This window comes from Schistocerca nitens, chromosome 4, assembly GCF_023898315.1.
Source record: "Schistocerca nitens isolate TAMUIC-IGC-003100 chromosome 4, iqSchNite1.1, whole genome shotgun sequence".
NCBI lineage: Eukaryota > Metazoa > Arthropoda > Insecta > Orthoptera > Acrididae > Schistocerca > Schistocerca nitens.
In genome coordinates this window covers 509,566,294-509,710,472 of record NC_064617.1, presented here as the reverse complement: position 1 = coordinate 509,710,472, position 144,179 = coordinate 509,566,294, and the positions used below count along the sequence as shown (strand labels likewise).

Below are 144,179 nucleotides of genomic sequence, written 5' to 3'. Positions count from 1 at the left end.
AACTGTCACACAAGCAGCAGCACATAACGGGCCACCGAAAAGTTCCTGTTTGTGGTCGTTGCTGCAGCGTATATGCAACATAGCATAATTCCGAGGCGCGTTTATAAGCACGGATATGTAGGCAAGAGATTAATGTGGCGTTTTTTCTTTCCAACGTATGTAGGGTAAATATGGAAATATGATGCACTATGGCGATGTTATTACCAAATGCTTCCAAACAGGACCAACAGTCTGTTATTCTTTCCTTAGGTGCCAAAGGGCAAACACCGGTAGACATCCATTAAAGATAAAGAATGCCTTTGGGGCAGCACCTCTGTCGAAAATCACCGATTTGGAATGGTACGCCAAGTTCCGAAAGTGGGCTGATGCTTTATGATAATGCACCTCCCCATACGGCAAATATCGTAACGTAGAAATCACGACAACTCAGGCGAGAGACACTCGAACACCTTCCCTATAGTTATGATCTGTCCCCGTGCGGATTATTACGTCTTCGGTCCCTTGGAAGAAAGACTTTGGAGGGTCCACGATTCCTGTCGGAAGAGGATGTGCGGCAGGCAGTTACGGACATACATAGATTCTGGACTGTATGGCTTTAGAACGGAAATTTTTTGATATCTACTTTTAAAAAAACTACGCACCACGAAGGAATTATCTGACTGAGACAGAAATCGGTAGAGGGCTGTACATGTACAGCGAAACAAATGATTGCAATTTCAGAAAAATTGCTGCAGCGTACATGCAAATTAGCATAATTCCAATGAGCGTTATAAGCGCCGATTTGTGGGCAATTGAATCATTTATTCAAGAGAAAGAGCTTCACAAATTCAGCAATTCAGTAACGCGCTGGTCCACCTCCGGTCCTTATGCAAGCAGTTATCCGGCTTGGCACTGACTGATGGGGGTCCTCGTGAGAGATATCGTGCCAAACTCTGTCCAACTGGTCGTCAAAATCCCTAGCTGGTTGGAGGACTCTGCCTATAATGCTCCAAACGTTCTCATGTGGAGAGAGATACGACGACCTTGTTGGCCAAGATCGGGTTTGGCAGGCACGAAGGCAAGCAGTAGAAACTCTCGTCGCGTGCGGGCAGGCATTATCTTGCTGAAGTGTAAGCCCAAACTGGCTTTCCATAAGGAGCGACAAAATCGGAACGCAGAATATCTTCGGCTTCGGATCTTCCTGACTGGAGTAGAATTGTGTTCAGTGAAGAGTTCCGCTTAGAAATGAGCCCGGATGACCAGCGAAGATGTGTCTGAAGACGCCCCGGACAGTAGCGGGTATCAACCTGACTGTTGCCCGCCATACGACCCGACAACCGGAACTGACGGTCTAGGGTGCTATTTATTTTCGTAGTAGGATCCAGTCGGTTGTTATCCGCGGCACGCTTACAGTGCAGCGGTACGTCGATGATATACTGTGCCCCGGCTTGATGCCCTTCATGATAAGCCATCTTGAACTTACATTTCAGCAAGATAATGCCCGTCCGCACACGGCAAGATTATCTGCTGCTTGTCTTCGTGGTTGCCAAACCAAACCTCGATCAGCAATGTCGCCGGACCTCTACCCAACGGAAACCTTTTGAGCATTATCGACAGGACCCTCCAACCAGGTCCGGATTTTGACGATATAACAATCCAATTGGACAGACTTTGGCACGATTTCCCTCAAGAGGACATCCAAGAACTCTACTAATCAATTCCGAGCCGAATAACTGCTTGCTTAAGGGCCAAATGAGACCCAACGCGTTATTGATTCGCTCGATTTGTGTAGCACTTTCTCGTGAACAAATCATCAAATTTTTCTGAGATCGTAATCATTTGTTTCCCATACGGATAATACCTTCATAGTGAGGTCGCGCTTGTTTTTGTCTTAAAGTGAATATTCGTCCATAACTCTGCAATCAATTTTGTGTTGATATCTTCACGAGTGTAAAGCTACAGGAACGAAGAATTTTTTTGAAAGATATTTTGAAAAATACCTGTGTGTACTCCCTTAAATAAACCACAGTTTTCCAGTATCATACAAAAAAAAAAAACAGTGCTTCGCCGGGTACAGTAACTAGCGATGTTTATCTTTTGATAAGCAGAAAAAGCGGTTTCAAAGGGAAGGAGATTCTTTGTTATTCGTGAGTCAGCGATTAATGAGATTAATTGAAACCACCGTACTAGTCCGTCAAGCAGGGAAGGAAAACTTCCCTTCCATTCCCGTGCGTTTCCATCGCGTGGTGTTTACACAAACTTTGATGAAATTGTTTATTCATGCCGTAACTAATACATATGCATTTAGCAGTACCTGTTTATTGGTTTCCATTATCTTCAAAGCCCGACGGCGTTTTGCATGTCCAGGCAGTTGTTGACAGGCAGACTGGCAAACAGAATTACTGCATGATGCATTTCGTGAATCGGATAATCAAACGGGCTCGCGTGCGTCCACATTTCTGGAATGACAAACGGGAAGCCTCCGCATCGTCCACTCCCACATTTATCAATCTCACTAGAGTAAAGATTTCCGGTACCCATAGTACGTTTTCCAAACCAAGGAACTCTCGCATCCAACTAAATTTTGAATCCGTATGTAATATATTGCTTATATAGCTGTTGCTAAACAGCTGTTATTCAAAATGAGTGTTTAATGAAACATTTATTGACAATACTCAACAGATCACGCTCTCAGATTTTGCTGAGCTGCATACTTAGAGATCGAAACAAATTATGCTGTGGAAGAGGTTTCCTGGTGATGGGATCTGCACGATGAGCTTACATTTTACTCTGCTGATTCGCGCTTCATTGTTTTGACTATTATGTGCATAGGCATCCACAAGGATGTGGCAAGATGGGGTACTGGGCCTCTGCTAGAATCTGAAATGCAGATTTTCTATTCATTAAGTAGCCTGTATACGATCAAACTTGTTTGTCAAATACGCTGTTTCCTCTCGACATGTTCCTCAAACAATCTCGTACATATAACAACAAAATTTGTCAATTTAACCTCATTTTTTAAGTAGATGCTGCTCGTGTAGTGTATTATTTTGACACTAATGGGAATGGCTACCAGTGCAGACAAAGCTTTTCTTCCACTGAATTTAGTACTGTATAAAGAATACAAAGGAAACAAGATGCTGATCCAGGGAATGGTTAAAATCGAGAGGAATATACACACAAAAATCTGCCAAAGGAAGCATTACATTCAGAACTTGATGATTATGTCAGCCGAATGGACGGTCACTCTTTTAATAACTGAGCTGGTTCGCCCTCACATTGAAAAAGAAGACGTAAGTATGCGAAAAGTTATTCTATTCCACTTGTTCCGCTAATGACGGTTCATTAAAACACTATAATGTGTAAACATAAACGCCGTCCGTGGAACCATAGAGTTTTTTTATTGATTTAATTGCTCTCCCGCTTGTATGTTGTGCGTAGAATATTGATTTTCTTTTTAACCTGTTCGTGATAAATGTATGGCTGGGAAAGAAGCAACGTCTCTACCATTTTGATAACTGCGAGTGTTATTTTGTTTCTATAGTAGTTTGCAGTTTCCATTGTTAAGAAAATCAATACGGTAAAATAAATTGTAATACAGCTCTCTATCGCCAAACATGGACGACGAAACATCGACGCGAAACAATGTCCGCCAACTTATCAAGTACGCCGACAGTCAAAATTTCTCTCATGAAGATGCAGTATACGCATTTACATACAAGCGCATCCATACGCTATTTTGTGCGGCGGGGGGAGGGGTGGGGGGGTGGCGCCTGCACGTGAGGGTATGGAGTATTTTTAATATTTTGGAAGATGAATGGCGACTATAAAGTGTCCATAAAAATGTTCCGATAGTGAAGAAATTGCCTAATAACGACTTTTAAAAGATCTTCTTGGAAAAACATCTAATTACACAATAGTTTTGCTTTCCCTGTGAGCGGGGGCCGGGGGAGGGGGAATGGGGTAGGGGGGTATGTGCCCCCCCCCCCCCCACCTTGCCTGCTTGTAGGGGCGCCCTTGCCTATACAATTTGTATTTCAGCTGCCCCTAGTTATTGATTTTATGCAACCTGCAACGCTTTCAAACATCACATTCAAGCCTTCATATTCCCTCTTTTGTTACATGTCAACTATTAGCCCTTCACAAAAAATGAACAGGATCTTTTTGTAGCAAATTTAACTTAGTTAAATTTTACGAGGGGCGTTCAGAAAGTAAGCTCCGATCGGTCGCGAAATGGAAACGACTATGAAAATCCGATAAAGCTTTGCACAGATGTGTTGGGTAGTGTCTCTAGTATAACCCCAGTTAGCATCACGTCGCTCTTCTCATTTCTGAGCTCGCAGCGAGTGCGTAAAGATGTCTAGAAAATAGTGTCTGCCGCCAAGTACGAGGGCCTGGTGAGAAATTTCGCCTGAAGCTATGCAGCTAACATTACATAACTGTCGTGCTGTTTCTTCTTCAAGACAATTCTCAGCCGCATTCTGCAGGGGCAATGACGATGTTCCTGCATCGTTTTCAAATGGAAATGTGAGATTACCCACAATACAGTCCGCAATTGTCTCCCCCTGAGTTTCATCTCTGGTCACATGAACCGCTGTCTTTGAAGACAACATTTTGACACAGACAACGAGGTGTAGGCCAGCGTGGAGAATTGGCGGAAAGCACTGGCGGCTGCCTTCTATGATGAGGCTATTGAAAAGTTGGTACAACGCTATGACAAAAGTCTAAATCAGAACGGTGACTACGTAGAGAAGTCGCTGAAAGGTGTAGCTAATTGTTACAAGTAAAACATTTCTGATGTTCACTGTGGTTTCAATTTGGCAATCAATCGGAGCTTACTTTCTGAACAGGCCTCGTATACTAGGATGCTGTTCACTAGAGGCCGTAGTTCTCGAATTATTCAAGAAAAACCTACGAAAGAGACTTTTAAATGAGTTTTCCTTGAATAACTCGAAAACATGGCCCCCAGCGAACCATATCCCAATACAAAATTTAACTACATTAAATTTTCAACAAAATCGTCCTGTCCATTTCTCCTGTAGCGCTAATAGTTTGCGTGTAGGGAGTGAGAGAATACGAAAATCTCGCGCGTGGTTTTTGAAGATGTTACCAGTTGCATAAAACCCAATATGTGTATAGCGGCCGGCCGAAGTGGCCGTGCGGTTAAAGGCGCTGCAGTCTGGAACCGCAAGACCGCTACGGTCGCAGGTTCGAATGCTGCCTCGGGCATGGATGTTTTTGATGTCCTTAGGTTAGTTAGGTTTAACTAGTTCTAAGTTCTAGGGGACTAATGACTTCAGCAGTTGAGTCCCATAGTGCTCAGAGCCATTTGAACCATTTTGTGCATAGCGTCATGTCCAACAGAGCAGAGACCGCACATATATCCAGAGTGCAAAAAGTTGTTGTTGTTGTTGTTGTGGTCTTCAGTCCAAAGACTGGTTTGATGTAGCTCTCCATGCTACGCTATCCTGTGCAAGCTTCTTCATCTCCCAGTACCTACTGCAATCTACATCCTTCTGAATCTGTTTAGTGTATTCATCTCTTGGTCTCCCTCTACGACTTTTACTCACCACTTTGCCCTCCAAATTTGGTGATCCCTTAATGCCTCAGAATATGTTGTAACGTCCCCTTTGAACAATTATACAAGACTGTGCTTATACTGACACACAGTATTTTTAGCGCAACGCAATCTGACTTTCAAAATTCCCTACAAAAGAATGGCGCTGACTAACATTAAACTATACCTTTCACAAATCACTTACCTCACAAAAATCTTCGCTACTCAAGCTACTGCAATACAGCAAGCGCCACTACTGCCAGCTAAATGAAAGATTCAAACTATGGAAGGTACTAACTACTGATAGGGATAGTTAGCAAATGAAAGATATTAATAGAGAACAAACAATGTATTTACCTTGATATCATCATATATAAATATAGCAGTTCATGACAAATTTCAAAACTCCGCCATCTCTCTCCCCACATCCACCACTGCTGGCGGCTCACCTCCAACTGCGCAACGCTACGCGCTGTTCACAGCCAGCTGCCTAACACTACAATGGCGAGTATTACAACAATGCAAAGCAGCAGCCACAGACTGCACACAGCACAGCCAGTGATTTTCATACAGAGGTGGCGTTACCAATAAAAGACCTAAACAGCCTACTTACAATGTCCTACTAAGCGATCCCTTCTCCTAGTGATGTTGTGCCACAAATTTCTCTTCTCCCCAATTCTACTCAATACATCCTCATTAGTTATGTGATTTACCCATCTAATCTTCAGCATTCTTCTGTAGCACCACATTTCGAAAGCTTCTATTCTTTTCTTGTCTAAACTATTGATCGTCCACGTTTCACTTCCATACATGGCTACACTCCATACAAATACTTCCAGAAACGACTTCCTGACACTTAAATCTATACTCGACGTTAACAAATTTCTCTTCTTCAGAAACGCTTTCCTTGACATTGCCAGTCTACATTTTATATCCTCTCTACTTCGACCATCATCAGTTATTTTGCTCCCCAAATAGCAAAACTCTTTTACTACTTTAAGTGTCTCATTTCCTAATCTAACTCCCTCAGCATCACCCGATTTAGTTCGACTACATTCCATTATCCTTGTTTTGCTTTTGTTGATGTTCGTCTTATATCCTCCTTCCAAGACACTGTCCATTCCGTTCAACTGCTCTTCCAAGTCCTTTGCTGTCTCTGACAGAATTACAATGCCATCGGCGAACCTCAAAGTTATTATTTCTTCTCCATGGATTTTAATTCCTACACCGAATTTTTCTTTTGTTTCTTTTACTGCTTGTTCAATATACAGATTGAATAACATCGGGGATAGGCTACAATCCTGTCGCACTCCATTCCCTGTCTCACTCCACTCATGCCTCTCGACTCTTAAAGTATAAGTGCAGATATTTCTATTGGTGTCTGAACAACATCACATCAGTATTTAATTCCCTCCAAGTAAACGTGACAAGAGTAAGCCAGCTGCTTATTTCCCCCTGAGCAGCAGGTCGGGTGTTGGAAGGGTGGGCACATGGACGCAAAACGGTTAGTCCATACCAACGGATGTAGTCCATGAAATGGTGCAGTTACGGCCATGCAGAAAGCCTTAGGTCAGAAAGTTTGTGACGTGTTTGTGGGGAAAGACTGAAGCCGAGAAAAAACAACCAACACACTGTTATGAGTACATATTAAGGGATCACATACAAAAATATCTGCACTTATACCCGGTACACCCGGTGTATTTGTATATATTTTCATATTTTCATGTCTATGAGCGCGACAGCTCTTCCATTTATTTCGGTACGGATGCACATTACGTCCGAACGGGGGAATCAGGGTGAGCTGCCAGCAGGAGAGGTGGGACAGGGGCGCTACTTGCGTATGGCACTATGGCGATTTGTGTCGGATGGGAAGCGTGCCAGGATAGCCGAGGCGATCAAGGCGACAGCTCGCGTTACCAGGAAATCTGGGTTCCACACTCGGTCTGGCACAAATTTTCACCTGCAGTCTTTGGATTTATTTCAAAGCCCGAAAACGGCTGATGTTGGTTTCGCGTAATTTATATAAGGCAGTCAGGTAGATGCAGTATTTCTTGATTTTCGAAAATCGTTGGCCTCAGTACCACATCAGCACGATCATAAATGGTATCAGGCGAAACTTGAGCCTGGAGTGAGGATTTTTTAGTAGGGGGAAGGCAGCATGTTGTCTTGGGTGGAGAGTCATCGTCAGATGTAGAAGTAACTTCGGCTGTGCCCCCAGGAAGTGTGTTGGGACATCTAGGCCTACTGTTCATGGCGTATATTAATGGACTTGCGGACAATGTTATTAGTAACCTCAGACTTTTTGCAGATGATGGAATTATCTGTAATAAACTAATATCTGAAAGAAGCTGCATAAATATTTATTCAGATCTTCGTAAGATTTCAAGGTGGTGCAAAGACTGGTAACTTAGTTTAAATGTTCGTATATGTAAAATTGTGGATTTCACAAAACGAAAAATGTAGTATCGTATGACTGTAATATCAATGAGCCACTTCTGAAGTCGGCCAACTCATACAAATACCTGGGTGTAACACTTTGTAGGGATATGAAAAGGAATGATCACTTAGGCTCAGTCGGAGTAAAGCAGGTGGTGGATTTCGGTTTACTGATAAAATATGGGGAAATGCAATGAGTCTACAAAGGACACGGCATACACGTCACTCGTTCGACCTTTACTGAGGTGTGTGGGACCCCTCCCAAACAGGACTAACAGGGCATGTTGAGCGTATGTAGATAAGGGCAGCACGAATGGTCACAGGTTTGTTTGACCCGTGGGAGAGTGTCATTGAGATGCTGAAGAAACTGAACTGGCAGACTCTTGAAAATATATGTAAACATCCCGACAAAATCTACCTACAAATTTTCAGAAACAGGCTTTAAATCATGACTCTAGGAATATACAACCCCCTACGTATCGCTCACAAAGGGATCGTGAGGACAAGACCAGATTAATTATAGCAGGCCGAGAGGAAGTTAAACAATATTCTTCCTGCACTCCATATGTGTAAGGAACAAGACGAAAAGCTAATGACAGGTACAATGGGATATATCCTCCGCCGTGCAATGCACAGTGGTTTGCAGAGTATAAATGTAGATGTAGATTCTGAAAATTTGTTCTTTCATTTCCTATACATGGATCAGAATAACATTCACACTCAGACTGTACAAGCTTACCAACAACCTTCTTATGAGCATTATCACGATCTACCTGGTTCAGTCAACACATCTCGGCAGATGTGTGCGAATATATATTTATAACACGCGCGAATTGGTTTAATGGAGTACTGAACGCGCGTCAGAAGCGCGCACGTACCATCAAATATCTGCTTATTTCCACTAACTAAATCTTTTAACTTCTTATTCTGTTGCGAATTTGGAAGGTTCAGTTACTGGTTATTACGCAAATAACCCAACAAATTATCTTTCTGTGGTATCACATATCGGTACCACCACACAGGTGTCATTACATTGGTAATGGAATTGGAAGTTTCCGTTCGACTCCAATACCAGTCGCACAGGACTTGGCAGACCCAATGGCGCGCGCATGCAGTGCCACATCTCCAATGGTTCTGTACCACGAGCGTCCTCTACCGTCGCAATACAGGAGCTCCGGCGGCAGCGAGATGTCCCACTTGTATCTTGGACTCTGCGGTAGTGCGCAGTCAGCGATCCGCTTTATAAAGCCTGTCAGAGAGATACATCACTTATAACATAACAGTTTCATTTTAGTTTACATTAATATTATTGTCATATTCGGATGCCACATCCAAATGTACCCCACTATACTCCTTTTAACCTTTCTTGCTTTTACGCAAATACAAATCAAAATGATTATTGACCCATTGGGAAATCAAACAGATTTTCTGAAAAGTATGAATAAATACGGAGCTGTACATGAAAGAACATCCAAGTGGAGCTAAAATTTTCAACTTACTCCCAAACTCCGATTTTCAGTCATACTTGATCGCAATGCTCAATGCATAATATTGTAGGGACGTGATCCCTTACTAAACAGAAAAGACACACAAAACAATTAGCTGTTCTAAGCTTTCGCAAAACTATTGTTAATAATTAATCATTCCTACTCGTAATTCAGTAAAAAGCCACATTCCTCAGTGATTTATAGCAATACGTCAGCTCCTCTAGGTTCATAAACAGCTTGCAGAGTTTCAACAACTTTAATCACTCGGAATCTCATGTTCTTTATTGCACCATTGTATCCCTTTCCATGAACTGTTACCGATTGAGTCGTTCAAATTCTTATCTTCATGCATTCGATGGCCAGAAAATCTCTTGTCATACCTGTTTCCCTTTCCTTTCTCCACTTTCCTTCGATTGTCAGTTACTCTGAACTACACAGATATTAATCTCTCCTGGCGTAGCACGCCAGTAGAAAATACACTTGCACAAAACTTACACACATACAAATTTACGTATTTCAGTGAAGATACATAATACACTACTGGCCATTAAAATTGCTACACCACGAAGATGACGTGCTGCAGACCCGAAATTTCACATACAGGAAGAAGATGCTGTGATATGCAAATGATAAGCTTTTCAGAGCATTCACACAAGGTTGGCGCCGGTGGCGACACCTACAACGTGCTGACATGAGGAACGTTTCCAACCGATTTTTCATACACAAACAGCAGTTGACCGGCGTTGCCTGGTGAAACTTTGTTATGATGCCTCATGTAAGGAGGAGAAATGCGTACCATCACGTTGCCCACTCTGATAAAGGTCGGATTGTACCTATCGCGATTGCGGTTTATCGTATCGCGACACTGCTGCTCGCGTTGGTCGAGACCCAATGACTGTTAGCAGAATATGGAATCGGTGGGTTCAGGAGGGTAATACGGAACGCGGTGCTGGATCCCAACGGCCTCGTGTCACTAGCAGTCGAGATGGCAGGCATCTTATACGCATGGCTCTAACGGATCGTGCAGTCACGTCTCGATCCCTGAGTCAACAGATGGGGACGTTTGCAAGACAACAACCATCTGCACGAACAGTTCGTCGACGTTTGCAGCAGCATGGACTATCAGCTCGGAGACCATCACGGTGAACGCACATTGGAAGTCTGTATTCGTCATCGCCATACTGGCGTATCATCTGGCATGATGGTATGGGGTGCCATTGGTTACACGTCTCGGTCACCTCTTGTTCGCATTGACGGCACTTTGAACAGTGGACGTTACATTTCAGATGTATTACGACCCGTGGCTCTACCCTTCATTCGATACCTGCGAAACCTACGTTTCAGCGGGATAATGCACGACCCCATGTTGCATGTCCTGTAGGGGCCTTTCTGGATACAGAAAATGTTCGACTGATGCCCTGGCCAGCACATTGTCCAGGTCTCTCACCAATTGAAAACGTCTGATCAATGGTGGCCGAGCAACTGGCTCGTCACAATACGCCAGTCACTACTCTTGATGAACTGTGGTATCTTGTTGAAGCTGCATGGGCAGCTGTACCTGTACACGCCATCCAAGCTCTGTTTGACTCAGTGCCCAAGCGTATCAATGCCGTTATTACGGCCAGAGGTGGTTGTTCTGGGTACTGATTTCTCAGGATCTATGCACCCAAATTGCGTGAAAATGTAATCACATGTCAATTCTAGTATAGTATATTTGTCCAATGAATACCCGTTTATCATCTGCATTTCTTCTTGGTGTAGGAATTTTAATGGACAGTAGTGTATTAATTAAAGATAAAGAAACAAGAATATATAGAATAAACATTTCAGGAAGTATTGCAGCGCGATCTAGTATGTGACAGATTTCCTGGAGAGACGAGGTCGTTTAGTATACTCTGCATACTGTCATATTTTAACAGTAGGTGACAGAAGTTTCAGTATCAAAAATATACATGGCGTACAGGGTGCGTCACACCTACTGAAGAGGCACTTTTTTCGGAAACGTTGCGTTCTATGTTTTTCGGGTGACATGAAGTTTCAGGCACACACATAAGCTTTGTAAGGGTGCGGATACCAAAACCTCTACTACGTATCTAATTTTATCGTTTCGAATCTCTCTGGATCGAAAATCACAGATGGCGGAGGATTCCGCGTCAGCTAAGGAGTGAGGTGAGTGACTGACGTTTGCAAAATGGCGGGCAAGGAGGCAGTGAACGGAATTAGATCATGGTGTAAATACCGAGGGACGTTCCCTAAGTATGTATCGTCATTGTGTTTGAAAGAGAAGATGGTACACCAGGTGACACAAACAAGCGCCATATGAAGCCACCCACGTCGCTTGTTCAGTGACGGAAGGGGCGTCAGGAGAGGAGCGAGGGTTAATGAATGAGCAGAACGCGAAGAAGAGAGAGCAGCAGCAGATCGGTGTGTTCGACGTGGTCGTCAGCGGAAGTGCGAGCTGTTATCCGGTATGAAAGGACACGTGGAACTAGTGTGTTTCCATCATCCGTGAACACTTATAGACCGTGTGTGGTCATATCTTGTTAAATGGTTGGCCGCTGGTGTTGCATGGGCAGAGAAGAGTGGTAGAGTGTGGAGCATGAAGTTCGATGTGGGTGGCCCCCTACATCCAAGAATAAAAACAACGTTGCTAGAGTACAGAATATGGTGTTAGCGGACAGGCGCATAACTGTGTCAGATGTGGCGTCCAGTACTCAAGCCCATCACATACTTCATGATGTGCTGGATTACAGAAAAGTGTCCGCAAGATGGGTGCCGAGAAATCCGACCCCGGATCACAAGAGTGCAAGGGTGGAAATCAGCCTCGATCACTCGATGCAGTACGCGCGAGACGGAAATGAGTTCCTGTTCAGAATCATCACAGGCGATGAGACATGGGTGCACCACTTTACACCAGTCCACTTCACCAGTGCGGAAAAAATTCAAAGTGTCACCTCTCTCCTTTCGGTGTGATTCTCCTTGGTTTCCTCCCGAAAGGGACCGTCAGCGCGGCACGCTATTGCGATGCCCTCACCAAGATCAGGATTCTAGAATGAAGATGTTGTGCTCCTGGATGACAACGTGAAATCGGACACTGCAAGGCTCACACAGAGTCATATTCGTCGTATCGAATGGGAGAGATTGGATCACTCAGCCTACAGCCCCGATCTTGCCCCTGCTGACTTTCACTTGTACCCCACACCGAAAGCCGCACTCTCAGGATGTCACTTTCAAACCAATATTGAGGTAGAGCAGGCTGTGCGACGATTCTTTGCGTCGCAGAGCACCGACTTTTACCAGAGTGGTTTCTTGAAACTGATCGTACGCTATGGATATCTAATTGCCGGTGGTGACTGTGGTGTCACTGCTAGACACCACACTTGCTAGGTGGTAGCTTTAAATCGGCCGCGGTCCATTAGTACATGTCGGACCCGCGTGTCGCCACTGTCAGGATCGCAGACCGAGCGCCCCCACAAGGCAGGTCTCGAGATACGTACTAGGACTCGCCCCAGTTGTACGGACGACATTGCTAGCGACTACACGTACGAAGCCTTTCTCTCATTTGCCGAGAGACAGTTAGAATAGCCTTCAGCTAAGTTAATGGCTACGACCTAGCAAGGCGCCATTTCTACCATTGCATGTATCTCAAGATAGTCTCACTTGTATCATCAAGAATGCTGTATACCAAAGGACGATATAAAAGTTAAGTGTTCTAGTAGCTACGTTCTTTTCTTTATCACATTCATTACGAATCCTGTTCCAGACTTCGCGCCAGTCGGCGTGTGTGTACGTGTGCCCTTTCGGCTACCCGTCTCTGTGGACTGGCTGCCTTGTCAGTCCACTACAGTGACTATGTCGAAAAATAGTGCAAGGTGTATAGTTCATGATACCACGCTGCTTTTGCATTTGGCAACAAATTTTCCGTGTGAAAAACAATGACGGAACTTCCTTCGGAACGTCCCTCGCATGTACAAACCGGGGCGATTATTTATTCGAAATAGTGTTGTGCTATCGAATCATCAATGGATAACTAACATGACAGAGTGAATGGGTTGTGTTCATGTAGCTGAGCGAGTTGTTAAGTCGATATACGTGCAACATGTGCAGTGCACGTAACTGGAAAAACGATTATAATGTTAGTGTGTAAAGCTGCGCTGAAGCAGGCCTATGCGGAGCATACAATTTTCGTATCGAAATAAATATTTCCCTAGAGTAGTGACACATTTTATCGATGATCCTTCCACTTAATAGGCCTAAAATTTACGGTGGTTGTCGAATTTTCGCTGTTAGGACTTATGAACTTCGCCGTTGGCGATATTTCTTAGCGGAATCAGTAAAACTAATAAATTGAATCTCCTATCTGTGAGAGCAATAAATTTCATTCAGAACTCTTTCCTCGTTTTCTTCAATAATTTTTTTCCGGTTGCTCCACATAGGATCCGGTATTTATTCAGCCTGTCGAGATCAAGTTTGACGTTATGCCGCAGCCAGTGTGTTGGTCGCGAGACACTTGCACAATAATTCTATAATCTGGAGTTACTTTCGTTCAGACTGGATATTCCACTCTAAAAGCCCTATTCCTGGTCTCCTCTGCAAAGATTTTCATGTTACACCTCGCACAGATTTGTTGAAGGGAGAACACAGATCTCTGGAGACCGTCCTTCGTTCAGTAATAGCATCATATCAGCGAACATAATTCTATTTAAGTATGTTCTTTCATTTATTTTTACTCCTGAGCCTGTTCTGCAATTTTCTGCTCATTGCTAGACCCACAAGCATGGTTTAGAAACGGTTGATTGTGCATAGGCAACTTATGTTCTACTAAAAAAATCGACTGAAAAGAGAATTTTATCTTGTGGTACATCTCGATTTCCTTGAGTTTGAGAAAGCCTTTCAATAAGTCGAGAGACTCCTCATACGGGATATTACGATTGGTCGAGGGTATTCTCCCCATCTTGTGGATAGCATAAGAAGCTTATATGATGATATGAAAATTATGTTGACAGCAAGAAGCTTATCATCTGAAGAAATATGCATCAACCAAGACGTATGTCAGAGCTGTAGCTTATGCCCAGCCCTTTTTAATATTGAGATAGAGAATGAACATATGAACGAATAAACAGTTGGAAACGAATTTCGTTTCTGAAGAGATTAAAATAAAAGAAAGTTTATACTTCGCTGGATAAAACGTTAAAATTAGAGAAATATATTTTTATTAGCAAAGAAAAATTTAATTGTAATGACTTTTAACGTATCAATCAACTTTCGTACGAAATTTATACTATAGATTTATGTTTCTCATTGTTAACTAGTTTCTCATTGTTATATGACACTACCCACGAGAGATCACATAGTGCTACAAGTAACTCTGGACTGTCCAGGCTTACTACAGTCAAGTGCGAGACCATCACACCCCGTGTTCGGAAACGTGTATTCACCGAACAGTGCGACGTCCGAAGAGGACCGATTTCAGATTCGAATTTTCTGGGCGACAAGAAGACCAATCCTGTTGGCACATAGAGATTCGAGAGAACATTTCCTATGTCTCTGATTCAAATGAAACATTCTCAGCAAAGAAAAAAAAATTCAGTGATATCTGACGCTTTCATTGCTGCCTCTGGAGTATTTACTTACCGCGGAGCAGCAGAGGTCCAACTTCGTCAAGCCCTTAATCGAAAAAATTTAATAAAGACGACATTTTGTTTGCCGGCCGTATCTACCTGGTTACTGAGGGAGAGTGGAAACGCAGTTCAGACAAGGCTGGAATGTAATAATCTCTGGCAGCTTTGTTCTTGTCAGCAGCGTGTGTCTCGTTGAAGAACAATACAAAGGCTAATATAGATCCTCACATTCTGATCTGCGTGCTTTTATCCGCTCGTAAGAAGAACCAGACACGAAAACACACAAAGAGTAAGTCTAATGAAATTCGTCCCTTTTGCCACGGCACGCATGATTACAATTTGGAATCCACATTTTAACGAATACCACACTACAGAGACTCCAGTTGCTGACAGAAGTTACGTAGATAAAATATTGCAGCATATCAAACCAGAAGTAAATGAAAAGAATCTTTATTCCACCGTATTTAATGATGTCATCGCCAACGGGACATTAAAACCTAAACGTTCTTCCTTCCATTCTTTATCCCGGTCATCACTCATTGTTTTCTACGATCTATGGCTGCAACAAACAACCTTTTCGAATGTAGTGATATCACCATCCGTAACATGGAAATGCAATGAGTATCACTTACAAGGAAAGAGAAATACAGAATCTGGCGCGGAAAAAGTCTCTACCACCATTTAACAGAAGCGTCAGAAGCGAAGTAAAGTAAACCGAAAAGACGTCTACAAGCAGACAAGCAAAAACAATATGGTTTTGAAATATCCTGTACCAGATGAACAAAAATTGCGCAGGCAAGGTAAAGAAATAATTACATGGAGTTACGTGCAGCTATTGGAGGGAGAGTTTAGTAACACACATGTGAATGCGTTGGGGACCCGGTTCCTTTTGGAAGAGAAACGTTCAGGACAATCTGATCTATCCATGTTTTTTTCTTCTTCAGTTGTTACGACAGTGGAGGAAACTAGATCGGGTCAGAAGCACTGGATGACGAAGACTGTCAACATATCAGATCTCCGAAAACGGTAAACGAGTGCTCAGATGGAGACATCGCCGGGGAGGAAAAAGTGGAAGACTATAACGCGTTTAGTGCACTTGTGCAAATGTTTACTTCGGATGACTGCGTAATAACGATCACTAAAATGTGTCGCTGGCAGGGGCAAATGTTAAATTCGAAATGTCGGAAACAGCATTCAGAGAATGTCGTGATGAAATAAATTCTCCGATTATGCGAGGCCAGAATTAGCACCGACTACATGAGACGTAACCTATAGATGGCAGTTAAAATAAAGAACGTAGTTTCTTACAGATGAAATACAATTAGTCTATTTTTTTCTAAATAAATCTGCAGAAAATCCTATATGTTGCAAGTTCAGATGGCATTAGAAAATTGGAGATAAACTTTATGGTGAATAAGTACCTAAGTATCTCTGAGAATATGTCTGAGAGCATATCGAAAATTTCAGTTTGCCCTCAGGCAATCCATATTCTTTGGTGCTGTAGCTCCAGATCTTAAATAACAGTTGTAATCCCAGTAATGTAAAATATCCTGAAATTAAAATAGTACTAGTGATGATTATTTAAAATTACTTCTTTAGAGTTCAGATAAACATTACACAAGTCGAAGTGCAGCGCCACTGTGAATGCTATTCTCAGGCATGAGACGAACTAGTTTCTGTTCGTAAGCAGCTGCAGATCTCTCTGACAACTATAAAGCAATTAGAAACAGCTTTGAACAGGTGTGCTGGGTAAACTTCATAAACACCAATGTTACTATCCTCTCCCATAGATAGTTTCTCCCCAGAGTAAGTACAGGATCTGTCTGTCACCACACGTCCACTTGACTGTGAGTGGCACGTCATTGGTGGTCCAAGCACCCTATTCAGGGGAATCAGATACCAAGGAGAACTCAGGGTGCTAGACACATCAGCCTAACTACAAGTTTGAGATCCTGCCTTCCACTGACAAGAAAACAAAACAAATGGGACACATTTTACCTGGTGGGAAAACTAACGTGTGACATTCCAGTTAGAAGCAAACGCAAAAGCTTGAAACTGTGCTTGCAGAAAAACAAGCCACTGGCTGGGTGATAAACTTCTTCCTAACAGGGGAGTTCCTTAACGAACATTTTTTTGGCCACAGTTTTTAACGGTACCTTGGCGTTGTCGAAAGAGAGTTTTACGAGTATGTCAACTCTGGGGAGAGAAGGGAATTCTGGGAGACAGCGGATGGATTCAACTCTGCATACAGGCAGGACAAAATAGGTCGCGGCCTACCTGGTCCGACGTGGCCTATTGACCCTCCTCGGCACCCTCTTACAGTGGACTGATCCCCCCCTGCTTCCTGTGCCGAGAAGCAGTGGATGGATACCTCTGCGAGAACACGCGGTTTTCAGCGACCAGTCTGTCGAAAGTCGTCCACACTACTCAGTCCAGCAGCTTAAATCATTGTGAGATTCTACAGCACAGGCAGTTGGGAATGAGAGTTATCAATCGTTGGTTAGGCGCGTGATTTTTACGACTTACATTCCGGAATCTTGATGCCTTTGATTAGACTTCGAAGTCCCATCGACGATTCATTTATTTATGATAATTGTGACATCCTATGTCTTGCGGCGAGACCGGAGCAATCACTGTGCTGGTACCACGGTCGTTTCTTTTTATCAGTGATGTGTAAGATGGGAATTATTCCCTTTCTCCTTATTCTTTACAATCGTTGTCAAGTGAATAAATTATTAGTTCATATTGCTCATTATCGATAAAGATTAGTTGTATAAGGGGAGCAGTCAAATGATACGAAACACATGCCACAAGGGGGTTCCATTCAAAAGTAATCACCGCACGCATTTCACTTTATTTCACTAGGAGATGAGGTCATCAATTCCTGTTTCGTAGAACGCAGTTGACCGCTGACGGACCCACAAACGCACCCACTCTTTCACTTCCTCGTCCTACTGACATTGACGTCCACGCATGTCTTTCTGCAGGTTGCCAAAGGTGTTAAAATCACACCATGGAAGATCTCGGCTATAAAGAGGATGCTGCAGTGTTTCCCAACCAAATCGATGAAGCGTAGCCTTCGTCCCATTGGTATCTGGGGGGGGGGGGGGGGGGGGAATGGAGGGAGGCTCTGAGCACTATGGGACTTAACATCTATGGTCATCAGTCCTCTAGAACTTAGAACTACTTAAACCTAACTAACCTAAGGACATCACACAACACCCAGTCATCACGAGGCAGAGAAAATCCCTGACCCCGCCGGGAATCGAACCCGGGAACGCTACCGCACGACCACGAGCTGCGGACGATGGAGGGAGGGGGGGGGGGCGTTGCTATTGTGCAACTGGATGGTTCCGTCCGACAATACGAGGGCAAAAGGCAAAGTCAGCCATGGAAACATCGTACAGCTGCCCCGCCAAATAAATCCTGAGCTGTTGACACAAGTTCCGGTAAGGTCGTTCTGACCTTCTTCTTCGACTACAGAGACCCTCTTCTTGTCGAATTTCTCGAGTGTGTAATCATAATCAATGCGCAGCCTATAAAACACTTTGCAAAAACTACGACACAGTACAAAGTCAAAACGCCCAAGAATGCTGTCGGACGGTGTCATCCTGTTGCACGATAACGCCCGCCGCCACACTACCAATCTGGCAAACGCCATGCTTCAGCGGTACGGTTGGGAAACACTGCAACTTCCTCCGTACAGCCTGGATCGCTCACTGTGTGAATTTCACATCTTTCACGACCTGAAGAAAGATTCGCGTGGACGTCAGTTTCAGTCGGACGAGAAAGTGGATCCGTCAGCGGCCGACCGCGTTCTACGAAACAGGGGTTGATCGTCTCGCCAAGCACTGGAATAAATGTCTTAAGGCGTACGGTGATTACTTCTGAATGAAACCATTTCATACTAACACTGTGGTGCGTGTTTGGCTTTCATTGACTGCCTCTTATACGAGTATATGCTACGTATTTTATTCCTCTGGGTACCATTTTTTTAGTACGTTGGATCAAATTGTACTGATACCAGTGGCAAATCGTACTGATGCCAGTACACACATGAACCCCCTTTTACTAAGATTATTAATGCTTTTTGTAAGAACCATCATCCCAGACTCATTTGTCAGGGCCGCCCTTTTCATTTATTCCGTTGCACAACAGTTTTGATTCCCACAGCCGAGTTGGAGTGGAGCGATCTGTGCCTCGGGAGGTGCATCCGATGCCGAGTGTTGTGTATGCCAGAAGACAGGTCCTGTTGGGTTGGCGTCATTCAGTGGTACCCCTAGCTTCTTCCAGCGCTGCCCCCCGCCTCTCCCCTCCCCATAGTGATAGTACGGTGGAGTACGCTACAACACCGGCTGTGTGACTGCTCGCACCTTAGCTGTTTGTCCGTAGCAGCCCGCGGGTGAGCGCTCGATCCGGAACGAGCCCTCTGGGGAGATGTTAGCAACGGATGGGAAGGATTGCCTTGTACACTCGCGCACTCCGTATGTGCTCCTGTGGCGCAGGGATTTCAGTTTGGACCAGAACTGTAGACAAGTACCCTCAAACAAACAAAAAATTGAATATCGTAACTTCATTTCTTTTCTTTTTTTCAGGTGATTTTTATGACTACCCCTCGTACATAAACGTACATGACATAAAGTCAAAAGAAAAAGACGAAAGTGGTGAAGAGCACTAGAAAGGATAACATGACCAGCTTAACATGAAAATTAGGAACTATACAGTATCGGATGAAACGAAAGAAGCTATTGATTTTGGAAGTAAGACTGCTTAGGAAGCAAAGAAGATATCAAAGTACATTGTCGCAAGTAAACAATGCTTTCTTCAGTAGAAGAGTTTTTCTATTGTGAGAAATGGAGGACGACGTTCCTGGAAGTATACATTTGGAATGCAATATTGTATGGAAGCGAAATATGGTCCATCTGAAATCCGGAAATAACAAACTGCGAACTATTTAAATGCAATGTTGTTGAGGAATCGTAAGAATTAACTGAACAGCTACAGTATGCAAAAATACTAAAAAAAGAACGACGGATGGAGGACTCTTTATCCAAAGATGAAAGTGGCTGGTAAAAAGTCTGCTAGACATCCGGCAAGAGTTAATGGACGACGTTGGATGCAGTAATTACGTAGGGACAAAAAATAAACATACGATTGGAGTAGACGGAGGGCAGCACCAACCAGGTCGAAATACTGATGACTTACATAAAGGATCACTCAACGACCAGAGAGTGCTGTAAAATCTCACTAGAGCTGCGCTCTACCAAAACTACGGTTCGGTACTTTTGGTACAGAATATAAATGGCGTAGTAAATGGTAGGAATACCGGTAGTATTCGTAGCACTGGTAGGGAAAGAAACAAAAATACATGTGTAAGAGAGGAACTGGGCGGCGACACCTCTTTGTTTTTTTTTTTTTGTTTTTTTCTTTATTTGTTTTGCACATAAATAGAACCACACATCGTTCAGTGATAGTACAATGTATATTTTATATCGTTACAGAATATAAATTGCATTTTATTTATACTAATAATAAAACTGTAAAACCGTCGTGTCTCCCTGTTTGTCTTTCACACATTAATCTCCAGAACTGTTCGAGGGATATCTATAGTGTTTTCACTGCAACTTTAGCGTAGCTTGGGGCAAAAACCGGATCACGGAAAAAAAGATATCGTAATTTAAAGTTTTACTAATATTTTCTCGTCTGTCAGACTCTCTGAACGTGCTGATCTTCAAATCTACTAGAATTTTCACGGGGTTTCCGCAGGTACCTTCAGTATAGCTTCGAGTACCATACATGCTTCATTTAATCAAAATCGAATCACGGAATGTTTCACATGTCATGCGAAACCACTGGACCGATTTCAACCAAACTTGGAACAAATATCACTAACTGTCTGTAAAAAATAGCAGTGCGGGTAGGAACCACCTACGTATCAAACTGGTGGGGATGTGACTGAAAAAGAAGTGTAGGCTACGACCCACAAATACCCAGATTTTGTTTATCGACATACCTGCCAAATTTTGAAAAGGGCTATCCGTAAAACTCACGTACGATAATGAAATCTAACGATTTTCCACCTAATCAGCCTGACGAAAATAATAATACTTCTGGGCTACAAAATAGAATAATTCATGCATTAAACAGGATACTTCAACGAAATCACGTCTACTTACATCATAGGCCAATGATTTGTAGATGAACATAAATGGTTTGGAGCATACATAACAGGACTCCATATACAAATTAGGCAGATATGCGATAATAGAAAAAGGCTTTCCACGACAAAACTTGCTTAACGTAACACAGGCAAGAAATAATATAATACATACTCCAAATCACAAGCTAGTTCGACTTTAAAGTCATAGTTGCGGCCTTTTTAGTTTCCTGCAAGAAGTCTTGAGAAAATGTTTTGTCATAAGAGGGACCAGAACCCCTGGTCTTCAAAATAGAAATAGACTCCAGAGATTCGATGAACATTTTGATCTGAACTCTGTTCCATTTGTCTGCAGAAGGCTGAAATCACTTTTACATACTGCAGTTTTATGGGGTGTGATGAAAATAGAGAGCATTACTCTAGAAATTCAGTTATACTTAAGATGTCCATCGGCCCCACGAATTCTTGATATTTGTGCCCAACTAGAATCACTTGCAGCATCTCGATTTGCAGCCAAAGTGTCAGCTACCTAAAGAGCTGTGAACTGCCTCTGAACTCATTCAACACTTCATCTGTAATTTCATTCTCTTCGATGCATAACGTGACAAGAAACTTTTCCAAGAAAAAACAAATGGAAGAAAACAGTGCATCTTCAATTTTAACTAACCTAGCAACTTGAGCATGCTTTAACACATCTCTTTGACTGAAAACTTGTAGATGATGTAGTCACAGGCAGTGCAAAAGTGGTTCCTCGCTGATGGAAAAAAAAAGGAATGTATCTGTATCCTGAAGATCATTCAGTATGTTCCAAATCTGAATGCCAATAACTAACTCATCATGATTTATTTTATTTTGAATAAAATTGAACTCAACTTCAATTAATACGGCTTGGACTTAACAAACTTGGTGAATAATTGCCTTAGAAAATCCATTAGAAGCTGTAATAGAAAGTGAATTTATGGAGAAGAAGACTGAAGGGCAAATTGTCTAATACAGGAATAGTCACACGAAGGAAAGTGCAAAAGGGCTTATTCTAGTTTGAGGGCAGGAATATAAACACTTTTTCCTCGTGTGTTGTAGTAGGAATTTTACTTTTTAGGATGAGTTTGTCACATTTTGAAGAATACTCTATTCTTTTAGAGGCATGTGTAGTAGCAGAATCAAGAATTCCCTTCTGATAGTCTTTGGATCCACTTCGTTCACCTCTAAGTACTATGAAAAATGTCAAGCTTGTGGAAATGTTTTGGGTGCATAATATTACTTCCTCTTTGAAGAAAGAAAGAAGCAGATCCCACTGGTCCAGTAGGCTATCAAAACATATGCCTACAGATAACCATCTAGTACATACAAGCCTAAAAATTTTCTTTGCCTCTTTATTGTGTATGTTCTGAAATTTCTGAAGGCGTTCTTTTCTTTTGACACTCTTCTCTAAGAAACAAAATGTTTCAACAAGCATCTCATCCACTTTAAAAAGTAATCTTCCATACCTTTTTCAGCTGCTAGATAAATCAGGTGGCAAATACTACCTATGTTGGCAATACCTCTTTGAACTTCCTTCAGAACTGCTGAAACCCCATTTTTGTGTCCTATCATAACAGGAGCATTATCGTAGGAGAAGCCCACACAGTTTTTAATCAGTATGTTATAAGAAGTCAGCTGTGATAGTAGCAGGTTACCTGTGTTTCGCCCTGTTGAGTGCCCATCTATACCCGTCTAACGCTGGTATGGATAGCACAGAGCTCACTACTTTTTCCCGTGCAATATCAAAGAATGTAACAACAACAGCACACAACTTGGTATTCGTACCACTCCTTCCATCCTTTTCCAAAGAAAATGGCTCCTTCTGAAGGCACTTCACAACTTGAGATGAAGCATTTTTTGCCATTTTGTTTACAATACATGTCATTTGCGTGCGGCCACAGCTATATTTCATTGTAACTTCTGATGTGGAAAGCATATTCTTAAATAAAGCACCAGCATGATCAGCCGCACATTATGTTCCAACAAAAAAGGAAAACTAACAGAAACTCAGCCCTAATTACGTCACTGTCAACGTTTCCAGACATGGCAAAAAAGGTGCTGATTTTCTTGTTATCTTCCTTCGATTTAACGTAACTTACGTGTTTACCGTAATCGTTTCTTCCACATTGTGCAATATTGATACCACATCCGCATACCGTGCAAAAGGCAAATTTTTCTCCCTTTCTTGATTTTAGTTTTTGTTGTGCTCTTCAGTCCTGAGACTGGTTTGATGCAGCTCTCCATGCTACTCTATCCTGTGCAAGCTTCTTCATCTCCCAGTACCTACTACAACCTACATCCTTCTGAATCTGTTTAGTGTATTCATCTCTTGGTCTCCCTCTACTACTTTTACCCTCCACGCTGCCCTCCGATACCAAATTGGTGATCCCTTGATGCCTCAGAACATGTCCTACCAACCGATCCCTTCTTCTAGTCAAGTTGTGCCACAAATTTCTCTTTTTTCCAATTTTATTCAATACCTCCTCATTAATTATGTGATCTGCCCATCTAATATTCAGCATTCTTCTGTAGCACCACATTTCGAAAGCTTCTATTCTCTTCTTGTCCAAACTACACACCTGGAAATGGAAAAAAGAACACATTGACACCGGTGTGTCAGACCCACCATACTTGCTCCGGACACTGCGAGAGGGCTGTACAAGCAATGATCACACGCACGGCACAGCGGACACACCAGGAACCGCGGTGTTGGCCGTCGAATGGCGCTAGCTGCGCAGCATTTGTGCACCGCCGCCGTCAGTGTCAGCCAGTTTGCCGTGGCATACGGAGCTCCATCGCAGTCTTTAACACTGGTAGCATGCCGCGACAGCGTGGACGTGAACCGTATGTGCAGTTGACGGACTTTGAGCGAGGGCGTATAGTGGGCATGCGGGAGGCCGGGTGGACGTACCGCCGAATTGCTCAACACGTGGGGCGTGAGGTCTCCACAGTACATCGATGTTGTCGCCAGTGGTCGGCGGAAGGTGCACGTGCCCGTCGACCTGGGACCGGACCGCAGCGACGCACGGATGCACGCCAAGACCGTAGGATCCTACGCAGTGCCGTAGGGGACCGCACCGCCACTTCCCAGCAAATTAGGGACACTGTTGCTCCTGGGGTATCGACGAGGACCATTCGCAACCGTCTCCATGAAGCTGGGCTACGGTCCCGCACACCGTTAGGCCGTCTTCCGCTCACGCCCCAACATCGTGCAGCCCGCCTCCAGTGGTGTCGCGACAGGCGTGAATGGAGGGACGAATGGAGACGTGTCGTCTTCAGCGATGAGAGTCGCTTCTGCCTTGGTGCCAATGATGGTCGTATGCGTGTTTGGCGCCGTGCAGGTGAGCGCCACAATCAGGACTGCATACGACCGAGGCACACAGGGCCAACACCCGGCATCATGGTGTGGGGAGCGATCTCCTACACTGGCCGTACACCACTGGTGATCGTCGAGGGGACACTGAATAGTGCACGGTACATCCAAACCGTCATCGAACCCATCGTTCTACCATTCCTAGACCGGCAAGGGAACTTGCTGTTCCAACAGGACAATGCACGTCCGCATGTATCCCGTGCCACCCAACGTGCTCTAGAAGGTGTAAGTCAACTACCCTGGCCAGCAAGATCTCCAGATCTGTCCCCCATTGAGCATGTTTGGGACTGGATGAAGCGTTGTCTCACGCGGTCTGCACGTCCAGCACGAACGCTGGTCCAACTGAGGCGCCAGGTGGAAATGGCATGGCAAGCCGTTCCACAGGACTACATCCAGCATCTCTACGATCGTCTCCATGGGAGAATAGCAGCCTGCATTGCTGCGAAAGGTGGATATACACTGTACTAGTGCCGACATTGTGCATGCTCTGTTGCCTGTGTCTATGTGCCTGTGGTTCTGTCAGTGTGATCATGTGATGTATCTGACCCCAGGAATGTGTCAATAAAGTTTCCCCTTACTGGGACAATGAATTCACGGTGTTCTTATTTCAATTTCCAGGAGTGTATTTATCGTTTACGTTTCACCTCCATACATGGCTGCACTCCATACAAATACTTTCAGAAACGACTTCCTGGCACTTAAATCTATACTCGATGCTAACAAATTTCCCTTTTTCAAACACGCTTTCCTTGCCATTGCCAGTCTACATTTTATATCCTCTCTACTTCGAACATCATCAGTTATTTTGCTCCCCAATTAGCAAAACCCCTTTACTACTTTAAGTGTCTCATTTCCTAATCTAATTCCTTCAGCATCACCCGACTTAATTCGACTACATTCCATTATCCTCGTTTTGCTTTTGTTGATGTTCATCTTATATCCTCCTTTCAAGACAGTATCCATTCCGTTCAACTCCTCTTCCAAGGCCTTTGCTGTCTCTGTCAGAATTGCAATGTCATCAGTGAACCTCAAAGTTTTTATTTATTCTCCATGGATTTTAATAAGTAATCCCAATTTTTCTTACAAATTGTAAATAGCCTTTCGCTCCCTGTAATTTACCCTGGCCACCCTCAGAATTTGAAAGAGAGTATTCCAGTACAATGTCAAAAGCTTTCTCTAAGTTTACAAATACTAGAAACGTAGTTTTGCCTTTCCTTCATCTATCTTCTAAGATAAGTCGTAGGATCAATATTGCCTCACGTAGTCCATTATTTCTACGGGATCCAAACTGATCTTCCATCAGGTCGGCTTCTACCAGTTTTTCCATTCGTCTGTAAAGAATTCGCGTAAGTATTTTGCAGCCGTGACTAATTAAACGGATAATTCAGTGGTTTTCACATCTGTCAACACGGGCTTTCTTTCCGATTTGAATTATTATATTCTCCTTGAAGTCTAAGGGTATTTCGCTGTTTCATACGTATTGCTCACCAGATGGTAGAGTTTTGTCAGGGCTGGCTCTCCCAAGACTATCAGTAGTTCTAATGGAATGTTGTTTACTCCCAGGGCCTTGTTTCGACTTGGGTCTTTCAGTGCTCTGTCAAACTCTTCACGCAGTATTCTATCTCCCATTTCATCTTCATCTACATCCTCTTCCATTTCCATAATATTGTCCTCAAGTACATCGCTCTTGTATAGACCCTCTGTATACTCCTTCCACCTTTCTGCTTTCCCTTCTTTGCTTAGAACTGGGTTTCCATCTGAGCTCTTGATATTCATACAAGTGGTTCTCTTTTCTCCAAGCACTCCGTCTTCAGGCAGCAAGTGGCCTATCGGGACCATCCGACCGCCGTGTCATCCTCAGCTCAATATGCGGATAGGAGGGGCGTGTGCCCAGCACACCGCTCTCCCGGTCGTTATGATGGTTTTCTGTGACCGGAGAAGCTACTATTCGGTTGAGTAGCTCCTCAATTGGCATCACGAGGCTGAGTGCACCCCGAAAAGTGGCAACAGCGCATGGCGGCCCGGATGGTCACTCATCTAAGTGCCAGCCACGCCCGCCAGTCTTTTCTCCAAAGGTCTAATTTTCCTGTAGGCAGTGTCTATCTTACCCCTAGTGAGATATGCCTCTACATCCTTACATTTGTCCTCTAGCCATCCCTGCTTAACCATTTTGCACTTCCTGTCCATCTTATTTTTGAGACATTTGTATTCCTTTTTCCCTGCTTCATTTACTGCATTTTTATATTTTCTCCTTTCATCAATTAAATTCAGTATTTCTTCTGTCACCCATGGATTTCTATTAGCCCTCGTCTTTTTACCTACTTGATCCTCTGCTGCCTTCACTACTTCATCCCTCAGAGCTACCCATTCTTCTTCTACTGTATTTCTTTCCCCCATTCCTGTCAATTGTTCCCTTATGCTCTCCCTGAAACTCTCTACAACCTCTGGTTCTTTCAGTTTATCCAGGTCCCATCTCCTTAAATTCCCACCTTTTTGCAGTTTCTTCAGTTTCAATCTACAGTTCATAACCAATAGATTGTGGTCAGAAGCCACGTCTGCCGCTGGAAATGTCTTACAATTTAAAACCTGGTTCCTAAATCTCTGTCTTGCCATTATATAACCTATCTGAAACCTTCCAGTATCTCCAGGCCTCTTCCATGTATACAACCTTTTTTTATGATTCTTGGACCAAGTGTTAGCTATGATTAAGGTATGTTCTGTGCAAATTTCTACCAGACGGGTTCCTCATTCATTTCTTACAACCATTCCATATTCACCTACGACTTTTCCTTCTCTTCCTTTTCTTACTATCGAATTCCAGTCACCCATGACTATTAAATTTTCGTAATATCAGTATACTCGGAAAATCAACGTAATACGATACTTTGCAAATCTGGAAGTGCAGGTGTTTTTTTTTTTTTTCTGTATTTATTCATTAATCCTACAATAGATTTATAGCGTATGAAAATGTCGGGAACAAATGTCTTGACAGATAATGAAACATCGAGAGGAGCCTGGAACTATGAATGTCACATAAAATTGCAACATGAACACTAAGGTAGTCAAACACTTCATTGAAACAGGTCAAAGCACACGAAGTCTTAAAATATTAAATGAACACGACGCCAACGTCGTGAACAAAGAATATGCACATGGCAAAAGCACACACACTTGGAACGAATGTAGTTGGTCCACACGTGGTCAAATAATATGGGTTAAACCACAAAAATCGAACGGAGCGGAACAAAGAATCAGTCGGCACGTAAGATTCACGTGGAAGAACTGTTATCCCGGCTTTAAATTCAACTCCAATGACGACAAAAACATCACACCGTTAAAAGTACCAATCATATCAAAGAAAGAATTATCGACTATCGTAGACTTGCCTTCTAGCCACGCAAACAATCGATTGTACGGAAATGCGGTGATTATCGAATGTTAACGTTTCAAATTTTTGTCCTTGAAGTCGTAAAATGACACAGTCGATCCGTAAAACTACAAAATGCTGCAAATTCCGTAAATTTTACGGATAAAGCGTAAAAGTTGGTAGGTTTGCATCCAGTGTTTGAGAAAGAGAGCGCTTAGTGACTGCCAACAAACCTTACACATAATTTCAAACCTTTACGTAGCTTTTTCTTCCTGACAACCCCCACAAAACGACGAAATAAAAAAGTTTATCGTTTATTACATTTTTTCTGTTCATTTTCGCGTCAGGAATGACGTTTTAATTTATTATTTCTTCACTGCTAACTACATTCGCGACACATTTAGAAACAGTGTTCTCATATGCCACTTGATGCAGATGCAAAATTATATCACTCTAAGACACGTTGTTCTGCATACGCGACATCATAAACACTGAGATGCGTGCAAAACTGCCACATAGTGCATGACGTTTAAATTTATTATTACTAATCCACTTTACCGATTTATATGTAATTTAGTAATGAGATAGCTTGAATTCTGAGAAAGAACATATACTGTTTTAGAAAGTGTGTAGTATAAGATTGCTATTAACTGGAAGAGTATTACTCGTATTGGGGAAAAGTATTTACTCTTTAATGAAGTTAATTTACTCTTTGACGACGTTATCATACTAGCAAAAATGCTTTTATTGTTTGATATGTGCTGCGCGATACGATTCAAAATAATGAATACAGTGCTTACACAATCTTCAAAGTGTTTAATCCTTATTTCCACATTATTTGTTGCATAATGTACTCATTGCATAATGTAAAGCTAGTATGCACGCTCTCCAGTATTTGAAAACGTTGAAAACGAGAGCACTTAGTGAGTTGCAACAAATTTTACACGTAATTGCAGAACATCACGAAACTTTTTCTCGCTTACATTTCCCACAAAATTATCAAAAGAAAAAACTTTCACTTACTATATTTTCGCTGTTCATACATTAAACCTGGCGCATCAGGCATGATGTTATGATGCTTAAATTTATTACTTCTTTGCTACTATATTCGCAACACATTTAGCAGACACTACCCACACATGCCGCTGAATGTACCTACAAGATTATATCATTGTAAGACACAGGGATAGGAGGAGCAGGAGTTTGTGAGAGGAAGAGGAGGATATGAACATGGAGAGGGATGAAGAGGAAATGCACATAGAAAGGAAAGAGGAGATGGACAGAGAGAAAGGAGGTGGAGATGGACAAAGATAGAAAGGTGTAGCAAATGTTCAGAGAGAAGGAAGCGACCGGATAGACAGAGAATGTGGAGGAGATAGGCAGAGAGGAGGGGGGGGTAAGGATATTGCCTCAGAGGGGGAGGAAATGGACTACTAGAAATGAATAAAATAAATTCGTATCCGAGCAACGCCGGATACTCAGATAGAAAGTAATAAAACTAAGCTGGTCGAGTAACTTCTGCTGTTTCATGTAACCAAAGCAATTACTTTTGATGCAAGCACAGTTTACGTGCACAAATGTATGTAATTATTGTTGGTATTTTATTCTCGGTAGAACGTTCTTCAACATGATCAAAGGCAAGGGTCTCCTGTTATTAGTGATACATACGAAAGTTGTTTCCGAATAACAGAAACATGTTTTGTATGAGCTTGGCGACGTATTCCTAATTGGATCTCTCGACCATCTCACCTGGTAATTAGCTGAAAGGTTCATGATTCTACTGTGGTTCGCTTTCAAAAAATGATTCACACAGGAGAATCGAACCAACATACCGTCATATGACGATCGGACGGACTCCCTTATGGACGACACAGTAATAAGCATCCCTGGCGTAGATAAACAACTGAAACATTTGAAAGCAAATAAATCACTAGATCTTGATGGAATCTCAATCCAGTTATACAAAGAGTTTTTTGCGGCATTGGCCACTTATCTGCCTATTTATCGTGAATTTCTCGCGCAGCACACCTCAAGCGACTGAGAAAAGTGCAGGTGACTCCACTATGTAAGAAGGGTAGAGAGCGGACCCGTAAAATTACAGACCCAATATCCCTCACTTCAGTTTGCTGCATAAACCTTGAACATATTCTCAGTTAGAATATAACAAACTTCCTTAAGACGGAAATACTTATATCCACGAATCAGCATGGTTCTATAAAGAATCGCTCGTGCGAAACTCAGCTTGCACTTTTCTCACATGATGTACAGCGAACTATGGTTGAAGGACAACAAGCAGATTCCACATTTCTGGATTTGACACGGTGCCCTATTGCAGGCTGTTAAGGAATGTACGACCACATGGAATAAGTTCGCAGATACGTGAGTGGCTCGAAGACTTTTTAAGTAATAAAACCCAGTAAATAGTCCTCGACGGCGAGTGTTCAGTAGAGACAAGGATAACATCAGGAGTGTCCGAGGGAATTGTGATAGGACCGCTGTTGTCCTCTATATACACAAATGATTTGCCGGACAGGGTAATCAGCAATTTGTAGTTACTTGCTGATATTAATTAGGTGTTCGGTAAGGTGTTGGAGTTGAGTGACTGTAGGAAAATACAAGACGACTTAGACAAAATTTCTATTTGGTGTGATGAATGGTAGCTAGCTCTAAATACGGATGAGTAGAGACAACAAACCTGTAATGTTCGGATACAGTGTTAGTAGTGTCCTGCCTGGCGCAGTCACGTCGTTTAAATATCTGGGCGTAACGGTGCAAAGCGATATGAAATGGAACGAGGATGTGAGAGATATGGTATGGAAGGCGGATGTTCGACTTCGGTTTACTGGGAAAATTTTAGGAAATAGTAGTTCACCTGCAAAGGAGACCACTTATAGAACGCTGGTGCAGCCTATTCTTGAGTACTGCTAGTGTGTTTGGGATCCGTACCAGGTCGGATTGAAGGAAGACATCGAAGCAATTCAGAGGCGGGCTGCTAGATTTGCTCCCAGTAGGTTCTAACAACACTCAAATGGGAACCCCTGGAAGGAAGACGAAGTTTTTTCGAGAACCACTATTGAGAAAATCGGCCTTTGGAGCTGTCTGCCGAACGATTCTACTGCTGGCAACATGCACTGCAAGATAAGAAACGAGAAATTAGTGCTCATACGGACGCGTACAGACAGTCGGTTTTCCCTCGCTCTGTTTGAGAGTTGAACAGGAAAGAAAATGACAAGTAGTGGTACAGGGACTCTCCGCCACGCAGCGTACGGTGACTTGCGGAGCTTCTGCGTATATGTAGATGTAGACGTAGACCATTCTGACATGATAATAAAGAAAAAAGTATATTTTACAATCTCTTACTTGTAGGTGTTTACACAGCTCAGCGAACTTGTAACTCTACAATGCAGATGTAATATCAATCTTTTTAGGTATTTCTTGTAAATATTATCTAATTTTGTTCTATTAAAAACAATGGTTTTTCTGTAATTTTGAAGTTTCAACTGTAACTAAAAGGAACATATTTCTCGTATTTAACAGGAATTTTGTGAAACAATTTTTAAAACACTACTGTATTTTTATGTAAATTATTATTAAACTGTGCCACTGCCAGTAGGGAATCTTTAGGAAAATTTTGGTCTTCCAGTATTCTTGGCATGGACCAAACTGTAGTGGTAGTAATTCCTCTGAGCGTTGCCTTATTACGTCAGAGTGCGCGGACTGGACACTCCAGTAGGCCTGCTAGCCGCGATGTAGAACGGAAGTTTGTCCATGTGAGGTTGAGCTGTATTTTACGAGGCACGGTGAGGTCAACGCATGTGGGCGGGTGAATAAAGCTCCAAATACATCAAGATCCTACCCATAATCGTTTACAATTAACCAGGCTGTTCTTGTAATAACTGCAGCAAACGGAGCTCTGTCACAGACGCCGATACCGCCGCTCTCAGCAGCATCGACAACCTGTAAGACTGTTCACATCAGATTAGCTTAGAACTGTTGTAACGCACTCCCAGTGAATTTTATTGGTAACAGTAAATAATAACTACATTTAGTAATACTGCGACACTTAGACCTTCCCATTAATCTCAGTCATTGCTGCCTGGGCTAGAATTCTGCACGGTTCCTATTTTAATGTAACCGAGTGTCGTTTATCTGTCAAAGAATTTCTGCAAGTCTTGCTTTTGTTGGGAAATGATGACGCCCAAGTAAGTTAGTCATCTTGCTCTTTACAAAAAGCAAAGGTAGCACAAATAGTAACAGCTTAAATGAAAGTGAATTGTAAAACAAATTTATATTAAATAATGTTAACAAAGTAGGATTGAAACTAAAACAATTATTTTCGGAATTTTGCCTACCGTATTAGGGTCATGAGAAAGGAATCGACCCGGCGGCTGCGAAATAAAAACTGCTGAAGAGATCGTAATGGATTTCTTTCAGAAGAAGCTGTGATCCCTATAACAGCGCTGAGGTCACAAACTCGCTGCTAGAGGGACGCGGGAACACACCCACATGACGTCAGAGCGAGCATGCGCAAGCGTCGACTGTCCAATGTGCTGAAAACGAAAAAATTGAGGCTTCCAAAGACGAGCAAAGGGATGCTGTGTGATTCCTTACAGCTGAAGTAATGCGGGGAACGGAAATTCACTGAAGAATGGCACAGTAGTTTTCATTTTACAGCTTCCCGCTCCTTTCTTAATGACCCTAATAATTATTTTGTAAAGATGTTTCCTGTTTGTTTGGATTGATGTTTCTTCATTTTATAGTGTTGCATCTGCACTGCGTCCTGATTATTTTACTTACTGCGTATACTTCCAAATTATTTAAAGTTGTGAAATTCTATTGCCGCTGTGTGGGAAGTTAATGAATTTTGCTCTTGGAAATAAGCGGTACTGTGTGGTAACGCGGTTTTGACTGAAATAGAGAGAGCTCACTCCTTTCCCATTTCCATAACGATTATCTGTTTCCCATATTATTACATATAATTTTTTAATGATTTAAAACCATAGCTAAAATTTTGTTTTCTGGTTTCCTACTGTTTTGTGTTACTTAAGCGTGTTAACTATTCCGTATTCCGTCAGCACACGTTTTCACAGATCGGTTACGTAATAATTACTATCCTGAAAACCAAATGGCTAATGAACATGGTTTGTCCGTCTGGAATGATGGCCACGTTTAGAAACAACTTCAATAATTTATAGTGAGTTATTAAAAACTTCGTAATACTCTTCGTTTGTTGAATGTGATTTGCACTACTTTCTAACGATCACTCAAAATTTACCTAGGAAGGTTGAGTAAGTTATTTGTAAAAATAGTTTGTTGTATACTTTTCAGCACTAATCAGTTATTGCTTCGGAAACGGTCGCCTTAAATGTGATACAATTGGGCTCAGGTGAACACGGTCATTCTTGCATAGTCGATTAGAAGGGGAGCGCCGTGTACGTCACGTGCCACAGATCGTTAACTGAAAATGTACAGCGGACACTACATGTCTAACTCTACATGAATGCTCTGCGGTCAACAATTAAGTGCCTGGTGGAGGTAGGCAAATGAATGTAAGTGTACAGAACAAATCCGGTCTAGCAATCACGCATCACTAACTCGTGATATTTGTATCGAATAACATGTTTGTAGCCGACACCCATTGTTAAACCGTTTGAATATTGTTAATGCGAACTTTCGAATGAGTCATTGTTTGTTAAGGCAGAGAGCATGGATACGTCGCGACCTCCTTTGAAGATGAGACGACATCGGCTATTCAGGACACGCGTATGAAAACGCAGGCACATGATAACCCCTGTACCACGTTTTGGCCCTATAGCGAAGTGAATAGCACAATTCACTAGCACGTTTAATGTTGAATTTAAATATGGCATTCAGGCATTTTATACTTATATAGCTTATTTTCCTAAGCTTTCTAAGTAAGACATTAAAGATGAAATGTTGCTCTTTAAAAGCAAGTACGATAAGGTAATTCAAATAACTTACGGGTTTTCTGCCGGGTGACGTCGTCGACCACCGCCGATATTTCGACAGAAGCATTTCGAAATATCGGCGGTGGTCGACGACGTCACCCGGCAGAAAACCCGTAAGTTATTTGAACGTTCAATTCGCCGGGAAAAATTGTCTCACACGATAAGGTAATTATTAACAACGTGAAGGTACAAGTGTACAGCGTACATTTGTGAAGCCAACGTGTATCGAAAGAGGCGCAAGTTGCTAAAATAATACATGAAGAACTAGGGTTCATAGACACAGAACTGCCTTTAATGACAAATAAGGCAATTTTTCTATCCAGGTTTTTGATAGTTTTGGCGTGCCTTGGCGTACATACACTGGTAGGAATCATTATGTACACTCCTGGAAATTGAAATAAGAACACCGTGAATTCATTGTCCCAGGAAGAGGAAACTTTATTGACACATTCCTGGGGTCAGATACATCACATGATCACACTGACAGAACCACAGGCACATAGACACAGGCAACAGAGCATGCACAATGTCGGCACTAGTACAGTGTATATCCACCTTTCGCAGCAATGCAGGCTGCTATTCTCCCATGGAGACGATCGTAGAGATGCTGGATGTAGTCCTGTGGAACGGCTTGCCATGCCATTTCCACCTGGCGCCTCAGTTGGACCAGCGTTCGTGCTGGACGTGCAGACCGCGTGAGACGACGCTTCATCCAGTCCCAAACATGCTCAATGGGGGACAGATCCGGAGATCTTGCTGGCCAGGGTAGTTGACTTACACCTTCTAGAGCACGTTGGGTGGCACGGGATACATGCGGACGTGCATTGTCCTGTTGGAACAGCAAGTTCCCTTGCCGGTCTAGGAATGGTAGAACGATGGGTTCGATGACGGTTTGGATGTACCGTGCACTATTCAGTGTCCCCTCGACGATCACCAGTGGTGTACGGCCAGTGTAGGAGATCGCTCCCCACACCATGATGCCGGGTGTTGGCCCTGTGTGCCTCGGTCGTATGCAGTCCTGATTGTGGCGCTCACCTGCACGGCGCCAAACACGCATACGACCATCATTGGCACCAAGGCAGAAGCGACTCTCATCGCTGAAGACGACACGTCTCCATTCGTCCCTCCATTCACGCCTGTCGCGACACCTCTGGAGGCGGGCTGCACGATGTTGGGGCGTGAGCGGAAGACGGCCTAACGGTGTGCGGGACCGTAGCCCAGCTTCATGGAGACGGTTGCGAATGGTCCTCGCCGATACCCCAAGAGCAACAGTGTCCCTAATTTGCTGGGAAGTGGCGGTGCGGTCCCCTACGGCACTGCGTAGGATCCTACGGTCTTGGCGTGCATCCGTGCGTCGCTGCGGTCCGGTCCCAGGTCGACGGGCACGTGCACCTTCCGCCGACCACTGGCGACAACATCGATGTACTGTGGAGACCTCACGCCCCACGTGTTGAGCAATTCGGCGGTACGTCCACCCGGCCTCCCGCATGCCCACTATACGCCCTCGCTCAAAGTCCGTCAACTGCACATACGGTTCGCGTCCATGCTGTCGCGGCATGCTACCAGTGTTAAAGACTGCGATGGAGCTCCGTATGCCACGGCAAACTGGCTGACACTGACGGCGGCGGTGCACAAATGCTGCGCAGCTAGCGCCATTCGATGGCCAACACCGCGGTTCCTGGTGTGTCCGCTGTGCCGTGCGTGTGATCATTGCTTGTACAGCCCTCTCGCAGTGTCCGGAGCAAGTATGGTGGGTCTGACACACCGGTGTCAATGTGTTCCTTTTTCCATTTCCAGGAGTGTATTTACGAGGGTCAGTCAAAAAGAAATGGTTCCTATTTGTTCTCCTTTGATAAACTTTGGTCTCCTTATATAAAGTTTTTAAGTGCAAAATTTGTATTTGGCGCTATTCCGCAAAGCTCCTTCCCTAGTCAACTGCAGTAGTAACTTGCTGCAACAACAGATGCCAGCACAGCAATTGCTTGCAGAATTGTCTACATCGCTGTTCGTATTAGACTGCGTTCTGTGACAAAACTCTTGAATGCAGAGGGTGAAATATCCAGTCGAATTTATGAAAGACTGAAAATTATGTACGGTGATACAAGAGAGGATATCAGTACTGTTAGATGATGCGTTCGTCGCTCTAACGAAGCTGAAGGGGAAACACCGTTGGCTAACGAAACGCAGAGAAGAAGGCCGGTGACTGCAATGACTCTCCACAACAGTTAGAGAGCCGATGTGATTGTGGTTGATTTTTTGGAGCATGGATGCACAATAAATTCTTTCCAATGCTTCAGAACCTTCAAACAGTTCAAAGCACGTCTTTAGCGAGTTCACCTAACAAAACCTATGGCAGATGTTCTTTTTCTTCGTGACAATGCCAGACCACCACAAGCCGTCACACCACCGAAGACATCGTGGAAACTGGATGGGAAGTCTTTCCTCATCCACCATAGAGCACTGACCTGGCACCATCAGACTTCCATCTGTTCGGGCCGCTAAAAGAAGCTCATTGTGGGATTCACGCTGAAGATGAGGAGGCCGTGGAAAAGTCCGTACGTCAGTGGCTACGGAAGCAGGAACGTGCGTTTTACCGTACCGAAATACACTCCTGGAAATGGAAAAAAGAACACATTGACACCGGTGTGTCAGACCCACCATACTTGCTCCGGACACTGCGAGAGGGCTGTACAAGCAATGATCACACGCACGGCACAGCGGACACACCAGGAACCGCGGTGTTGGCCGTCGAATGGCGCTAGCTGCGCAGCATTTGTGCACCGCCGCCGTCAGTGTCAGCCAGTTTGCCGTGGCATACGGAGCTCCATCGCAGTCTTTAACACTGGTAGCATGCCGCGACAGCGTGGACGTGAACCGTATGTGCAGTTGACGGACTTTGAGCGAGGGCGTATAGTGGGCATGCGGGAGGCCGGGTGGACGTACCGCCGAATTGCTCAACACGTGGGGCGTGAGGTCTCCACAGTACATCGATGTTGTCGCCAGTGGTCGGCGGAAGGTGCACGTGCCCGTCGACCTGGGACCGGACCGCAGCGACGCACGGATGCACGCCAAGACCGTAGGATCCTACGCAGTGCCGTAGGGGACCGCACCGCCACTTCCCAGCAAATTAGGGACACTGTTGCTCTTGGGGTATCGGCGAGGACCATTCGCAACCGTCTCCATGAAGCTGGGCTACGGTCCCGCACACCGTTAGGCCGTCTTCCGCTCACGCCCCAACATCGTGCAGCCCGCCTCCAGTGGTGTCGCGACAGGCGTGAATGGAGGGACGAATGGAGACGTGTCGTCTTCAGCGATGAGAGTCGCTTCTGCCTTGGTGCCAATGATGGTCGTATGCGTGTTTGGCGCCGTGCAGGTGAGCGCCACAATCAGGACTGCATACGACCGAGGCACACAGGGCCAACACCCGGCATCATGGTGTGGGGAGCGATCTCCTACACTGGCCGTACACCACTGGTGATCGTCGAGGGGACACTGAATAGTGCACGGTACATCCAAACCGTCATCGAACCCATCGTTCTACCATTCCTAGACCGGCAAGGGAACTTGCTGTTCCAACAGGACAATGCACGTCCGCATGTATCCCGTGCCACCCAACGTGCTCTAGAAGGTGTAAGTCAACTACCCTGGCCAGCAAGATCTCCGGATCTGTCCCCCATTGAGCATGTTTGGGACTGGATGAAGCGTTGTCTCACGCGGTCTGCACGTCCAGCACGAACGCTGGTCCAACTGAGGCGCCAGGTGGAAATGGCATGGCAAGCCGTTCCACAGGACTACATCCAGCATCTCTACGATCGTCTCCATGGGAGAATAGCAGCCTGCATTGCTGCGAAAGGTGGATATACACTGTACTAGTGCCGACATTGTGCATGCTCTGTTGCCTGTGTCTATGTGCCTGTGGTTCTGTCAGTGTGATCATGTGATGTATCTGACCCCAGGAATGTGTCAATAAAGTTTCCCCTTCCTGGGACAATGAATTCACGGTGTTCTTATTTCAATTTCCAGGAGTGTAGATAGATTAGTAATAAGATCCTTCTACGTTTCACATTCTGCAGAATGGCGTGTAATACACTGACCCACTCAAGACTACATAAAAGCAGACTGGGAATTACTGCCCGGTGAGACAGGTTTTCATGTAGTCTACAAGACTGTCAAACGACAGATGGGAATGAAAATTCGATTCGACCAGCCGAAGGTAGTGAATGGGTCCTCGACACTGGGAGGGGTACTGCATCTGCGAAAGAGAGCGGCATCGCCATAAAGTGTCCCGTTTTGCCCTTTGTGCGAAACAGCCAGCACTTTTTCTCTTAGAACGGAAACGGCAGCTGCCTGAAACCAAATTAATGGCCACACTGGAGATCCAGGACCAAACAATGAAGCTGCCGATCACTCGGTCGCACCCGATACTCGGCGCAAAGAAAGCGCGCGGGTGAGAAAGCGGCTAATGGGAAATCGATCCCCGGACCGACGAGCAGACGGCGTTTGCTGAGGTGTCATTAGCGGCACTCTGCTCGCCCCTAAAACACAAGACGGCGCCGTGTAATGAGCCTTTCAGCGCGCCGCGTCACGTTTTATTATTTACAGCGGCTGCACAAGTGCCGGCCGTGATTTATGCTGTCGCTGCCGAGCCGTCCTGAAAGGCCGCCACTGAATACGCAGACCCAGCCGGCACTTTCAGCACTTTTGGGTAAATGACCCGCGCACAGTGCGCAATGGACCCTCCCGTGACGGGTGCCGCTCTGTACCAAAGCCTGGTCTGATGTCGGCCAACGCACTCGTGTGTGGAAGCGCCCGGTTGCCGTGAATGTAGATCGCAGAAATTAGAATGCAGTGAACACCACAGCACTCTATGAACTGTCGCTCTAGCCACACGTCGAAACAGCCACGCTATTTCTGTCTTTTAGGGAAATCCGCGGGGCTTCAGTACAGTGAATTCAGGAGTTGTGAGTAACGTTGCTATGACGAGGGCTATACTTTCCATGATATAGCAACCAGCCATACACCGGCGTCAAGCAGGTAACCTACACAGCGGAGCCGCAGGGACTACTCCAGTAAACGACAGCCGGAAGATTTTGCACACCCGCCTGGCCACCAGGTGGCAGTATGGTCGCCACCAGAGGTCGCTGGCGCTGCGGACCTACTTGCCGCCGAGCGGTCATGTGGCCGTAAACAGATCCGGTTGTATCCTGGCGCCTACCCGGTATTTAGGCTGGCACCCAGCTCACTTAGCCCTTCGAGTTCTCTGGGCCAGGAAACGACAGAAACAATGGTTCATCAAAGTTCCCACTAAGGAATCATCGGCATCTTCGACGCCGTGCTGCAGCCAGCAACCTCCGACATGTGGAGTCAGCAGCATCAACATGTATCGCCAAGCATGACCTCTACACAATAGCTGTTTGTGGACTTTGGTATTGATAATCATATTGCTTCATGTCCTCTTCAATCTTGAGATAAAAAAAAAATTCTCAGGAAAATTTTCTTTTCGTATTTTTCAGTAAATTAGTAAACAGGCATGACGTAAATGCAAATTGATGATTCACTAAGGCACAAACCAAGATCCATATATATGAACCTCATGTTTTACTTATCTTAAAAATGTACTAGTCTCTGTTCGTATTTTCTTTCCTGATCTTTAATATAACATTTTATTCAGCAGGAAACTGTATGTGCTCATGCACATGGAAAAATAGATTCTTAATGTTAATATTAATGAAATGTGTTATCTCCAATACAGGTTTTGATGAATTCTCTAAAACAACTACACAGAAGCAAGAAAATGACAGTCACACAATAATTTCTGACAAGTAATAATTTGCTAATGTGAGTAAGGGCATGCATGGGTGTCAGTAGGAACATTACATTTTTCTTCTTAACAAAACAGGCACCGCAATATCGAATTTATCCGCCGGTACGAAGCTGCGACTTTATTAACATATCTTCCCCTGAACAGGAAATATACAGGGTGTAAATTTTAAGTTGACAAACCAGAATAACTCGAAAAATAAGCTTCACAAGAAAAAATGTGTAGAATCCAAAGTTGATAATTTTCGAGGGGGATATCTGCTGGTGCTAAAATTAGCCCGCCACCCCAGCCCCCTGGGGGTGGGGCGGGAGCTAAGTTTAAAATTTCAAATGGGAACCCCATTTTTATTGCAGAATCAGATTCTACATAAAAAATAGGTACATTTTGTCTTAAACATTTGTTTTGATTCTTGATAGTTGGCGCTGTAATTCAAGAAAATACATGTTCTTATTTTTACGTGGAAAATGGTTACGGATAAATAAAAAATACTTATTTACTTCGTAAATTTTGATACGCTAAAACTAAAACTCTCCCTCTCTCCCCATAGTGTGGGGTTTGAGAGAGAGGAGTTAGAGTTTTACAAGTGTTGACCCAATTATTTACAGGCTTTACAAATGTTGACCCAAATATTAATGGGTCAACATCTGTAAAACTCTAATTCCTCTCTCTCAAACCCCACCCTATGTGGAGAGAGTCCCTGCAGTCGCGCTATCCTGTGTGCCCTCGGTGGCTCAGATGGATAGAGCGTCTGCCATGTAAGCAGGAGATCCCGGGTTCGAGTCCCGGTCGGGGCACACGTTTTCACCTGTCCCCGTTGATACATATCAACGCCCGTTATCAGCTAAAGGTATTAATATAATTCTAATTTCGTTCTAGACGGCTGCAGGTCATCAATGGTGTCTGTTCTTTTGGACATGTCCGAAAGAACAGACACCATATCTATATAAGTATAAAGATTACATAATCGTCAGACAAAGATTTCGAAACCAGATTTCAAACTGCAAAAAGTAGTTTACTGGACATGAATTGCAGATTAAAACTGAAGAAATTAAAGATTATGGATCTGTATAAATTGAAAGATCCGGAAGTTGTTCAGAGTTCTTGAGGAGCACTAGGCAACGAATGAATAAAGCCATAGTAAAGAATACAATATAAGATGAAAGGGTAGCTCTGACAGACAAATAATGAAGGTGCAAGACGACAAATCCCAGTATAAATCAGTGGTTAACACACGATATATTACATTTAATTGACGAAAGGATAAAATAAATTAAGCAGGGGGAAGGGAATACAGACGTCTAAAAATGAGAAGCATCCATGACTCCAGGATAGGCACATCTCGTCTATACGAAAAGTAAAGAGACATTTGGAAAAAAGAGATGCAACTATACATAAAGAGCTCAAACAGTAAGCCATTCCTAAGCAAAGAAGGAAAAGCTGAAAGGTGCGAAGCTATAACATTAGCTTCGTTATACGTCACTCTTTCCTAACTACCAGACATTAATTCCTGTCACGGGAAAAGCCACGTATAACACTAACCTGCCGTGACACAAGCTAATGTTACCCTCTGAGAGGATCTGGGAAATTTTTGATCGCGTTTTGCCTAATGAATGAAGGTATCGGACTGTAATTTTGAATACAGTGCAATCAATTGAAAAACTAAACAAGCTTTAAACTTTGGGGTTTAATTAAAGTAGTAAATTTCGTATACGAATGAAAAAATGAACGGTTGCCAGCCAAATTAGGCACATGAATTTGGGAATATATGTTTAGGAAAATTAAATATTAATTACTGAAGTTACTTTCATTAATATTTCCCTTAGAGTAGTACACAGGATACAAACGGACACAGGGCACTCTGAGCTGTGTGTAGCAGCCGTCACCAATACTGCACGTACTAGTAATCATAGAAAGCAAAATCGTACCAAACTCACGCTAATTAGAGCTACGCTCGATATTGTTACTTAGATCAGTACTGAAATGTTCCTGCAAGAGACCAGAACTAAAATTGGCTAGCAGGGGCTTCCGACTTAACTGACATATAAGTACCACAATTGAAATAAATAATACCACGATCACACTGTTTGTACTCCCATTTATAGAAATATATCAGATTTCCTTAGTAGTAGTAACAGTCCATTTATCTTCCTAATATGAGATGAATAGGGTGGGTACTCATAAACTGATATTGTATCACTAGTCAAACTCTATGATTATTTCAGTACCAAAATTCAGTTCAACTAAATTAAGCCTTAACTTCACTTGGAATAGTTTATATGTTTACTTTTCCAGGCAAATTGTTCAATACTGAGCTCAATTAACTTCAAAATTTCGTTCACAATAGTAATCAAAGCTAAATTAAGTTTTAAATGAGTATAACTTATTTGCGTTTTTTCATCATCCGTTAAGCAGGAGGAGGAGGAGATTAGTGTTTAACGTCCCGTCGACAACGAGGTCATTAGAGACGGAGCGCAAGCTCGGGTGAGGGAAGGATGGAGAAGGAAATCGGCCGTGCCCTTTCAAAGGAACCATCCCGGCATTTGCCTGAAGCGATTTCGTTAAGCAGGTGTTTTAGACAGCAACATTAACACAGTCTGGCACTGAGTATTTGCAACACGATACTTTGCAATGAACTGCACTTTATCAACATTGTAACTAACTTCAAGTCTTGCTAATCCTTGCACATTTGGCAAATATAAATAAATCACTAGTTCATTTGAAACAGGATACTCGGTGTTCTGATACTTAGGAGGGGATCCTGGGGTTCTAAACACAGGTTTATAGCACTTGGATTATTACTAAAATCACTCACACAAGTTAACTAGTGCATGCTCTGATTCATATGTGTATGCATGAAGTCGGTGGCGCGGTGGCGAAGCTGTGGTAGCAGGCGACGTGGCGGCTAACTGTACTCACGGCTCTTGATGTTTGAATGCTGTATACAATTTCTTCTTGGCGACGGATTGTTAATATGTTAGAGCCATTCCTTATTGCCGAGAGTACCATGCAACAGTCAAATCCACATTCGAGGCAAAATTCCTTGCAAAGCGGCTTTCAATTGCCTCCCTTCGCACAGTCGATGTGTACTGTGCAACGGATAGCCACTAACTGCGTATCGTTCCCACCAAGTAGCCGCCCAGTTCGACCGCAAAACCACCTTTTACACCGCGCCAAGCCACTTCCGTTGCGGAGGGACTTTCCTACATCTTTTACATTTTACAATACAAGTGCCCTAAGCATGAACCAGTTTCCAGTAACATCGTATTTCTTTTAAATATACTGTATACATATTATAAAATATCATTATTTTAAATCTCATTATTTTTGTCCATATATATATATATATATATATATATATATATATATATATATATATATATATATATATATTACAAAATAATAAATGAAAAGCACCAGTTTGCTTTTGTTCTACAATATTATTTTTATTGCAATGCTTTATTGCAATTGCTTTTGTTCTACAATATTATTTTTATTGCAATTGCAATTGCAATAAAAATAATATTGTAGAACAAAAGCAAACTGGTGCTTTTCATTTATTATTATAATGTTGTTCTACCAAGAACCGACGGAAGATTCTGTTAATATATTACAAAACTCTAATTTCCTGTCATAAATCAATAACCTTAATTACCAAAGGATACACACTTCGCAATTACAGATACACAGTTACATAATATAAACCTACCACTAATCGATATAAGTGTTACAAGGCATGTACGGAACAGCTCTACAACGGAAATGAACTTGAAGACCATGTTATTGAGCGGAAAGAGGAGGCAGCTAATGGGATGGGAGATTCGATATTGTGAGAAGGTGAGTTATCTAAGTAGAAACTAGTCTTCAGAGTAAATGGCACTCTCTCCAAATTATTGAGATCCTTGTGACAGGCGAAACCATTCCAGCTTGCGCGGAAGATATATGATACTTGCAAAAATAGCCTTAGACTTTAAGAAAAAATTAATAATTCCGGTTCCAGAGAAAACATCAGCTGCCAGGTGTGACTAGTACCGAACTGTTAGTTTAACAAATCATGGTTGCAAAATACTGACTCATCTCTGATGAGCAGGCAGTAAAGAATTAAAATTCAGTGAGAAGAAATAGAGACTCTGAAGTTTGACAATGGCATTGAAATTTTGTTAGAGACAGAGAAGGACTTGGCTGAGCAACTGCACATTTGAAAACAGCTTGCAAGACGAAGATCAAAAACAGGAAAACAGGGTTAATAGAACGTAGACGAATCGAATCACGCAATGTCAACGAATACTATGGAATGAGTCACCAAAAGTAGGAGATGAGCGTTGCTATTTGGACAGTAAAATAACTGATGATGGTAGGAGTAGAGAGGATACAAAATGCAAACTGGAAGAAGCGAGAAAATCATTTCTGAAAAAGGAAAATTTGTTAACATCGAATATAAACATAAATGTTAGGCAGTCTTTTCAGAAGGTATTTGTATGGAGTGTGGCCATGTACGGTAGTGAAACTTTGACGACAAATTGCTCAGATAAGAGGAGAATAGAAGTATTTGAATAAAGTTTAAGATTAGATGGGTAGATAAAATAACCAATGATAGAATACTGAGTAAAACTGAGGAGAAAAACTCTTACGTTACAGCTTGAGTGAAAGAAGGAATCGGATACGTGTTTCCGGTTTCCTCCAGACAAAGTTCTACTGCGATGCGGATAACAAGTGTGTCACAGTGTGCGATAGAAATGGCACCGCAACTGGAATCGTACCCCAAAGTTGAAGTACGCAGGACACTTACGATTCTTGTGGCCGAAACGTCTAAACTGCACGTAGATTCACCGTGAAATACTGGCAGTATAATGGACCAAATGCAATGTCGCGTCCAACCGTAGTGAAATGGTGCCAACAATTTGACCAACTCGTACAGACGTGGATGATACTGGTCGGGAAGACTACACCTTGCACCATGCCATTTCCGTCTTTTCGGGAAGTTGAAAGAACATCTGGAGGAGGGAGAGATCTTCTATCGATGACGACGTTCACACAGAGGTTCCCAAACGGACTGGTACAATGTTCGGCCGTTCTTTTCAAAGACTTGGTGACTCTGTTGAAAAATATTGTCATGTATTTGTCTCACTTTGACGTGTAAAGTAACATTTAAGAAGAATTACTTAATCTGTCGTAATAGAGTGTATTTATATTTAGAAGTCCTCTCTTATATGTGTAAATAAGAACACTTCTGTAATATGTCCTTTAGGAATAAGGATCTTTACGAATCGCAGTATCCCCTATCGGATCCACGCCTGGATACACAGGAACTGCATTTGAAACACCGGCAAAAACAGTTCACAGTTATTACGTGACCATTTCAAAGTAATGTCATTCGCTCTTATCAAGCCTGAGTAGTGTGTCAAGGTTTGTTCTAATCAAGATTTTTATAATAATTTTCATTGGTAATATGAGCAGATTGCTTCGTCCCCTTGTTCGAAATGTGTCTCTCTTTTCGAGGCTGCTGGTTTATCTAAGTCGTCTATTCAATTTCTACTCTAGTTGCCACTACTTTATGTTTTTAATTCTGTCCTTCTTTTCTCGCGTGTTTTTCCTAGTATTTGTCTATATTGTGTTGTTCTTCTCGAAAATCGCATTTCTGCATTCAGCGATCTTTATTTGTCCTCCGTTAGAATTAGTGACGAACAAATCGACAGTAATCATTAAATGTGAGTAATCTATGACTGGAAAAGTTTATTTTATGTGTCTTGCTTTGTGCTGAAGTAGCAGTTCTGGCTATTTCCATCTGTGGTGAATGTTTGTTTAGGAGGTGGTGAGATACAAAAAAAAAAAAAAATAGAACCTATAGAAAAAAGTTCCTTAAGACCGAATAAGTTGCTATTAATCATCATTAAGCTCGGTCAAAAAGAATATTTTTCACTAAAATCGGTCCTTGCTATATGCCTGCGATGTCTAATGAAGCATCCGCCATAGCTCCAAGGTGCCAACGTCCGTACTGAGTGAAAGACAGGTTCACTGACTGACATCTTAACACCACAATGAATATTGGCTGGAACAGCAGAAACTTTGTTCAGTGTGTTACATGCTGCTGTCGCGCCCTGAAACCTAAGACAGCCGTGGGTAGTCGCATACGCTTTGTGTTTGCATGAATATAGACACGAACATAAACGCAACGACACAAAAGAGGGAACAGAGGGAGTATGTCAACAAGCTGTCGCTGCTACCGCTTACTGTGCAAACAAGCACAACATCACGAGACGCTGCAGAGAGGAAAGTTGAGTAAACCGCAGTTCCGTGAAAGGAAAGATGGTGCAACCATCTGCTGTAGACACTGGCAGAAATGAAAAACAAAGGATCGCTCTTTTTCGTTTGCTTTATGTTGTTTACTTGACCCGGCGCTGCGTCTTGCTGAAATTCACTCTTCGTAAAACGTTGCCAGAGAATCGTGTCTCCCATTCAGTGGTTTCACTCTTCCAAGAACACACTTATATCAGCGTGCATATCACACAAACTAGCTTTTCAGCACATAGCGAATACTCGAAACCTTTCACATTGAAATCTTAATGTTTAGGAAAAATCTTCGCTGTTCATATGAGCCAATCTGTTTTTCTTTGTTCAAATGGTTCAAATGGCTCTGAGCACTATGGGACTTAGAACTACTTAAACCTAACTAACCTAAGGACAGCACACAACACCCAGCCATCACGAGGCAGAGAAAATCCCTGACCCCGCCGGGAATCGAACCCGGGAACCCGGGCGTGGGAAGCGAGAACGCTACCGCACGACCACGAGATGCGGGCTTTTCTTTGTTCCTCTGTTCTGAAGATTTAATTAAGCTATTTCATTTTTGAACTCTCTTCCATCACCAGTCTTCTAAGATCTGTTGCGCCAGGTTACCTATAACTACACGGTGCTCTCGGACTGACGAAACCTACCATTCACAGATGTAACTACTGTAGTGTCCTGTAGATACCTAACCATCGCCAGGTTCTTTCGTCCAGGTGCCGGCAGCCACATATGGCAAGGAGAGGCTATATTTTTAGCTGTCTTCCGGAAACAACTGAAAGACATGGGCATATATTACGTATGTGACTATAATACTGGGCCGGCCGGAGTGGCCGAGCGGTTAAAGGCGCTACAGTCTGGAACTGCACGACCGCTACGGTCGCAGGTTCGAATCCTGCCTCGGGCATGGATGTGTGTGATGTCCTTAGGTTAGTTAGGTTTAAGTAGTTCTAAGTTCTAGGGGACTTATGACCACAGCAGTTGAGTCCCATAGTGCTCAGAGCCATTTGAACCATTTTGAACTATAATACTGAAATATAAACAAGAAGTATACCTACTACAACAAATCGTAGAATTTGCCACACCTATCACTTAAATTCATATTTTAACCTACATATGCCATGAACTTGACATGCGATATAGTTGAATGATTTTTACATATATCATTTATTAGAGACAACAACTATAACAGTAATTTGAAACTCTCATTTCTGAATAGAGGTATTTTCTGTGGGTTAACAATGACCCCATAGGCACATACGGTCGTACAAACTAAAGAAAAGGAATAATCTCCCTACCCCGGAACGTCTCATACCAGACGGGTGTAACCCCAATGTTTGCGTCGTAGAGTAATTATGGTGTAAGCGTACATGGAGACAAAGTTTGCGCAGCAATCGCTGACATAGCGTGACTGAGGCGGAATAAGGGTAACCAGCCCTCATTCTCCGAGGCGGATGGATAACCACCTTAAAAACCATCCACATGCTGGCCGGCACACCGGACCTCGCCACTAATCCGCCGGATGGATTCGTGCCGGGGACCGGCACGCCTTCCTGCTCGGAAGCAGCGCGTCAGACCGCACGGCTAGCCAGGCGGGCTAACATGGGCTGTTCCTCAATATTATTCATAAACTCAGTCGGCACAACGATCTCTGCCTAGGACCTGTTTCTGTCACGTGCCTGGCGTAGGAAATTAGGCCGCAAACAGCTGCTCCCGCTATGTATTATCTCCACTTCCGTTGCTATAAGGGCTTGCCGTATCCTCGGTGCTGTACCCCCCTAGCACATGTGTTATGCGGGTCAGCCGGTGTCCAAGCGACCTTGCCAGGTCGCAGAAGGGTCATTTTCGATCCCATGGGGATTTATAGGTTAAGGAAAAATATACAAAATACGTGATAGCAGTTGGCACCAGAGAAGTTGTCTGATTACAAAAGACGGAGGAAGCAGTGAAAGAATTACGTTTGATAAAAGTGTCGTGACGTTAATTATTGCAGGATAAACGGTGGCAGAATCAAATTAAAATAAGTACAGTAAGATACAGAGGGGGGGGGAGTTCAAATAAATTTATGCCGTGCTGTTAGGTCCCAACTTCCACTCGGAAATCGCTACAATTTCGAAAGAAACTGTACACCATACACCGCACAGCAGAGTCTTCCTAAAAGTTATTGTATTTTCTTGTGCGAAATAATATCTCAACAAATACCATTTAACTGACACATTTTTCCCAAGAGGCAGTACATCTGCGACGACTCGTAAATAGTTCGTACATTATCCAGAAGAGGAGCTACTGCAGCCCTTGTTTATCATTGCCAACTTCCTTCCGTCCGGACTAATAATGAAATTTATCCGCCCGCGAGATACTGAAATAGTTTGTGTTCGCCCGAATTCATAAAGGCCTGGCCGCCTATCACAGCTCATCAAGATTCGTCGAAGTTGGATCCAAGGTCCACACATCTAGATCGGTGGTGTCGTAGTTGTGCTCCAGTAAGAGTGAAATCTTATGGTTTGTGGGGCCACTCAAGCAACAGCAGCGTGTTCCTCAAACCATTCTGACAAAATCTGAAGGTGGTATGAGACATCGAAAAAACATCATCCACACAGTTCCAAAGGTAAGGGCAGACTCATCCAGGGACTATTGCACAATAAGTTTAACATCTCATGCTTCCAAGTTTCAGACGAGAATAATATACAGAGGAATGGAAAAGAAAATTGATTATATGTTAGAGAACGATCAGTTTGGCTATAGGAAAGGCAGCTGCAACAGTGATGTGGATCTGATGTTGCACTAGATGGTGAAAGCAAGAACTAAGGTAAATCAAGACATGTCCATCCGATTTGTCAAATGTTCAAATGTGTGTTAAATCTTATGGGACTTAACTGCGAAGGTCATTAATCCCTAAGCTTACACACTACTTAACCTAATTTATTCTAAGGACAAACACACACACCCATGCCCGAGGGAGGACTCGAACCTCCACCGGGACCAGTCCGATTTGTCGAGAGAAGGCATTCCACAACATAAATTTGTGCGATATGTTTGAAATTCTTAGAAAAATAGGTATAAGCTATAGTGAGAGACGATTAGTAACCAATATCTTCAAGAACAATGAGGAAACAACAGGAATGTAATATCAAAAGAGGAATTCCCCAATTAAAAGGCAAAAAATGCCGTCGTTCTCTCCTATGGCCATCCTGTATATCGGAGAAGCCAGTGTCGAGAATAAAAGAAAGTTCGGGATTGGGATTGAAATTTAAGGTAAAAATATAGCAGTGATAACATACGTTCAAAATGGTTCAAATGGCTCTAAGCACTATGGGACTTAACATCTGAGGTCATCAGTCCCCCAGACTTAGAACTACTTAAACCTAACTAAACTAAGGACATCATACACATCCATGCCCGAGGCAGGATTCGAACCTGAGACCGCAGCAGCAGCGCGTTTCCGGACTGAAGCGCCTAGAACAGCTCAGCCACAACGGCCGTCTGATAAGATTCGTTGTCCAAATAACTTACGGGTTTGCTGCCGGGTGACGTCGTCGGACACCGCCGATATTTCGACAGGAGCACACCCTGCCATTCTCAAGGGAAGGAAGAAAAAATGTGCAAGCAAATTTAATACCTCGTTTCATAGAGGAGAAACAAGGAAGATACCACACACAGAACAAGTGTCAATACAACCAAAGATAACCAACATCAGAAATATCGATGGTTACTATTAATCAACAGGTGAGGCAGCACTAATTTTGTCCCTGTGTTTTTTGAGGAGAGACAGAGCCGGATTCCAAGCAGCATTTAAACAAAATCCACCATCTCTGTTAATGAGGTTGCTTGATAGTCTGATTTCAACAGCTTCCTTAATAACACTATCCCAATAGTTTGACGTGCAAGCCAGAATCTCTGTGTTGTTGTATTCCATAGGATGTCCGGTGTCAAGGCAATGTTCTGCAATAGCGGATTTGCTCGGCTGTTGTAAGCGTGTGTGACGCTTATGTTCAATACACCGGTCTTCCACAGTCCTGACTGTCTGACCAATATATGACATGCCACAAACCAAGATCATCTTTTACGGACGCCAACAGGGCCTTAATCTTGAAAGGTGGTCGACAAACACATTTCACATCATATTTCCGTAAAATACGACCAATCCTGTTGGAAATGCTTCCTGCGTAAGGTAAAAAGGCCGTAGGCCGTAGACTTAGGTGCCACTTCGTTGCTATCATCACTTAGCCGTTGCACAGAAGGCTGATGGCGCAACGCACGTTTGATCTGCCTCTCACTATAACCATTTTGACGAAAGGTGACTTCGAGATGTGCTAGCTCAGCTGCCAAACTGTCAGGGTCTGAGATAACGTAGGCCCTGTGAACCAAGGTGCGTAGTACTCCTTCACGCTGGGCTGGATGGTGACAACTATCAGCTCGCAGATACAAGTCAGTGTGGGTGGGCTTCCTATAAACAGAATGTCCCAACGTACCATCAGTCTTCCTTTTGACCAACACATCAAGGAAGAGAAGGCATCCATTCTTTTCCACCTCCATAGTGAACTGAATATTCGGGTGGATTGAATTCAGATGTTCCAAAAACCGGTTTAAATTCTCACTACCATGAGGCTTCACAACAAAAGTATCACCTACATATCTGAAAAAACACGCAGGTTTCAAGGTCGCTGACTCCAATGCACGTTCCTCAAAGTCCTCCATAAACAAATTGGCCACAATAGGTGACAACGGGCTTCCCATTGCAACTCCATCAGTCTGTTCGTAGTACTGACCATTGAATAAAAAGTAAGTGGAAGTCAGCACATGTCGAAACAAATTTGTTAATTCGACACCAGACTTGTTATTACTATTCTCAGTGAAAGTTAGAAAGAATTACAAGACCTAGACAAAGATAAATTTAACAAAAAAATTGAAGAAACGCTGTAGATGAAGTGCAATAATTCTGCTGTCTTGTAAGGAAAATAACGCATTTGCGGGGGGAGCGGGAAATGGAATGATTTGCGGTGGTGCAGAGCACCCTCCGCCATGCACTGTGCAGTGACTTGTGGAGTACGTACGTAGATGTAGATGCAGATGCAGATATACATCTCCCTCCCTTTTTTGCGGCGATTGCAGCCATCCTAAAATGTGACAGAGGCAAGTGACGTAGAATATCATGCAAATGTCTCCGTAACCTCTACAACGATGTCACCGATTTCTGTGCTGTACCGGTACCGCAGAGTTTAGTCCACTCACTCTCACGGTGGTGCAGTGTGTTGTCGTGGACTTCGAAGAATCTTAAACTTTTTAAGATGAGTCTGTATACACAGGTGGTCAGAAACAGCCCAAAAAGCTTGTAAAGGTGTTGCAGGTTAGTTTGTGCCGAGAAATAATTGTTAAGGAAAAAAACAGATACGTATCACCGTTTCCTAGTTAATTAGCACTGAATTAGCTAGTAAGGCCGTTGCGTGGGAAAATCAAAGTGGCCCGCCAGACACGATTAAAGTCAGTTGTTTTCATAGGTTAAACGATTGCGCACGAGATTGCAAAGCCTGTGGCTCGGGTTGGATAGTTACTGCTGCCCCACATCCAGTTTTTGCTGTCGCTTTCTTGTTCGGTGTTTGGCGACACCGTCTCTGGCGAGCCGCTTGAATTTGCGCATGCAACTGCTAACTTCAATGCTAATTAATTCGGAAACGGCGCAATGTATCGCATTTTTTTAACTGTTATTTCTCAGCACAACCTACCCTGCAACATCCTTACAAGGTTTCCAGACTGTTTCTGACCACCTTGTGCACAATGAAACATAATTTAGTTCGAAACTAGATTTTTGGCAAGAAAAGGGGCTATACAATGGGCACAAAATTTTACCTATCTAGATAAAAAAGTAGCTTTCCTTTTTAGATTAATTACGTGCTCCTGAAAAAGGAAGATATAACATTGTGCGTGTATTTTGTATTAAACCGGGGACCTAGAAACGACGGAAAGGTTTTGTACCGCCGTAGCCCTCAGTGGTACACAACCCCACAACAGGCCACAGCAGTCCACCCACCCCACCGCCGCCCCATACCGCACCCAGGGTTAGTGGTACACAACCCCACAACAGGCCACAGCAGTCCACCCACCCCACCGCCGCCCCATACCGCACCCAGGGTTATTGTGCGGTTCGGCCCCCCGTGGACACCTCCCCAGCCACCCCCCCCCCCCCCCCCCACGGGACATCTCATACCAGACGAGTGTAACCTCATTGTTTGCGTGGCAGAATAATTATGGTGTATGCGTACGTGGAGACGGTGTTTGTGCAGCAATCGCCGACATAGTGTTACTGAGGCGGAATAAGGGGAACCAGCCCGCATTCGCCGAGGGAGATGGAAAACCGCCTAAAACCATCCATACGTGTCATACATATACAGCAAAAATTATCGAAACCATAAATGTTTGGAACATTTTAAATATTGTGGCACCCAAGTTAAAGATATATGCAAGAGGGATAACATATTCTATAATGATTCCCTGCAGTGACTTCGACACTAAATTAGGGAACAGAATTTTCATAACGAAAATGCATTGTATTTTTCATAACCAGCAATCTGCTCCATTGTATCAACCTATGCTTCAATATTCGCGGCAAGTGGCTGGATGCTATACTGCTGCACATGTTGCTGAATTCAAGAATGTGATTCAAGTGCAATTGATTTTGCAGGTCAATAATGTTATTCTGACGGCTGTCCAGATATTGATTTTGCAAAATGTGATTATTGTGATTCTGCATATTGTTTCAAGCATTTCGTTAAGGATCCTCACGCACATTTTTAAAGTTCAATAGTGGGCAAACTAACTGTAACACAGTTGTAACTCCCTCCCACGTGAAAGGTAAATTGTTATAATTTTACTGAGATGTAACGATTCATGAGAGAAGTCATTATTTCACCCTGAACCCAGTTATTGTATGGAGATATGTGTTGAAAATTTCCTGTCAGGGACAAAAAGTAACATCGATGAACTGCTTTTACTGTTATTATTATTATTATTATTATTATTTATTTAATTACTGCTTTGATTTTATTATTATTTCTTTACTTTCTCAGACGTTAAGTCTGGTTGAGAATGGAAAGTGACGCGGACCTTGATCAAGCGTCACTTCCTATTAACTGTACGGTATGTGTTATATTGCATTTAGGAACTTTCGGGTAATTGAACATGTATCAATAATTACGGATTTCTGTAGTTGTATATATGTGTTTGGATGTAGCTGTATTGCATTGATGTACTGGTGGATATTGTGTGGTATGACTCCTGTAGTTGATACTATAATTGGTATGATGTCAACTTTATCCTGATGCCACATGTCTTTGACTTCCTCAGCCAGTTGGATGTATTTTTCAATTTTTTCTCCTGTTTTCTTTTGTATATTTGTTGTATTGGGTATGGATATTTCGATTAGTTGTGTTAATTTCTTCTTTTTATTGGTGAGTATGATGTCAGGTTTGTTATGTGGCGTTGTTTTATCTGTTATAATGGGTCTGTTCCAGTATAATTTGTATTCATCATTCTCCAGTACATTTTGTGGTGCATACTTGTATGTAGGAACTTGTTGTTATTATTATTATTTCTTTACTTTCTCAGACGTTAAGTCTGGTTAAGAATGGAAAGTGACGCGGACCTTGATCAAGCGTCACTTCCTATTAACTGTACGGTATGTGTTATATTGCATTTAGGAACTTTCGGGTAATTGAACATGTATCAATAATTACGGATTTCTGTAGTTGTATATATATGGTTGGATGTAGCTGTATTGCATTGATGTACTGGTGGATATTGTGTGGTATGACTCCTGTAGTTGATAGTATAATTGGTATGATGTCAACTTTATCCTGATGCCACATGTCTTTGACTTCCTCAGCCAGTTGGATGTATTTTATTATTATTATTATTATTATTATTATTATTTCTGATTCAAGGAATTAGTTCTTTAGTATTCAGTCTCTCTAAGAAAATAGTTTAGATCTTTGAAATCAATAAATAACCAAACAGATCTCACTAGACGACGTTTATGTTCCGGGGATTGTGCATGGTAGGCCAGCGATCAGCTGCTGCGCGCTGAGTGTAAGCTGTACTCGATGTATCTGCCGATCGTCGAACTGCGCGCTAATCAGTAGGAATCTTAAGTCAAACCTAAGCCTGTCCGTCGCAGTGGACTTGTTTAAAAGTCTTTAAATTAATTACCGTATAGAGTTTGCAGGTTTGAGCTTCCACAGTCCAAAGAAATGTCTCATGGGCATGCACAAATATTTGAAAATAAGAACCCATAAGATGGAGAATAATTTATGCAATACACACCTTGTTTACGAGTATGCTGCCGAGAAATTGGTTTATTGGCTTATTATTCTCGCACAAAATCAGAAAATGGCTTTCAGTTAAAGATGACGGTCTCACAACAATGCCTTCTCTCTTAAGCCGTAATAGATTCGTCCATACTCATTAAGAACAGAAGCTAGACTATATCTTCTCACAATAGTTTGCATTGAACCAAAGCTCTCTTAGTTCAAGAAATATAGAGAGAGCGTCAGCGAAAACGCTGCTTTCTCTCAGTCCGTTGCGCGCGAGTACGCTTCAAATAATAACTTGTCCACACTGCGGATATATTTTATGCCCCACCAACAGTTAGACCGCAACAGACTGATAATGCATTGTAACAAGTAGAAAATGCTACTGCTAGTTACTTGCGTGACATACAGTTACGCATCAAATGCCTTCTTCATCGTGAGCGACTTCCCTTGCGAAAATGTGACTTGTAACTTCATTAAGCAGTGTAGTAAGCCTAATTCGACGAAGAGTATGTAGAATTGCCAGCAACAATGCAGCTAATGGAAAGTGTGGCTGAAACAACGTAAGAAATACGACCATACCTGTCGGATACACCGCAGGCAGCGAACACGGCTTTGCGTGTAATTGCAACAGATGCGTAGGCCGCTGGTGTGGCGGCTGTAATGTGCAACCTGTTGATCCCCGCACTCCCGTTACACCGACAACTTGGCCGGCGAAGGGACAGCTGCAAAGCGAAGTTGCCTCGTATCCACATGTCTCGTCGCCGCCAATGCTTCTTCTAATGCCGCATGTGTCCAATAACACTGATTTAAAGACAGCTCCTATATTATCAATACTGATGCCAACCCCTCCCACCGCATGACTTCTACTCCTTTGCTGAGCGCAAGTTATGCCCAGTTATTTGTCGGATCTATTTCAATCCCCGCCTTCCCTTAAAATTTTCACACTAAACATCCCTTCTAGTACAGTGTTGGACAAGATTTCTGCTCGCGGTCCGTGCCCAGGCCAGATTGCCATAGCGCTCAGCCTAGTGGCACATTTCCCGCACGGCTTCGCCGCGCTGTCTGAGCGCGAAGAGGGTAAAGGGGAACACGCCTCATTTAAATGGCACAAATGTCAGAAACAAATCAAGTTTTCAGCACTAATTAATTATTTTTGGCGCGCTGAAGACAGAATATAATTTATATCCGGTACAAACTGTAGGCATGCGGTTGCCACGTAATTCATTTATTCATTTCCGTGTCCGGTTAGCAATTCCAGAAGGTAGCAACTCCGATTGCTTTGTCGTTTCCCTCTATCAGATCCCGTGTTGTGCAGGGTTGTTCAAGTTGAGGACAAATTACCAGGTGGGTCGGGTCTTGCGTTGTTCCGCACTCGCAGGATGTATCTCCATCAGCTGGAAGAATGCCCCATTTACGCATGTTGGTCTTGCAAAGAGGAACGTCCACCCTAAGACGATTGAGCGATCTCCAGATAGGGTAGGGCAAGTCGTTTCCTGGAGCTAGCTCTTCCTTTACAAGGATATGAGGTGGTAGCTTGCTCTTCCACCTGGTGACGCGGTTAAACCCTGGTGTTCCCTCTAGTGGTTGAGTCCTGGCGATGAAGCTCTTTCCCGACGTCAGTCGACGGACTACAGCCAGATAATCATGCAGTGAATGTCGGGCGTCATAAGTTCGCTTAGCCCTCTCTACATCAGTAGCAACAGCCCTTCTAACGCTCCAACCGTTTGCCTTGCCATGTAACGTCCAGTTCCCGCCGAGCTTCTCTATTCTTAAAGTGAGCACCTGAGTCTTGTTGGGATTTGGCTTTAGATGATTGGCTTTGTAGCAGGAGCCAAGCGTATCTAGCGTAGAAGTCAACTTTTCCTCTGCTTCTTCACACGTAATAATGACTTTTTTAAATCTCATAATCGAAAAATATATATCAAAAATGTTCAAATGTGTGTGAATTCATAAGAGACCAAACTGCTGAGGTCAACGGTCCCTAGATTTACACACTACTTAATCCTTTCAGACCCTGTGGCTACAGTTGTGTACATTAATTTTTACTGTGTCTTGCCTGCAACAGGAGTATTTTTCCCAATGGAAACGTGAGGTACACATTTTTGAATGTTCAACCTTTTCATCATGTGCAAGTAATGCCAACTATTGGGCACTAATATCAGCAAGCCAACATAGCAGTGCACAACAATGCGCAGAACTCGTGAGCACCAAAATACCTGGATGTGGCTGGTTCTCTATATCCCACTGAATAACTGAATATTGTTATTGTTATTCTGCATAATAATTATTGAATGATCATTTCACTATTTATTACAATAGAGAATCTTGCCTAATTAGTTATTTTAGTCCATAAAATGAAGCCAAGTGTACAAAGTATACCTCGGAGAAAGGTGCATATTTTTGTATAAATCTTGCCTCTAAAATCATTTAAAAAAGTCACCTAAGAGCAATTCCGCATAAAGAAGTATTTTCTTTCCCCCAGAAAAAATTCAGGTCTCAAAGGGTTAAACTATGCTAAGGACAACAAACACTCACTCACACACACACACACACACTCACACACACACACACACACACACACACACACACACACACACACACACACATGCCCGAGTGAGGACACAAACCTCTGGCGGGAGGGAAATATATTTCACCCGAAGAAGTCGATCTGGCACTTAAGCAACCTCATTATGGAGACGGAAAAACTGTAGTGACGATACGCACCACAGTCGATAAGCCGCGGTCGAAACAATTTTAGCGCAGTACGATCTATATCGGGGTCCGCCAGAGACCGCAGCTGCCAACCCATGGGCCTCACGACTGTGGATAGCGACTGTTCGACTTTATATATACGAAGATATACCATATACGATACTTTATATATACGAACATATACCATCTTCGACCGAACGTGAGGAGAGGGGCTAGTGTAATAGTTTAATACAAACCATACAAAAAGTATTTTTTAACACAAACCTACGTTTTTTTAAATGGAACCACGTTAGTTTTGTTAGCACATCTGAACATATAAACAAATACGTAATCAGTGCCATTTGTTGCATTGTAAAATGTTAATTACATCCGGAGATATTGTAACCTAAAGTTGACGCTTGAAACCTCCGACGTTCATTTGAGTGTGGCTGTAGTGCACTGTTGTGGTTTGGTCTAGCTGTCGCAGTGTCCGCATGTAGCGCTTGCTGCTATTGTTATTCTGCATTCGTCTCCGCACGCAGACCAACTGTAGTACACCGTGTTACCAGACGTCTGTGATAGTGTAGTGTTGTAGGAACTGTGACCATGGTGTATTCGAACTCTGAAAAGGCGGAGATGATACTTATCTATGGCGAGTGTCGACGACATGCAGCTGAAGCCTACAGGGTGTATGCAGAACGGTACCCGGACAGAGAGCATCCAACGTGCCGCACATTGCAAAACATCTACCGCCAACTGTATGCAACAGGTATGGTCGTAGCACGCAAACGGGTCCGTAACAGGCCCGTCACAGGAGAAGCGGGTGCAGTTGGTGTGTGAGCTGCTGTTGCCATGAACCCACACATGAGTACACGGGACATTGCGAGAGCCGGTGGACTGAGGCAAAGTAGTGTCATGCGCATACTGCATCGTCACCGCTTTCACCCGTTTCATGTGTCGCTACATCAGCAATTACGTAGTGATGACTTTAATCATCACGTGCAATTCTGTCAATGGGCATTAACAGAGAATGCGTTGCAGTTCTACCTGTTTACCGATGAAGCGGGTTTCACAAACCACGGGGCAGTGAATCTACGGAACATGCATTACTGGACCGTGGACAATCCTCGCTGGCTCAGACAGGTAGAGCGACAGCGACCGTGGACTGTAAATGTATGGTGCGGAATCATTGGCGACCACCTCATTGGTCCTCACTTCATTGCAGGGGCCCAAACAGCTGCAACATACATCGCGTTTCTACAGAATGATCTGCCAACGTTGCTCGAAAATGTCCCACTGGAAACGCGTAGACGTATGTGGTATCAGCATGATGGTGCACCTGCACATTCCGCAATTAACACTAGGCTGACCCTTGACAGGATGTTCGACGGGCGTTTCATAGGACGTGGAGGACGCATAAATTGGCCAGCCCGTTCTCCTGATCTTACACCTCTGGACTTCTTTCTGTGGGGTACGTTAAAGGAGATGTGTACCGTGATGTGCCTACAACCCCAGAGGATATGAAACAACGTATTGTGGCAGCCTGCGGCGACATTACACCAGGTGTACTGCGGCGTGTACGACATTCATTACGCCAGAGATTGCAATTGTGTGCAGCAAATGATGGCCACCACATTGAACATCTATTGGCCTGACATGTCGGGACACACTCTATTCCACTCCGTAATTGAAAACGTGTACCTCACCCCTCGTGCTAATGTACATGTGCGTCAGTGAAAAAGACCAATAAAAAGGTGTTAGCATGTGGACGTAATGTGCTGTTCCATTCTCTTCTGTACCTAAGGTCCATCACCGTTCCCTTTGGATCCCTACGTAATTCGGTGCTCTCCGATACACACGATCGAACAGCGAAGGAGTGGTAATCAAGCGTCAACTTTAGGGTACAGTATCTCCGGATATAATTAACATTTTACAATGCAACAAACGGCACTGATTACGTATTTGTTTATACGTTCAGATGTGCTAACAAAACTAACGGGGTTCCATTTAATAAAATGTAGGTTTGTGTTAAGAAACATAATTCCGTGCATTTTTTTATGGTTTGTATTATCCAATTACACTAGCCCCTCTCCTCACGTTCGGTCTGTGGAATCGATTCGTCAGTATTTGATGTGGTTTACGGAATATATCCAGCAGTAATGTTAGTTAAGGCTCGCCGGCCATTTGACCATCTTCTTCTGTACTGCGTGGTCACCTGTGGTATCATTTATCTATTCTCAATTCTGAAAAGGCATGACCCCGAGGAGCTTCCGTATTTGAGTAACAAAATTTACTCACTTTCCACAAAAACATAAATACCGGGTGGTTATGATTAAACTTTCCCTATTTAACACGTTATATCACGGAAACTAGTTACTGTACGAGTACCAAGCTTGGTAACATTAATGTCAAGGACAAGGGGAAGAGAAATAATGCAGAACCGATTCAACTGAAGCACTTTTAATGTGCTTCTATGGTATCATACCATTACACACCGGTACCATTACTGCTACAGAAGGGGCCCATCAGTATCCAGAAGAGTCTGAAAGCAAAGGACTGCATTCTGCACAGCAGAACGAGGCATGTCCTTAGATATGCTGGCTATCTCTCTTGATATACTGCGCTTCAGATCAGTACATGTGTGAACGTTCCCCTGGTAAATCCAGTCCTTCAGATGCCCCACAACAAGAAATCACAGGGAGTGAGATCAGCTGACAGTGACGGCCAAGTATTTGGAAACGATCCGCTGATAATTCGATCGTTTCCAAAAGTGTTTCGAAGAAGCAGGTGAACTTCACGAACGATGCGGCACATCTTGCATGAAAGCTTTTGAGTTCAATGCGTCTCTTCTGTAGAGCGGGTATGACATGCTGGCGAAGCATATCGCAGCAACGCTTGCCACTCACGCTACACGTCTTTGGTCCTTGAACGTCAACGTGTTCAAAAATAAAATGGGCCAATGACGAACGTAGCCGTGAAGCCACACCATACGGTGACACGCTCACTACACAGAGGAACTTCATGCACAGTGACTGGAGGTGAAGATCGCCACACTCGGCAGTTCTGGGTGTTCAACTCACCCGTCAGAGAAAAATGAGCTTCGCCTGTCCAGAAGATGGTCCAGGGCCAGCTCTCGTCAACTTCAGTCCTTGCGAGAAAGTGTAGAGCGAAGCCAACACGTCGTTGTGTATCCTGTGGTGCAAGCTGCTGTACGATATGGAACTTGTGCGGATACTACTTGAGAATGGTTCGAAGCACCTTCCGTGCAGTGGACCCTGGAATGTTCAACTGTCGTGACACAGAGCGCCCACTGCCTGACGGTCGGGAATTGCGCGCAGCGTTGTCTGCCACAGCAACAGTGATTTCATCAACCACCTGTTGTACAACCGGTCGTCGGCCTCTTCCCGGAGCGCACAGCGGATGGAGAAAGACAACCCTTTCGTAATACTTTCGGTCGGCAATATTCTCGAAGTGCAACTGCAGCATTACTGTCGTTTTGGTAACAGAGCTACACCAATAATGCCCTGCTTCTTTTGTCCACGCTAATGTTGGCACGTCGACAAGTGCACTGTGACTGGCCAGGTGGGTGAGACTATGAATCACAATGACTGCTCACGGCATCTGGTGACCATTGTTGGAACTGGAGGGTGGCGTTGTGAAGCATGGGAATCATGCACCCCATACTCTGGACATTAATGCTACTAAATTTGGTACTCGTACGGTAACTAGTTTCCGTGTTATAACGTATTAAATAGGGAAGTTTAATTACAATCGTCCGATAAGATCTTTGTCAGTCAACTGGTGCTGTGAAGTCTGTAAGAGCCCTCAGTAGATGGCAGTACTAATCTTCCATTGTCGGTGGTGCTGTAGCAAGAATGGTTCCCGAGAAAACCACTCTGCGTCGACGTGCCCCGTGCGTAAACTTGACCCGATCTCCCCTACTTCGCAGTGTTTACGTTAGTACTCTTTACCGGACTTACCCTACATTACAGTAGCATGCTGTGTAAGAGTTTCTGAGCAAGAGACAGTACTGAAATTACAATTACGAGATAATATCAGTATTTTTAAGATGTCTGTTTAAAAACTGTCTTCATCGGGACCCATTGCGAACTACACATTTATCTTGACGATGCTACAGACAGAACTGAAGTCTGATTCGTGGGGACGGTGGTTCGAATCCTCGTCTGGCCCTTCAGATTTTGCGTGATTTATCCACGCGAATCTCGTACGGCAAATGCCGTGGTAGTTCCTTTGAAAAGGACGCAGCGGATTCCCTTTCTCTTACTCCCTCAATGCCAGCTTGTGTCTTTTTTCTGATAGCCTTGTCGTCAATCGGAGGTAAAATCCTAATCTTCCTTACCTTCTTTTGACGATATTCATCCAGTGGAAATAGTATCAGTACCGAAATTTTGAGCGAAATTGCAATCTATACACACGAAGACGGTTTACAGTTACTAGAAAAGGCACCATTTCATATTTCATTGAGTGATACCGGCCCGTCACCTAGAGTCAGTCAGGCAACTATACTCGTCAATTTAGCAACACGGAAACGGAATGGAAAACGTAACGATTCGTTATGATAACGAGAAGTAATTTTTTCGGTGAGTGGTCTTACACGAAAAATGTACTGGGTTCACGTAATGTACTTGGCGTCAGACATACGCGGCCCAGTCGCACTAATGTGACCACCACTTATGTTCGACGGCAACGTACAATAACTACTGACAGACGGTAGGTGGTTGCTCTGGCAGTGGAGGAGATTTAAAGCGTGTCGTGGTGCTTGGGGGGTCGAGAGAACGCGGGAAACAGTCCAGTCGCTGTCGTAATGCGGAAAGGGATAGATTTATCTGACATCCAAAAGAGCATGTTCATTGGCGCTTGGGGCAAAGGTGAAAGCATTGACGAAACGGCTAAGTTTGTAAATTGGTCACGTGCAGCCGTGGTTAAAGTGTAGCAAAATAGCGCTATCCAGAACCGATGCCAATGTGGTGTACCACGGACCGTAGATGACAAAGGTGAACGGTAGGGGTGAACAGACGTGCAACTGTTGAGCAACTGACTGCCCAGATGAACCACGGGTCTATCAACAAAGGCCCCATCAGAGTTCGTTCAGCGAACGTTGCTGCTATGGACCTCCGCAGCAGGCACCTGGTTGGTGCACCCGTGCACCCCATTCACCGATGACGAAGGCTGGAATTGCATCCCAGCACCGCAACTGGACGTCCACTGAGAGGCAACACGTAGCCTTTTCAGATGAATCCCTTTTTGGGGACCATCGGACAGATAGCGTTTGGCGTGTACGGCGTGAAACATCTGAAAGCGAACAACAAGGAGGGAGTGTTATGCTCTGGGGAATGTTCTCGTGGCATTCCTTTGGTGATCTCGTCGTTCTGGAAGACACAGTGGATCTTTTCTTGGAGACCATGTCTACCCCTATATGCAGTTTGTTTTTCCTCGGCACGATGGCATCTACCAGCAGGACAGTGCAACGTGTCATACAGCTCGCAGTGTACGCGCGTGGTTCGAGAGCACACGATGAGTTTACCGTGCTCAGCTAGCCACCAGACTCCCCGGATGTAAAACCAATCGAGAATTTGTGGGATCACCTCGACTGGGCTACTCATTCCTTGGATCCTCAACCGAGGAACCCAGCACAGCTGGGCACACATCCCTGTTAGCCAGTTCCAGAACCTCTTTGATTTTTTTCCTGCACATTCCACAATGGTCCGAGCTGCATTGATGGTTATTCAGGCTTTTGACTAGTGGTCACATTCATGTGCCTGGACGTTGTAGTAATGTGGCAGGGCTACCAGCTAAAATAGTTGATGTTTGGAGGTGGCTTGCTTCCCCTCGGCAGCTATACAGCCTCGTCAGAGGACCCAATAGGGTTACACAACAACTATGGGAAAATGATGGCAACAATTCACAATAATTTATCAACAGTAACTGTAGTATGAAGATCTTGCGTGGCAGTGATCTGTCTTTAACTCTGATTTAGTCCTGAATCCTGTGACTGATGACTGTGATCAGCTGTAGAATGCCCAGTCTGGGTCTTCTTTGGAGCAACTGTAGACTGTCTTGATGCTCTACTGAGGCACTGTTGCTACTGGGTTGATACGGTCTGAGTGGAGCCATAAATCCTTCAAATGTTCAAATGTGTGTCAATTTCTAAGGGACCAAACTGCGTATGTCATCGGTTCCTAGACATACACACTCCTTAAACTAACTTATGCTAAGAATAAAACAGACAGCCATGCCCGAGGGAGGACTCGAACCTCCGGCGGGAGGGGCCGCGCAGTCCGTGACATGGCGTCTCAAACCGCGCGGCCACTCCGCGCGGTGCTGAGAGTTAACTGCCGATGCCTGGATCTAGCTTCGATCCTCTGTAGGTCTTCCTGCATTTCGGTACAATTTTCGGCATTACGACTTCTCTGCATACAACAACATGATCAGGGGAAAGTCTCTTGAACCTCATCCCTTGAGTCATATATGTTCTGTGGAGATCTCTCGGAACAATTAGAACAGCAGTCAGGCAGGGCGACGGCCTCTCGCCGTTGCTGTTCAACATAGTACTGGACAAAATAGTGAAGGAATGGAAAAAGACACAGAATAGAGAAGACGGAACGAAAAATACTCAGGAAAATATTGGCAGCGACGCAAAAAGACGGGATATAGATAAAGAGGCCAGCTGAAGAACTACACACAGAGAAAATAACAGACCAAATCAGGAAACGAAGACGACAGTTATACGGACACCTCAGCAGATTGGCCACCACATAGGATAACGAGACAGATCTTGGGACTGGGTTAGCACAAGGAAATACAACAAATGGATGAATGAAGTAAGAAATGACATGGAACAACTCAACATCACACAGGAAACAATACGAAACAAAAGACTCCACAGGAACCTGATCAGAAGAAACAAACTACAAAAGACACCGCTCAGCAAACGAACACAATGGATGAACAGAGACGACAAGAACATGGCCAGAGAATGAAGGAACACTGGGCGAACAGGAAAAAAAGAGGAGCCGAAGCCGAAGAGAACACAGGACCTAAAGTGCACCGAAGAACGGAAGCAGAAACACAGCACACGAATGAGGGAAGTTTGTGCAGAACGTAAAGAGAAAACAACAGAGATTTGGACATGAAGTTTAGTCTAAATGCGCTCTTCAAGGGCATAACACAAATAATAATAATAAATATACAGATATATAGTGTGTGAAAAGTAGCGGTTTCATAACACTTCCTTGGGATACATTAGGAGCTACTTTTACGTCTAAGAGTTATCTCCGTTAAGAAATACATACTGTCTGTTCACTAGAACCCCTTCAGTGCAATCACACAGCCAGTCTGACATTCCGCACGCTCGAATTTTACTCATTAGGCGGCAACACGGAAATATATCGAACGCCTTCTGGAAGTCAAGGAGCGTGGCACCAACCTGGCCGCCGGTGTATAGTGCCTTCTGGGATTCGTGGATGAACAGAACGATCTAGGTTTCACACGGTCGTTGTTTGAGGAATCCTTGTTGATTCCTAAACAGGAAATTTTCTATTCCCAGGAATGTCATAACTCACAAACAGCGCAGCCAAAATAAAAAAAAAAGTAGAAACTTGCAATAGTGTGCCACCTTCGTGAGCAGGGAGAGAATAAATTGCTGCTCCTACGTAAGTGGAAGCGAAACGCGATACAGATAAAAATTAAGGTATATCATTTAGCGAATCTTAGAGCAATCAAGAAAACGGGAAAATTAATATAGTAAAAAGAATAACATAACAGCAATTGCTAGCAATGTAACAGCGACATGGCTAACAACCTAGGCCCACTTCCTCGTCCATTTTCTGGAAGTCATGATCGTTAAATGATATGCACAAATCAGAGAACAGAAAACAACGTTTTGTTCGATAGTTCGATCGTTTAAGGTGCACAGATGTTACCCGCTATGCGAGTGCTATTGGCTGTAGCGTCCACGGCGGTATATTTTTATACCTTTCTTGAACTGAAGGATAGTCGGACAACTGGAAGATGACCGGACATAGACAGTGACAGCTCAATGTCTGCAGACGTCGGCTCCCCCACGACATAAATGGCTGAGTGTGTTCTGCTCCAATGTGTAGAACGCCAGATCCGCTCATATTGAAATGAAGAACATTCTAATTGGCTCAAGATTTACTTACACCTAGCGCATCAGTCCGCTATTCGATTTACAGAAATATTCTTACTGATCTGGAGAGTACAACGTAACTCTTTACAACCTGCAAAACGTCGTGGAATGTAAACGTTGTGGAACTAGTGACACATTGTTGGTAGGTGGTGTGGGAGCAACAGGGAGGGAAATGCCCCCCACCATCAAGGGGGCAGGTGTAGTCTTCCAGCTCTGAGAGCCGACTGTAACTCGTGGAACTGATGGGTCTACAACATTGTTCTCGTAGCGGCGGCATAAGAGGAGATCATAACCACACGATGTAGGTGCTCAAATCTCTTCTTGGCCTCAGTGTACATCAGTCGGTCCAGGGTCTTGTATTCGTTGATTTTCCTTTCTCACTGCAAAATCCTGCAGGCTGGTGAGCAAGGGGAATGATTCTCTCTGCAGTTGACACAGATGGGAGGCGGGGCACATGGAGTATTCGGATGAGATGAACGTCCACAATCTCGACACGTGGTGCTGGAAGTACAGCAGGAAGACATATGGCCGAACTTCCAGCACCTGAAGCACCACATTGGGGGAGAGATATGTGGCTTGACATCACAGCGCCGGCCGGAGTGGCCGAGCGGTTCTAGGCGATTCAGTCTGGAACCGCGCGAACGCTACGGTCGCAGGTTCGAATCCTGCCTCGGGCGTGGATGTGTGTGATGTCCTTAGGTTAGTTAGGTTTAAGTAGTTATAAGTTCTAGGAGACTGATGACCTCAGAAGTTAAGTCCATTAGTGCTCAGAGCCATTTGAACCATTTTTTTTTTTTACATCACAGCAGTAGACCATCACCTTGACCTTCTCGGGTAATGTGTCACCCTCGAAGGCCAAAATGAAGGCACTGGTCGCAACCTGATTATCCCTTGGACCCCGATGGACGCGCCGGACGAAATGAACTCCTCGTCACTCTAAGTTGACGCGCAGCTCGTCGTCAGACTGTAAAAGAAGGTCCCTGTGGAATAGAATACCCTAGACCAAATTTAAGCTCTTATGAGGCTTGATGGTAACGGAAACATCCCCCAGCTTGTCACAAGCAAGTAATGCCCCTTACTGAGCAGAGGATGCCGTTTTTATCAAAACTGACCCTGACCGCATTTTGGACAAGCCCTCCACCTCCCTGAACTTGTTCTCTAAATGCTCTACAAAAAACGGAGGCTTCATCGAGACAAAGGAGTCCCCATCAGCTCTCGTACATACGAGGTACTGGGGCAAATAAGATTCACTGCCGTCCTTAGCCTGGCATTCCTCCCATGGTGAGGTGAGTGAGGGGAACGATTTAGGATAATACTTCCTTGGATTGTACTGAGACTTGGAACGCTTAGAGACTGCTAGCGTTTGATCACCAGCAAGTGATTACGTGGTACGCTTCATCACGCGTCATCCGCCCTGATGCCACCCACTCCGACCAGGAGCTCTCCCCACAGGCTCCACCCAGCTGCAGCAAACGCCACCTGGCAGGATCGCCACTGCCGGGAGTCCCGATGTCCCACGATGATGGGCTTCTACTCCTTGACATAGCCGGCCGCGGTGGTCTCGCGGTTCTAGGCGCGCAGTCCGGAACCGTGCGACTGCTACGGTCGCAGGTTCGAATCCTGCCTCGGGCATGGATGTGTGTGATGTCCTTAGGTTAGTTAGGTTTAAGTAGTTCTAAGTTCTAGGGGACTGATAACCACAGCAGTTGAGTCCCATAGTGCTCAGAGCCATTTGAACCATTTGAACCTTGACATACATGGGGATTTAATGGCGCAGGCATTAGCAGAGCGATCCCTGAGTAGTCAGGGGGCTACAACCAACAGGGTACATGGCGGCCCCACCACAACGGACTGGCTACCGTGTTGGATATTAGGTGCAAATAATTCCATGGTCAAGGTCGGCGCAGAAAGCTGCACTGCATAGTGAGTGGAGGAAAACATACCCAGGAAGGTGTCCTCGCTCAAGAGATGGAGTATGAGCGGGACTGCAATGCCACGACGAGAAAGTGGGCTAAAGATCTCAATGCACAATGGACACAGTGCACCATGTAATGCGTCCTTCTCCAATTGGCTCGCTCTTCGGAAAAATTTTGAAAAATGGAGGTCAAACCCTACATGTGACCAGCACATAAAGGCTGAAAAGTGTGAGACTCCTTTCAGTAGCCTCTTCCGATAGGCAGGAATATATCGGACCTATTCTAACCCCAGAGCCCGCAGGAGGTTTGGAATTTGGTTCAGTTTTTCATAAAAACACATGGTAGAAATTTTTATGAAGCTACTTCTTTTACTTTTATGGATTTTTTGCAAAAAAATAGAAAAAACGAGTTAGAGTAACTTAGCATACAAGGAACAAAGAAAAAATCACAGAAATGTATTTGAAATAAGTAATAATGAAACTGTACCACCTTTCACTATGATACTGTAATTTACCGAATGTACAGAAATTAGAAAGAGACATTACAGAGGCCACTATCTATTCTGAGTTTCGCTTCAAAAATTCTGAAGGTTAAAGTTTAAAAGTTAGTGGGCTGAGAATTTTATACAACGTAAACTCATTATAGATTTACTTAGAGAAAAATTGGGACCGTTGTAGGTCTTCAGCTAACAACCATAGAGATAATTTTGCGGTCAAAACGACGCTGGATGAGCGCTGCTGCTGACCACACTACGAATATATCAACACTGATACGCTCCGCTATAGAATGTGTTGTTATTCTGTCTGTGTGCCTGTCTGCTTAACCTTCGGATCGCTTTTATGACGACTGACATGACTGTTTTCTTCCTATCGACAGAGACATCGCTTTTATCTTGTGAAACTGTATGAAAGTGTACTTACTTGTATCACAATTTAACTGGAAAGACACTGTTCCGTTTCCGATGATCTGTTACGTGTGCCACCAGCTACGTAGAAAACCACGTGGCAAATGTCTGAGATTATTCTCCACTTTTAAGACGAGCCATTAATTTTACGCAATTTCATATAGGACTTGTATTTATCCATTTCTAGAAGACAGGAAGCTGTTTTGAGTGCCAACGGTTTTCCTACATATATGCGTGTGGTAATGTATTGTGTTTTTGGTGTTTCCATATTTTGGCCACACCCTGTACCTTTGGCGATAATCGTGAGTTTGCATAAAAGTACGCTGCAGTGTCACCGTAAAAATGGTGTTTCTACTGTACGGCTAGCAGTTTCGTCAAAAGACTTCGTAACTCTGTCTGTCATTCCTTAGTTCCTTCCCTTTTGCCCTAAAACATCGCGCCGCTGACTGGAATGCAAATTCATGCAAATGTCGCAATCGCGGTGGGGCAGTGGAGCGAGCCAGGCCCCCTCGGGGTGTGCCGCTAGGCAGCCCGCGCTGCACTCGGCGGGCCCTGGGGGGCGTTTCGCCGCCGCCGCCCGCGTGCAAAATTCAGCAGGGCGCCGCCTGCGGGCCGGCCTAAAGGCCCACCAAGCCAGCCGCCCGAGGCGCCGCTGCCGGGATCAGGGAGGCAAATCCTCCACTCCCCTGGCTCAGTCTGCTACAGCGTACGCAATTCCCCCGCCTTCGAGAGTTGGCCAGCCTAAGGTATCAGGGGCTACTGGAGTGGAATGAGACGAGGCGAACTGGTGGGATCCATCCGCGGAACAGAGAGGCCGTTGTTAAAAGTGGCAGCTATGTAGGATGGAGTATCGGATAATAAAGCTCAATAATTTTTTCTCCCCTGGTATTGCAGCTGGAGTGTTGAAATTTCACGACGATATAGTTTGAAGTTTGCACTGCAGATGATATTTTGTTTTTTGGCGCAGTTCTAGCGAGAGGAGCTAGAACTATGAAACAAACATGGCGCACATGTTACTGTCGTCAACCTGTAAAGAGCAGCGAAGTGTAGTTCAATATTTGTGGGCCAAAACGCATAAATCGAGTGAAATTCGCAGAGACATGCGTGGCGTGTATGGGGACCACTGTGTGGCTTGTAACAATGCCTCCAGGTAGTGTGCATTCTTCCAAGAGGGCCGTGTGAGCCTTAGTGACTCGCCACGCTCTTGGCAGCCGGGGACAACTGCAATCCAGCAGAATGTCGGAACCATTCTGAACCACCGGCGTGTGCAACTACGGACCCTGACGCAGCAGTGCAACGTGGTATTTGCCACCTGAAGATGTCGGACAGTTGCTCCGAGGAAATATTGTGGAATTTGCACAACGTGATCCGGCGGCAAACCCGTGAAGACTATTTACGACTCTTACTTTGTTTTATGAAGAGGAAGAGCACTGTATATGCACACATTCCAACTCCGCAACCAGTGGGCATCCACATGAGTTTCGGATGGCTATGAAAGCCGCGCAAGTGGGTGTGTCATTAGGCGGGGCACTCTCAATCATCTTCGGCAACTTCCGCCAAGCTGTGGGAAGTTTATTCGCCCTCTCCTTGTCGTGATTTCCCTAGATCGCTCCAGGCAAATGCCGGGATGGTTCCTTTGAAAGGGCACGGCCGACTTCCTTCCCCGTCCTTCCCTAATCCGATGAGATCGATGACCTCGCGGTTTGGTCTCTTCCCCCAAACAACCCAACCAACCCGCTCCTTGTTGTACACGTTGCCTTGACCACCACTCCGATCCGGCTTGCCGCTGCAAGCAAGGAAAGTGGAACGTAAAATGCCTTGGTGGGCAATGGCGACGACTTGTTATTAATGAGAGAAAATTGAACGCCTATAGCCGTCCTTAAGGTTTTATATTTTGTAGCTACCAGTTTTGGCGCTTCGGTGCCCATCTTCAGGCTTAGTTGCTGAAGGGTTTGTCACGATCCCTATATATACCGCATCAGTAGCCGACATAACTGATTACGCAGACTATCTGACTAGCTGGCAGTTGATGGATGGAGTGCTGGCACCAAAGTTTTCAGATAGTCTGCGTAACCAGTTATGTTGGCCACTGATGCGGCATATATAGGGATAGTATCAACCTCTTCAGCATCAACTACAGCCTGAAGATGGCGCATCTCTTTTCTTTCTTTCTTTTGCTACCGCCTTTATCCCGCATTGTGCGCACGGTCGGCAGGGTTAGGTACGGAACTGGCATGGTGAATTTTAAGGGGTGGCCAGATGCCGTTCCTGGCGCCACCGCATACCCCCCGGGACGGAAGTAGTTTACCCCAGCCGTCTGCGTCTAGTGTAAATCGTGAAATAGTGGGAATGTGTTTCAAATGTCTACGAGTCTTGTAACTGAGGCGGGACGTGGGGACCAGCCCGGTATACACCTAGTAGGATGTGGAAAACCGCCTAAAAACCACACCAGCCGTCGTCGTTAATTCGCCGGGCGGATTCGATCCGGGGACGGCCAGCCTACCCGAGTCCAGGAAGAAGCGCGTTACCGCTCTCGGCTACCCTGGCGGGTATTGAACGGTCGAAACTGGTAACTACAAAATAAATAAAACCATAAGAACGGCTGTAGGTGTTTCATTTTCTCACAATAGTGAACGGCCATCGTCCGCAAGACCCCCTGTCAAAAGGATGGACATACAAAAACTTGTTATTAATTTTCCAGTTGATTACGGAAAGTCGGTAGAGTGGAAACTGCAGTACAAGGAACATTATAAGGAGTTTGGTGGGATTCATCTACACCAAAAAAGAACAAATAAAATTAAAGCACTAAGTATCCGATTGATATGGATAAGTTCGTTATTAGGCAGAAGCTTCTGCAATTTATGAGCCGTACAAAGCAATAACAAGTTTGAGAAAATTTCACAGTTATCGTCTAGCAGAAGAACTCTAGAAAAAAATGTTCAGTCTGTGGGATTTCGTTTCAAAAGGTGTCAGAATGAACAAGTCATGATATTCGAACAGGACGAAATAGTTTCAAACGGGCATAGTACATCAGATGTTTATGAAAAGAAAATGTGGCACCAGTATTAAACCAGCCAGTAGTTTATTCAGACCCGTTACACTGCGCATGAATACTGGTACAGAGACGTCATCTCTGTTACATTTTTGTAGAAAATGCTGTGTTCTTTTCTTATACCTATTATGTTTTGGATTTCCTGTCAACCAGGAAAGAAAATGATTTATGTATGACCTGATCTGATTTTTGCCTTATATCCCGTGAAGGTAGTCCGTGAATGATGTTGAGGTTCAAATAAAAACAGCTGATGGTTAAAATGCGGTTCTTCAATTAATTAACAGCTGCTGAATGTCACCTAACCAAAATATTAACAATTTAATAGCGAATCGCAGAGTAATCATGTAGATGTTTGAGCTGAGGACCTCTCTGAAAGAGCAGCAGACGGCTTGCTCGCTGGTACGCTGAGAGCGCGCCGTGTTGTCCGCAGAGTGGCGGCGATGCAGCAGCCGTGAGGCGCCATGGGGGACCACGACCGCATCCGGCTGGTGCTGCTCGGCGGCGCCGGCGTCGGCAAGAGCGCCATCGTCAAGCGCTTCCTCTTCAACACCTTCACCGACAAGTACCGCAGCACCGTCGAGGACCTCTTCTCTCGGGAGTACGATCTGGGACCAGTTTCGCTGAAGGTACCTATCTATTCACTGCATACCCACTTTCAATGCAATATTGTCAAAAATGTCTTCCCTCACATCCTCTGTACCGCATGTCTCTCTTTTTCACACCCCTACACCTCCTACTTTTGTCTATGGCTATACAGGGTGTTCACATGAAATCTCAGTCACTAAACAAATGCAATTATTTTTTTTTGTAAGTGCAGCTTGTGGCATCATGTAAAGCAGGGCCGGCCACGGCGTACCAGAGTGCACGCAGGCTGTGTGTACGGGCCGCGTGTGGTCAGAGGCTCGGCCTGTTTCGGGTGTGCTCTTTCTTCACGGAAGTGATCGGTGCAGTGCGACACTTCATTTAGTATTGCTGTGTGGCATTTTTCTGTGCGCACAACTCTCTTCAGTTCAGCAGAATCATGATGTCATATGTTGTTTACCCTTCGCTATTTATTCTTGATATGGAAGGACATTCACAGATCCAGTGGCTGTATGCACAAAAAGAGACAGTCTAGCGATCTACAACCAAAAGACTTTAAAACTAAATAGGAATAACAGTAGAGAGGGATGAGACTTATCAATACATACACTAGCTGAAAAAAAATTTGTACACCCTCTTAGAGGTTTCCATTTCACTCAAGATTTACTGTTGCCACAGTGCATATGGAGTACATGAAATGATTACACCTACAGATAAATACACTACTGGCCATTAGAATTGCTACACCACGAAGATGACGTGTTACAGACGGGAAATTTAACCGACAGGAAGAAGATGCTGTGATATGCAAATGATCAGCTTTTCAGAGCATTCACAACAAGGTTGGCGCCGGTGGCGACACCTACAACGTGCTGACACGAGGAACGTTTCCAACCGATTTCTCACACATAAACAGCAGTTGACAGGCGTTGCTTGGTGAAACGTTGCTGTGATGCCTCGTCTAAGGAGGAGAAATGCGTGTCATCACGTTTCCGACTTTGATAAAGGTCGGATTGTAGCCTATCGCGATTGCGGTTTATCGTATCGCGACATTACTGCTCGCGTTGGTAGAGATCCAATGACTGTTAGCATAATATAGAATCTGCGGGTTCAGAAGGGTAGTACGGAACGCCGTGCTGGATCCCAACGGCCTCGTATCACTAGCAGTCGAGATGACAGGCATCTTATCCGCATGGCTGTAACGGATCGTGCAGCCACGTCTCGATGCCTGAGTTAACAGATGGGGACGTTTGCAAGACAACAACCATCTGCACGAACAGTTCAACGACGTTTGCAGCAGCATGGACTATCAGCTCGTAGACCGTGGCTGCGGTTACCCTTGACGCTGCATCACAGACGGGAGCGACTGCGATGGTGTACTCAACGACGAACATGGGTGCACGAATGGCGAAACGTCATTTTTTCGGATGAATCCAGGTTCTGTTTACAGCAACGTGATGGTCGCCTCCGTGTTTACCGACATCGCGGTGAACGCACATTGGAAGCGTGTATATGTCACCGCCATACTGGCGTGTCACCCGGCGTGATGGTATGGGGTGCCATTGGTTATACGTCTCGGTCACCTCTTGTTCGCATTGACGGCACTTTTAACAGTGGACGTTACAATTCAGATGTCTTACGACCCGTACGGGCTTTTATGGATACAGAAAATGTTCGACTGCTGCCCTGGCCAGCACATTCTCCAGATCTCTCACTAGCTGAAAACGTCTAGTCAATGGTGACCGAGCAACTGGCTCGTCACAATACTCCAGTCACTACTCTTGATGAACTGTGGTATCGTGTTGAAGCTGCATGGGCAACTGTACCTGTACACGCCATCCAAGCTCTGTTTGACTCAAAGCCCAGGCGTATCAAGGCCGTTATTACGGCCGGAGGTGGTTGTTCTGGGTACTGATTTCTCAGGATCTATGCACCCAAATTGCGTGAAAATGTAATCACATGTCAGTTCTAGTATAATATATTTCTCCAATGAATATCCATTTATCATCTGCATTTCTTCTTGGTGTAGCAATTTTAATGGCCAGTAGTGAAGTAGCAGTGGTTCTAAGATACCAGTTATCGACCAATGCTGAAACACGCGTATTAGATAGTGGTGTAGCATCCACAGGCAGCAATGCAGACGCTGGCTCCGGGATACGTTATGCCACGCCTGCTTGAACTGTTCACGCAGCTATGTAAGACTTGTCGGTTGACGAATCGCAGGAATCACTTCTCGTCCCATCATATCCCACACTTGGTCGACTGGAAGCAAGTCCTGAGTTCGTGCTGTCCCGAGAAGTTGCTGCGCGTCTTACAGAGCCTGTTGAGTTTCACTGGAAGTGTGTGAGCGAGCATTATTCCGTTGGAACAACACATCACCGTTCTGTTACAATAATGTCAAAATAACGGGCCTAACATCATCGTGCGCGTACCGAGTGCAGGTGCCGTCCCCTCCATAAACACCACAGGTGAATGAGAAAATGGCTCAAATGGCTCTGAGCACTACGCGACTTAACTTCTGAGGTCATCAGTCGCCTAGAACTTAGAACTAATTAAACCTAACTAACCTAAGGACATCTCACACATCCGTGCCCGAGGCAGGATTCGAACCTGTGACCGTAGCGGTCGCTCGGTTCTAGACTGTAGCGCCTAGAACCGCACGGCCTCTCCGGCCGGCGGTGAATGAGACTTGTAGCTTATTGTACCTCAGACCAAAAGGAACCAGTGTGTCTTGGACTTATGCACTCTACGAGAGAGCACTCACCAGGTCTACATCGTACGCTCAAACGACCACCACTTGCGTGCAGGAAGAATCTGCTTTCATCTGAAGACCACGGAGCGCCATTCCATCTGCCAAGTGATCCTCTGACGGCACGAGTCGAGCCATGCACGTCGATGGTGTAGTGTGAGTGGAAGACAGGGTAAAGGTGTGCGTGCCAGTAGCCCACTGCTAATAAACAGTTCGCAACATTTCGTGTCGACACGTCTGGACTCACAACCTCTCTAACCTGCGCTGTGGTAGCTGTACGATCTGCCACTGCTGCCATTACAAAAAATGGCTCTGAGCACTATGGGACTCAACTGCTGAGGTCATTAGTCCCCTAGAACTTAGAACTAGTTAAACCTAACTAACTTAAGGACATCTCACACATCCATGCCCGAGGCAGGATTCGAACCTGCGACCGTAGCGGTCTTGCGGTTCCAGACTGCAGCGCCTTTAACCGCACGGCCACTTCGCTGCCATTACAGTACGACGAGTTGCCGTACGTCTGTGCTACTTGACATCTGAAATCTCGTCTACCCTCCTCAGTCCTGAGAAAAATTTTATTTAAATTTTTTATATTTTCTTCCATTACTTGCTTATTAGCAGTACTAGAAACACATGAAAATGTTTAAAAAATCATCCATTGCTCCTAGTCCTACAAAGGGATGTCCCCCCACAGGGGACATTAGGACTCATAAGGTGTGATGAAGTTCGCCGGCCGGAGTGATCGAGCGGTTTTAGGCGCTTCAGTCTGGAACCGCGCGACGGCTACGGTCGCAGGTTCGAATCCTGCCGCGGGAATGGATGTGTGTGTTGTCCTTAGGTTAGCTAGTTTTAAGTAGTTCTAAGTTCTAGGGGACTGATGACGTCAGAAGTTAAGTCCCATAGTGCTCAGAGCCATTTTTGAACTATTTTTTGTAATGAAGTTCCACAAATCATATTTCATTAAGAACATTATTTTTAGTTTTATTGGTGCATTATTTATTTAAATTACTACAAAAACACATTTCATTGTTACAAAATTGTACCTAGGTATATCAACTAAACAAAAAAAATTAGATTAGAAAAAAATTCGGAATACAATAGGTCTATCACAATCATTTTATTTCTGATGACAATTTAATTCATTTAATCTTCACAGCTCATGATAAAGTTTGAAGCAGTTGCGTGTATCTTGGAGGCAGAGGAAAGCTTTGCAGCTGGAGCATCTTATGTGTGCCTTATTAGCTGAACACCCAGGAAATCGACAGTGAATTTTGGTAACCGGTAGAGGAAATTCTGGTAGATTTTTGGTTCGAAGGGCATCAGGAGGGTGATCAACTCTAGATTTTGAGCTCTTTGGTGATGGATTTTCGAAGTCAGGATCATCATCAGATACCACTTCAGGTTCACGTCTATGCCATAGATATTCCTCATACTTTTCTCTGAACTGGAGGTAGTCTAGAACGTCATTCTTCAATGTACCCAAGACAGCATGATCACATCTGCTTCTAGCCATGAAGCACAAATACCGAAATCAATGAAGTGCATAATCACTCTTACAATCCACTTCTTAGTTCTGGCACTTTTTCTATAATAGCTGATCAAACTGTCGAAAATGTACACCTCCCAAAATTTGAATTGTAGGTGCTCACAACTGCAGGATGGTCCACTTGAATGTAATTTTTTCTTCCCTGCACCAGCTGCGACATGTATCAACTGGATTTACTCCTTCTCTACTGGACATGAAGGTAATACGGTGATTGTCGAACCACTTCACTACACAAACTTGGCCATCACTTCTCACTGACTGATCAATGGATCCCCTACCATTTTTCTTCGTATCCTTGTCCAATGATAGTTTGGAAGCTTTTGGAATTCTGGAGTTCTGTAATGTTCCAGTAGCTTGACACACAGTTTCACTGAGCAATTTGTTAAAAAGCGACTCTGATGTTAAATAAAGGTCCATATATATGGTCACTCCAGGAGGAAGAGTGGCTGCAGTTTTGTAACACCTTTTCCAACTACATCCAAATTTTAATATTGAATGTCAGTCACTACAGGATCACCTTTCCCTTGGTAAAAAGAGAAATTTAGAGGAAGACCATCAGTTGCAGCCAGTGCAAAATTCTTTAGTCCACAAGGGTCAGGTTTCCATTTTATGACCCATCTTGCTGGACTGTGACCCCAAAATGGAATCATTTGTTCATCAACAGAAACGTTAGTGAGCTTGGGGTTCAGTCTGCAACCATTCCATACACGTACAAGAATAGGTTGCATTTTCCAAAATTTATTATTTTGTTTTACTTTAGGGACACTTCATCATCATCAACAAGTTTCGGATGTTTTCTAATTTTAAAATACCTGTCACAGCAAATTTCTTTAGCAAGGCTTCCATCCTAAACTTTTTGGCGCAGTACATCCTAATCCTAGGATAGCACAAGTGTTGCAGAGAGAAACCTTTTCATTTCATCTGCAGTAGCATATTTGGTAAGGGTACTAAAAATATTTTCTGTTAGATATTTACTCACACAGTCATTAGGTGGTAAGTTCACACCGACTGCTACTTGTTCCTCATACACAGGTGCAGGTGGTGAGAGGAAAAAATCCAAAGCCTTCTTCCAAAATTTCCTATCTGTGGTAGATTGACTAGAGCAGATTCTTTCAGAGTTGCTATCGTTCCTGTCTTCAGCTTTGTCTTCATCTTCATTAGCTATATCTAACTGCTGTTAATTACTAGCATGGTAATCTGGATCTGTCCCGGCCATCCTGATTTAGGTTTTCCGTGATTTCCCTAAATCGCTTCAGGCAAATGCCGGGATGGTTCCTTTGAAAGGGCACGGCCGATTTCCTTCCCCATCCTTCCCTCACCCGAGCTTGCGCTCCGTCTCTAATGACCTGGTTGTCGACGGGACGTTAAACACTAATTTCCTCCTCCTCCTCCTCCTCCTCCTCCTGGATCTGTCCAGATATCATCATCACCATCATCAGAGAGCTCCAGTTCACTAACATCTCCATCAAATAATTCATTTACAAAATCTTCAAATGCCTTTGAATCTGAAAAAAATTCGAAATTAGACCTAAAAATTGTAAAATTGTTCACCTGTAGATTACAGTTTCCAGAAACATAATTAATATTAATCTAATATTCGCCACAGAATATAAAATTAACAATTAAAATATTGTTTTTGTAAAAAAAGATGAAATGTATTTTGTTGACAAATCACGTTATACATTACCCCTACAGGGTATACTTGAATTTCAACACTTTTTCAAAGACAATTGTAAAATTATTAAAATTATAATTTTAAGTAATTATTATCTAACTATTCATTTACATTACCCCATATAAATTATAGTGATTAAAATAGAATAAAGTAGTGATAAGATAATTACAAAGAGCCTCTCCTCTAGAAACACACTTTCTTCTGTCAGCCATTTTCTATTCTGCCTGGCAACAATGTGATCAACACAATGATGATGAACTGCTATTGCATGAGGTGCTTCCATCTCTGAACTTCCTTCAAAAACACTGTTCAGGCTGCCAACATGATACGAGGTCGGGGAAAAAATTTCAAATACTGCTATGTGTTATGACCCCCATAGAGGACACCAGGCCCGAGGACGCTACGGGTGTGAGAATGTTCATGTGACTACCAAAACCGTCATCGATCCACAACTGACGCAACACGTGCAACTTGGATGGCAATTCTCCTAAACTATCATCCCACCACTCGGAAGACCACAATTTGGTCCTTTTCAAATTCGCTCATTTGGCTTTATGAAGTACGAGAGCGTCTCCGTAGCAGGTTGCCTGCTTGCTTCACACGTCTTCACCACGTTGACCCTTCTGGGTATGATCACTCCCTATCAAAGCGTAGACAGATGGCGCTCTGGTAACTATGTTACTACGCATCTGTTGGCGGATGACAGTGAAACCATTATCAGTATTATACCCCAGCTGACATATGCCGTCATCGGATCAAAATCGACGTCTTCTTTCCAGGGGTACTAATTTTTTTCGGTAGTGTATTATGCAGTCGCATGGGTACAACAAATTTGCTGTGAAACAAAGTTACAACGCATTGCTGAAAGAACTGAAAGATTTAGTTGACAACGAAAAAGCAAAAAAATTACAACGATCGACAGACGGAATTCTTTGTTCCGAAGAAACGCTTTATGCTAAATTTGCGTGCATGGAGCACGTCAAGAAATTCATGGTAAGAATATCAAATTTTCTAAAGTCGCACGCATTACTCCACTATCAACTGCAACAGGCGGAATTGAATGAAGAGTAAGGAAACCATATACACTACTGGCCATTAAAATTGCTACACCAAGAAGAAATGCAGATGATAAACGAGTATTCATTGGACAAATATATTATACTAGAACTGGCATGTGATTACATTTTCACGCAATTTGGGTGCATAGATCCTGAGAAATCAGTACACAGAACAACCACGTCTGGCCGTAATTACGGCCTTGATACTGCTGGGCATTGAGTCAAACAGAGCTTGGATGGCGTGTACAGGTACAGCTGCCCATGCAGCTTCAGCACGGTACCACAGTTCATCAAGAGTAGTGACTGGCGTACTGTGACGAGCCTCTTGCTTGGCCACCATTGACCAGACGTTTTCAATTGGTGCGATATCTGGAGAATGTGCTGGCCGGGGCAGCAGTCGAACATTTTCTGTATCCAGAAAGGCCCGTACAGGACCTGCAACATGCGGTCGTGCATTGTCCTGCTCAAATGTAGGGTTTCGCAGGGATCGAATGAAGGGTAGAGCTGCGGGTCGTAACACATCTGAAATGTAGCGTCCACTGTTCAAAGTGCCGTCAATGCGAACAAGAGGTGACCGAGACGTGTAACCAATGGCACCCCACACCATCACGCCGGGTGATACGCCAGTATGGCGATGACATATACACGCTTCCAATGTGCGTTCACCGCGATGTCGCGAAACACGGATGCGACCATCATGATGCTGTAAACATAACCTGGATTCATCCGAAAAAATGACGTTTTGCCATTCATGCACCCAAGTTCGTCGTTGAGTACACCATCGCAGGCGCTCCTGTCTGTGATGCAGCGTCAAGGGTAACCGCAGCCATGGTCTCCGAGCTGATAGTCCATGCTGCTGCAAACGTCGTCGAACTGTTCGTGCAGATGGTTGTTGTCTTGTAAACGTCCCCATCTGTTGACTCAGGCATCGAGACGTGGCTGCACGATCCGTTACAGCCATGCGGATAAGATGCCTGTCATCTCAACTGCTAGTGATACGAGGCCGTTGGGATCCAGCACGGCGTTCCGTATCACCCTCCTGAACCCACAGATTCCATATTATGCTAACAGTCATTGGATCTCGACCAACGCGAGCAGCAATGTCACCATACGATAAACCGCAATCCCGATAGGCTACAATCCGACCTTTATCAAAGTCGGAAACGTGATGGTACGAATTTCTCCTCCTTACACGAGGCATCACAACAATGTTTCACCAGGCAACGCCGGTCAACTGCTGTTTGTGTATGAGAAATCGGTTGGAAACGTTTCTCATGTCAGCACGTTGTAGGTGTCGCCACCGGCGTCAACCTTGTGTGAATGCTCTGAAAAGCTAATCATTCGCATATCACTGCATCTTCTTCCTGTCGGTTAAATTTCCCGTCTGTAACACGTCATCTTCGTGGTGAAGCAATTTTAATGGCCAGTAGTCTATATAATTTCAAAGTACGTTGCTTAAGTTGAGGGGCATGACTGGAACAATTTTTCGATTTAAAAACTGTTATTATTGAATTTATGAAGGAAAAAGGGATGCAGACCTCGCATTTCAAATATACTTGACTCCATACTGCCCACAGTAAGACACTGCAAGGTGAGAAACTATTTATTCCTGATTTGATGGCCATGCTTAAAAAAGAAAGTCACATCGTAGCAGGAACAAATTCTGACACAGTCGAGTTCCCTAAACTCGCTGGCGTTATGGGAAAATTGAGTTCTGAAGGATTAATTGTGGCCTTGGAAGAATTGTTTTGTAAACAAGGATAGTTCCCTAAATTTTTGAGAACACTCTCAATTATATTTCAGCTTTCGAAACCGGTCGCCGTTTCAGTTGAAAGCATCTCTGTGCATATGAAGATGCAACTGACCGATCTGCAGCGTAATCCTAGTTTCATAGACAAATCATTTCAGGTTAAAACTGTTGAGGACAAGTACACTGTTTTCCTCATGTAGAGTTTTCACATTTCCATAATGAAGTTGCAAAAGTGTTACGAAATTTTCGATTATGAAACTAAATAAGTCACGATTAAGGCGCAACCAGAGCGCAAAAATCTCTGCAATTGCCTGCCTCTGTCCTATTCCGACTGTTTGTACCAGTTGAAAATTTCGTATCCAGTGCGTCAAAAATAATTAAATAATACTGAAAAATTTGTTTTTTTTTATCCATGTTGTTGAGAAATGTGAAGTAGAACACCAAGTCGTGTTCAGAGCGACTGCATTGCAATTTAAATCCAGTGCCTTTGCGCGATTCTGTAACCAGCTTCAGGCATAATGAAAGACAGAATTTTTGTAACACTACGCGCGGGGATACGTACACGTTCGTAAATCACACCGAGTTTAGCTCGCGAAATTAATGAAAAGTAAGCTGCGGGATAAGAAGACCACACTAATGATTTGGCAGCAAAATCTTACCTATGAACAACCACTCCGAATAATTACAATAAATGGATCTTTCTCACCAATATCGCGGACCTGGTAGTGCCACATCTAACCTGCGGTATAATCGTCCAGCCGTAGCAAGTACCCACGAATAAGTACGGTTCAAAGCTATCCGCAAGCATGAATTCAAAAAATGCTAATAGGGTGGTTGGCTGAAAACGCCCGCAACCATTATAGATGACTTCGCTTCCGCCAAACGTCTCAAAGAGACAACGCAAAGTACATGTAATGTATAACTTATATCCGAACCGCTTACAGAACATCTTTAGAAAGTATCAACAAAGACAAATTCGTTATTTACTGAAAGATAATTACTGAAAAATTAAAACTGTCCGTTTAGCGGGCAACATTGAATGCTGAATTGATCCAGTTACGTTTATGTGACTAAAAGTTAATTTTAACACATCATTAAACACTGGTCGTCGATGCACTACACTGTATTGTCGTAAACATACCATTAGTTGGTCTGTGTTCCACACGCAATTACACAATTTGTTGAAGCACTGGGCTATAACATCGACGCCGCTGGCGTAAAGGAAAGCGTTGTGACTGCAATGTAAACACATCACTATTTGCTCTGCCTGTAGTATCCTGCCCTCATGTCCACCCGTGCTCCACGCACAATTATTCCGCTTCTTGAAGCATTGGGCTGTGACATCGACGCCACTGGGAATTAAGGCTTGTGAGAGATGCGACAGCTTGAGAGGTCTGGGAATTCAGAAGAGTCGCGACCGAGCGAGGTGGCGCAGTGGTTAGCACACTGGACTCGCATTCTGGAGGACGACGGTTCAATCCCGCGTCCGGCCATCCTGATTTAGGTTTTCCGTGATTTCCCTAGATCACTTCAGGCAAATGCCGGGATGGTCCCTTTGAAAGGGCACGGCCGACTTCCTTCCCTAATCCAATGAGACCGATGACCTCGCTGTTTGGTCTCTTCCCCCAAACAACCCAACCCAACCCCATCAGAAGAGTCGCAGTACTGCACTGTGAGCGCCTCTGGTTAGTTAACATCCAGAGCTAGTGAAAATAACTGATGACATCAGCTTCCCGTGTTTCCTTGCGATTAACAGCAGCACTCTGCTCGACATCTCGCCAACATGCAAGCACAAAAACATTATGGTAACATTGAGAACTACTGGATATGAGGTCGCAGAACACACCGAGCCAGGGATTTAAACCCGCGTCCGGCCATCCTGATTTTTGTTTTCCATTATTTCCCTAAATCGCATCAGGCAAATGCCGGGATGGTTCCTTCCTCATCCTTCCCTCATCCGATGGGACCCATGACCTCGCCGTTAGGTCTCCTCCCTCAAATCGACCGACCGACCATCGCAGTACACCTACTTGACCTCGTGTCCTGGATGCCTGCGAAACTATTGTTCACTAATTTAAAATGTCCGTTGCTTGACAGAGGGCGACAGGGGCATACCTTGATTGTTAAAGTGATGACAGTTCGTAAATGACGGTTTTTATCAATTGAGGAAGCTGAGAACTTTGCCTACCCAAGCCAGCAGTTATTCTGCGGCATTCCGTAACAACTCCCTATCACAATGTAACATTGCATTTATGTGCACCAGAAGACGCAATATTAAAGTTTTAGAAGCCTGTTGTGTAGGTCTCCAATAGTCTTAAATACACTCCTGGAAATTGAAATCAGAACACCGTGAATTCATTGTCCCAGGAAGGGGAAACTTTATTGACACATTCCTGGGGTCAGACACATCACATGATCACTCTGACAGAACCACAGGCACATAACACAGGCAACAGAGCATGCACAATGTCGGCACTAGTACAGTGTATATCCACCTTTCGCAGCAATGCAGGCTGCTATTCTCCCATGGAGACGATCGTAGAGATGCTGGATGTAGTCCTGTGGAACGGCTTGCCATGCCATTTCCACCTGGCACCTCAGTTGGACCAGCGTTCGTGCTGGACGTGCAGACCGCGTGAGACGACGCTTCATCCAGTCCCAAACATGCTCAATGGGGGACAGATCCGGAGATCTTGCTGGCCAGGGTAGTTGACTTACACCTTCTAGAGCACGTTGGGTGGCACGGGATACATGCGGACGTGCATTGTCCTGTTGGAACAGCAAGTTCCCTTGCCGGTCTAGGAATGGTAGAACGATGGGTTCGATGACGGTTTGGATGTACCGTGCACTATTCAGTGTCCCCTCGACGATCACCAGTGGTGTACGGCCAGTGTAGGAGATCGCTCCCCACACCATGATGCCGGGTGTTGGCCCTGTGTGCCTCGGTCGTATGCAGTCCTGATTGTGGCGCTCACCTGCACGGCGCCAAACACGCATACGACCATCATTGGCACCAAGGCAGAAGCGACTCTCATCGCTGAAGACGACACGTCTCCATTCGTCCCTCCATTCACGCCTGTCGCGACACCGCTGGAGGCGGGCTGCACGATGTTGGGGCGTGAGCGGAAGACGGCCTAATGGTGTGCGGGACCGTAGCCCAGCTTCGTGGAGACGGTTGCGAATGGTCCTCGCCGATACCCCAGGAGCAACAGTGTCCCTAATTTGCTGGGAAGTGGCGGTGCGGTCCCCTACGGCACTGCGTAGGATCCTACGGTCTTGGCGTGCATCCGTGCGTCGCTGCGGTCCGGTCCCAGGTCGACGGGCACGTGCACCTTCCGCCGACCACTGGCGACAACATCGATGTACTGTGGAGACCTCACGTCCCACGTGTTGAGCAATTCGGCGGTACGTCCACCCGGCCTCCCGCATGCCCACTATACGCCCTCGCTCAAAGTCCGTCAACTGCACATACGGTTCACGTCCACGCTGTCGCGGCATGCTACCAGTGTTAAAGACTGCGATGGAGCTCCGTATGCCACGGCAAACTGGCTGACACTGACGGCGGCGGTGCACAAATGCTGCGCAGCTAGCGCCATTCGACGGCCAACACCGCGGTTCCAGGTGTGTCCGCTGTGCCGTGCGTGTGATCATTGCTTGTACAGCCCTCTCGCAGTGTCCGGAGCAAGTATGGTGGGTCTGACACGCCGGTGTCAATGTGTTCTTTTTTCCATTTCCAGGAGTGTAAATGCAGTTCAAGCGGAATATTGGATTTTTCATACAGTTTTATAATATAATAGTTTTAACAACTGTATGTAAAGACCTGTCATACTGTATGAATTGATCAATCAATTATGTATAATTCAAAAGCCCTTGCAACATTTCTTGATCTTTGTAAAATTGCATGACTTCTACAGTCAGGAGATCACAGTATTTTCCAGACTTCACCATCTCTAACCAAATTCGAATTCTAAATGGCCCATTATTATAATGACTGAACTTCTTTGTTTCATTGCTCACTGTAGATAACTCAGTATGCATTTTAATTAAGACCCAGTCCCCTACTTTGATTTCATTCGTTTCATTGTCCCTGCCATGTTCACATTTTCTGTCTTCTACTTTTTTCTTTATTGCCTCTGACGCTTTTTAAGTCGTTCCTCTTGTGTTGGATCATCCCTCTGTGGAAAATTAATGTAATCATCGAAAACAGTGTCCAGTTTTTTGCCAAATAGAAGAACAGTACATGATAGTAACCCTGTTGGATCATGATAGAAACTGCTGGTAACTATTTCAGAGCCACCTAGTTCTTCCATCCAGTTCTTGTGCTTTTTTCCACAGTGGGCACAGAATAGACATTCCAACTCGGGCATTAAACATTCTGGTGGGTTTGATGCAGATGAAAAAGACGCTATGAAAATGTGCCATTATCCCTGTTCCTCTTTCTGTATAAAGTATTTCCAAAGATTTTAATGAATCATTTGGCTATTGTCTGAAAACATGCAGTCTGGTTTGATGGTATATACAAAGTATTCACCTTTCAGTTTTTTAATCATAGGATTGCTATTAGCTTTTCTTAACAGACAGATACAAATTTCAAGAAGATACCCACAACAACCATAATTTGTGTGAAATTTTCTTTAGAGTGTGGCAACAGGCTATAAAAATCAGTTTCTGTGGTTTGATGCTGTGCATGAACCTTCATCTTCAACATTATAAACTTTATGTTTCTGATATAGATCACAGTAATTTCCGTGCCATGTTATCGAAAAGTATTTTTCGATATTTTCATAAGAAACGTTCATCTTTTACATCTCTTATAAAAGGAATATTAACGTCTGTCTGCTTGAAATGAGCATCTATAACATATTCATGTACCTTAGACAGTACTGACAGAGCATCTGGAACAGTATTTTTCCGTCCTGGTACATGCGGCATCTTGAAATCGCATTCTTGATGTACTAATGCCCACCCGGTTAGCCTGTTGTGCGTTAATTCGCTATTTAACGAGATTTAATGTGCCTTGTAGTCTGTAGAAACGGTAAAATGTCTTCCTAGCAAGTATAAGAAAAACGTTTCAAACCCCCATACAAAGGCAAGGCTTTTCTTACCATGACTGTGTATTTTCTCACGGCACAGCTCGCAAAAGTAATAATGTGATGTTCATTGACTTCATCAACTTCAGTCACTTGATACACTTCTGAACCAAGAATATAATCGTCGAAATCCATATAAAGATAGAAATTTTAGTTTAAATCGGGACGATGAAGTGTTGGTGCCTCCCACAGTAATTTTTCATTTAATAATGCTTCTTGATGTTCCTCACAACGCATTCTTCTTTAAAAGGTTAATGGGCGCAGACAAGATGAACCCAGGAATCAATCAGCGACAGAAACTGCAAACGCCTAAAAAAGATTTGAGTTCTTTACAGCACTTATGAGTGCGAAAATTCCTTACATCTTCCATTTCTATTAGGCCAGTTTCACTTCCCCGTGTAGAAATTATATAACTAAGGAATTTAACCTATGATTTAGCGAATTCTGGTTTCTCCAAATTGATCATTATAAGAGTTCTCCTAAACGCTTCTAGTACCCAGCATAGAATTTCTAAATTTCATCCCATAAATTGGTGCTGATTAGAATATGACCTAGTACTTGGCACAGAATTTCTAAGTGCTTATTCTATGAAGTAGTGCTAATTAGAATACCACCTATATAGAGGAGAACATGCTTCTCTCTTCTACCAACTTCATTCAGTGCTCTCATAAAGGCTTCTGATGAGACTGAAAGAATGAACAGCGTTCTGTTAAACTGATAGCATATTCCATTACGTAAAATGGACATGTACTTTCTGCGATCTTCATCCAACACTAGTTGCTGGTAACTACTCATTAGCTCAGGCTTGCTTAAGCATTTTACTCCTATCAACTGTTATAGAAGAGATTTCAAATTTTTCAGTTGTTCACTTTGTGGCAGAATGATGCAATTCACTGCATGAGTGCCGATAAGTATACACACTGTGCCATCCTTCTTTGTTCTTGTGTGAACTGAATTATAAAATTCATTCTCTGGTCGTTCAGTTATCTGATTTTCCAACATTCTCTTCATTTCTTTGTTGATTGCTTCTCTCTTGGTCAAAGTTATCATATAAGATTTACTGTGCAGTGGTTCATGATTCTTGACTTTAATTTTGCAGGTGTAGCTCTTGAACAACCAGGTGGTTTTAGAAGCAGATAGATGACACATTTTAATATTTCTATTAAACTCTCTCTTTTTAATTTCAGGCAAGTGCACTAATGTCTGAATCTTGTTTTGAATATCTGTCAGAGTATCTTCATCATAATTACTCTTTCATATTTCAGTATCATCCTTTGAATATTTTAAAACTGCAGTTCCCTATTCTTCTCAAAAATATATTAATCTAATGTTCATGTATGCAGCATCCCTGTTATCTTCGCTGAAGAATTCTTTAAATATCATTCTATTATCTACATTAGTTAAATATACAGACAAGAATTTCTCTTCAAAATACACGTTTCATTTCATTTGTGTCAATCAATCACTCCCTAAAACTAAGTCAACTTTATGAGATTCAGCAATGAACACGATCTGAATTTTAGCAATGTCTGACTTATGATGGGTTTGCTATAATTACATCCAGATTATTCAGTCGTGAAAATAAATTTTCCGAGGTAGCATTCTTCTCACTTACTAAATCTACTAAGGTGGCCATACTTACTCCAGATATCTCCACTTCTATACAAGGCAATAATGTTTTTTTTTTATTAACCTCTTTTTCCTCCCTGTATAGGTCTTTCTTCACATTTGTGATAAATTTGCATTTAATGACATACATTGTGATTTCTGACCCGTTTCCCATAACTTCATTTTCATAGCAGGCCATTTCCGAAATCTTATGTGCTGTAGTAGTGTATGTCTCATGGATTACGATCGCTATTCTTCCCATGTTCCGGCGGTCAAATCTGTACTTTGTCTCTTATGTGGGGTGGTGGCTTTGGTTGATGATTTGGATTAAATCGATCCAGTAGGCTTTATCATAATTCTGAAATTATGGGCCGCTATTGCGATTTTGACGTTTGCTATTGTTTCTTCCCGTTGTTCTCCTTGTGTTGTAACGATATTCGATCTATCATCAAACCAACCTGCTCTTTACTCAAATCTGGCGTGAGTGCCGACTTTTCCCAAACCACGAGTGGTAACTTTGTGTTACAATTAACATTAATTCTTCCTCTTTGATCGGATCGTCGAGTTAGACATTGTTACTACCATATTTCTGCATATAATCTCGTACACTAGCGTGATGTTTTGGGTAGTTCATCCGTATAAGAATTTTTGGTTTTATGTCATATTGTTTTTCTGAAGGCCGAAATATATTTAAGAGTGCTGTTGCAAATTTTTTGTATTTGGAAAAACTTTCAAATACAGTGATACCCCAGATATGTGCTTCGCCTTTCATGTGGCTGATCCACATACCTATTTTATTATATTCTTATAATTTTCGGAAGTGCGTGTTTGAAGTGTTTGATAAAAGCTGCGGCGTGGGTGCTTCGTTTGGGTGCATATTCTTGGAAATTTCGTGCTCACATTCCATTGTCAATAATTACTTGAGAAACGTTAACAATGTTACGATGTATTCACATTCTGAATACTTCTGGCTGATTTTGTCTGCTTCGTTGCCCAGTTCTTTGCAATCCGTCTGAACGCGGCCAATTAAATTAATAACTGTCTCTTTGTTGCTGTAGCAAACATTCTTTTCGTGTGCTTTCACTATTTTGGACCCAAATTTTGTCATGAGCATGATTTAAGCAAAGGTTAAATGTGGATGGCCACAGCGTATCTCAGGGAAGGATCACAATGTACTCAAAACATTCGTTGGCCTTAAAGAACTGGCTCTCCGTCTGTGATGGTGTTCTCCTGCTGCAAATAGAACACGAGCAGCCTGGGATTGTTATTCCCCTGCCTCTGAGCCCCAGGGTTCTTGCCCTCCTACACACACGTTGCTGGGGCATGCCCTGGATGAAACAGCAGCCACGCCACCACGCATACTGGCCGGTTATCGACAAGGACATTGAAACAATGGTCCGGACTTGCACCACTACGCTCAACAGCATTCTGCAAGTGTTTTTGTCCCGCTCCCGTCGATCTCTTGGGAGTGCCTCCACATAGACTTCGCTGGGCCTTTCTTGCATCAGATGTGGTTAGTTGTGGTAGACTCATGCTCCAAATTGCCACATACACGCACCAAGAGCTCCACAACAATGGCGAACGTTATCAGAACTCTTTCGCAAATCTTTGCCAGTGACATCCTTTCACGGATTGATATCTCTGACAACAACACCATGTTCGGTTCTGCCAAGTTATCCATTTTCTGCGAAGAGCACTGGATACAACGCCTTCTTACGGCACCTCTTCGCCCTCAATGCAATAAGGAGGTGGAACAGATGGTGTGGACTTTCAAAGAGAAGACTGGGACCCTGGAAAAATCTACCTCATTGGACGGTGCTCTCACCAGGTCTTTGGCCTCCTATAGGGATATCAAAATTGTGGGGGAGAGCCCAGCCAAAGTGCTTCATGGACAGCAGCCTCACCTCCCTCTTTCTGTCTCGCCTTTGGAGCCTCATCGGTCCCAGTTTCCAGACCGTCCCTGCTACTGAACAAGCACCCTGAGATGAACCAAATCATTTATATGCTGTCCGACCGGGGTGCCGGTTATTATTCAGGGTCCACAAGGCCGCTAGATGTAGTCTCCGCCGACGGCCACCTCTAGGGACGCCACCTGAATCAGTTGCTCACCGGGACGCCTCTAGCGTGCCCTACTGTAAGCCCCTGTGGTTCGTACAACACACGCCGCCAGCCCTGGCCGTCACAGGCACCTTCTCACCTCCTCCACCACGAACCCCCTTCCTCTGGTGACTTGTTGGTCACTGGCTGGGCTCTGCCGCCCTGACATACGCTATTCCAGCCCCAGCAGCTGCAGACCTGCCTTCCACAGACTTGGCAGTGTCCGGGTCAGCTCCAGCAGTGGCGCCCCCAGATCCAGCACCATCAGAAGCACCCCCATGCCTGTGTCCGGCACAAGCTGCACCGATTCTGCCTCTATTTGCTGTCTCTGGGGGAGAGGTATGCGGTAAGAGACACCAGCAGCGATATGGACCTATCACAGTTGTCGGATACCCATTTCCACCAGCAGCCCTCACCACCAGTTGCCCCACAATCTACAAGTAGTTTCCGCAGGCACGCCTCTGGAGCACACGTCATGTCACCTGGCAGTACTCATGTCCACCAGCCAGCTATAAACGTGTGCCTGCCGAAGACAGCATGCATTCTTTCATTTGTTCTGTTGATGTAACATTCACTACACCAGCTGCGATCTGTTGGTGACATTTGCTTTGATTCTGGACTATGCAACACCGGCATCATAATTTATGGTATTAACTATGTACCTCTAATGCTTCAGTGTATTTCGCCCAACGAATTGTGCTCGTAACTGCAGATTTCAACAGAAAGAAGATTGTGGACATGGAAGAGAACTGGTGGCACTGGAAGATTTCAGATTGATTATCTAGTGATAAGACAAAGATTTCGGAACCAGATTTTACATTGTAAGACATTTTCAGCGGTAGATGTGGACTCTGAGCATAATTTATTGGTCACAAACTGTAGATTGGAACTGAAGAATTTGCAAAAAGGTAGGAAATTTAAGAGATGGGACTTAAATAAGATGAAAGTACCAGAGGTTGTTGAGAGTTTAAAAGGTAGCATTAAGCAACGACGCTCTGAAATAGGGTACAGGAATACAATAGAACACGAATGGATAACTTTGAGAGACGAAGTAGTGGAGGCTGCAGAGGATCAAATAGGTTAAAAGACAAGGCCTGGTAGAAATCCTTGGACATTGCAGGAGATATTGAATTAACGGATGAAAGGAGAAAATATAAAAATGCACCAAATGAAACAATAGACCTAAGGGAATGCAAACGTCTAAAATATGAGATTGATACGCAGTGTAAAATGGCTTAGCAGAAACGACTGGAGAACAAAATTAATGTAAGAAAACAGAAGCATATATCATTACGGGAAAAATAGATACCGTCTACAGGAAATTTAAAAAGGCGTTTGGAGAAAAGAAAGTAGCCGTATGGAGATCAACAACTTAGATGGAAAACCAGTCCTAAGCATAGAAGGGAAAATTGAAAGGTTAAGGAGTACACAGACGGTCTATACAAGGGAGATGAACTTTAAGGCGATATTACAGAAGTGGAAGACGACGTAGGTGAATATGAGACCGGAGGTATGATACTGCGAGAATAATTTGACAGAACACTAAAAGACCTCAGTTGCAACAAGGCCCCTGGAGCAGACGACGTTCCACCAGACCTACTGATATTCTTTGGAGAGAGCCATGAAAAAACATTCGCATTTTGTGTGCAAGATGTATGAGGCAGGTGAAATACCCTCAGACTTCAAGAATAATGTAGTGATTCCTGTTCCAAATAAAGCAGGCGACCGGTGTGTGAATATTACAGAATTATCGATGTAATAAATCATGGGTGCAAGATGCTGACACGAAATATTTAAAGATGAATGAAGAAAATGATAGAGGACGACGTCGGGAAAGATCAATTCGGATTCCAGAGAAATGTACGAATACGCGAGGCGATATTGCCCATACTACTCATAGAATGTAGATTAAGGAAAAGCAAACCTAGGTTTATATCATTTGTAAACTTAGAGAAATATTTTGAATGGAATACTCTTTGAAATTCTGAACGTAGCACGGACAAAATACAGGGAGCGAAAGGCTCTTTACCACTTGTACAGAAACCAGAAGGCAGTTGAGTCGAGGGGCATGGGCGAGAAGCTTTTGCTGAGAAGGGAGTGAGACAGGGTTGTAGCCTAGCCCCTGTGCTATTCAATTTGTACATTCAGCATGCAGTAACGGAAACCAAGGAAAAATCTGGAGAAGGAATTAAAGATCAAAGAGAAGAAATAAAAACTTTGAGTTTTCCGATGACATTGCTGTTCTCTCAGAAGCAGCAAAGGTCTCTGAAGAGCAGCTGAACGGAATGGACGGTGTCTTGAAAGAAGGATGTAACATGATCATCAACAAAAACAAGACAAGGATAATGGACTGTAGTCCAGTTATATCAGGCAATGATGAATTAGACTAGAAAAAGAGACATTAAAGTAGAAGACGAGTTTTGTTATTTGGACATCAAAATAACTGATGATGACTGAAGCAGAGAGATTATTAAACGTAGGCTGGTAATGGCGAGAAAAACGTTTCTGAAGAAGAGAAATGTGTTAACATCGATTATAGATTTGTTACGCAATAGTTTTTGAAAGTATTTAGAGTATAGCCATATACAGAAGCGAAATATGGACGATAAACAGTTTAGGCAATTAGAGAATAGAAGCTCTTGAAATGTGGTGCTACAGCAGAATGCTGAAGATTAGATGAGTAGATCGCATAACGTATGAGAAGATAATGAGTAGAATTTGGAAGGAAGAACTTTGTGGCACAATACGACTGAAAGAAGGGATCGGTTAATATGACCCATTCTGAGACATCAAGGGATCACCACATTAGTTTTAGAATGAAGTATGGGGGTAAAAATAGTAGAGGGAGACCAAGAGATGAATACAGTAAGCAGGTTCAGGAGGATATAGGTTGCAGTAGCGATTCGGAGACAAAGATCCTTTCACAGGACAGAGTAGTGTGCAGAGCTGCATCAAACCAGTCTTCGGACTGAAGATTACAAGAACAATAGCACCCTTTTCAGATTATAAACTTTGTGTCATCAGCTTTAACAATGGGAGAGATATACATAAACAGATTAATTTCTTCCTTCACGTAACCTACGAATTGTACAGTCTCGTTCGCAGTTTTCTTTCTACAATTGATAACAGAAAATTTAATGCTCCAGGAACATTACCTGCGCTTTCTATCTTCACTGTGCATATCCTGCGAGAAACTGAAAAGCATTTACAATACAGTTCCAGAAGTCGACCACTTGTAGTACCCACAAGTGCAGATAATTTTTCTGAAAATTCGATATTTAATCTCTATTGAATATATTGTCGCATTTGAAGTATATATCTCCTTCACAAAGACTGGCGGTATAAATGCTAGTAGCAAGACGTCGGTTCAATTACTAAATACGTAAAAATGTACTCCGTTTCAGATTGAGACGCAGGTATAATTCCACTTTTTACTTCCAATATGAGATTGTATTTAATAAGTAGACGCTTCGTTCTTACGTAATATTTATTGTTAGTGGTATGTCTGAACAAACTATGTCATCTTTGTCCAAGAGGCGTCTGCATCGTATACAATACTCCTTCTTTTTCCTAGTCTTATCTCGTATCTTCACGTGGTCAGCATATTAATCTGCGTTTGGCAATATTATTGGTAGAGAGTGGGTGGATACCCTTCCGGTCATCCCGCCCCCCTCTCCATCCCTCCCCGGACTGAATTTGTGCACCCCGTCTGTCTGCGGCCAATGTTGTTGTTGTTGTTGTTGTGTTCTTCGGTCCTGAAACTGGTCTGATGCAGCTCTTCATGCTACTCTATCCTGTGCAAGCTGCTTCATCTCCCACTACGTACTGCAGCCTACATCCTTCTGAATCTGCTTAGTATATTAATCTCTTGGTTTCCCTCTACGATTTTTACCCTCCACGCTGCCCTCCAATACTAAATTGGTGATCCCTTGACGCCTCAGAACATGTCCTACCAACCGATCCCTTCTTCTAGTCACGTTGTGCCACAAATTTCTCTTCTCCCCAATCCTATTCAATACCTCCTCATTAGTTATGTGATATATCCATCTAATCTTCAGCATTCTTCTGTAGCACCACATTTCGAAAGCTTCTATTCTCTTCTTGTCCAAACTATTTATCGTCCATGTTTCACTTCCATACATGGCTACGCTCCATACAAATACTTTCAGAAACGACTTCCTGACACTTAAATCTATACTCGATCTCAACAAATTTCTCTTCTTCAGAAACGCTTTCCTTGCCATTGCCAGTCTACATTTTATATCCTCCCTACTTCGACCATCATCAGTTATTTTGATCCCCAAATAGCAAAACTCCTATACTACGTTAAGTGTCTCATTTCCTAATCTAATTCACTCAGCATCACCCGACTTAGTTCGACTACATTCCATTATCCTCGTTCTGCTTTTGTTGATGTTCATCTTATATCCTCCTCTCAAGACACTGTCCATTCCGTTGAACTGCCAGTGTTATCCGACCTGAAAGCGTGAGAACGTGTTGGAAATGTTAGCGAATAGTGTTTGTCGGGACGTGGGTACTGTTGTGTCGATTCCCTAAGGTCTCGACACAATGAGTGGCTAGGTGCACGCGAAACTAACGCAGACGGGCGTAAATTCTGAAACAGGAGACTGGATGAAAACTATAAAGAAAAGAAGAGAGATTTTAATATACTTAACTTTAATGTAGTCTTGTTCTTGTTGAAATACATCTCTTGCATAGTAGTAAGCAATTAGCAATGATACACATGGCGCCTTGCTAGGTAGTAGCGATGGACTAGCTGAAGGCTATTTAATCTGTCTCTCGGCAAATGAGAGGAATACTTGGTAGGTCTAGTCGCAAGCTATGTCGTCCGTACAACTGGGCGAGGTCAAGTCCGTGTCTTGTGACCTGCCCTGTGGTGGCGCTACGTTTGCGAATACACAGTGGCGACACGCGGGTCCGACATGTACTACAGGACCGCGGCCGATTTAAGTTACCACCTAGCAAGTGTGGTGTCTAGCGGTGACACCACATTCCTCCCCCGCAAATCGGCGAACGGTCGTGAGATAAGGCTTCCGCCCGCCGGGGGGAGGACCCCATGTTGACGTATGCGATGAGGTGGGGAGCCTAACAACAGGCGAGGCTGTGCCACCCGCACCCGGCCATTCGGTCCGAGGGGAGCTAGGAAACGCCTGCAAACCTAGTCCAGGGTGCACGTCAACATGAGGTGTTTGCGCACGGAATGATATAAGAGGAGCCGCGGGGTCGACCTCCATGTGGTCGGAGCACCCGACGGGCGAAGACGACATCTGGTCCGGAGCGGGCAAGAGGTCCATGGCGGAGGACGGCTGGTCACGGGAAGCAAGCGGCGGCGCGTGACCCAGGGAGGCGCGAGGCGGCTGCAGCGAAGCGTCCGCTGCTGGCGGCGCCGGCGGCGGCTGCGGCGGCGCGACGCCATGAGGCAAAATGGAAGGCATCGTCGGTAACACCTGGGGATGAGGCGAGCCAGTAGATGGGTCCCCAAGGCGCTGACCGGACGGCTCCGTCGCTGAAAGCAGACGGGGAGCGGCAGAACCCAGGCGACGACAGAGGCGCAGCTGATTGAGATGCCGACGCACCTCACCAGAGGCCCCCAAAACCAAATACATCGCGCGGCCGAGGCAGCGAAGAATGCGCCCTGCGAGCCAACGCTGTGAACCGCGATAGTTGCGATAATAGACAACGTCGTCAGGAGCAAAAGCAGGAGTCTGCCGCTGCACAGGAACCTGATGTGGCGGATGCAGCAAAGACATCAGAGTTCGATGAGGACGACCATGGAGCAACTCAGCCGGCGAGCGACCATCGCGGGGCTGAGAGCGATATGAGGACAAAAAGAGCAACAAAGCGGCCTCCCGAGAATGCGACTCTTTCAACTTCAACATCTGTGACTTGAAAGTCCGGACCAATCGTTCCGCGGCACCGTTTGACTGAGGCGAAAACGGCGCGGATGTCAGATGTTGAATACCATTGGCCTTGCAGAATGACTGAAATTCTGCGGACATGAATTGTGGGCCATTGTCGGAAACAAGAGTCTGCGGAAGACCTTCAATGCAAAAGATAGCAGACAAGGCTTGGATGGTGGCAGAAGACGTCGTGGAAGACATCCGGACAACAAAAGGAAAATTACTGAAAGCATCGACCACAACCAACCATCGAGCATTCCAGAACGGCCCAGCAAAATCGATGTGCAATCGTTGCCAAGGGGAAGTGGCTTTCGGCCATGCAAAGAATTTCCGCGGCGGTGCGGATTGTTGTTCGGCACACGCCACGCAAGAGGAGCACATATTCGTAATCACAGCATCGATGCCGAACCACGTACAGTGCTGTCGAGCAAGTTGTTTCGTTCGCACTATACCCCAATGGCCGTGGTGAAGAAGCTTTAAGACAGAGGACTGTAACGAACGTGGGACCACGACTCGGGATTGTTCATTATCGGAACGCAACAACAAAACACCACGTCGTACAAAAAGACTCTCCTTGTGAGCAAAAAAACGGCGAACCAAAGGATCCTCGATCCGTGACTTTGACAAGGGCCATGGCGTAGCAACAAAACGCAAAACAGTAGCAAGGACAGGGTCAGCAGCGGTGGCAGTAGCTACACGACGAAAATCAATCGGAAACGATGCGACCACGTCATCGGCTTCCGAATCAATGAACATGCAAGCAAGTTCGGAAGAATCGAATGCTTTATCCTCAGCAACAGGCAAACGGGACAACGCATCAGCGTTGCCGTGCTTAGCAGTGGACCGATACAAGATATCGTAGCGGTACTGCGAGAGAAAAAGTGACCAGCGAATGAATGTCTGCGCTGTACGTGGAGGTACAGGCTTGTTCGGATGAAAAAGTGATGTCAACGGTTTGTGGTCCGTGATGATGGTAAAGTGACGACCATACAAGAAGTCATGGAACTTGGTAACACCAAACACGAGAGCTAAAGCTTCTTTCTCTATTTGTGAATAATTTCTTTGCGCAGATGAGAGCAATTTGGACGCAAAGGCAATAGGGCGATCATGCGAGCCATCCTTGTGCGCAAGCACAGCACCGATCCCGAAATCCGAGGCATCTACCATCAACAAAAGGGGTTTTCGGGGATCGAATGGCGTAAGGCAAGTATTTGAAAGTAACGCCGATTTCAACTGGCGAAAGGCGCGTTCGCATTCCGTCGTCCAGACGAACGGAACACCTTTACGGCGTAAGCGATGAAGCGGAGCTGAAATGGAAGAAGCATTGCGCACAAATCGGTGATAATAATTTACCTTACCCAGCACACTCTGTAGCTGTTTTAAGTTCTGCGGTGACGGCAAGTCCTGAATGGCACGAAGGTGCTCTGGACTCGGATGTATTCCTTGGGCATTTATGACATGCCCCAGGTACGGTAAGTCACGAGCAAAAAACACACATTTGTCCTTCCTCAAGCGAAGACCATTCTGACGCAAGACCTGAAATAATGTCCGGAGATTCTGCAAATGTTCGGCTTCTGTCTTTCCTGAGAGCACAATATCGTCCAGATAGTTCGCAGCCGTAGGGACCGACGCACAAATAGTTTGTAAATATTGCTGAAATAAAGCGGGGGCGGATGCACACCCGAATGGCAGTCTTTTGAAGCGATACAAGCCAAGATGCGTGTTTACCACCAAGACGCGCTGGGAGTCTTCGTCCACAGGTATCTGCAAGTACGCATCTGCTAGGTCCAATTTTGAAAAATATTTTCCCGGGCACAGTTTGTCAAAAAGATCTTCCGGGCGGGGCAAAGGAAAAGTAGCAGTCACAAGTTGCGGATTCACAGTTGCCTTGAAGTCCACACAAAGTCTCAGTTTTCCGGAAGGTTTTGGCAAAATGACTAAGGGTGAGGCCCAGAGAGAAGCCTGCACACGTTCAATGACACCTTGATATTCTAATTCGGCTAATGTTCTTGCGACCTCATCACGCAATGCGTGGGGAACATTGCGCGCTCTGAAAAATTGCGGTTGCGCGTTGTCTTTCAGTTCCAAATGCGCTTCATAGTTCTTAGCGCAACCAAGGCCCGGTGCAAAAATGTCTGCAAATTCTTCACAAAGACTAGAAACACTGGCGGAAGGCACAGTCTGATTCACTGATAGGACCTGATTTACAATAGACATATTAAACAATTGAAACAAATCTAAACCAAACAAGTTCACTGCACTAGAGGAACGAAGAACAGAAAATGACACAAGTTTTGTCTGTCCCTTGTACGCGGCAAGAAGGCTGCACTGGCCTAACACAGGGATCTGTTGTCCTGAGTAACTAGTTAACTTAACATTTGCGGCACGCAACGGCGGTGCGCCCAGCTGTTTGTACGTGTCGTGATTGAGCAATGAAACTGCAGCTCCGGTATCGAGCTGGAATGGTATCACTTTTCCTGCAAAGTCTAAGTCCACAAAAAGTTTATTGTCTTGTTGACGACAAGAGCGACTGTCTCGTGCAATTTGAACTGATACAGGTCCAGAAGCACTTGCAACTTTACGGGATTTCCGGCGACGTCGACGCACACTTTGGGTGGAACGAACACAGTCACTGTTAGCTAAAGGGTCACTGGACGGGTGGGCATGAACGACATGAATGTCCATGGGCGAAGGTCCACGATCCTGATTGTCCTGGGTTCGATTCCGGCGCGAAGCAAAGGGCCTGGAATTTGTGCGATTGTCTGATCTTAACTTTTTCCGGCAAACACTTTGTACATGTCCTTTCTTTTGGCAGTAAAAGCAAATAGCTTGGCGTGACGGGCAATTTTCACGCGAATGTCTAGTTGCACACCGCGGGCAAGATTTCACTGCATTTGCTTGCTTACGCGGCGCACGTGGTTGCCAGCTAGGCGGCCGCTGCGAAGTCGGGCACGAGGGCCGCTTAGCGTCCCGTGCAGCGGGCCGGGCGGGCCGATTAATGTGACACACTGCTGGCGAAGTTTCAAATGATTCCTGAGCAAAGTCAAGTGTGTCTTGCCTGTCCAATATGTCTATCACTTGTTGCAGGGAGGGATTAACTAGTTTCAAAATCTGTTCCCTTATGCGAACATCAGAAACGTTCTGTGCAATTGCATCACGCACCATAGTATCTGAATATGGGAGGCCACATTCACAGGCAAACGCGCAGTCTCTAGTAAGGCCTTGCAAAGTTGCTACCCACTCCCTGTTAGTCTGACCGGCCGTACGTTTTGTACGAAAAAACGTATACCGTTTGGCAACTACATTTACTGTTTCTTTGAAATAGGCATCTAAAGCCGACAAAATTTCTTCGTAGGACAGAGTTGCTACGTCGCGTCGGGGAAACAATTTCACTATCACACGGTAGGTAGACACACCGACACAAGAAAGCAAAAACGGCTGCCGCTCTTTACCTTGAATTCCATAAGCAGTGAGGTGGAAGTTGAACTGATCGGCCCACTCAGTCCAGCTTTCGTTTGTGGCCTCAAAGGGCCTAAATGGCGGTGCGACAGCGTTGTGTGGCTGCGGTAGCGAAGAAGCGGCTGCCGCCGCATCGGATTGCAGCGCACGTTGACCCTGGACGAGCTGTCCAAGGGCTTCCAATAACGCCTGCGTCTGCTGATTCTGCAAGCGAAAAAATTCGGACAGTACATCTGGAGAATGCGGCGAAGCCATGACACAAGCAAATTAGAGCAAGTATAACACAAAGACTGCAACGTGGGCGCGGCATCCCATCCTCGTCGCCAAAATATTGTTGTGTCGATTCCCTAAGGTCTCGACACAATGAGTGGCTAGGTGCACGCGAAACTAACGCAGACGGGCGTAAATTCTGAAACAGGAGACTGGATGAAAACTATAAAGAAAAGAAGAGAGATTTTAATATACTTAACTTTAATGTAGTCTTGTTCTTGTTGAAATACATCTCTTGCATAGTAGTAAGCAATTAGCAATGATACACATGGCGCCTTGCTAGGTAGTAGCGATGGACTAGCTGAAGGCTATTTAATCTGTCTCTCGGCAAATGAGAGGAATACTTGGTAGGTCTAGTCGCAAGCTATGTCGTCCGTACAACTGGGCGAGGTCAAGTCCGTGTCTTGTGACCTGCCCTGTGGTGGCGCTACGTTTGCGAATACACAGTGGCGACACGCGGGTCCGACATGTACTACAGGACCGCGGCCGATTTAAGTTACCACCTAGCAAGTGTGGTGTCTAGCGGTGACACCACAGGTACCAGCCCGGTATTCACCTAGTAGGAAGCCGCCTAAAAACCACATCCAGTTTTGACGGCGTAGCAGACCTCGTCGAACGCCGGGCGGATTTGATCGGGAGGCCAGTGCGTCTCCCCGAGTCCCTGAAGCGGACGGCTGACACGCATGGCTATCTGGACGGGACTGAGTTGTCCACGACACATGCTTTTACGAACTACACGTGTTTAAAAGTGTGGCTTGTACAGTACTTTATTTATTGATTTCTGCTGCATATCATGGCGTTGTTTTACGTGAGAATGTAATGTGTGAGGTAAACATAAATATAGCAGAATCAGTTATCTGATAATCCTGCCAATGATCGGTTCACAGGAGATTTTTAAAATTCTGCAGCAGTTGTCACCCTTTTTTACTGGTCTTGAAACTGCTTTTCTTGTTCGTCTCCAGAAATCTGGAACATGCACTATAATAGGCTCGTGTGAGAGCAGTATCGGAAAGTGTTTGCTCTTGCATTCTAGCGTCACTTCGTGGCCACCATACTGTAGTTGGGCTAGATGCCGAGTATGAGGATCTGTGGCCGGCGCGCTTAGACTCTGACAGATATCGAGTCTAGATAGAGCACTCATTTCTTCCAACTGTATCCTGAGCGCAACAGACGTGATCATCAAACTCAGATGCCAGGTGTTACAAGACAAGGTTATGCTCATAAAGATATTTTCTATGATAAACACAGTCCGCAGGACAAAAGGTACCAAATTTCACATCGACCATTGCTTTGCATATTCCCAAAATTTCGATCTGTATTGATGAGTGCCCACAGCACGGTAATCTCCACAAGCACAACTCACAGCGATACAGTAAAGGAGATGGATCATCTATTTCCGCCACTTGTGTCGGGACGCACCTATAAATAATAATCTACTGCTGTCGTCAATGGCAGCTGCGCCTCTAACATCGAATTAGAGCCCTCTCCGTTTATCGGGCTGCAGGAGAGCACTTAGTGATCTGCCACACTTGACACCATTCCAGCCCAGCGGTGGCTTTTATGAGACCTGAACGATCCCAGCCATCACCCCCCGCCTAGTGGCGCAGTGAATACGTTTTGCATGAGACTAATCGGGCACTCCATCAAGGGAGGAAATTCTAACCTTTGTTAATAGAGCAGAAAGCGCGCCGCTTCATCTGAACAAATTCATTGGCTAATTGGCAATATTTCCAGGAATTTGGATCAAATAGTTCCGCTTGTTATACGAGAATCATCCTTTTAGCCGTTGTCAAAAGCTGTATCAGTTTGCAACTTCATTGCCGCGGTGGCAACAACAAAATTAAATTAATCCCCAATGAATATCAATTGCTTGCTACCTAACCGGCAAATGGCAAGTACACGATTTTAGACTTTTAGAATGGGTAATTCAGCAAAAGCGTTTCGATCCTGTTTTGCTGCTTTAAGCCCTTACAGGAACATCCATCTCTCATGAAGCATACTGATTAGCAAAGAAATAGTTAAATCCATATCTACACATACTACAAAAATACATGTATGTATATGTATGTATGTATGTTCTACGGCTCCTCCTAAATCACTGGACCAATTTCCACCAAACTTTATACACGTATCACTTACTGTCTGGAAATGATCGCCATGGGGTTAAAAACCGCCTACATAGCACAGGGCTGAGAGTTGGGGCGAAAAAGCTGTGTAGTCCACGATGCGAATACACATACTCCATTCATCCAGTACTTGAGTATGAAAGCCCTTAGGGATTTGCAACAAACTTTACACATTATTTCAGAGCTCTACGAAACTTTTTCTCGCTTACAGCCCCCACAAAATGGCGATGAAGGAGGAAAAGTTTATAGCTTTCTACATTTTTGCCGTTCATGCAGTAAAACTGCCACAAGAAGCATGGCGTTTCAATTTATTACTTCTTTACTACTAAGTGTAACTGACACATTTTGCAGACACCATTCACATATACTACTGGATGTATCTGCAAAATTATGTTATTATAAGACACATTGTTCGGGAGATACGACGTCATAAACATTGAGCTGCGTGAAAATGAAACTGCAGGGCGAAATTAGTTAGAGCTGTAGACAAATACGTGGTGAAATATGTTAAATATACGTGAAATATATTTGACATGTGCTTATCCTAAACCCCTGGGACGATTTCAACCAAATTTGGTACACACATTAGTTACGATCTGGAAAGAAATACTGTGGTGGTAGGAACCACCAGCCTCCTACTGGGGTAGGGTTTATAATGAGGAGAGAGAAGGGGCAGGGGGAGAGGCACAAACAAAGAGATGGAAGGAGGAGATGGACAGAGAAAGGAAAGATGAGGAGATGGACAGTGAAAGGGGGAGGATGAGATGGACAGAGAGAGGGAGAGGAAGAGATGGGCAGAGAGAGGAGGGAGGAGAAGATAGAGGAAGAATGGAGGCAGACATGGACAGAGAGAGAGGAGGGAAGGGGGGATATACAGCGGGAGGGGGAGAAAGCGATGGACAGGACAGGAGAGGTAGAGCTGGACAAAGAGAAGGGAAGAAGGAGATGGACAAAGAGATGATTGGAATAAATACGTATCCAGGCAATGCCAGAGTCTCACCTAGTAAATAATAAACGTTTGATGATAGAATGAAAACATTAAGAAATAATCCGTAGGATAATAATGTGGACTATAGCAGACAGGTTAATCTTGACTACATGTTTATTCAAACAATTTCCTAAATATATTTTCGAATGGTGACCTGACAATGATTGGAAACTCATCATAGAACTGATCCACTAAAGCACAGAATAATAGAGTCGTAGTTTCAAGCAGAGCCTTCGTAAACAGTAGCACGTGCAGACTAAAGCTTGCAGCCGAGTAACAAAATCTCTAAAACCTCTAGCTATAGTCTCAAAATTCATCAGGTACATAAAAAATCATTAAACAGCAACAAACTGATTGCCGTCGGAATTATTCAATCACTCATAACCTGTCAATGACTCTAACAAGGGGAAGACCTCAGACACGGCTAACCGATTCGGCTCACATTTGGCAGGTCGCTTGCGTACAACCTAAAACAAAGGAATCTATTTTTGGTCAACACCCCAGCGTTTTTGAGAAAATCACCCCTAAACGTTATGAAGAGAATTGACTCAAAATTGGAGGGATCGATAGATAATTGTAAACAGAGCATTTTTCATCATCAGGTATAGGGTCCGTAAACGCAAATTTTTTCCGGAACTCGAGGAAAGAAACTTTTGCAACTGAAGCTTCTTTATCCACATGGTAAACGCTTTTCGCCGATAGCGCAACGGCTAAAGTTACATAAGTCCGGCTTTCGCCGCCGTGCAGTGCGGAAGTGTTGTTGTTTCCGCCTGCGGAGCCCGCGCGCTCGCTGTTGTTTACATTTCAGCGGCCGTCACTTAAGTGTCGCTTACGTGCACTAGAACCATGGCCAACCGTTTTCGAAAATCAACATTACGATTCAACTTCTGCAACGAATACGCACGACCAAAGGCCTTGGAAGTGGAACGCTTCCTACGCGACGTTGCCTTAGCTTCCGACATCTTGGGCATCCATTTGTCCATATTAAGCAGTACGGTGTACGTCAAAGTCGTCAATGACGCGGTATGTGAAAGAATACTTCGTGACACCAACCATGGATTACGTTTTTGTCACGCCGACGGCAATGTCGGAGCGGTCACTGTCGACCATGCCGGCTTAGGAATGCGCACCATACGAGTTTTCGAACTCCCGTTCGAGCTTCCGGCGGAAGACGTTATCGCGGCTTTCCGCCCCTATGGCACTGTACATGGCCACACTGCCGAACGCTGGGCGCAATTCCAAACGTACCCTGTTCTTAACGGTGTACGGCAGATCACCATCGACCTCCATCGCCACATGCCTTCTTACCTGCAAATTAGCGGGTGCCGCGCGGTTATCATATACGACGGCCAACCCAAGACCTGTTCCGGGTGCGGCAAAGAAGGCCACCTCAGACCTGAATGTCTTCAGCGACGAATCACCCAATTGCCAGCCGCTACAGTGGCACCTCCGACTCCGACGACGGTTTTACCGATCACCTACGCATTGGCGCTCTCTTCTCCTCCCACCGGCCGCCGCCCGTCGTATCATGTACCGGTGACCCTTCCAGCTGTTACGGATACCGCCGAGGCCGACACGTCGCGCTCAAAGCCTGAAGCTACTCCGGCGCCACTACCAACAGCGACGACTTCCGACACCCACCCGCCTGAACATATGGACGCCCCTTCATTTGACGTTCCCGCGACGGCCTTCCTCTCAGAGCGACGCGATTCCCTCCCGTCTTCCGACACGGAGGGACGAACCCGCAAACAACGTTCACCTAAGAGGCGCAAGAGGAGGCGCCGTACGGTCTCGGAACGAGACGGATCACCTCCCCCTGATGCTCCAGAGGCCGTCCGACCCGACGAGGCCTCTGAGAACCTACACGACGATACGAATGATGACAACATGACGCCGACTGTGGCTGTGTCGATGCCTACTCTACTGGCTCGCCCAGGGGCTCCTGAACCAATGGACTCCACCGTTGCGACTGCCGCCGAGACGTCCTCCGCCCGTACGACCGAAGTGGAACGTACGACCATCACACCGACAGCGCCTTCAATGGTGTGGAGTGAGGACGTCGATGAGGACCCGGACCACACGCTGGGGACAGAGTTACCCCAGACGGAAGCATCGTTACGCCGCTGATAACGCCGTCAGGTGGCGTACGGCACGACTCGCCGTTGCCTCGCCCCTCTTCATCCTCCGCCGGTGGAGTTCCCCTCCACGGCGGGGTACGGTTCCAAACCTACCGAATAGCGACGATCAACACTAACACCATTAGCTCACTCGTGAAACTTCAACTGCTGCGAAGGATGATATGGGCATCGGACGTCGATATCGCACTACTACAGGAAGTACACTTGGCCACACTTCCAGACGTCGCGGGATATAACACTTCTCCTGGTGACCACCTGGGACGCGGCGTAGCCATCTATGCCAGAGAAGGCATTCCAGTGGCCGATATCTGCCAGAGGTATGGCCGTCACTGTCATGGGGACGCGTATCGTCAACATTTACGCTCCGTCAGGCTCCACCCGCACACGCAACAGGGCACTCTTCTATTCAGAAGAAATCGCTCCTTTGTTTCTTGGACGCTGTGATCATTACTTGCTTGGGGGTGATTTTAATTGTGTCTTGCACCCTAAATATCAAGTGCCCTACTACAACACCTGTCAAGAACTGCATCTTGTCGTCCGAGATCTGGGAAGTCCAGCACGGCGACGCGCCTGGACATACTTACGAGACGAGTCACTCCGCGAGCCGCCTTGATAGAATTTACGTCTCTCGGGAACTCACACCTGCAGTCCATGGTGCAGAACTTGGGCCCCTGGCCTTTTCGGACGACTGTGCCTACATCTGCAACATTCTCTTCCCCAAGCAAGTGGTCTGGCGTAGTCGTGCACCGTGGAAGCTAAACGCCTCCCATCTTCATGATCCCGAGTGTCTTCAACGTGTTACCGAGACATGGGCCACCTGTGAACTTCGCTTACCTAAATACTGTACGACCTTGACCTGGTGGCTGGAATGTGCCAAACCTGCCATTCGACGTACTTTGATTCAGTATGGAAAGGAAGTTGCTACTTGGCGCCGGCACACTACCGACTATTTCTAAGCCGTTCTCCGCGACCTGGACGCCCAACCGCCCACCCCCGACACCCAGAGGGAACGCAGCAGAATCAAGGCGCAAATTGTAACTTTGACACGCCGTAGACTGCAGGGGGTTATGGTGCGAACCCGATGTCAAGATTCGGCGGAACAAGAACATCCGACCATGCATCATATCGCCTACGATAGGAAACATCGACGACAACAACTCATCACCGAGATCACCACCTGTCGCGGCCAGCACGTCACTTGCCAGGCCGAAATCGTCAGTGCCTTTGTCGACCACTACCGCACAATGTACCAGGAGGAGACTACCAACAACCACGTTGAGCAGTCTGTGTTACCACACGTAACTCGCACCCTTACCAGCGACGAAGCGGACGAGCTGATGGAGCCAATTACGCGTGACGAAATCCACGATGCAATCAAAAAAGGTGCTCTGAGTAAGTCACCTGGTGTCGACGGATTGCCCGTAGAATTTTATCGCGCTTTCTTCACACTAATGGCGTCACGGTGGACAACGATGTTTCATGAACTGCTGACGACGGGGAACGACGTACCGCCGTCCTTCGTCACGGGAATTATTATACCCATCCACAAGTCGACACCAGGTGTGACGACAGCACATTACCGTCCCCTGACTCTGCTTAACGCAGACTGTAAAATTTTTAAACGCCTACTGGCAACGCGATGCCGCAAGGTCCTGCCTAGCATTCTATCCCCGGAACAGACAACTCCGGGCGGCTCAGTTAATATACAAACGGCCACAGGAGAATGTCGCGATTTAATTGCACTGGCAGCGGCGTGCAGACTCCGCGCCGCAGTGGTTGCCACTGATTTTGACAACGCATTCGACAAAGTGCGGCATCTTTTTCTGTTCTCAGTGATGAACCGCATGGGTTTTCCACCAGCGTTTATCGACGTCATCCGGCGCCTGTACGGCACCGCCGAATCGCTGATTCAGGTTAATGGCCGTGTGGCGGGACCAGTGGCGATCCGGCGTTCCGTACGGCAAGACTGCCCACTTTCGACCCTACTCTATGCCATAAATCTGGAGCCACTCATCGGGAGTCTGACGAGCCACCTTTCTGGTCTCACTTTGCGAGAGCACAGTTTTCGATGTCGTGCGTATGCGGACGACCTCCTCCTCTTGATCCGCTCACGGAGTGAAACACACACGCTACTTGATTTGATATCAACTTACGGCACTGCAGTGGGCAGTAACATGAATGTGGCTAAATCCGCGGCGATGCCCATTGGACGCGGCCTCTCACACGACGACTTAGCACCTCTCCCGTGTGTACAAAAACTACGATACCTTGGTATCATTTTCACCTCCACCGTGCGCCGCTCCGCTGCCATCAATTTTCGGCGTGCACTCCAAACTATCCGTACGACGGTGCGACAAAATCTTCTCCGACGACTCGATTCTTTACAACGTGTCCACTACCTCAATCAACACGTGGCGTCCAGAATGGTTCACATTGCACAGGTCCTCCCGCTGCCATCAACTATTGGACGCAGCCTCCAGGCTGCCTTCGGATACTTCCTTACGGCCGGTACGACACGCTCACCCTCTCCCCGCGAGCGGGGGGCCGCGGCCTTGTCAATGTGCGACTCCGCGCGGCGTCCTTGTACATGTCCACCATGCACAAGCAGTGGCACGGGGGCACCTCCCTTATGCGCAGCTTGCTGGAAATTCTTGTGCCCGCGACCATAACACTACCAGTACCAGTCGGACACATCAAGCACCATCTGACGCACATTTCTGATTTCATCGTCGAGTTCAGTTATGCTCACACACACTTACCGACCACGCGTTCTCCTCGACCTAAAGATTTTTACACCCGACTCCTTCGTTCCATATCCAGCAACAATATCGAATTGAGACATCCGTCCACGCGGTGGCCCACGGTTTGGCGTCATATCCACGAGCCTTATCTTCCCTCCAACGTCCGGGCAACATGGTACCAAGTCGCAAATGAAAAATTCGCCGCAAATCATCGTCTTCACGCCATCGGACTGAAGGACTCTCCACTTTGTTCCATTTGCCACCTCGTGGATGACGATGTCCACCAACTGACTTGTGCTGCCACCAGTGACGTCTGGAAACTTGCCCGACAGTTCGTTGCCTGTTACCTCCGCGTTCCGCCGGACTCGATTGACCCATGCACTTTTATCCATCCGGAGAATACTTATTTCCCCGCCACCAAAAATCATGCGATTGTATGGGTCAAGGGATGGACAATCACCTACATGTATAATGATGGTGACAAATCACGCCTTGATTTCTGGCAGTACTTACAAACCGCCCACAGTGAAGTCGAACACCGACCGCGCTACTGCGCCTTCTTTGCCAATTACCTACACGCGATCTTTACGTCAACCCCGCTCAGTTGGATGGTGCCACACGCCGGCAGCACTCCCGCCCCCCCTGCTGACATCTGAGACTCCCCGCGCTACTTTCTACATTGTAGCCCACAGTGGAGTAGGCGCATGGACACGCGCCTCCTTTCTTTTATGCACTATACCAGAAAACACTGGTTTTTCCCTCACTCCACTGTATATTGCTTCACACCTCTTCGCTTACATCAGTATTATTATTCTTTTGCCAATTACCTACACGCGATCTTTACGTCACCCCCGCTCAGTTGGATGGTGCCACACGCCGGCAGCACTCCCGCCCCCCCTGCTGACATCTGAGACTCCCCGCGCTACTTTCTACATTGTAGCCCACAGTGGAGTAGGCGCATGGACACGCGCCTCCTTTCTTTTATGCACTATACCAGAAAACACTGGTTTTTCCCTCACTCCACTGTATATTGCTTCACACCTCTTCGCTTACATCAGTATTATTATTCTTTTTTTTTTTCCTACACCTTGTTCATAAAAAAAATTGATCGCCTTGTGCGAGTATAATGTCTTGTGTTATTTTCGCATTTCTGTTGTATTTAAGTTTGTACCAATAAAGATCTTTTGTTCATTTACCCTGTTCCTGGCAAAAAACATAATAAAAATTAATAAAATAAAATAAAAATAAATCAAAAAGCTACTTTGAGGGAGTGATTCAGGGACGGGAGGGGGGAGACATCGCGGCCAGGCCTCGGGTTCCGACCCCTGCTCGTCTTGTCTCCACCTACTCATAACTGAACACTCTTAAAAAATAAAAAAAAAAATAAAGTTACTGGGTGGGGGAGCGGAAAACCCGGGTTCGAAACTCGAAGAAACCGAGCCGATGTTATTCTTTTCGTTTGTACTTTTCCATATCTCAATTGATAGGGATAGGAGGGTTAATAAGATAAGTAAATCAATAAGGAATGGTAATAATAAGGTAGGCAAATTAATTTCCCAAACGCCATGAGTTAGTGAAGTATTAAACTTTTAAGCCTTTTCACATGAAAACAAGTCCGAGTAAGAGTGCTACGAATTCCTCACGAGGGATCGCAGATAGCCAACCGCGCGACGCTTGTTTACAGCGAGGCACGGGACAGAATGCACGCGGGGAGAGTTATGTTGTCCCGATTGCCTCTTCGTCATATCATAGTTGTGAACCTGGAAGAGTGAAGATGTTCAGCATGAGCCTTATAGAAGTCCTAACTCTGACTACAGAGAATGAATATGACCTTCAGATGGGAGTCTATAAGTTGCAGCAGATAGCCTAAAATTACAACCTAAAATTTTCGGGAGGTAAAAAGAAAGTCATAGCATTTCAAAGTATACCGCCAGTAAGATCTAAAATAGTATTCAATAATGATATCTTGGGGCAAGTAAAGTATTTAAATATCTAGGATGCGACATTACTAACGAAGATAACCATGATGTGACGGAAAATTAAATAAACTTCCATTTGTGAACCCTTGTAAAAAGTTTGCGGAATAAAGCCAGAAAAGGAACCCATCTGAAATTTCATAGAACAATAGCAGAACCAACCCTTAGTTATGGAAGTGAAGATTGGGCACAACAAGACACCAAGAAAGTAGAATACAGACTCAAGAAATGAGATTTATAACTAGAGTGGAAGGATGTTAAAGAGAAGGTCAAAAAATAAATGAAGATATAATGAAAGATTGAGGAACATATAACTTAAAGGAGAAAATAAAGGAAAACATGAGAAAATCGAAGGAACATATAGACCATATGAATGGAGGGTAAAGGCTCTCAATTATATACACGCTGAAAGAAGGAATGTAGGAAGACCATGCAAAAGATGAATATCGTAACAGGCAATTTAACTAATACATGAAGTGAAGAAGAAGAACGAAGTCCCAGAATTTTCCAGAAACGCGAAGGTTAAAAAAAAAGTTATTGGAAGTAGCAGGACGCAAACAAGCGCACCAGCTGCACCACTGTCTACAACGCCGCCATGAACATGTCAATTTGTAAACGTGTCTTTTTAACTCAGATCGTCTGAAGTGACAATCGGTCATTACCTTACATTCAGTTATAGCAAATCGTTCCAGTACCGACCCGTTTTCGAGAGGTCTTCTATGTACTGGTCTTTTCAAACAGCGTACAATCATAGGACATAAGTTATAATATGAAACCCATCAAATACGAAGTTCAGCTGAAACGATGAAATTCGATATGGTAGCTCCCACTTCTCAGTACACGATAAGACAACGAAAGACGGTCGAAACTGGACATGGTCACGTCATAGTGACGTCACAGAGAGGTAATGCCGCGGTGAGCCTAACGCATTCCTCGGCTGGCATGCCGCCAGAGTTTCTGTGTCTTTGGGATTTCCAAGCAGGCTGCTCTGCCCACCGGCCTGCACCAGGCCTGCTCCAGAACTCGCCTGCACCGCCTGGCTGCTCTGACAGCGCCAACTAGATTAATGAGGCCTCTGCCCCGAGCAGCCCACCTACAAAGAGTAGGAATACAAGTCTTGCCTGCTGGTACGCACTTATAGAAACTCTTTTTTTTTCTTGCTAAGTATTGTATTTTTAGAGACTTACTTCATTTTCATATTCGTAAACGCTCAATATCATATTTTGTAAATGTTTCTGTTAGATATTTGTGAACTACTAGTTGAATTACCTAAACGACCTCAGTGTTGAGCCATTTCTGTTAGGCTAGCCTTTCTTTTCTCGAATCACATAATTCAGAAAGCAGAGTTTTTATTGTCAAACGACCAAACAATAAAATACCAAACAGTGCCCCCTCTCTAATCACTGGGCGACCCTACAATTTCTGCCTTCCTTTCATCTGAGATTCGAAAACCTTGTCGTTAGTCTGCTGAACCACTAATCCAGCACCTACTAAACACAACGCCTTGTTAAATTTCTACGAGCAGGTCGGATGACATCCTAACAATGTCTGTGTATGTAGTGCTCTAAATCAAGAACAAAACAATCTCTCCAGACACGTTACATGAAGCACACCAAAGGTCACTACGATACGCTCTTGTTCCGTATCAAGCTCCATTTTCACAGCAAGCAAACAACTAAAATAGAACACCAAACAGTAACACGTTGTAAGCAAAAATTCGCAGGCTAGTGTTACACCCACAATCCAACACGAAATTAGTGTTTCATGTCCTCTAACCTCTGTGAATTCAACTAAAACTTATTGAAACATACGTGGAAAACCTAAGTACTACTCCCGAGTAGAAGCTATAGATTTGCTGTTGCCTGTCACAGTCTGTTAAAGTACCACAAAGCGATAGCCTTCCGTAGAGTCATTCCTCCATAGCCACCCTTACTCATATTGTCCAATGAAGTTATGCTATAACCGATTTAACACGGCACATACGAGTATAGCGAAGGTATGTCACAAAATCTAGCAGTTTAGTCGCCCCGAAGAGGAATCGAAATGTCGGTTGTAAAGTTGTTTCAGTGGTTTGCAATGGTGCGGCCAGACACCCAATTTGGTTCTATCCAATTGCACTGGTCGTGCAAGCTCACGAACTTAGGTTATTACTGGCGATGGGTTCATCGAACCACCTTCAAGCTATTTCTCTACCGTTCCATTCTCTAATAGCGCCTGGGAAATATTAGCATATAAAGTTCTCCGTGCGAGCTCCAATTTTTCTTATTTTTTTATGATGATCATTTCTCTCTATGTAGATGGGCTCCAACAAAATATTTTCACATTCGGAGGAGAAAGTTAGGACTGAAGTTTCGTGAGAAGATCTCGCCGCAACGAAAAACGCCTTTGTTTTATTGATTGCCATCGCATTTCTCGTATCATGTCCGTGGCACTCTATCCCCCATTTCGCGACAATACGAAACGAGCTGCCGTTCTTTGAACTTTTTCGATGTCCTCAGTGTATCCTATCTGATGTGGAGCCCACGCCGCGCAGCGAAACTCCAGAAAATGAAGGACAAGTGTAGTGCAGCAGAGTCTTTAATAGTACGTCCTGCCAATAAATCGCAGTCTTTGGTTAGTTTTCCCCGCAACATTATCTATGTGCTCGTTCCAATTTAAGTTATTCCTAATTGCAATCCTTAAGTATTTAGTCATTTATCGTGTAACCGAAATTCGTTTTAGTACTCATGTAGATGACCACACTCTTTTCATTATTTAAAATCATCTGTCACGTTTCGCACCATACAGATATCTTGTCTGAATTATTCCGCAGTTGGTTTTGATCATCTGAAGATTTTACAAGATCATAAATGACAGCATCATTTGCAAACAATCTTAAGAGGGCTATTTAGATTGTTTCCTAAATTATTATGTAGATCAGGAACAGCGGAGGGCGTAAAACACTTCCTTGGGGACCGTCACATGTTTTTTTTTTGTTTACTCGATGACTTTCTGCCAGTTCCTACGAATTGTGACTTCTCTGACAGGAAATCACGAATCCAGTCGCACAACTGAGACGATACTTTGGAGGCACGCAATTCGATTAGAAGTCGCTTCTGAGGAACGGTGTCAAAAGCCTTCCGGAAACCTAAAAATATGCCGGCCGAAGTGGCCGTGCGGTTCTAGGCGCTGCAGTCTGGAACCGCGAGACCGCTACGGTCGCAGGTTCGAATCCTGCCTCGGGCATGTATGTGTGTGATGTCCTTAGGTTAGTTCGGTTTAACTAGTTCTAAGTTCTAGGGGACTAATGACCTCAGAAATTGAGTCCCATAGTGCTCAGAGCCATTTGAACCATCTAAAAATATGGAATTACTTTAACATCATGTCTCCACAGCACTCATTCCTTCGTGAGGATAAACAACTAGCTGTGTTTCACAAGAACGATCTTAAAACATTATTTTATGTGCATATGGTACAGTTCCAGGCATGGCTTTGTTATAAAAACTTTCTCTGCCAAGTCCCTGTGAAACCCTTCGAAACCAATATTCTAAATTGTGAAATACCGTGTATTGCCTTCAACTAAGGCCCCATAGGGTACTCCAGAATTACTCTCACATCTAATCATGTTCGGGTGTGCAGCCAGATCCCGTCGATTTTCTTCCACGATATTTTCCGGCGAGAGACGTCCGGCCATCTTCAGCTGAGTAGATAACTACTGAAGAGCTCAGGTGCATTCGCGGTATTTATGCCGAATCTCCCGAGTCTCGTGCATGCGATATACACTGGCGTGTTTCGGCGCGTGCATCAGGTAAATGTAAATGCCGTGTGGCTAGGGCCTCCCTTCGGGTAGACCGGTCGCCTGGTGCAAGTCTTTTGGGTTTACGCCACTTCGGTGACTTGCGTGTCGATGGGAATGAGATGATGATGATAAGGACAACACAACACCCAGTCCTTGAGCAGAGAGAAAATCTCCGACCCAGCCGGGAATCGAACCCGGGCCCGTTGGTTGGTACGACAGTCTGTCGCGCTCACCACACAGCTACCGGGGGCGGACATGCGTCAGGTGTTGACATGCTAGGGACAGCCGAGTTGTGTGTGCTGACCTCGGTGTTGGAAGTGAGAGGTGAACTAATCATTGCGTATCGAATGACCCCGTCTATTCCGCTGTGACTGGATAATTTTAATTACAGGATTCCAAGTTTCATCCAGTTGAAAACCGTTGTCACGATTTCTAAGACCATAGGCAAGACGTATTTCCACCGATTCTTTGATTAACTGGAAAAATTTTTGACTACTGCATTCCAATGCATGTCCCATGGATTTTAACGGTTCCGTAGACGGTGTATCTTTCATGTTCTGCACAACGCTCTTGATAGTTCGCATCGTCTGGCCTATATATGCAGCACCACGCTCACAGGGAATTTTGTAAACGCCCTTTTTTTCAGTTGTAAGTCGTCTTAAAGGGATCCAGCTAGGGTCATGCTCTTCGCTGGAGGGCGGAAGATAACCTTGATTTTATTTTTCTTAAGCAGTCTGCCTATTTTATCAGAAGAAACATTCCTGGTATATGGAAGGAACGCAGTTGATTTATGGTTGTCATCAGTGTACTCACTGCGTTGCTTTCTGTTATTATAGCTGTGCATGGCCTTTGCGTTAAATGAAGCCATTCTCTTTAAAGACGTTCTCCAAGTGTTCTAATAATGCGTAGAGGTTTTCATCGCCCCATATTACGTGGGTCCAATGTAGTAAGGCACTGAGAACACCGACAGTTTGCGAGGACTGACTGCAGCTAGACGCCTGGAGATACAGATCTGCGTGCGTGCGTTTTCTATACGCCAATTGTCCCAATGACCCATTATTCTTACGGCGCACTAGCACGTCTAGAAAGGGTAAAGTCTCACCATTCTCAACCTCCATTTCTGGTCTGCCATGAGGCCATACAGTAAAAGTTTCATCTACATAACGCCAGAAAACCGTAGGATTTAAAACAGCAGACTCAAGTGCTTTCTCCTGAAAGCCACCAAAGGGGACAAAGGGCTCTCCATGACGATGCCGTCTTTTATTCAAAGAAATCGTTATTAAGTAAGAAGTAGATCGAGGAAAGAGTATGTTCAGACATGGCCGTCAATATACTGAGTTCTGTCTTTTAGAATGCCCTGAATCTAGCCACAAATCTGGTCCGATGGTTGGCAAGCTTGTATTTTCAAGATGTAATGGTGCACCTCATTGTTTGTGGTGCAGTTCACCTGCTGGAACATCATGTGTATACGTTTAGTGCTGGAGGCTTTCGTGTAGTTTCACGGCACGTAAAGCACGTGTAAGCAGAGAGTGTTGTCGGCAGGTGGACATCCTGGACACGGCGGGGGACATGCAGTTCCCCGCGATGCGGCGGCTGAGCATCGCGACGGCGCACGCCTTCCTGCTGGTGTACGCCGTCACGTCGTCGGCGTCGCTCGCCACGGTGAAGCGCTGCCTGCAGGAGGTGCGCGAGCAGCGGCCAGACTTCCAGGAGATCCCCATCGTCGTCGCGGGCAACAAGCTCGACCTGGCCGCCACGCACCGCGAGGTCGCCATTGAGGACGTCTCCGAGTGGCTCTTCTGCGAGCTCCCCAAGCTCAGGTGCGCTCTGTTCTCCCCTTCCTGCCGCTTGCGTTTCACTTTTAACCTCCAAAATACTCAACCTGTGATCGTGTACAGGGGCGGACAGAAGTATATTCAAATGTCAGCTGTATGCTACTAAAACAGAACATTTAACTACCAAAACATACACCATAAAGTAAATAAATCTCTTCTATGTTTTTAACAAATATTTGTTTCATTTTAATGTCACGTGTCTTTACTTAAATTAAACACAACTACATTTTCGTCATGAAAACTGTACAATGTTCTCCCAACAATAGGACTAAACAAAACATAGCGCTCTAGTAATTGGTTGTCATGCCTTTTCTATGAATAAATGATATCGAACACCTTGGTACTGTATGTGGAGTCGGTGACAAAATTCGTGACACCCTTCGCCTCATCGTTATGCTGAACTGAATAGCAGTACTGTCTGTTATAAATGTAAATGTCGTGTGACTAGGGCCTCCCGTCGGGTAGACCGTTCGCCGGGTGCAGCCTTTCGATTTGACGCCACTGCGGCGACTTGCGCGTCGATGGGGATGAAATGATGATGATTAGGACAACACAACACCCAGTCCCTGGGCGGAGAAAATCTCAGACCCAGCCGGGATTCGAACCCGGGCCCTTAGTATTGGCATTCTGTCGCGCTGACCACTTTTTTATTGTCACCTATTATTGCAAGCCGGCCGCGGTGGTCTCGCGGTTCTAGGCGCGCAGTCCGGAACCGTGCGACTGCTACGGTCGCAGATTCGAATCCTGCCTCGGGCATTGATGTGTGTGATGTCCTTAGGTTAGTGAGGTTTAAGTAGTTCTAAGTTCTAGGGGACTAATGACCACAGCAGTTGAGTCCCATAGTGCTCAGAGCCATTATTATTGCAAATTTGTTTATAGGAGACTTCGAGGAACGTGCCTTAGAGTTGCCGGCTTTGAAACCTACGTGTTTTTTCAGACACGTAGACGATACTTTTCTTGTTTGGCCTCATGGCAGTGAGAATCTGGACGACTTTTTAGAACACTTGAATTTCATCCACCCGAATATTCGTTTCACGCTGGAGGTGGAATAGGTTCAAACGGTTCAAATGGCTCTGAGCACTATGGGACTCAACTGCTGTGGTCATCAGTCCCCTAGAACTTAGAACTACTTAAACCTAACTAACCTAAGGACATCACACACACCCATGCCCGAGGCAGGATTCGAACCTGCGACCATAGCAGCAGCGCGGCTCCGGACTGGAGCGCCTAGAACCGCACGGCCACCGCGGCCGGCGGTGGAATGGGATGGCTGCGTTCCGTTCCTTGGTGTGTTGGTAGCAGGAAGGCTTACGGTACATTGGGACATTTTTATAGGATGCCTGCTCACTCTGACTCGTATCTTCACTGATACTTGTCACCACCCAACTAAGCGTGAAGGGCTACGTCATACCTTGATTCATAGAGCCCACGTCATTTCAGACACTGGGAGTTTGTCAGCTGAGTTAACCCACCATGAGGTCACCTTCCATCAGAATGGATGTAGTGAAAGACAGATGAGAAGTGCGCTGCGTCAACGACTAAGCGTGCACCAGGTGAGTATAGATAATACCAAATTCTCGCAAACGTCTACGGCTTTTCTGACTTACGCAAGGGGTATGCCCAACAAAGTGTCGTAATTTGAGGAAATACGAAGTTAAATATGTTTCCGGATCTCCATCTAAAGATCAGGGTCCTTTTAGGTCCCGTAAAGGATGATATTACAAGGGGAGGTCACGACTTTGGGGTCACGGATTTACTTCAAACCTTGTACACCTTTAGTAGGCCAATAAAACAACATAATGTGCAAGTAGTAAGGTGCACTACGCTGTCAATTCCGAGAAAATCGCAAAAGAAGTTTTATTAGTCTATTGTGTACCCGATGTACCTGTGGCGGCCGTACCAAGTCATTTGGTCACGTGCTTAGCAAGATGGTCGTGGGCGAGGCGACTGTTCGAAACACGCAACACTTACTTTTAGTCTATATTTTTATCACTAGTCACATTATTTAATTTGTGTGACATTAGAGAGGTAATGTAATGAAACAAACACATGCATTTTCGTGAAGTGGTAGTGAATTTCATATGTTATTTGACTATTTACTACTTTTAATTAGTTTCAAGAACGAGGGACAGGTTTCGAAAGCCCAAGTCAAACCTCAATAAATAATGATGCGACTGACAATATTTAGTAATATAGTAAGTCACAATGTGCCGACCAGAAGAGTAACGTACAACTACTCGTCGGATGTGTTCTCGACATCACATGTTGCAGGATGGTATATAAAGAGCAGCCCTCTGACCGAACACGCTGAGCTACCGTGCGGCTACCACTTGACCATTATGAACTGAAACGTCTGGTACTAACCACTGATAGATACAGCACGTAAGAGACGCGTAAAACTTCTCTTGCGATTTTCTCGGAACTGCAGAGTAGTGTACCTTACTACCTGCACATTATGTTGCTTTAATGGCCTATTAAAGGTGTACGAAGTCTGACGTAAATCTGCGGGTTTCTACCGTATTCCTTGCACTTGCGGCTTGTCATATATTGGCCAGACTATCAAGACTGTGGACGACCGGTATACTGAGCATAAGCATCATGCTCGCTTACAACAGACGAGATAATCGACTGTTGCAGAACATCGTCTTGGTACCGGTCATGCAATGGAATATAACCACGCGGCGATTCTGTCAGGCACTTCCAGTTGCTTATTAAGAAAGTAGTTGAAATTAAATAAAGATTAAAATTGAGATGAGGTTTTTTACTGAAATTCTGCCTGTACTTCTGCTTCCTACCTCGTCAAAAATCGGGGGCAAAGAGTTAATGCTGCCTCAGCCGTTGTTTAGTAATTTTCACTATCGATAACTTGTGGCCTCGGCCATCTCTGGCTGTGTGATGGCGCTAGTGTTTACAGAGAGAGTGCGCGCGCGTGTGTGTGTGTTTTATCTTTCCGGCATTGCTCTGCGTATCGACGTCTCAAATTCATTTTCACGGCGCTTACTTCCTGCAGCTTTGCCCTGAAAACGACAGAGTGTGCACCTGTCGAAATATCGGCGGTTGTCGACGACGTCAGCTGCCTGCAATCCCTTAAGTTATTACAATAATTTATACGCCGTTTTACATGTGGCGTTTCCTGGTCCTGCCTTCCGATTCTTGCCAGATGTTCTCGCTCAGGTTCAAATTGGGAGACTTAGGTATGTGTTTTGGATGTGTGAGATCTGTTGTAGATGATCGTAACCTAGCTACTTCAGAGTATGCTTAGGATGGTTGTCTTGTTGGAAACAAAAATTATTTGCAAGATTTACGTTTTGTGGGCTTCTGTGTGGATGTTTTTAGAGTATAATCTTATAAACATTCTTGTTCATGTCGCCATCAATGAAAGCTTGCTCACCCACATCACTTGACGCCATACATCGCCATACCATTACGCTGCCGAACACACTGTTCGACCGTAGCTTCCATATTTTTAGTAAGCTAATCGGTATTCATCTGGCTGCACACCTAATCGGCAATCCCTCGCTATACAAAGAACTTGCTTTCATTTGACAATAACATATGATCGCGGAACTCAGTTTTCCTTTTACATACTCATTGACAAATACCGAACGCTCGTTCTCGTTTGCTTTACTTACATACGGTTTTCTTCTTGGCGTTTTGGAATTGCACTCGGAACTGTTCAGGACCCTACGAACTCTTCTTTTATGAACCACCTTCCCAAGATGTTCTTCAGATGTGCTCCAATTTCTGTTGCTTTATTCTGGGATTTTGCTTCACTCTTTTCATCACTTTGTCCTTTATCTCTGGAAGTAAGTTTCGGTGGAGCACCTATCGTAGACTGATTCACTATGGTATTCGTCGTGTTATAATGTTGAACGACAAACCACGCAGCTGACGGATTTCTTCTCCAATTTCTTTATCAGTCTTATAATGTTCAAGCACACGCAAGATGGTTGTTCCCTCCTCTAAGGCCGTATCTTTTCCTTTCCGTCCCAAGTGGACTGTGGCCACTCGCAGCTGAACTTGCTTGTACTGTGTGGTAGAAGGCGAACGAGGAGCTCCGAAGGTACAAACATATCATTAGGATTTGCACCGTCTACTGAGTTTATTGCTGCATCAGAGAGCGCCTTGGAATACCTGTGTGGTTAAGGTAACGTTGTTATGGGAAAATATAATACTTGTTGAATAATACACACGCATTTTTGTCATTCGTGCACTGTGTATGAGACACACGAGAACGGGTCAATGGAATCACGACTTAATGAATAATTCCATATTCTGTGTCGAATAATTGAACATTAAAAAGCTGCATATCAACAGATTCGAATAAGTCCGTCCGCCTCTATAGTCCTTGTCTATAGGAATATGTTCACCCTCAACACCACATATTTTTCTCAGCGATGGATGACTTGTTGGATGCTTCGCTTGTATAAATCCCTTAGTATGAAGGGCAACATGGCGACTGATGAAAACCGCAACAGCTGCGTCAAAATGATATATTGCGCACGATCAGTTTCGTGAGATTATAGTCACCTCTTCAGGTAAGCAACTGTTGATCTTTCAGTACATACTGTCTTTAAAACGTGAACATGCAATAACGTCTTGCAGACGGCCGGTCGCGACAGTTGCATTGGAGGGTATATAGAGGGTGTTTATAAATGAATATCGGGGTTTTAACGCTTTATAATGTTTATTACATTAATGGAGCCCCTTAGGGATATTGCTGCAAGGGAGGGGGAGGAAACCAATGTGCACTCCGTGTGCATACCGGGGGGAGTCATTCCAGATGTGGAAAGGGTCCTTCCGGATGCCATGAAGGGTACAGGGTGCACCCATCTCCAGGTGGTCGCTCATGTCGGCACCAATGATGTGTGTCGCTATGAATCGGAGGAAGTCCTCTCTGGCTTCCGGCGGCTATCTGACTTGGTGAAGACTGCCAGTCTCGCTAGCGGGATGAAAGCAGAGTTCACCATCTGCAGCATCGTCGACAGGACTGACTGCGGACCTTTGGTACAGAGCCGAGTGGAGGGTCTGAATCAGAGGCTGAGACGGTTCTGCGACCGTGTGGGCTGCAGATTCCTCGACTTGCGCCATAGGGTGGCGGGGTTTCGGGTTCCGCTGGGTAGGTCAGGAGTCCACTACACACAGCAGGCGGCTACACGGGTAGCAGGGGTTGTGTGGCGTGGACTAGGCGGTTTTTTAGGTTAGATGGCCTCGGGCAAGTACAGAAAGGGCAACAGCCTCAAAGGGTGCGGGGCAAAGTCAGGACATGCGGGGACCAAGCAGCAATCAGTATTGTAATTGTAAATTGTCGAAGCTGTGTTGGTAAAGTACCGGAACTTCAAGCGCTGATAGAAATCGTTATAGCTACGGAAATCTGGCTGAAGCCAGAGATAAATTCTGCCGAAATTTTTACAAAGCACAGACGGTGTTTAGAAAGGATAGATTGCATGCAACCGGTGGTGGCGTGTTTGTCGCTGTTAGTAGTAGTTTATCCTGTAGTGAAATAGGAGTGGATAGTTCCTATGAATTATTATTGGTGGAGCTTATACTCAACAACCGAGGTTAATAATTGGCTCCTTTTACCGACCTCCCGACTCAGAAACATTAGTGGCAGAACAACTGAGAGAAAATCTGGAATACATTTCACATAAATTTCCTCAGCATATTATAGTCTTAGGTGGAGATTTCAATTTACCAGATATAGACTGGGACACTCAGATGTTTAGGACGGGTGGTAGGGACAAAGCATCGAGTGACATTATACTGAGTGCACTATCCGAAAATTACCTCGAGCAATTAAACAGAGAACCGATTCGTGGAGATAACATATTGGACCTACTGATAACAAACAGACCCGAACTTTTCGACTCTGTAAGCGCAGAACAGGGAATCAGTGATCATAAGGCCGTTGCAGCATCCCTGAATATGGAAGTAAATAGGAATAGAAAAAAAGGAAGGAAGGTTTATCTGTTTAACAAGAGTAATAGGAGACAGATTTCAGACTACCTAACAGATCAAAACGAAAATTTCTGTTCCGACACACAATGTTGAATGTTTATGGAAAAAGTTCAAGGCAAACGTAAAATTCGTTTTAGACAGGTACGTGCCGAGTAAAACTGTGAGGGACGGAAAAACCCACCGTGGTTCAACAACAAAGTTAGGAAACTACTGTGAAAGCAAAGAGAGCTTCACTGCAAGTTTAAACGCAGCCAAAACCTCTCAGACAAACAGAAGCTAAACGATGTCAAAGTTAGCGTAAGGAGGGCTGTGCGTAAAGCGTTCAGTGAATTCGAAAGTAAAATTCTATGTATCGATTTGACAGAAAATCCTAGGAAATTCTGGTCTTACCTTAAATCAGTAAGTGAATCGAAACACCACATCCAGACACTCTGGGATGATGATGGCACTGAAACAGAGGACGACACGCGTAAAGCTGAAATACTAGACACCTTTTTCTAAAGCTGTTTCACAGAAGAAAACCGCACTGCAGTTCCTTCTCTAAATCCTCGCACGAACGAAAAAATGGCTGACATCGAAATAAGTGTCCAAGGAATAGAAAAGCAATTGAAATCACTCAACAGAGGAAAGTCCGCTGGACCTGACGGGATACCAATTCGATTCTACACAGAGTACGCGAAAGAACTTGCCCCCCACCCCCCCCTTCTAACAGCCGTGTACCGCAAGTCTCTAGAGGAACGGAAGGTTCCAAATGATTGGAAAAGAACATAGGTAGCCCCAGTTTTCAAGAAGGGTCGTCGAGCAGATACGCAAAACTATAGGCCTATATCTCTGACATCGATCTGTTGTAGAATTTTAGAAAATGTTTTTTGCTCGCGTATCGTGTCATTTCTGGAAACCCAGAATCTATTCTGAAGGAATCAACATGGATTCCGGAAACAGCGATCGTGTGAGACCCAACTCGCTTTACTTCTTCATGAGACCCAGAAAATATTAGATACAGGCTCCCAGGTAGATGCCATTTTCCTTGACTTCCGGAAGGCGTTCGCCGGCCGTGGTGGCCAAGCGGTTAAAGGCGCTACAGTCTGGAACCGCGCGACCGCTACGGTCGCAGGTTCGAATCCTGCCGCGGGCATGGATGTGTGTGTGATGTCCTTAGGTTAGTTAGGTTTAAGTAGTTCTGAGTTCTAGGGGACTGATGACCTTAGAAGTTAAGTCCCGTCGTGCTCAGAGCCATTTGAACCATTTGAACCGGAAGGCGTTCGATGCAGTTCCGCACTGTCGCCTGATAATCAAGTAAGAGCCTATGGAATATCAGACCACCTGTGTGGCTGGATTGAAGAGTTTTTAGCAAACAGAACACAGCATGTTGTTCTCAATGGAGAGACGTCTACAGACGTTAAAGTAACCTTTGGCGTGCTACAGGGGAGTGTTATGGGACCATTGCTTTTCACAATGTATATAAATGACCTAGTAGATAGTGTCAGAAATTCTATGCGGCTTTTCGCGGATGATGCTGTAGTATACAGAGAAGTTGCAGCATTAGAAAATTGCAGCGAAATGCAGGAAGATCTGCAGCTGATAGGCACTTGGTGCAGGTAGTGGCAACTGACCCTTAATATAGACAAATGTAATGTATTGCGAATACATAGAAAGAAGGATCATTTATTGTTTAATTATATGTAGCGAAACAAACACTGGTAGCAGTTACTTCTGTAAAATATCTGGCAGTATGCGTACGGAACGATTTGAAGTGGAATGATCATATAAAATTAATTGTTGATAAGGCGGGTGCCAGGTTGAGATTCATTGGGGGAGTCCTTAGAAAATGTAGTCCATCAACAAAGGAGGTAGCATACAAAACACTCGTTCGACCTATACTTGAGTATTGCTCATCAGTGTGGGATCTGTACCAGGTCGGGTTGACAGAGGAGATAGAGAAGATCCAAAGAAGAGCGGCGCGTTTCGTCACAAGGTTATTTGGTACGCGTGATAGCGTTACGGAGATGTTTAGCAAACTCAAGTGGCAAACTCTGCAAGAGAGGCGCTCTGCATCGCTGTGTAGCTTGCTGTCCAGGTTTCGAGAGGGTGCGTTTCTGGATGAGGTATCGAATATATTGCTTCCCCCTACTTATACCTCCCGAGGAGATCACGAATGTAAAATTAGAGAGATTCGAGCGCGCACGGAGGCTTTCCGGCAGTCGTTCTTCCCGCGAACCATACGCGACTGGAACAGGAAAGGGAGAATATGACAGTGGCACGTAAAGTGCCCTCCGCCACACACCGTTGGGTGGCTTGCGGAGTATGAATGTAGACGTAGATGTAGACAAGCCGATTGTTTTTCCTCTGCACGATGGCATCTACCGGAAGGACAAAGCAACGGTGCACACATCTCGCCGTGTACCAGCACGGTTCGAAGAGCGCCAGGATGAGTTAATAGTACTTCCCTGGCCACCAAGCTTCCCGAATTTAAGCCCAATTTTGAATCTGTGGAACCACATTAAGCGGTATGTTGGCTCCATGGAGCCTCATCCTAGAAACGTAGCGCACCCGGCCACAGCGCGGTAGTCGGCAAGGCTCCACATCCCTGTCGATACCTTCCAGAGCATCACAGACTCTCTTCCTGCACGGCTTGCAGCGGTCACATTGCAGAAGGTGGTAATGCAGGCTTCTGGAGGGTGGTCACATTAACGTGACTAGATCGCGTAATTACAATAACTGAATAACAACACTGGCAAAATCATCCTATAAATAGTTTAAATCTTAACGAATAAAGCTACGCACTGCTAAGCCATGGATGCCACCATACTTCCATGGAACACAATACCCAGTGCGAGTGGTGCCGCGCCTGGCACGTCCAGGTCTCGTTACGATTTCTGTCAGAGAGAACTCGTGACTCACAGTCTTTTGCTGACGTGCGGTCGTATTCCCTCCCGCTATTCAATTTCGCCGTTAGGCGAATGCCATATAGCTTACCATTAACAAGGCTTGTTTTCTTTGTACTAAATCTGTGTTGTTTAATTAATTTTTACTCGAGACGTAGGCTTCCCTTCGTTAAGGCTGTGCATTTGTTCTTTTTTAGGATTCCGCGCGTCAGTCGGTAAAAATGGAACCTTTATAGGATCACGTTGTTATCCGCCTGTCTGTCTGTCCGACTGTTAAAAACTCTTTTTCTCAGGATGGGGTATACGTATCAAGTTGAAAATTTATGTCGCATACTGAAGTGTATAATCCCTTGACAATGTAATAAATGTAAGCTTCTAAATCACTGCAACCAAAAGGTACGGTCATTTATGTCACATATTCTGATACTTGCAAACTCACTCATCAAAATCTGTAGGGTGCTTCCGTTGACCTAGACTCGCGAATTTTTTCAAGAAACAAAGCTTTACAGCAGAAGTAAAGTAATAAATCCGGTTATTGTCAATCTGTATTTATATCACACGAAAAAGTATGCTCTAGTCATTCGTTTATCGATTATCTATCTGTCCTTCTGTTAAGACCCCTTTTTCAGGAACAGGTTGACTTATCAAGTTCAAATCCATGTCACATAATAATATCTACGGTCCCTTGGCAGTGTAAAAAAATAACAGTCTTAAGTTAATGCAATCAAATGATACGGCTTCCTAAGTCATATATTTTGACTCTCGCAAACTCACTCATCAAAACCCGTTGGGCACTTCCCGTTGAACGAGAGTCAAGAAATTTGGTGAAAAGCAAGGTTTCATAGTAGAAGTACAGGAAAAAGTCCGAAAATTGTTAATCTGTAATTATATTACGCAAAAAAATTTGGCTTTTGTTATCCGATTGTTTGTCTGTCCTGTTAAGACCCAGACCAGTATTTCTGGCTTGCTGTAGCAAACAGAAATCTACTAATACCAGTATTGCTGGTCCCTGTTTTGATCAGAACAGAGGTGGAATCTTCCTACACGTCGGTCAGGGACCTGAAGATGGCGCAGTAAATCGCCGAAACTAGTAGCATAATAAAATAAGTTTGGAAACTAGACGGGTGGAAGGCATTTAATTTGACACCCTTTATCGAACAGCCGAGTCCCGCAACCATCTTTGAAAAGATGGACATGCACATCCTGGTGACTCGTTTCTGACATCTCGGCGCCAGGGCCGGTTGGCCACGTAGCCCCAACCACACCCGCTAATTCGTTACCTTGCAGCATTTTACTGCATTCGATTGCATATATTGACATATTATGGCACGTTGCATCGTTTATAGTAGCAAGCTTCCTCTGCTGTGCGATTTAGTCAAAGCGCTGTAATGAGCCACATACAAATTGTATTTCAGGTGTGATGAAGTGCCTTAATGAAGCAATACGCCACCTAGTTCATTACGTTACAGTGATTACTGCGTCATTATGTCTTCCAATTAATAGTAGGAAAATTTAGATTACATGCAAAACAGAATTCGGAAAACATAATTTGTATTCAACAAATGACGTCCGTACATGCAAATGTATCTAGAGAGCTTGGTATCAAACGACACACAATTTTATGGAGAATAATATGCAACTGTCAGAAGTATATGTTCTCTATATTGAAAATATACTTTCCATTGGAATTAAATACAGGCTAGAAATCTAATAGATTGTAGTCTGTGTTAGTAGGCGTCTTATCTGGTATGTACATACGAGGGCGTGCTGAAAAGTAAAGCCTCCGAATTTTCAGTGTGAAAACTCCTGAAGCTTTTTAAATAAAACAAACGTCATTTGCATTCTGTATCTTTATTCTTAGTGTCTACATATTTGCAGCCCTCTCTGTAACGTAACAGCGTACTGTAATCGAGTTTCGAATGCCATGAAATCGTCCACGCATGGACGACCCTGTCCTTTAGCTTGACAATGTCATTCTACAGCGCTGCGACATCTACAACAATCAGACGCCTTTGATTTACTGTCATCGATCATTCCCCGTATTGTCCCGATTTGGCCCCATACGATTTTCATGTCTGTTTCCAAAATTTAAAGAACACCTCCAAGGACTTCACTTTGATAGTTATGAAGCGGTGCAAGGACATGACAGGTTGTGGTTCCGTCCAAAAAGTCAAACATTCTAAAGCGACGGCCTCAACAGACTGGTCTCTCGTTGGCAGAAATATGTTCGTCACCAGGCTGACTATGTTGAGAAATAAATGTGTAGACATGAAGAATAAACAAGCACAATGGTAATAAAATTTGTTTTATTTAAAAATCTTAGAGTTTTCACATAAAAAAATTCGGACGCATTACTTTCCAGCGCCGCGCGCGATTAGCCGAGCGGTCTAGGACGCTGCAGTCATGGACTGTGCGGCTGGTCCCGGCGGAGGTTTGAGTCCTCCCTCGAGCATGGGTGTGTGTGTTTGTCCTTAGGATGGTTGGTTGGTTGGTTTGGGGAAGGAGACCAGACAGCGAGGTCATCGGTCTCATCGGATTAGGGAAGGACGGGGAAGGAAGTCGGCCGTGCCCTTTGAAAGGAACCATCCCGGCATTTGCCTGGAGCGATTTAGGGAAATCACGGAAAACCTAAATCAGGATGGCCGGACGCGGGATTGAACCTTCGTCCTCCCGAATGCGAGTCCAGTGTCTAACCACTGCGCCACCTCGCTCGGTGTCCTTAGGATAATTTAGGTTAAGTAGTGTGTAAGCTTAGGGACTGATGACCTTAGCAGTTAAGTCCCATAAGATTTCACACACATTTGAACATTTTTTTACTTTCCAGCACGCCATCGTACAATCGACATTTGTATGTGTCAGTAACGAAGTTCTGAATTTATATCATACGGAAAATGGATTTCTCAGTCATTTCCTTTGTCAGGCAAGAGAATATGTTCATTCAAAGGAAACATCTTTCTTTCCATTAAACTACAATAGTGGCAGTCCTCAACCATAATTTTATATATGCAACACCCCACTCGAAAGCGAAACTTTCAAACTGCAGATTAAGTGCTATTTTGAGACAGATTAGTGCTACGCGTCGGACTGAGACTCAAATAACGATCGTCACCTGTTGCTGGGTAAGTTCTTCCAAGAGGTCTCAGAGCATACCTCTTGCCTCGGACGATATCATTTTCGAATTCTTCACGCGTTCTGCTACACGCAGTTAAGCTGCAAGTTCAGCCGTCGGCACACGTACTGTGCATTCGAATGTCAACATTGAGCGTACCGAAATCTGACGTCATAGCGTGAAAAAAGCACTTTGGGAAGTCTTTCCGAATGTGCAGAGCAACCAATATCTAGGCATGTAAGATACTGTGAATGTGTGTTTGAACGTAGACCAATTGGATGGAAGAACGCCACCTACGTCACGTAACCCCGTCTCTCTCCAGTACAGAGTCGAGAGACACCGTAATGGTTTTTGGTTAAAGCCCATATTTGGTGAGTTTTATATGCATATAAGCCGATTCCAAGCACCAGCAAATTGAGGACCTCTCCAAAGCCCGTCGTTAATTGTGTCAGTTGTTGTAATAAAATTACGAGAAACGTCATATTAGTGGTTACAGAATTTCAAGGCAATGACACTTAACGGACCCATTAAAAACGCTCTGTTCTTGGTAAAATTTGTTTTATTTTAAAAATCAGTAATAACATACATATGATTAGAGCTTTCTGGAGTCAATAAGACCCAAAATATGGTCTTACTCCATTCATGGTCGGGGTAATGTAATGAATTGATATGCAGAGTTGTAAGGTAAATGTGTGGCTTATTCGCGTGTCACGAAATCTAAGTATTTTTTTACTCACCTTCACGTTTTCCAATAGGTTTCAATAATTTCTAATTAATTTACATAAGTATATTTTATAATACCTGCTGTTATGTAAATATAAGTGCGCTCTCTCTGGGGATTGAATTTGTTCGACTGACTTTATCTACAAGACAACTTGCGCTACTTGCAGCAATATATTTTGCTCTTTTCTGGTTTTGAGTCTTCTATTTCACAAGTTGTAATGATCCTGCTACTGAATAGGAACAGTGAGCAGTTAAGAATGACCTTTTGGTTTTACTAAAAAGTGAGAACGGCGAAATAATTTTTGTCTAATGTGGAGAACTACTGTAAATTTGTATCGCACTATTTGTAATGGAACTTTTATAGGCCAACGCCCTCACTGACTGGACATGATACTTTCCTTTTTGCCTTATAACATTTTCATTGATATTAAAGGTTTTATTGATGTGTACTACAAGCAGAACAACATAACTAGCCTACGGAAAAGGCAGGAAATGTGCGTCTCAGTAGAGATAATGTTGGAATATTACTCCCGTCCATTTCGTAAACAGTTTGATACGTGAGCCAGATACAGCCAACTGCCGCTGGAGCACTCTGTCACTGCGTACGCCACGTTGAAGCAAACGTACCGTATGCAAAAGCTGCATCGTTTCTTAGAGTTCAGCAGCACGGTGAAATCGGCACGCTCAACATTGATGTACGAGAGCACCGTTAGTGTGCCGAAGGCTTTAGCCAACACCAGAGTTGTGTTCTATCAAAATTACGGTTGGTAGTTTTGGTACAAAACATAAATAACATAGTAACTGGTAGGATTAGCGCTAGTATTGGTAGCATCGATAGCAAAAGAAATTTAAATGAATGTATGTGAGAGAAACTGACGACTACCATTTTTTGTTTGTTTGCGCATAGTAAGAACCACAATTCGTTTAGTGTAGTCACTGCCTTACAGAATATAATTTCCATTTTATAGTACCTACATCCATACAGAATATAATTTGCTTTTTATAAGGTATAAGAATTAGTTGATCGCGTAACTTCTGCTCCTTTATTTAACCGAAGCTATTACTTCTCATACAAGTACAGTATACAGTTGCAAAAAAAGAAAATCTGTATAATGATTGTTATTTTGTATTCAATAGAACGTTCTTCGTCTTGAGCAAGGGCAAGGGAACCCTGTTATTACTGCTGAGTGTGAAACTTGTCTATGAATAACAGAATGGTGTTTTACATAAGCTCAGTGAAGTATTGATATTTGTTATGTTTTTGTTTTGCGCTTTTTATTTTACTTTCTTTTGAGGAAATTGCGTTTTTTGGCGTTAAATGATACATTTGCTTTCTTTTTTATTTTTACTATAACATCCCTCTCTTTCACGTTACAAATCATCAATTTTCGAATAAAACCCCAGTTAAACTTTGACAATTTCAATTTTGATATATATACTGCTTACTTTAAGTAATAGATAGGAGGATAACGATGTAGAACAAAGATGTTCCATAGGTTACGTGACCCTTTATACAGGATGTCCGGATATTCCCGTTACAAGCTTTTAGGGCTTGTAGAGGGGAGAGAGTGTAAAACATAGGAACCTATGTCCGTTCTACAACGGTTCCAATTCATATGTTTAACTCACTCACTTCTCCTTGAGGAAGTGAACTGGGCGTGACGCATTACAGATATTAGGTAACACTTCGAAAGAAAACTATATGACAAATCCATTTATCACTTAAGCGCATTTGTTTGTATCAGCACTTAAACTTTACATTCTGTACAGTATGCTGGGTTCTTTTCTGTTTTGGAATAATCTAAACACGTAATCTTTAAGTGTTAATACAAACAAATATGTTTTTAGAATGAGATTTTCACTCTGCAGCGGAGTGTGCACTGACATGAAACTTTCTGGCAGATTAAATCTGTGTACCGGACCGAGACTCGACCTCGGGACCTTTGCCTTTCGCGGACAAGTGCTCTACCAACTGAGCTACCGAAGCACGACTCAGGCCCCCTCCTCGCAGCATTACTTCTGCCAGTACCTCGTCCCCTGCCTACCAAACTTTACAGAAGCTCTCCTGCGGACCTTGCAGAACTAGCACTCCTGAAAGAAAGGATATTGCGGAGACATGGCTTAGCCACTCTGGGGGATGTTTCCAGAATGAGATTTTCACTCTGCAGCGGAGTGTGCGCTTATATGAAACTTTCTGGAAGATTAAAACTGTGTGCCTCACCGAGACTCGAACTCGGGACCATTGCCTTTCGCGGCCAAGTGCTCTACCAACTTTTTTTTTTTTTTTTTTTTTTTTTTTTTTTTTTTTTTTTTTTTTTTTCATCCTTGATCCTTGCGCTCGCCAATTTCTGCCTTCTCGGCCTGACTTCTATGCCATTAAAAGAATGTTTAACACAAAGGATGATTCTTCTGCATCAAGAAAAGGAAACGTGTTGTCACTGCAGTGGAAAGTTCAAGGTGCGTTGCTTCTGCAGCAAAGGAAACGTTTCATTCCCGTTGATGACTCTTTGCTGCAAAACTTTTATTTTCATCTTGTTTGGTTTTTTTTGTTTTTTTTTTAACTTTTTTTAATATACAAAAAGGTTTTTTTATTATTTGTTTCCACTATTCTTTGCGTGAGACATCTCGGCTTTTTGACGGCACTCAACGCTCGTCTTCTCGAGGGTTGCCTATTATGGTATACCCCAAGCATATAGCTTGGTCTCGTTTCATTTTCCCCGTTTGTATGTGATCTCCTATGTCGGCAGTTGTCTTCTCTTAGCACTGAGTGCTCAATTGCCGGACGCCACACACTGGTTGTGATGTGGAGTATATGGACGTGGGATAAAAAAAAAAAAAAAACAAAAAAAAACGCCATCAACGTTATTAACAGTCTGACGCAGTGCATACATCTACTTCGTCGTTCCTTGTTCGTTTTTTTTTTTTTCATCGTCTTTGTCGTTCATAGTGTCGTTATTCTCAATGCTGTATATAGTTTGCGAACTTTTGTCTGTATTTGTCATCCTTCATCAGCAGTTGTGCTTGTGTGGCTAGATATACTCTGTAGCCCTGGTAAGATGGCGCATCTTCGGCTTGAATTAGGTAATGCAGAGTATGTCCTGGTAGCCATGTCCATATAGTTTTCTTCGTGATGGGGTAGTAAGTGCCATCAGGTTGCAACACCGATGTGATGGAGATTGTCTGTCTAGCTGTCCTGCAGATAGAGGCAAGGTTCATTCTGCACCATTCCCAGACCAATTTATTTTCTCCGCAGACACATCTGTGTTGCAAGTTGTCTATGAGGGCACACTCCCCACATCTGTCAGTTGCCGACAGTCATATTCTGTGTAATTTTTCTTTCGTAGGTATGGTCTCATTAACTACTTTATACCACGTTGATCTGATATTTGTTCCGAGCACTTTGTTGTGGATGTTCTTCCAGATTTGAGCCCAATCCCGTAGGGGATATTTCGTCTCCATGAGGTTTACTCTTCCACCAGTATTCATTATCCGGTGTATTTGGGCGGTTGTAAGGTCCTGTAGTGGTGCGCTCAGTTTCGCTCGGAGGTAACTAACTTCTAGCAGAAACATCTTGATGTGGTTGGCTTTGTAATGGGTTTCCCCCAGGTTTATCGGTATTGCCATATTAGTAGGTGTATACATCCGAAGGGCCATATGGAGGGAGCTTTCTGGGTAGTCTTGAAACTGCTGAATAGTTCTCCGTATAAGAAGAGCCTTGCATTTAATTTCAACATCTATTAGCCCTAGGCCCCCTTTCTCTGGTGGGAGAGTAATAACATTAATTCCCACTTTCAGTATTTCGGAAACTGAGCTACCCAAGCACGACTCACGCCCCGTCCTCACAGTTTACTTCTACCAGTACCTCGTCCCCTGCCTTCCAAACTTTACAGAAGCTCTCCTGCGAACCTTGCAGAACTAGCACTCCTGAAAGAAAGAATATTGCGGAGACATGGCTTAGCCGCTGCAGAGTGAAAATCTCATTCTGGAAACATCCCCCAGGCTGTGACTAAGCCATGTCTCCGCAATATGCTTTCTTTCAGGAGTGCTAGTTCTGCAAGGTCCGCAGGAGAGCTTCTGTAAAGTTTGGAAGGCAGGAGACGAGGTACTGGCAGAAGTAAAGCTGTGAGAACGGGGCGTGAGTCGTGCTTGGGTAGCTCAGTTGGTAGAGCACTTGCCCGCGAAAGGCAAAGGTCCTGAGTTCGAGTCTCGGTCCGAACCACTGTGTTAATCTGTCAGAAAGTTTCAAATATGTTTTTCTTCTAATTGTTATCTCTATAATTGTACTGTGTCACGTCTAATTGAATTCCTATAGCAGAAGTGGGTGAGTTAAACATCTGAACTGAAATGTGGTTGAACGGTAACAATACATTCCTGAGCATGGGTTACTATTCAAAGTATTATGTAATCACACCCTCTACAAGTCCTAGAAGTTTTTAATTGGAATTTCCGAACACCCTGTACATACAATACCTACTCAGTTTCTAAGTGGCTCACCGCTTCTTGTCTCTAGGGAACTGTAACGATAACATAATGCTAACAAAGCGATTGAAATGGAACGGCTGGTCGGTATGCAACAGACCCAATCTACAGGTAATGCGGTTACGATCTTAACTGGCCAAGGCTACTAGAAAACTACTGAAGTCTAAGCTTACTTAAGACAGTCTAGCTTACCTACGACAGTCTACAGCTGCATATGATAGTTTTAAAACTCCATCGAGCGCATATTGGTCTCTCTCTCTCTCTCTCCAGTCTGGAAAAGTAGAGTATGTGTTCACATGGACTGAAGCTCTGAGCCGGGAACAGTTGTATCTGGCTGGCTTGCCAACAAAGACCTTGGAGCTTCACCCTGGCACTGAATATTAATGTACGGTAATTTCAACTTCTTCGTCATATGTCGACGAAAATGTAGGAATATCTTGGAACTGTTACTCTGTTTATATATTTAATTAATAAACATAAGCACACCTGACAACGAAGTCACTCTTCTCCAACAGACATCACGCAAATAGCGTGTAACACTGCCTGTAGCCTCGATAATGGCTCTGAGCACTATGGGACTTAACTTCTGAGGTCATCAGTCCCCTAGAACTTAGAACTAATTAAACCTAACTAACCTAAGGACATCACAAACATCCATACCCGAGGCAGGATTCGAACCTGCGACCGTAGTGGTCGTGCGGTTCCAGACTGTAGCGCCTAGAACCGCTCGGCCACCTCGGCCGGCCGCCTCGATAATGCTCTCGCATGAGCGATGAAGAGAGCCCACAACTTTCTTCAGGTGTTCCATATCCATCTGAAGCCACTAATTGGATCCTGTAGAGCTACCATATTGCTGGCATGTTGCCTGCTACGTGTCATCCATTACTCCAAATAGCTGTACACTTTTTTCTGCGAGATTAACATTTACTGAGTTAGTGCTTACGTGTTGTTAAAACCAGGAATGTAAACGCGCAGAACTGTGAACACCGCTACTGCCGCCTTGAAAGACGGGAGTGTCAACAGCATATTCACCACGAATGTGTACAAGGTCTCCCAAATATGTTGTGACACACCTCTAGGTGAGGTGTGGCGCATCGTAGGAATTGCAAAGTAATCCCTGGATGCAAACGTAGTCGCATCCTACTACGTGGTGCTGTACACGAGAGTACTGGAGGGTAACGCCGCTAGGTGGTGCTGCACATGAGGTTACTGGTGGGGCACGTGAGGATTTCTTCATTCGAGCGCTAGCCAGCGTACGAGGACCATGAACGGTGAGCTTGCAAATTGCACATAATGTATGGAACAGCTGATTGCAATGAATGAGCCGCTGAACGCATTTATCGAGAATACTTACCAGACAGGCAATAACTGCGCCACAGTTTGTTTTGCACGTCAGGATCTAAATTAATGCGAGGACAGATCATTTAGAAGTGACAGTGCTAGTGACGACAGGCCACGATCGGTGTATTTGGTCGTTAGGGAAGAAAGGTGTTGGACGCCGTGGAGACTAAGTCAAGCACTGGGATATGTGCTGTTGGGGCGGATTTAAGAATTCATCTACAAATGGTGCAGGTGTTACACCCCGATGACCATCATGCACGTGTGCGTTTCGCACAATGGTTTCTGCAAGAAAAGTGGCCGAGATGTGCATTTCTCAGCTGATGTGTAGTACGCTAATGAGGCCACATGCACTAGGGACGGCGTATACAATAACCACAATGAGCATTTATGTGCACCAGAAAACCCCAATGGTGTGCGACACTACGTGGCACAACTTCGCTTCACAGTTAGTATGTGGGTCGGCATGGTAGGCGACTGCTTAGTCGGCCCGCACGTTTCACCATATCGCTTGACTGCCGCGAATTATTATCAGATCTTTCTGGAACATGTTCTACCTGGCTAGCTGTAACATGCTCAAATAAATGCGAGGAGCTCCACTTCGCCCCAACGTGATGGGGCCGCAGCTCATTTTGAACCGGCTGTTCGTAGACATCTGAGCAGCTCATTCCACCATCGATGGACTGGACGTTTTAGACCGCTTCTCTGGCCCCCTCCCTCACCGGATTAATCGAGCCTGGATTTCTTTCTTGGATAGTCATGGAATCTCTTATGTACGCGATCCTGTGGAGTCTGAAGGCAAGAATCGCCTGCTAAGCTGCTACAGTCGAAGCGTGTCAAGGCAGTCAATGCTCCGTCAGTATCAGGCATCCGTGGCATCTGATGGTGCAAACTTTGCGCATCTGTTGTAACGTTAAAGCTGTATTCATGACTACATCTACGTCTATATTCCGCAAACCTCCGTGAAGTGCAGAGGATACGTCCCATTCTACAAGTTGTTAGTATTCATTCTCATTCCATTCACTCTCGGAGCGCGACGCGGAAAGAATGGTCGTTTGACTGGCTCGGTACGTGCTGTAATTATTCTAATCTTGTCCTCACGATCCTTACGTGAGCGATACGTAGGGTCAGTAGTATATTCCTAGAGTCATAATTTAAAGCCGGTTCTCCAAATTTTGTTAGCAGACTTTCTCTGGATAGTTTACGTCTATCTGCAACAGTCTTCCTGTTCAGTTTCTTCCGCATCTTAGCGACACTCTCCCACAGATCAAACAGTTCTGTGGCCATTCGTGCTGCCCTTTTCTGTATACGTTCAATAACCTCTGTTAGTCCTATTTGGTATTGCAAACAAGGAAAACTCCAGCAATGGTCGCATAAATTTGAAACCTTTGTTTATTACTGTATATCGGTTTCAGTGACAGGGGGATCATCTTCAGTGCTAAAATAAAATAAAAACACACGACGTCAAACCAAAATTATCAATGCACAAAAATGTGCGTCAACTTATAATAGAGAACATGGATTTTTGCAAGGTAAAATACATACCAAGACTAAGTTCAGTGGGCTCACTTAATCATGCACAAAATAAAACTTCAAATGTAGTGCTTACAGTGAAGAGCATGCCAAGTAGCAGGTAAGATTCAAACTGAGACAGCGGCTTACTAAAACCTACGCAGCTAAGCTCCAGGTTTGTGGTGGACGTCATCAGCTCTCTCTTTATTCAATACATTAGCGCTAGCGAGTACTTGTTTGTATAGAAGAAGACAATAGGATGTACAGAGATTTATATTAAATAAAATACAGAATTAGAGAACTAAAAATACATTGCTATAAAAACTTAGTGCACGAAAATATGGACTACGCTCTTGGAATTGCAAGCATTTTCGAATTGCTTACGTACCAATCGAATTGTGCTTTTTAGAAATATATGTTAATAAAACCATTGTCTCATCAATAAAACTGTAGCAGACATCTAAAATACATATATTTCTTATCAACGTATATCGTCCACCTGGAAATGAAAGCCAGAACAACATTACAAAGCTGTGCCCTCTGGTGTGTCAAATTCAAATGAATCCATCTCAATGTCATTTTATAAGTTACTTACACCATTCTGAAGAAAATTAGATATGCAAGACTTTTTATTCTTTCAATAAACCAATATTTATATTACAAACTGATCTTTTTAAAAGTAGCATTTCAGACAAACTGTTTTTGATGTATTTGCATGTAAATGCTGACCACTAGATGTATTGATACAGTGTGCTTTTCGTGATGTTAATAACAGCTTTTGTAGTAACAACTTGCAATCCGAAAAAATGGTAGCGTAGTTTGATGTTACGAATTATTAAGCATGCAGTGAGGACCCTATGAGAAAAGAAATGTGTACAGATAAACAGTACGGAAAGCGTTCGCGTGTTGTAAGCAACCATCATGCCGCTGTATAATCACCAATAATACTGGCTTCTGGAAAAGGCTTTAAAATTCAGACGTTGTAGAACACGATAATTATGATAAGTTTCTAAGTTTTGGGAAAAAGTAGAATATTTGTAATGAAGAAAAAGTGCTTTCAGATATATTTTAAACATAGCTGCACAACAGCAACGGTTCCACGTAATAAAATTATAAACAGTCGACCAGTTGCAATGGATAAAGAATTCTTTACCTAGGTTTCGACAAATATAAATTTGTCTTCTTCAGAAGGTGGCAATTTTACATTAGTAAGGACTAATGTACCATCGCCGTTTTTACAAATGTCGGCATAGATCCATTTGTCAAAAATGAAATATAGCCCTAGGATTACGGTTTGTCGCGTAAATATAAAATAGTACACGGATCTTGCAGAGCTCACAACCGACACTCAGTCGGTCGACTGTTTAAAACTCTATTTATTGCTTTCAGATAAGTTGTTAAGCCCAAAACAAACAGATAGTCATAGGGCCAAATTTTAAACTGAATGTGGTTTTAGCGATTCATAAATTTTGAACAGTTCTTTAAATAAAATTTTTCTATATGAAGTAATTACTATGTTATCAGCAAGCTGTACACTGTATAATGAATGTTAACATTATGATAAACTCAGGTGGGATAAGAACTTGAATAATTCATAGCCTATGATCTACAAATAATGCATAGTACGCTTTACTGCCGCTCAGTAGAAACACTTTTATTTATTACAAACTGAAGAAATGAATTTATATCAATGAATTGAGAAATAAATATATCGGCCATATCGTACGAGGCATGTATTAAAATAAACTCAAATTGCTTATATGCAATTGCATGTGTCACATGTTACAGTAAGAAACCTGTACCAGGTACTTCCATAACCATTATTATCAGGTAATTCAGTTATATAAATTCGCCTATCCCTTCACCTGGCCCCACTCACCTTCTTATATCTCCACCTGAAGTGATTATTTCCTATGGTGAAGACGCTTTCTCTTTGTGTACAATACCTGACCATGGAATGCTCCAGTCCGACTTGTCGAAACTCACCCTGCTTGTTTTATGCCGGAAGGATACAACGAAAGAAATGCACTGTAAAAATGTAGCTGCTAAAACGTGTTGCAAGTTTTTTTTTTTTAAATTGTTGAAGTTTTTCGTTTTCGCTGCGCGAGGAATTGCTTATGACAGCAGTTTGTACAGTCCTTCCTGCCTAGAGGGCAACAGAGGGCATAAGAGAGTGTAGCACCGTGTAGCGCAAATATCCAGAGTGACACACGAATACAGAGCACCTAAACAACATAACAATGCCATGTATCATTAATTTTTTTCAGTAAGAGGCAGTTCATAGCGGCAGATAAACTGTTGCAGATGTAGTTCTTACAAAGGTAACTAGCAGAGGAGAAGAAATCAAAACCACATTTAATGTTACACTGCAGATGACTTCCATCAATTGGGACTTTAATCTTATGAAAAGTAATATTTCTTACACATACACCATTCAACATCAATTGCTGTAGTCCAGATCTATGATAAATTTTGAATACTGCATAGTTCACTAACAATGAAACAGTGTCTTGTTTATTCCTAATAGTCGTCACAATAAAGCGAGCTGTCATTTGATTAACGAAAACAAACATTTACCTTACACCAGGCACACCTGACGAAAGAAAAATTCATGCATTCAGGCACTTCAAAGTTGTTACTCGTTTTATTTAGATAGAATTGCGGTGGAGTAAGAAACGGTGCTGGTCTTCCTCTCATTGTTGTGCTGCATACCAGGCATACTTAATGAAATTCAAAGATATGATGCAAACTAATAGTGCTCAGATGACAGAAATTTAAGAATGCTGTTTCACTAACAAACTTGAAATGACGTGGAGCTATCAAAAATTGTATTGTTCAATAGTTTTCACAAAAATACTTTCCACAGTCGAAAATATCCTTCATCGAGAGACAGTCACGCATTAGTTGTTGCGGATGGAATCTAAATTATATCGGCAGTCTTCTCGTCGTCTTCCTCAAAAACAGAGGTGACATTATGTCCAGGCCAATAGCCCAGCAAAACCAATGAATTAATTGCTACGATGGATTAAAAACGGTTTCTAATAAAATGTTAAAAATTATTCAGTCATGTTTTTCCAGATTTTAATACATCGGATATAAGATTTCTGCCACTAAATAGTCATCTTTTTATTTTTGGTCCAAATATTCCGTGAGGTCCTTGTAGACAGATGTAAAGTTGTTGAAACAGTAATCCACTCATACTTATCACTGACATTGCTGTATACCAATGCGTCATAGCATTAACTGGTTGCACAACAGATTCTGTCTTTTTTCATCTCGAAATGGTGAAGTATAGTTTGCTTGTAGTTCTTTCACGAAGCGTTACTGATCGGCATTAAACACAGCAGATTTTGGGATAACATGAAGTTTCGTCTATACCTCAGCTACGAATTAACGGCGTCATTTCTACACATTTACTTTAAGTATTGTGAGACTTTCTATACTATATTATTCCTTGAATCTGCTTAATCAGGTCGAAGAAGTCTTGCAGTGCGTCCGGCGTATTCTTCCTGCCTAAAAAGTTTCATGGTGTGTTTCACATGTCGGATTGGACCACGTCCTTGTAAGTTTTTTGATGCAACACTCTGCATTGTTTTGGTTAAAGAGGATAAACCCAGCTATCAACAAGATCTCTTGTACTATATTATTTGAACTTGTCTGGAAGAACGCCGTGAACTGTACAGTCAAATCACTTCGATAGGTCTCACAAAATACCGGCTGGCATTATTTTGTCATTTAGAATGAAGAGCAAAAGACATGGATGCATCCGCCTAATATCGTGTAGGGACCCCGCGAGCACGCAGAAGTGACGCAATACGACGTGGTATGGACTCGACTGAAGTAGTGCTGAAAGGAACTGACACCATGAATCCTGCAGGGCTGTCCATAAATCCGTAAGAGTACGAGAGGGTGGAGATCTCTTCTGAACAGCACGTTGCAATGCATCCTAGATATGCTCAATAATGTTCTCGTCTGTGGAGTTTGGTGGCCAGCGGAAGCGTTTAAACTCAGAAGAGTGTTCCTGGAGCCACTATGTAGCAATGCTAGACGTGTGGATGTCGCATTTTCCTGCTACAATTGCAGAAGTCCGTCGGAATGCACAGTGAACATTAATGGATGGAGGTGGTGAGACACGATATTTACGTATGTGTCACCTGTCATATTCGTATCTAGACGTATCAAGGGTCCCACATCACTCCAACTGCACACTCCCCACACCACTACAGAGTATCCACCAGCTTCAACCGTCCCCTGCTGACATTTTGGTTCCATGGATTCATGAGGTTGTCTCCATACCTGTACACGTCCATCCGCTCGATTCAATTGAAACAAGACTCGTCCGACCAGGCAACATGTTTTCAGTCATCAACAGTCCAATGTCGGTGTTGACGGGCCCAGGCGACGCGTAAAGCTCCGAAAGCCCACTGACACTTGTTGATGGTCCAACAAGAATGGTTTCACTTCTGTCACGTTGAATGATTCTCTTCAGTGTCGTTGTTCCCGTTTTTGCAGGATCTTTCTCCAGCCGCAGCGATGACGGAGATTTGATGTTCTACCGTATTCCTGATATTCACGATGAAATGGTCGTGCGGTAAAATCCCCACTTCATCGCTACCTCGGAGATGCTGTATCCCATCGATCGTGCACCGGCTATAACACCACGTTCAAACTCACTTAATTCTTGATATCCTACCGTTGTAGCAGCAGTAACCGATCTACCAACTGCGACAGACACTTGTTGTCTTATGCATGGTGGTCCATTGATCGTGACCGGGCCAAATATCTCAAGAAATAAGCGTCAAACGAAAAAACTACAAAGAACGAAACTTGGCTAGCTTGAAGGGGGAAAGCATATGGCGCTATGGTTGGTCCGCTAGATGTCGAACGGATATCAACTGCGTTTTATTTTATTTTTTTAATTGGAACCCCCATTTTTATTACATATTCATATAGTACGTAAAGAAATGTGAATGTTTTAGTTGGACCACTTTTTTCGCTATGTGATAGATGGCGCTGTAATAGTCACAAACGTATAAGTATGTGGTATCACGTAACATTCCGCCAGTGCGGACGGTATTTGCTTCATGATACATTACCCGTGTTAAAATGGACCGTTTACCAATTGCGGAAAAGGTCGATATCATGTTGATATATGGCTATCGTGATCAAAATGCCCAACGGGCGTGTGCTATGTATGCTGCTCGGTATCCTGGACGACATCATCCAAGTGTCTGGACCGTTCGCCGGATAGTTACATTATTTAAGGAAACAGGAAGTGTTCAGCCACATGTGAAACGTCAACCACAACCTGCAACAAATGATGATGCCCAAGTAGGTATTTTAGCTGCTGTCGCGGCTAGTCCGCACATCAGTGGCAGACAAACTGCGCGAGAATCGGGAATCTCAAAAAGGTCGGTGTTGAGAATGCTACATCAACATCGATTGCACCCATACCATATTTCTGTGCACCAGGAATTGCATGGCGACGACTTTGATCGTCGTGTACAGTTCTGCCACTGGGCACAAGAGAAATTACGAGACGATGACAGATTTTTGCACGCGTTCTATTTAGGAACGAAGCGTCATTCACCAACAGCGGCATAATATGCACTATTGGGCAACGGAAAATCCACGATGGCTGCGTTAAGTGGAACATCAGCGGCCTTGGCGGGTTAATGTATGGTGTGGCATTATGGGAGGAAGGATAATTGGCCCCCATTTTATCGATGACAATCTAAATGGTGCAATGTATGCTGATTTTCTACGTAATGTTCCACCGATGTTACTACAAGATGTTTTACTGCATGACAGAATGATGATGTACTTCCAACATGGGCCGGCCGAAGTGGCCGTGCGGTTAAAGGCGCTGCAGTCTGGAACCACAAGACCGCTACGGTCGCAGGTTCGAATCCTGCCTCGGGCATGGATGTTTGTGATGTCCTTAGGTTAGTTAGGTTTAACTAGTTCTAAGTTCTAGGGGACTAATTACCTCAGCAGTTGAGTCCCATAGTGCTCAGAGCCATTTTTGAACTTCCAACATGATGGATGTCCGGCACATAGCTCGCGTGCGGTTGAAGCGGTATTGAATAGCATGTTTCATGACAGGTGGATTGGTCGTCGAAACACCATACCATGCTCCGCACGTTCACCGGATCTGACGTCTCCGGATTTTTTTCTGTGGGGAAAGTTGAAGGATATTTCCTATCGTGATCCACCGACAACGCCTGACAACATGCGTCAGCGCATTCTCAATGCATGTGAGAACATTGCGGAAGGCGAACTACTCGCTATTGAGAGGAATGTCGTTACACGTATTGCCAAATGCGTTGAGGTTTACGGACATCATTTTGAGAATTTATTACATTAATGTGGTATTTACAGGTAATCACGCTGTAACAGCAAGCGTTCTCAGAAACGATAAGTTCACAAAGGTACATGTATCACAACCGAAATAAAATGTTCAAACTTACCTACGCTCTGTATTTTAATTTTGAAAAACCTACCTGTTACCAACTGTTCGTCTAAAATTGTGAGCCATATGTTTGTGACTATCATAGCGCCATCTATCACAAAGCGAAAACAGTGGTCCAACTAAAACATTCATATTTCTTTACGTACTACAGGAATATGTAATAAAAAATGGGGGTTACTACTTTAAAAAAGCAGTTGATATCCGTTTGACCTATGGCAGTGCCATCTAGCGGGCCAACCATAGCGCCATCTGCTTTCCCCCTTCAAGCTAAACGAGTTTCGTTCCTTGTAGTTTTTTCGTTTGATGCTTATTTCGTGAGATATTTGGCCCGGTCACTGTCAATGGACCACCCTGTATAGGCGTTGCCGACCGCAGCGCTGTGTTCTGCCTGTTTACATATCTCTGTTCTTGAATAGGCATACCTATACCTGTTTCTTTGGCGCTTCAGTGTAATTTGTGAATTGGAAAGTAGCGTGTACTGTGGAGAGAGCGTTTTAAAATGGAAGTTGGGGGTCGCGGCGGCTGTTGCAGGGCCAAGGTGCTGGAGTGCTCGGCGCGGGACGACTACAACGTGCGCGACGTGTTCCGCACGCTGCTGACGCTGTCGCGCATCCTGCCGGTGAGCGGCGACGAGGTGACCAGCGGCCTGAAGCGGCGCTCCAGCGCCTACGTGAGCGCCAGCAAGGCGGCGCACCGGCGCGGCGGCAGCCCGGCCACCACGGCACCGCCGCCCTGCGCCTCCAGCGCGGAGGCGGCGGGCCCGGCCAGCGGGGGGGCGGCGGGGGCGGCGTCCCTCGAGCCGGGGGGCGCGCGCGCCAAGCCGCGCAGCCGCAGCCTCATCCGGCGCTCCAGCCGCAAGGCCAAGCAGCAGATGCGCGACGCGCACGGCGCCGACGACTGCAACGTCTCTTAGGCGCACACACTCTCTCTCTCTCGCGAACGTGCCATTTCCATTTCTACGCGAATCTTCTCACGGCCGTGGCTGCCTTTGCCGTCTGTAAAACCTGTACTGTGATCTCTTCCAGACCTACTTGCTGTTTTCTTCGCTACAGCGATGCCCTGCACACCTCGGAATCTTTGAATAACGCCCTAAATCGGACAAGTGAACGAGTGATCAGGCTCTACTTATAAATACTACACGAAGGTCCCAAAAGTAGCGTGAAGGTACTGGATGGTGATGTTCAGTCGTCGGTTGCTGAACCCTGTACGGTGCAATTGTCTCGGTGCAGACCTGGTAAAAATCCGTTGTTAGTGCCTCAAATTCGAGTGGGTGACGAGCTGACTTGCAGTAGACCGTCAATCGGCATTTGTGTTCCTGCGGACGTCCTTTCATTAAATCCTTACATACTTACTATGGAGTTAAGCTACTGATTCATTATCTACTTTTATTTTGTTTGAATATGTTTGCGACACAATCACAAGAATGCTACAACCGGTTTCGACCAGCCAGTATTTAACTCCAGACTCTCAATAGATAAAAAGAGGTCACAAAGAACCATCCATAAAATCTGTCGAGTAACTATGGTTGAAATGATGAAAGAAAAATAGAATTTCACTTAAAGACGCGCGCTACTTTTTTTTTACTCGTTTGAGCTACTGAGGACAACGTGAAATAACTTACTTCTTTCTTTTGTATTGAACCCTTTCCAGTGGTTCCTTAGCTTTCGTGACGACATTTTATGCACAAGTTTTTTGTTGCCGTATTTATTTATTTACTGGTATTAAGTTACACAACGATCTTGCTTCCCCGTTTTGCCATTATCAAGTGCACCTGTGAACATGGTTTAGTAGGCATATCAGTGTTCCTTACGTCTGCGTTAGTCTATGTCTACATATGGCAGCATGTACTTACGTCTTTGCTGGTATGACGTGGTGCACATGTGGGTTGTCTTTTTCTTATGACGTAATCACGTTATTTATATATTTTCTTTTTATTTGCGTGATATTGTACACTTATTTTTGACGACTATTTTGTCAGCTTCGGCTTAGCTCGGCTATATGTTTACAATGGAATTTCTATTTGCTGGAAAGTCAGTGATTATGTTTAATTTTTCAGATATAGTATTTTTGTGTTTTTACGTAAATGATAAGTGTTCTATTGGTTTGTGTTTATCGCGATGATTTACCTTGTTTTTAATGTCTATAAAATTTTCGAGGTATTTTTTATATTTCAAATCTGTTGTATGTTGAGGATGTTTTCTGGCTATATTTCTGTACGAGTGTAAATTTCTATTTCCTATTATATCATTTTCACAGATACATTTGATAATGGCAAAACGCCGAAACGAGCTCATCGTCTAAATTTTATCACTACGAATACATAAATAAACAGGGCAGCAAAATTAAAATACGTAGTTTTACTTCTTTCTTTTCCTCTTTCTTTCTTTCGTGCAGTTTCTCAATCTCTGCCAGTGTTGTTTCCTTCTTTCTTCTGTCCATATTGTGTCTGTATTTTTATTTGTTTTGTCCTGGAAGCCCTTGAAATTTTTTATTTTTGCTCTGAATTTTTCTCTTAACCGCAACTTTCGGGCGTCGTACATGGCAAGTCACCAAATTGGACAATCCTTCCCGTCATTTATGGACACTCAGTTTACTTGAGCCACCTTTTCCGCTTCCAGACGATACCGTGAAGATCACGATGACTTTTACGACGAGGTCTTACGCCTGCTATCCGTACACGATATTTGCGATGGGTGCATACAGATAGTCTAAATTTACCAACCATGGTTTCGTCAGGAAAACATCGCCTGTTTTGCAAATATTACCATATAACCTCCCCGAGCACCTCTGTCACACTTCCATGTGGGCTATATACTTCAACAGTAAAATACATTGTACAATAAAATGTATTGCTGCAGTTAATTAATCTGCGTCATAATCCTTGTCACTACACAGAATGCACTCCACAAAGGAGGATGAACTATAGCAATGCAATAAAAATTTGTTTTGAGCTAACGCAATTTTTTCGTCTTTTTAGGAAGGCATGTTTCGCTGAAGTTCCCACATTGTCAGCGATTTTTTTTCCTTCTTCCTATTGAATAACAGTGAAGTTACTGTTTACTATCTGTACACACAGAAATTTCAGTTTTTAAGGAAAGTATTCACAGATATGAAAACAGACAATTGTTTTTTATGTGTGACTTTTTATCATGTGCTGCAGTCTTTGCGATTTTCCCTATTTTGCTTTACACCTGTCTCTCGTTCATA

General features: G+C 44.2%; 1 protein-coding gene and 1 non-coding gene across 2 annotated transcripts; both read left to right on the top strand.

The window, feature by feature from the left end:
* The first annotated feature begins 40,507 nt into the window (after positions 1-40,507).
* Positions 40,508-40,582, top strand: Trnat-ugu (transfer RNA threonine (anticodon UGU)). Its single transcript has one exon. It is a non-coding gene; the product is annotated as a tRNA-Thr (tRNA).
* A 30,988-nt stretch (positions 40,583-71,570) lies between these two features.
* Positions 71,571-141,885, top strand: LOC126251604 (GTP-binding protein Di-Ras1). Its single transcript, XM_049952136.1, has 3 exons — positions 71,571-71,735; positions 114,204-114,481; positions 141,504-141,885. Exons 1-3 carry the CDS (start codon positions 71,571-71,573, stop codon positions 141,883-141,885), a joined length of 825 nt encoding a protein of 274 aa, XP_049808093.1.
* Positions 141,886-144,179: the final 2,294 nt, after the last annotated feature.

Coding starts and splice junctions, on each gene's coding strand:
- LOC126251604 (XM_049952136.1), top strand. CDS start 71,571: ATGGGGGACCACGACCGCATCCGGCTGGTGCTGCTCGGCGGCGCCGGC. Junction 71,736..114,203: donor TGGGACCAGTTTCGCTGAAG/GTACCTATCTAT, acceptor TGTTGTCGGCAG/GTGGACATCCTGGACACGGC. Junction 114,482..141,503: donor TGCGAGCTCCCCAAGCTCAG/GTGCGCTCTGTT, acceptor CGGCTGTTGCAG/GGCCAAGGTGCTGGAGTGCT.